The sequence below is a fragment of the Diorhabda carinulata genome, chromosome 8 (genome assembly GCF_026250575.1).
Source record: "Diorhabda carinulata isolate Delta chromosome 8, icDioCari1.1, whole genome shotgun sequence".
Classification (NCBI taxonomy): domain Eukaryota; kingdom Metazoa; phylum Arthropoda; class Insecta; order Coleoptera; family Chrysomelidae; genus Diorhabda; species Diorhabda carinulata.
Genome location: NC_079467.1, coordinates 19,142,116 through 19,248,999, shown reverse-complemented (window position 1 = coordinate 19,248,999; position 106,884 = coordinate 19,142,116). Strand labels below are relative to the sequence as shown.

General features: G+C 32.3%; 5 protein-coding genes and 1 long non-coding RNA gene across 8 annotated transcripts; 2 read left to right on the top strand and 4 right to left on the bottom strand.

Annotated features, from left to right (window-relative positions):
• Nucleotides 1-686: 686 nt before the first annotated feature.
• On the bottom strand, nt 687-11,111 carry LOC130897336 (ectonucleoside triphosphate diphosphohydrolase 5). 2 transcript variants are annotated; one of them, XM_057806136.1, is made up of 10 exons: nt 10,818-11,111; nt 10,089-10,218; nt 7,987-8,228; nt 7,669-7,924; nt 6,776-6,897; nt 6,080-6,245; nt 5,772-5,999; nt 4,547-4,603; nt 4,316-4,422; nt 687-2,568 (listed from the first exon to the last, which is right to left on the bottom strand). In XM_057806136.1, exons 1-10 carry the CDS (start codon nt 10,845-10,847, stop codon nt 2,485-2,487), a joined length of 1,422 nt encoding a protein of 473 aa, XP_057662119.1. In that variant the 5' UTR covers nt 10,848-11,111; the 3' UTR covers nt 687-2,484. The 2 variants fall into 2 exon arrangements, with proteins under 2 accessions (XP_057662119.1, XP_057662121.1); XM_057806138.1 differs by having other exon boundaries at nt 10,668-11,068.
• A 340-nt stretch (nt 11,112-11,451) lies between these two features.
• LOC130896977 (60S ribosomal protein L27a) lies at nt 11,452-13,923 on the top strand. The gene is made up of 5 exons (XM_057805424.1): nt 11,452-11,509; nt 11,711-11,774; nt 11,942-12,039; nt 12,101-12,253; nt 13,764-13,923. Exons 1-5 carry the CDS (start codon nt 11,507-11,509, stop codon nt 13,890-13,892), a joined length of 447 nt encoding a protein of 148 aa, XP_057661407.1. The 5' UTR covers nt 11,452-11,506; the 3' UTR covers nt 13,893-13,923.
• A 1,131-nt stretch (nt 13,924-15,054) lies between these two features.
• On the bottom strand, nt 15,055-69,797 carry LOC130897488 (arylalkylamine N-acetyltransferase 1-like). Its single transcript, XM_057806372.1, has 4 exons — nt 69,606-69,797; nt 28,236-28,524; nt 26,197-26,407; nt 15,055-16,964 (listed from the first exon to the last, which is right to left on the bottom strand). Exons 1-4 carry the CDS (start codon nt 69,672-69,674, stop codon nt 16,766-16,768), a joined length of 768 nt encoding a protein of 255 aa, XP_057662355.1. The 5' UTR covers nt 69,675-69,797; the 3' UTR covers nt 15,055-16,765.
• On the top strand, nt 18,337-19,537 carry LOC130897489 (uncharacterized). Its single transcript, XR_009059706.1, has 2 exons — nt 18,337-18,520; nt 18,689-19,537. It is a non-coding gene; the product is annotated as an uncharacterized LOC130897489 (long non-coding RNA).
• A 20,122-nt stretch (nt 69,798-89,919) lies between the features above and the next one.
• On the bottom strand, nt 89,920-94,157 carry LOC130897487 (arylalkylamine N-acetyltransferase 1-like). Its single transcript, XM_057806371.1, has 4 exons — nt 94,009-94,157; nt 92,109-92,352; nt 91,293-91,488; nt 89,920-90,159 (listed from the first exon to the last, which is right to left on the bottom strand). Exons 1-4 carry the CDS (start codon nt 94,087-94,089, stop codon nt 89,961-89,963), a joined length of 720 nt encoding a protein of 239 aa, XP_057662354.1. The 5' UTR covers nt 94,090-94,157; the 3' UTR covers nt 89,920-89,960.
• A 2,413-nt stretch (nt 94,158-96,570) lies between these two features.
• LOC130897486 (arylalkylamine N-acetyltransferase 1-like) lies at nt 96,571-102,428 on the bottom strand. 2 transcript variants are annotated; one of them, XM_057806369.1, is made up of 4 exons: nt 102,180-102,428; nt 98,381-98,618; nt 97,997-98,192; nt 96,571-96,894 (listed from the first exon to the last, which is right to left on the bottom strand). In XM_057806369.1, exons 1-4 carry the CDS (start codon nt 102,195-102,197, stop codon nt 96,696-96,698), a joined length of 651 nt encoding a protein of 216 aa, XP_057662352.1. In that variant the 5' UTR covers nt 102,198-102,428; the 3' UTR covers nt 96,571-96,695. The 2 variants fall into 2 exon arrangements, with proteins under 2 accessions (XP_057662352.1, XP_057662353.1); XM_057806370.1 differs by having other exon boundaries at nt 98,381-99,296; nt 102,180-102,323.
• Between the last annotated feature and the right edge of the window lie 4,456 nt (nt 102,429-106,884).

Sequence of the window (106,884 nt, the reverse complement as noted above, 5' to 3'; positions counted from 1 at the left end):
TCTGTTGCTGCGATGTCGATTAGACTTCTCAATCGGAGTTTTAGTATTTGAGGATATTTTTTTAAATTTTTTATATTATTGCTTATTCTCAAGTACAAATTATTTAGAAGAATTAACATCCGGCTGCAAGTACCAATGAAAGCATAGCATTTTGAAGAGTTTTTCAGTTTCATTCACTTCTGCGATGTCGGTTGAGCTCTTTGAAATCGATAAAAATCCAGTTTTAAGTATTCTAGGACATTATTTTAAATGAAAAACTCAATTTTTACATAATTCTTGCTTATTCTAAAGTAAAAAATATTTTTCTCGATAAATTATCTTGATTTTAGTTCTCTTTTAAAAATATATAGAGAAACCGTAATGATAGTGTTTAATTCACATCCGGCTCGAAGGACCAATGAACGTGCTACATTTTGCAGACTTTTCACATTTAAATATTTGTTACTGCAATGTCAAATTTAGTTGCAAGAATGTAAAGATTGTAATGTTTTTCAGAAAACTGAATTTTTTATATTATTCATCTTATTAAAAAAAAAATTTCAAGTGATTTTGAAGAATGGGTTTTCAAAACGAGGAAAATTCAGTTTTAGGAATCTCACAGAAATAAAAAGGATTTCAAATTAGATTAAACCGACTATAAATATATATTTTGGATCATGTTTATATTTTATAAAATAAAACTACAATTTGAAAAACCTGTTTTATTGACGTACATTTATACTTAAGTGGAATTGTTGCACAGCCAATAAAATAACCTAACCAGAAAGTAACAATAAGTATTTTAATTTGTCACAAAGACGTAACAATACACGCATCATTAAATCAAACAAAAAAATTGTATAGTACTGTGAATAAAAAGATCATAGACAAAATCTAAAAGCACCTAACCCTTCAAACGGTTACGTCTATGTGTCATTTATTCGTTATATATATAAGGCACAATTTTCATGTAATTCCATTAGTATCAATTTTCGAAATTATTCAAATCAAAAAGGAAAAAATATGACAAATAAAAAAATGTGCCAACAAATTTATGATAGATTGTGGAAAATTCTACAATTACCCACCAACACACCCTCGTATATATCGAGCTAAAAACTGTATAAAGATGTTGGGATCTCAAAATCCAAAAAAAAATAGAATAAAAATCACTCCAAAGTCCTGTTACATACACAACTTGAATCATACGTAGAATTATAGGTAGATGACTTAACGGAATGGTAGATGACTTAATGGAAGGGTAGATAATTCAATAGAAGAGTAGATGACTTAACTAAATGGTCGATGACAATGGAATGGTAGATGACTTAATAGAAGGATCGATAACTTGATAGAAGGGTAGATGACTTATTGGAATGGTAGATGACTTAATAGAAGGATCGATAACTTAATAGAAGGGTAGATGACTTAACAGAATGGTAGATAAGTTAATGGAAGAGTAGATAATTTAATAGAAGGGTAGATGACTTAACGGAATGGTAGATGACTTATTAGAGGACCAATGACTTAACTGAATGGTCGATGACTTAATGGAATGGTAGATGACTTAGTAGAAGGATCGATAACTTGATAGAAGGGTAGATGACTTAACAGAATGGTAGATAAGTTAATGGAAGAGTAGATAATTCAATATAAGGGTAGATGACTTAACTGAATGGTCGATGACTTATTGGAATGGTAGATGACTTAATAGAAGGATCGATAACTTGATAGAAGGGTCGATGACTTATTGGAATGGTAGATGACTTAATAGAAGGATCGATAACTTGATAGAAGGGTAGATGACTTAACAGAATGGTCGATGACTTATTGGAATGGTAGATGACTTAATAGAAGGATCGATAACTTGATAGAAGGGTAGATAACTTATGGAAGTGTTGATGATTTAATAGAAGGATAGATGACTTCATGGAGTGGTAGATGACTTAATATAAGTATAGATGACTACCATCGACAATAATTAGCTAGAAACAAGTGGAAGTAAGGGAGAACCCATCATGCCAATGAAGGGTAGCTACTGTGAAGCTATCAGATTAGCTTATAGAATATTGTAATTCTGATTGTTGATGGAAATAAATAAAATAATGCCAAAAATCTAAATAATATTGTAAGAACCAAGTTATTTATCTCAAATTGAACAAATTTAATTTGGGATGACGAGAAAAAAGCTGACCAATTTGGCATAACTAATTTGTGAATTAATTTTTTTGTTGATAATTTGTTACAACGGAACGAAACACATCCAAAGGATATTGACATCAGAACATCATATTTGCGGGTACCATTTTTCATTTCCAAGAAAAAAATTTTCTACGTTTACGTACGTTTATCAAAAACGTCCTACATTATCATTACATTATTAAAATATAGAAAAAAACCGAACCTGTTGACCTTACACTAAATTATTTATAAATAAAAAAAATTGATACTAATTTACACAATGATGCATTCGAATTTCATTACTATTATAATAATAATCACTTTTTAAACAGTTTGTTTGCCTCTGAGTACATCATACGCTGCACCCAACGCCCATGAGATCTCGTGGCCGTTTATTTTTTTGTGGAGCTAAATAGAAAAATGAAAATATTTACTAACATTACAAAAAAATATAATCACGAAGTAAAATAATGTCAATAGGATTGGATTGACTAAAAACTAAATTTTAGATTAAAAAATATCTAAAAACTTTTGGAAATTTTGGTTCAACAAAAAAAACGAAAATAAAAAAAGTCGCTAATCCTGATGATCTGATCAAGATCATAGCACAAATTTATGAAAGTATTTTATTATCATCAGTCTTTTATAAGAGTGTAAAAATTCGGATATGTTCGACGTTTGGAAGTGTTCAAAAATCGATTTCAAAGATTCATTTAAGAAAAATTGACAAACCTGATGAACTGATCAAAGTCGTGGCACGAATTAATGAAATTATTGTATTGTGATCGGTCCTAGATAAGTGTGTGAAATTTCAAATAAATCCGACGTTTTGATGTGCTCAAAAATTGATCTAAAAGATTCCCTCAAAAATATCACTAACCCTGATTATTCTGATAAGAGTTATTGCACGAATTTATGAAATTATTATAATGTGATCGTTTTTTAATGAGTATACGAAATTTCAAATAAATCCCACGTATGGAAATGACCGAAAATAGACTTTTAAATATTCCATTAAAAACAAAATCACCAAGGTTCTGATCAGGATAATGGCACGAATTTATGAAATTATCATATTCTGATCGTTCTTTAATAAGAAAACGAAATTTCAAATAAATCCAACGTTTTGAAATGCTCAAAAATCGACCTAAAAGATTCCCTTAAAATGATTCGCTAATTCTGGTGATTCCTGATCAGAATTATGGTACGAATTTATGAAATTATTATATTGTGAACTTTTTTCAATAAGAATATGAAATTGCAAATAAATCTGACGTTTTAAAGTGTTCAAAAATCGATTTCAAAGATTCCCTTACAAAAATATTATTATACCTGATGAACCTGATCAAAATAGTAGCACGAATAACTTTGATGATGCCCGATCAGGATTATGGTATGAATTTATGAAATTATTATATTTTAATCGTTTTTTAATGAGAATAAGAAATTTCATGTAAATCCGACATTTGAAAGTACTCAAAAATCGACCTAGAATATTCCCTTAAAATAAATTACCAATTCTTATTATTCCTGAGGAGTATTATGGTACAAGTTTATGTTATTATTATATTGTGAACCATTTTTAATGAGAATATGAAATTTCTAAAAATTCTGACGTTTTAAAGTACTTAAAAATCGATTTCAAAGATTCCCTTACAAAAAATCGCCAAACCTGATGTACCTGATTAGAATAATAGCACAAATTTATGAAATTATTATATTCTGAACGTTTTTCAATAAAAATATGAAATAAAAATTGCTAAACCTGATCAAAGTAATGACACGAATTTATGAAATTATTGTATTCCCATAGCAAAATTTCAAATAAATCGGATATTCAACTATCTATTTAGTCTTACATTGACACTGTTTTAATAAACTTGTACCTGAATTATTTTTAAAATAGTTTTTACTGGGTGTTCGAGTTTCCATTCCACTGAGTATAATTATATGTGATTTATAATAAAAAATAATTGTAAAAATTAGATTTTTCATAAAACCTCTCATCAAAATGTCCAAAAAAGTGACCAACGGACTAGAGAAATCATCAGAAATTTAATTCGAAATTGTTTTAATAAAAATGAAAAAACATAATTTGCAATACAACCTACACTGAAAATTTTATTATCGATTAAGAAATTTAATCTTTACTTACGAATATTCTAGTGTCCAGTTTTAAGCCGCATCCTTGTTCTAGCAATATCCAAATGAATGTCAGATCCAAACACATGAAAGGTTGTTCCGCATTAGCTTCATGACAGACTAAAGATATGAAACGAATATTTTTCACATTGAATTTACTCGGAAACTGAACTTTTTTCATAAATCCATGAGATTTATGAAAAAAAAAAGGGTGAAATGTAAATGATATAGAAAAGATTCTCACCTTTTTCAGCTGCCTCTTTGAATTCTTTAAGTAATATATTTCCTCCGGTTGCTTCGTCTATAGTTAACAGAAAAATAATTATATAGAATCTTACTGTAGAGTATACGAGGGTCATTTATAAATAACAGTTTTGTAATACAGCACGAGTATATTTAATTGTGAACGTAAATTGAACAAGAAACAAAAATATAAACATTCTACCACAGGGTCGACATATATCTATTCAGTATGAATCTACAATTTTCAAATATCAAATATCAAATGTATCGAAAACACCAACAAACATAATAAAACAAAAATTCAACAAAAAAGAACCCAAGAACTTTCATAAGGTATACACGGTGCTTCAAAAAACAAAGATGAAGCTAGAGCCTCTTTCTACTCCGAAAATATTTCGAAATCCTTTGTACTCCTCCTATTACATCTATCCACTCTGCTGAACTGTTTGCTATTCTAGAAGTTCTTAACAGATTCCAAAGTTCACTAATGGCAATCTGCCAATAATATTCCAACTATCCTATTGCCATTAATAACCGAAAACGATAGATATAACGTGAAATTCGTTCCAATCTACAATAATCCAAGACAAATTTAAAAAAATAAATAGAAATTAATTTTTTTTTGTGGAATTTCATGGATTTTAAACGATTTTTATTTGACCAGATCACCTATACGCACCATCTTACCACTCACCCATAATTGGACACTTTCTTTAGCAATTTTGGTTTAAGCACAACCAAAAACGTTATATTTGATGCCATCTAGCAAAAACTGTACCAATCTACAATATTTTGAGTCAGCTTTGAACAAACAAACTGAATTTTCATTAGAAAAAAAATTTTTTAAGTTAGGATAAAGGGTAAAAATCTGATGATGTTTATCGAATCATTAAATAAGTCCCAATACACCTCCAATAGTGTATTTCTACCATCCTTGTTACCCCCCTTTAGCACCAATTCTTTCAGCTTTCCGACATCACCAAAATCGCTTTCCTACCAGTCTTCTTCTTCAGAAACAGAACAGAGAAACAATCAATTTAAAGCTACATATTTGGGAATAATTGAAAACTAAAAAACCAAACCAACCAAGAAATCAAAAACAAAACATTCAAGCACGAAAAATTCACAAAACAATGTCACCTACGTCGATAACTGACTCAAACAATGAAAAATAAAAAACAGAATCCCACAAAAAAAATTAAATATTCAATTTACACGGTACTTACCTATCAGTCCAACCTCTGTGGCTCTGTCAAAATAGTAACTAAATGCAAATATTGTTTTCATAGGTAATTCTTGTGGAGGGTTCGCCTTACTTTTCACATAATTCGTTATCAGTTTCGTACACTTATCAAAATTAACAATAGGAACAGTTTCCCCTATTATTGTATCGGTACCCCTCACTTTTGATGTCGCATAATTCTCCTGGGGACCAGAAACGAAATACTCGGTTCCTAAAAGATGTAAAACATAAGAATTAATATTGAAAAAATTAAGATGAAGAGTAATTTCTGACATTCAGTGTTATATTTACCGTGATAGACGAACTTTCTATTTTTAATTATAGGATTAACGCATTCGCTAGTAACATTCACCGAATTTGGCTGGTTGACGGTGAACATAGCGTGTCTGGCTGCCATGAGACCTAAACCTGAGAAACTGTTTGTGTATACAGGCATAGGGCCCTTTGGAGACGCTACCTGTTGGAAAAAATAGAAGAAAAATTGAATATTACATGTACTGAACTCAAAGTTACCCGAGGTACTTTTTCTTACGAGACCAATAATGAATATAATCGACAATAGAAAAGAAGAAGAAAAAAAAAATAACGTTAAAGTACTTTCAAAAGGGCGAACTTGTTTGTCCCTGTTATCTCTAAATTTTCAATAATTTTAATATTCTTTTATAATATTCTTCAGCAGACGTTTTCCCACCAACCAAATTTTTCCCACAATTCGACATTAATTTTCCCGCCATCCGGCCACACGAATTTTTCCCGCCATTTAACATCGTGAATTTTTCCCGCCAGACGCGATAAGAGTCCTCTCACGACAGATTGACCTTTAAAACCGTCCCCTTCTCTACTGAGCTGATAACGTATTAGTAAAGTTTCACTTTTCCTTATAAAAAAGTGGATTTATAAATAAACAATCAAATAATTCGAGAGAGGATCAATAAATAAGGTTATGTTCAAAAAAATCAACTACTGATTATGTTTATTCAAATTTACCTTTTGGATTAAATCTTTTTCTTGTAAACTAGCTGGTGTCATTGCTGCAAAAGTAACTTGAGTAGAGCCACCGCCCAAATCGAGAGCGGCGACAGTTCGAGCTGAATCTCCATTCAATCTATCTGTAAGTTAATATTAAGTAAAATTAAATGGAATCTGGAATCTTCATCTTCCTCCGTTTTAATTTTTCCAATATAATTCTTGATTTGAAAGTTTAATTTTATACCACAAATATTTTAATAATTCGAAATACAACTACTGCAGAATTCACGTTAGTTCCATTATACCCTGTATAATAAGAGCGGAACTTTATTATTTATGAAGTGTCTTTTCAAATAACATGATTCTTTTTAGGTTATAAAGATATACAAAACAGAGTTGACGTTGTCAGGCATACAAACTGACAAATAATAAATTTAACTATATCAGTTGTTTCCATGTTTAAATTTACTCCATAGATTATTGGAAATAATTATTTCTGGATACAGTTTTAAGGTTTTTGTGATATGTGTTCAGAGTTCAACTTCCACTCCCAGATTATTGGGAATAATTATTTGAAACGAATTTTTGACGATTTTTTGTGATATCAATGTTGTCAAGTTTACTTTTACTTCACAGATTATTGGAAATAATTATTTCTGTCGAATTTTTCAGTATTTGTGATATCAACTTTGTTGTTCAACTTTATAAATTGTGGGAAATAATTATTTGAAACAAGTTATTCACGGTTTTTGTAATATCAAGTCTAACTCTTCTTCACAGTTTATTGGAAATAAGTATTGCTAAGAAAATATTTCTCACTTCTATAATATGTTTATAATTCTACAAAAAAAATTTATAAAATTCAATATTTTTTATTCACCTAAATTATATGATAACGATAAGTCACCCACCTAATAAAAAGTTGACTGTAAACCACGAGAATACTCCTTCATCGGTACCATCCATAATTTCGACAGAATTTTCATTTGTTAAAAATGGTGCCGCTCTAAAGACTTCCTTAACCGATTCCAGTAACATTTCGGCTTGCGCAACTGGCAACATCCTAAGACCGGCTGTCGCTTTTAAAATTAAAGGCGTCTTCGGCCAATACTCTTGGGGTATTTCTATTTTAGCTTGTTCTAAAAGTTTCACTATTGTCGCTGCTCCCTATAACATAAAATAATAAGAATATACCTCGAGTTAATACAAATTTTTATAGGTATACTAACCTTTTTTGGTTCTTTGGCAAAGGATGAAAGACCGGGTTTGGTATACTCAAATAATTCTTTATCTAATATCAATTGGTTCCCAAAATATGATTCGTGGAAAGAATATGCGAGCACCCTAGAACCCGTACTACCTGCATCCATTACAACTGCATAAACGGGTTTATGACTTCCTAAAATATTCTTAGCAAAACTATCAACTGCCCTATGTGCCATCATCCATGGTATTTGATCCGTATATAAAACTGAAAATGGACAATTAATATTTGAAATTTTTAAACGCATAAATTAAAGATTCTCATATATTGAAAATTTATTTGGTACCATGAATTCTTTTTATATTCCTTGGATGTTTCAAAAAACTTCGTTCTGTTACACATTCAATTCTACTACATGATAATTAAACTCAGCCTATAGAAGCAAAGTTGCCAAATGTTAATATTGGCCGAGTTTCTAATATATTAGTTTTTCATTATTAATTATTAAAAAATATCAGTAATCACAGTTATAATTTTTTATGCGATTTTGCTTTATGTTTGATAATTTGGAAATAAGACAACAAACAAATAAATGCTTAAGTAAATTTAAACTGAATATGTATTTGTTAAAAAATAAATAGATAACTAATAGATAGATTATTCATGTCATGACCTTGCCATGTTGCCTAATCGTCATATTTGTCAAGGAAATATATAAATAAAATAAATAAAAGAAAATATTGTTGACACCCAACTGGATTTAAGTTCAAATAACTATAACAATGAACTTTGAAATGCAAAGTATCTACAATTATCTAGATGTCACTTTTGACAAATAGATTTCTATAAACACCGCTTTTATATGAATATTTTATACTTGAATTACTTATTTTCAATTATAAAGTTATTCTGTAAATTATTAAAATAACAACAGTGAAAATTTATGTGAATGGATTCCAAATAAGAAAAAAATAATGGTATTTATTGTTAATTGCTATTTTTGTTTTAATTAATGCATTTTTTTATCATTTATTAATGATTAGACATGCAAATAATTAATCTAATAATAATCTACAGGAAATCCCATTCCGATATCGTTTAGATTTTATTGAAGGTGAAACCAATTGTTATATCACAATCTTCCAAAAATATATATCCAAAATTCGCTAGAGATGAAATACCCTATATGAAAAATCTTTTTCGGTTAACAAAAATTGATAGAAACGTAAAAATGCATCAAATTTTTTATGAAAATTTTCCTGATATAAAAACACCTTTTTATTTTTTTGATTTTTGAATGTCATTTGATAGAGAATCGAAAACTGCATCTGATACAACTGTAGAAAAATCTTGAAATTGATCCATGTTTATAAATTTTCAAAAAAAAAAATATATGTGGCGCTTTCTTGGAAATTTATCATTTTTGACTTACATGATATTAGAACTTAAGCGACGATTTGTCAAAACTATCATGTTCAAGGACTGTCTAGTGTACAAATCGGCAATTGAAAGGACTTGTCAGAAGAAGATCCAAGCTGCAAATGCAGATTAAGTTCCATTTTATCTCATTCCCGTCATTCTGGGAACTACACCTACACATTGGAACACAGTACCAAGGGTCATCATAAGAAGCTTTAAATGCAGCAAAACTTCAGCTTCAGCCAAGCCAACACCCCTTATACATCAGTAGATTTACCAAAAGATTCAAATACGCACGAATGGCATCCCCAGGAAAAGATTTGAAAAGTTAACAAATCACCCCAACTTCCAGATGAAGGAGTAGATGGATAATACTAGACAAGAATATGTTGATCTAAGGCCAAGGAAATAGCTGGACCATAGCCAACAAAAAACACAAAAAAAATATGGAAACAAGATTAACTAAAACTAGGTTTCCCCAATAATGTTAGGTATAATTTTTTGTCATTTAAAATGGAATAAATCTTGTTAAGTCAATCACTGTTATTAATTTTTTTCAAACAGTATCATGAAACAATCCTTCAATACTATTAGAGGACCTGCTTATTTACAGAAGGTTCAGCATGATCTTAATTGGGAACAATTTTAGCAAGCAGATTTAAAGGTATAATATTGAGTCATAATTTAAAAAAATATAATAAATCTTACTTATAAAAGTCGTAAAAATGGTTCCACTTAATATTAAACACAATAGTGAGGTGTGTATGGAAATAACTCCTTTTTCCTTCTTTTTCTTTGATGGCCCTTTATTGGGTTTATCATTATTGTGCTGTGCTATCTAAAATAACAAAAATTTACTGTAAATGAAGGGTCCAAAAAATACATTTAATCAAATAATTGATTTGAAGCATCACCATGACTTAAATCATGTATTTAGTCTAGCAAGATCATATAATGTTATATTAATTAAGTAAAGTAATATTTTTATTTAAGCAACATTTACAAATGACCCTGAAATATTTTTGTTCTAGTTTACCAAACATTTACTTTGCATTAAAAGTAGAATTTCGATATTCGAATTAAGACAGTAAACATACAAAATGCTAATATAATATCATTATTATTGAATAAAATTAAATGAAAGATGTATAATTCCCGCAACTAAATTATTAGATAATAGGGGAAAAGTAAAAAAAAAATAAATATTACCAAGCACTCAATATTACTATTCATTTATCACGTAAATATGTATTTAGGTTATGTATTAATAATAAAATATTGACTTACTAGTATTTCGTACATCAATTAATTTCTTCAAAATATATTAAAAACATAAATTATATAAAATTTAAATATATAAAAACGTAAATAAAGGGCGCTGTTGAATTTGTCCCACGTATACAAAAAAAACCTTGTAAATAATTATAGAGTACGTACCTTTCGTTTACGTAATTCGGCGTTGGGCATATTTTTCGATCTATTTATAACTGTATTGAATCTAAATAGAGTATTTTGCTTTTATTGATTTTTAAATTTGGCAGTTTTATTTATAAAATCTAATGCAACTTATGTCCGCGCACTACATTAACTAAGATATAATTTCAAGGTTTTTTTTATTTATTAGTGATTCGAAAAAATACATTTAACATATCATTATACCGGCAAATTCAACGAAATCGACTGATTAAATAATTATCTATGTGTAGATATTTTTATTATGTTATATATGGCATTACCAACATTAAATTTTAATCTATAGAAGAGGATATTTTAATAAAAAAATATTTTTATAATCTTATAAAATATATGAGTTAACAAAATTCAAATGTTCATTTTCTTTATATTTAGAATAATTTAGCAATTTAAATAATAGACTAAAAATAACAATTATTATTATTTTAGACTGTGATTATTTTTATATATAATATGGTAATTATCAAAAGTGGTTTATTAATGAAAATTGTATAACTCTTTTTAAAAATAACTATTCTTTGATAGTCTTTTCAATCCTTATGTTTATACCACATCCGCGAAAAATAGACTAAATACAATCCTCTTTAGTAACCTGTCAGTTTTTTAAATGTTTAAGTTAACCAACTTGATAAAGTTCTTCATTCCCCGTCAACATGGTAGGTGTCGTGTGTTATTGCTGAAAGTTTAAAATTTTTTAAAATATTTTATTAATCTTTTTTATTTTCCCCAATTTTCATTCAAATAAAGTGTGTTGATATTAAATTATATTCACTGATTACAATATTTTTTACTCATTATCTGCCTCTGTTAGATAATTTCCAAAATTTATTTTTTGGTTATGTTACTTTCTGTTTTAGTCGACACATAAAAAGAAAACAAGGAAACTAAGAGGACATGTAAGTCATGGTCACGGTCGTATTGGTAAGTTCATATTAACATCTATATAAAATAAGTGAAAAACTCTTCAAATGATGTTAATGTCGAACGGGCGGTATGAATATAATGATTCATGTTCGTTACTGATGGCCAAAATATATATACAAACAGTTCTACACGTTTTTCTTGGACTTTACTAATCTATATTTTAGGTAAACACCGCAAGCATCCTGGAGGTCGTGGTAACGCTGGTGGTATGCACCACCATAGAATTAACTTCGACAAGTACCATCCCGGATATTTTGGAAAGGTATCGTATTTTTATCACTATTATTATATAATAAAAGTAATTATCAAGATTTTCAATTCAGTTGGGTATGAGAAATTACCATGTAAGGAAAAACTCCAAATGGTGTCCAGCTATTAACTTGGACAAATTATGGACACTAGTTAGCGAACAGACTAGGTTGAAATATAAGGATAACGCTGAAGGAAAAGCACCTGTTATCGATATAGTTAAAGCGGTAAGTTGATAATCTTGTTTCTTTTATTAATACATTGACGCCAAGGCCATTTTCACAATTATTAATTCACTATATCATTCAAATTACTAATTTGAATTGAGTTATTTTGTAGTTGGTAGTCAACCTGTTGAAATATCTTCCTATAATTTTTACAATGAAATCTTTTTTTTTTTTGTGTAAAAACATGAATTGGGAAAGCAACCACCAGGTGTATATAGTTATTAGTGTTACAATGCTTTGATGTTAAAACTGGTCAGGAATTTAGTTGTTTTATCTTTTAGTGAACTGCAGATTTTATTTTCATATTTACATGTTTATCCATATTTTGATAACAAAGTTTTCATCTTCATTGGTTGAAACTCTTATATAATGTGAATATGGGTATCAGTTGTTGATTGTAATAAGGATTTTTTTGTTTTTCTATTCTTTAGAGTTGTATGTATATGTATCTATTGGGGTATCATACACACTTCGACCCATAGGATTTATTGGTTCTCCTTCTTTGCTGCCATATTGGGGAACCGAGTGTTTACAGCTAATCCCACCCCTTTTAAAAAGTCCAAAATGTGGAATGGCTTTAATTGCTATGATCTTCGTCTTCTGTTTCATATGCTCCCAGGAGTAATACTCTGGAGTACAGTAGTGCTTCTCACTTAGAGAGAATGTGGTTAGAAGATTTTGTGCTCTGTGCATCAAAATCTGCATGCTGAATTATTTGCTAAGTCTAGCATCTTTAGGTGTCATTCAGATGACAGAGTCCAGAGAGGACCACTGTTAGTATTTGTAAATTCTTACTTATGTTGATACATTCAACAGATCTCTGATTATAGTTTCCCAGGAGGGTCTGTGCTTGTCTCAGCCTCTGTACGTTTCCCAATATTTGATTTTGCTCCTATATAACCTTCTTTTCCAATGCTTTTTCTATTGTTCTGTAGCTGATACATGTTATTATTATTGCCTAGCTCATTTAATTTTTGAGGCGTTGCACATTTTCCAATTGTGTTAATTTCTGTGTGAAAAATGCTTGATGTATTGCCCAGGTTTCTAGAATGTTTGGCTCTGAGCCCTATTCCAGTTCTGTTGTCTGCAGCTTTAGACCCGTCCATATACCATTTAAAGGAATTTCTGTTTGTTTCATATATGGTGTTTTGATCCCACTTACTTCTACAGTTTACTATTGGGGTATTTTTTTTCAAAGCTGATGCATCACTCTGAGGCATGTCCTAGGTTTAGTCATTATTAAGGGACGGTTTTTCTTTGGTGATTCCTGCTACATGTTCCAGTACTATGTGAAGATTAGATTAGAGATTTAGAATCACTTCTAGTGTAGCTATTGTGCATGATTTTATAACTCCGATTGCACATATATAGTTAAAATGATGACTATTTAGAACGGGCGGTCGTATTTATGATGCCGAATGTTCATTATCTGATTATGTATAAAGATATAATTTTTGTTAATATTTATATGTATATATTTTGATTGATTGAAATTTATCTTCTTTGACAGGGCTACTACAAATTATTGGGTAAAGGTCGCTTACCTGAACAACCAGTTATCGTTAAAGCTAAATTCTTCTCAAAATCGGCTGAAGATAAAATCAAAGCTGTAGGAGGTGCATGTGTATTGAGTGCGTGAAATTTTAACCACTAATAAATTTGTACAATAATTTGAAATTTTATTTATTTTCCCCACTGTATATTATATGAATTACAATGATTTTTAATGTTTCTTATTGTAACGTTCAGACATAACGTCAGAGAGGAACAAAAATTGTTGAGTGGCATGGAACGAAAATGAGGTCATATTTTAACAATGTTGGCAGAGTAAAAGTAATTTAGACGGGCCATTTCGATATTACGTCAAGTTAATACCTTTGTTCGCATGTCAAAATCTGAATCACGTTGGAGATCGAACACATGCGAAATTTCAAAATTATTGTTCGCGGGGGGGGGGGGTGAAGTCATTCGAAATTTGACCCGCGATTAGAGTTAATGTCAAAATCGGCTGATTTGGATCCTTTTACCGTAAACAAAGGATTTTGTGTTATGCTATGGTTGATGAAACATTTTGTGAGGTTGTTTGAATTATTGGAATCAATTTAAGAAAATGTCTGAAACAAATTTAGTTTTTATCGTCTGTCTGCAGTTCTCATTACAGGGGTAACAGCACTATAGAGCTCGGTTTTTGAAGAATATTTTTGGAATTTTTTTTTTAAAAAAAACTTTATATCAGGTGTAAAATCTAGTTAGACGACTTTATTAAACATGCTACTATTACCAACTTTTCTTTGTATCTACTGATCTGAAACATAAAAATAAAGTTTTTTTTTATGTATGAGCTAAAAGCAAGCGAAGTACGTAGGGGTCTCAAAAAATATTAAATTTTAATAAAATGGCGGAAGTTCGAAAAAATAATTTTTTTCCGTATAAAAAATTCTGAAAACTTGGTCGTAAAACAAAAGGTTTGAGTCGACGGAAGCGGTAAAGCAAAAAACTGCAGAGCTCCTAAAGGCTCTCACCAAAGAAGACTTCCAGCACTGCTTCGATTAATGGAAAAAACGTATGGAAAGGTAGGCGATGAGGAGAGGGGAATATATGGAAGGGGAGCAATCGAATGTGGAATAATTTTTATAATAAAACAATAATACAATAATAAAATATTTGTCATTTCTGCTAATATATCGGATTTCCTCTGCTCAACTTGGGAAGGAAAATAATAAAATATTTCAATGTCCTTGACATTTTATTAAAAAAATTATATATATATATATATATATATATATATTTTAAGTATCTTTACAACAGTTATCACATTCAATTAATTAAGTTACATAACATAATCTAATTCCTAAACACAACCGTTTACAGGGAATGATAGACATTTAAAAACAATAACGGTTATAAGTAAATTTCACAAGTTTTTTACAAATCTAGTAATTTGAAATTCAATAACTGGTTTGGATATTTGGGTAATTGTTTGATTTCAACTTTTTTCTCTAATTATGTATATTCACTTTTTTTCATATATACGAAAGTAACAGACGTTTAAAAATAGATACTTTGGAGATTAAGTTTTCTTGAAATTTTCCCTGTGAAACCAATGGCTCATTCACATCGATGTTAAATTGGCTCTTTGCGAACAGTGCTTGCACATGCGCCTTTAATCAGTTTTTTAAGGTTAAGTTTAATCGAGCCGTCTTTTGATTTAATATAAATGCAAAAATAATCGATGAATTTATTTTCAGGAAACATTATGTCGGATTATTTGAAATATGACAATTCGACCTAGTGCGCATGTGTCATGCACGGTACGAAATTCAAAATTTTGGAGCTTGCAACTTGTTAGCCTTTAATTGCATTTGAAATGCTAACATTGTTTCTCGTATGCAAAGCTGATTGTGCTGAGTTTTCTTCCAGTGCTCCCAACTCTGAAAAATTTATCTCCCTAAAGCCCCAATTAAAAACCCCTAAAAATCTCCATAATTACTAGTGATTACCCCTAAATAATTTTATTACTCATGAAATGTATATCGAAATAAAAATTATAAAACATTGAACAAATAATAAATTTCAAACAAACAATAATTAATTTCATTCAACATCATTTTGTTACATTTCAATCGATATTATGTAACGCATCTAAGTTATAAAAATACCCCTAAAAGCATCCCTTCCGACATTTCTATACCTAAATTTGGGGGGAAAACCCCTAAGCTGGGAACCTTATTGCAGAATATTTTACCGTGAATCTTTGATTAAAAGTCTAATATATAATTATGACAATGTCAAACGTAAATTCTAGATTAGTTACTAGTTAATTAGGTACCACGTGCTAGTTACTGTTTGCATGCAACGCATTCTCGGGAAGGACACACTCCCTCTACCTTACCCTCCTTCCATTTAATTTTTGAAACGTAGCATACCAGTAGCACGCAAACATAAAGGGAGGGGGAAGGAGCGAGCCTGATCCTGGTTACAAGGCCCGCAATTAAATGTGGAGGCCATGCCGTGACGTCACGTTCCGGTTGTCCATTGCATTAGAAATATATCCTTAGTTTTTTTGAAAAGCGTTATCGCGAGGAAACAATCTTTAGAATATATCAATTGATTCATAATTTTCCCTTTATCACAATTTGCACTTAAGGGAATTTTAATTACATAATTAATTTTTACACGGTACAAAGCAAAAAATTCGCCAGCCGATGGTCCAAGGTTGGTGAAGAGGATGAGAAAAGTTAGCACGAGAGCTCTTAACTTACAACAAATAAAACATTTATTAGAAAAATAGAATAAAAATAATTAGGGATATTTTGAACTCTTTAGATACTTTTGGGGGAGCGTCTGTTACTTTCATTACAGCCCTCGTATTTATTCAAGTTAATCGTCGAATTAAATACTTTTTGAAAAAATGTAGTACCTAGAGTAAATTTCTTGGGAATTAATTAGGTTGAAATGACTGTTATCAGTTAATTTTATATACAAATCGTGTGAATATGCGTGAGCAATTATCTAATATATACGTTGGGTGTACACAGTTACAGATTTATGCGGTGGTTCAGGTTTGAAAACTACTTTTCCATCAATTTTGTAATCTTCGTAATTAAGAGTGTAGTGTAGATCAAATCCAAGTTTTTTAGCAGCACAAGCTGTATAGTGACTTGTACAATCCACCGATATGAATCCGCACCCCTCGTATCTTGCAATTTCTCTGTAAAAGCAAAAAAAAATACTATTAATCATTACGTGTTATAATTTCATACATCTAGAGCTGGCAGCACTAGTGGAATCTGTATGAGGAATATTTGTGTTACAATGGGGAGATATTCCCATCTCTACTATGAATTATATTTCGATTTATTTTCAATAAATAACTGACACATTTCGTAAATGTAATATTTCTATATGGACAGTTTCTATAAATGGAAGACAGAATGACAACGATTTGTCTATCCACCGTAACGTAGGGACGTTTTTCGCATACCAACTGTCCACATAGGAGTATTACATTTATGGTTAAAGAAATATTTAGAGCGGGCGATGATTTTCCGAAGATTAGCGGAAACTAACGAAATTTAAGCAAAACGTCGGCGTATTTCATCATTCCACAAAATGACTTGTATTGGTATAAAGAATTATAAATGAAAAAATTCCTACTACAGCCACGAAAAAAGCCCCAAATTAAGACATAAAAAACTGTTTCCAAAAAATTGGGCGATCTTAAAAATATTTTTGGTGATGATTTTTTTGTGTCGTACCGCTGAATCTTGAAATAATTGCGTAGGGCATGTAAAAGATAAAATTGAAGTGGAAATGTTGAAATTACAATATACCCAATGGATAGATCAGTTGATAGAAATTCTAAGCCAGGGTCGATGATTTTTAAAGCAAAAAAATTGTGGACTGAAACGCATTGGAAAACAAGGAGAAAAACATGAACATGAAAGGGGAAATAATTTAAAGTTGGTCAGAGTCGAGAAGGGGAAGAAGGTAAGTTTTTAAGGATAAAAATCGGCTTATGTCGATTTCCGGCAAAACTACAAGTACTATGGAAAAAAGTCAAATGGCGAAGTTGTAGGTAATGTAAAGTTCTACAACTTTCGTATTCACACTTTTTTCATATAACCTTAAAATTTATGTGAAAAATGGAAATAACAAAATTTTTGGTTTTTTATTACGATATTACCATTACCATGGTAAATTCTTTCAGAAAAGACAAAAGAAAATGAAAAAAAGTCGCATCCGAAAAAATTTTTTTATCATTTGTACAATTTTTAGTTAATCATTAAAATTCCATGTTACATCGATAAATATAAGTAATGAGAATCAAAAATTTTTAATAAACATCTAAAAATTATACAAATGCTTGAAAACATTTTCGGATGTGATTTTTTTTTGACTTTGGGAACAGTTTACATCAGGGCCTGTGCGCTGGAATAGAAGAAGTTCAGGACAATTTTCAACGCCATCTATGTTATCGGTTTACATCTAAAAGCTTACTTTTTAGTGTTTTATTTTTAAATGTTTGTCAATCTGGATTCTGAAACTAAGTTGCAATCATGCATCGAGAAAAAACCAAGATTATTCAATGAACAACGTCCATCTTGCAAAGGTGTTTGATATTGTTTGTTTATTAGCTATTTGCATTTTTGTGCATTTGAAAGTTATTATTTGTTGCGAATTGTGCTGTCGTGTTTACTTAGTCAATATGAGTAAAGGAGTAAAGGCCTGCTGTGTACCAGGATGCACGAATAAGCAAGAGATAAGGTGAGAGTGATATTTACTATTTATAAAAATATTTAAATTGAAATAAATTTCATATCTATACGAGAATAAGTCTTTTCTTCCTAACTTAATTAATTTGCATTTAGAAAATAATTTTGTTGAATGGTTAAATATGTTGAATGATTTTAACCTTCTTATACTTTTTTATAGACATTCCATTCCTACGAATGAAGACGTTTGCGGAATTTGGTTGCATAAATAACCCCAAGTTAATGCTTGCAGATACAGTATTATAATCACATAGAATATGTGATATTCATTTTGAACAAATTTGTAGAAACCACAATGGCAGGTTAAAAAAAACTTAAACTGCCAACTCTACATTTACCTGGTAAGTACTTATATTTACTGTGACAATCAACCTCTTATGAACCCTAGTGAAAAGTTATGCAGAGGAAAAGAATTGCTATTTCCTCCAATAGTCGATGTCCTAATTTATAAACCATTCAATAGAAGCTCAAAATAAAAATCTTTTATATGCGCCTTCAGCAAAATTCTGTGATATATTTAAAAGTTTTTCTGATAAAATTTTCAAAAGATTGCCCCAGTTAATCAATTCGTTAGGCATAAAGAATCAAATATTTTATTTGGAAGATTTGACAGACATTTCCTCAATATTTTGTTCAGATCATAAGGATTATTTAAATATGTTTGTAAATATTGGTTTTCACATATACATCTTTCATTACATAGGTATTATTAATAAAATTTTGAAGGGCAAAGATCAACAATATAAAGACTACGATGTTGTGATGAATATGGCATATTTAAATATAGGGAAAGCTGTAAGAAAGACAACAGTAATCATTAATTAACCATGGTTATAAAATCCGTTTTTTATATACCATTGTATGTACCATGTACAAACAGAAACATTTTTTAAACACGCCAACATCTCAATGTTGACAGTCCTAAGCCTGCTAAAGTGTGAAGGAACATTTTTTATTTGTGGATATAATTATAAAATGTCAAAAACAAAATAAAAAATTGTAACAATCATCCTGTTTTTCAATATTCCATCTACCTATATCTTATATAAACCATTTAATTGTGAAATTTAGGTGGTCGGACCTGGTTGTTACATAAATTGTATATAAAACCAAAATATTTTACAAAATACTTCATTTTCTTGTAAACAACAATATTTGAATTTGAATCGTTAGCAAAATGAAAGTATTTTGCATAATACTTTTGTTTCATTCACAATTTGATGCAAAAAATAGCTTGGAGCATTTAAAATTACTCGAGTTATTTTTAAATTTCTTGGTACTAAACCAATTTGAGAGATGTTGCTAGGATGTAACTTTGTCATCAAATTTTTATACAGAGTGGCAGATCTATCGAGTATATAATCTTATGTTTACATCTAGAGCCGTGTTTAAATGCAAGTGAGACTAATTTACGAGAGTAGTGAATGGTATGGGTTTAAATAAATTCGTCGGCGCTTGCTCGCTTTCTTACCGTTTCCCGTGTCTATTGTTTGCGAGATATTCCACAAGTACTACCACACGCGCCGGCGCAGTGACTTCGATACATTCCTATTGTTTACTTGACGATTGCATTTCCTTGACTAACAGTCGTAGTTTTTTCAGTTTGGCTATTAATAATATATAAAAAATTGATTTAGGTCTTTACCGCAGATTATTCAATGTCTACAGTGCAGCTCATGCTGATAAAAATAAACAAATTATACAAGAAGAAATGAAATCAAAAATTAAAGCGTTGCAAGTAAAATTGACAAAAAAGGGTCACTCTTGAGTTTTTTTTTCAAAAAATCCTTCGTCAAAAGCATTAACACTAGTAAATAATTTTAAACCCACTAACCATGAGTAGGTATAACTACATAATACTAAAGATTGTTAACTCTTTAGTTGGTTGAGGTTTTAAATGAAATACAAAATGGTAATAATAACCTAACCCAACCTCACTTAATCTAACCTAACCTATTCTAACTTAGCCTACTCTAACCTAACTTTCTCAACAGTAAGGCGAACAAATGATTACTGAAAATGCTAAGCCATAGTGCTACCAACTAAGTGTCAAAATTTAGGACTATAAACAGTGTTTTAAAAAAAAGGGCAGCTAGTCAAATTAATGTATGGTATCTTAACCGTAATAGAACTAAATATTTCATTAATTACGACATAATCCTACCCCTAAATGCTTAATAGCAACATTGAACATGCCATGCATGACTCAATATAAAATGGCGTTTTAAACGAGATACGTTTCACTTCATATAAACTTGAGAATCACACAGTTTCAAAAATTAATTTCCCAAAAGTTATTTATCTGCGCAATTTAAAATTTTGTCTGTAAACTCCACTTTTTACACTTTTATCTTGATCATTTTTTGGCTTTTTTCAAGTTTCTAATAGGGTAAACAATAATAGAAATCGTTTTGTAATGAATGTTGCCATTTTTATGGGTGATGCGATACAAACATGTCTAAAACGATTTATTTAACGTGACAATGATTTACAAAAACATATATACCAAATATATAAATACGGTAAAAACGAATATCCAGTACTAAATTTATTCATTGATTCCCAAGATTCTTCTTGCAATTTCGAGGGCAAGTTTCCGATTTAGGTCTCCGCCTTTCCTTCTTCAAGTCATCCCACTCTCGATATTGTTTCGACAATTCTTCGACAACTTTTCTAACGGCATATTCGGATTGCCTCAACATTTTTTGTACGTGCTCATCACCGGTTAAAATAGCCATATTATTAGCGATTTCTTGAAGTTTTTTATTTTCCATATCGGCGGCGTGTAATTCCTTTTTCATCGAACACACTGCGGCGAATTGGCAATCTTTGGTTTTTCTGTTACCGTCTTGATTTTCCATGTATGTTCTTTCCAGCCAAGCGATTTGTCCTTTGGCTTCGTTCAATTCATTTTCTAATTGTTCTATTCGCATTTTGTAACATTCAGCCTCGCAAGATACGCCTTGTATAGACGTCCTCAATTCCGTTTGCATTTTATCTAATTTTTTGTCAGCTGAAGCAATCAATTCGTCTTTCTTTTCTATCTCGGCTCTCATACTCTCCAGAGCGTCTTTCATTCTCGATTGTATATCATCTTTGTTTTTAATTAAATTATCTATTTGTTGCATTAGTCTTTTGATTTCGTTCTCCTGATCGACTATACAAGACTGGAGATCCGTCACTTGTCTTTTCAAGCAATCTCTTTCTCTTTTTATAATCGCCGCTTCTTCTAATTGTGCTTTTAAAGATTCATTTTCGCGTTCCATTCCTAATTGGGTTTCGTATCTTTGTTTGTACGCGTCTCTTTCGTTCGCCGACTTTTCCAAACATTTGCATTTCAATCTAAGGTTTTCGTTGTGGACTTGCACGTGAGCTAAATCGTTCAATTTGATTTGAAGCTTGTCTCTTTCTACTGCTAAAACTTCCGCTTCCTTGGCTTTCCCTTTCAAAATCTCCATTTCCTCTTTCATCATATCTAATCTTTTTTGTATAGCATTCCTTTCGGCTCTAACATTCTCGAGTTCTCTTTCGACGCACGTACATTTCGTTTGAAATTTCCTAATTTCGTTATTCGTCAATTTCTCTTTTTGCAATTTCCTTAATTGTTCCTCTAGTTCGTCAGCTCTAGCTGCTTTCTTTTGATATTCCATCAATTGGTTTTGCGTTTCGTTCACAAGCTGCATCTTTTTTTGCATTTCGTCTCGTTCTGCTAAAGTGGTATCTATTAAAGCGCTTCTGTTTTTATAAATTTCGTAATCTTCCGGTAAGGTATTGGTACATTTTGCTAATCGATCTTCGAGATTTTTCACTTTATTTGTTAGAACCGCACATTTTTCGCATTCTTTACGCTCCTCGCTTAATCTTGTTGCTCTCAGTTTAGATTTTTCTTGACGTTTCGTTTCGGCTTCTTTTAATTTCATACAGTATTGTTTCAAAGTGTCTAATTCTTTTTCGATTATATTCGCTTCTAGTTCTGGGCAGACCGTTTCTCCATTGAGCGCATTCAATTCTCGTTCGAATTCATCGTTCCCTTGTTGTCTAACTTGATCCCCTACAACGCCCACTTTAACAGATCTCGATTTTCCGGGAGGTGAAGGGAATGTTGACGTTCCTTTATCGACACATTGGCAGATAGGTCTATTTTTTCCTATTTTCTTGTTTACTACATCAGAATCAGTTGCTTTTTTTTTCGGAACTATGTCACATTGACAAACTATACTAGTCATGGATACTACGGATCTTACAGCTTTCTCGGCTGTAGTTACTTCATTTTTTTCCGCAGATTTTGGTCTATTTAAATTAGCTTTAAAACGAATACAACTCGGATGACAAGTAGATTTCGTCTTAGAACCTAGATAGGAATCAGGAGGTTTATTCAGTCGCCTAGTATCGTCAGTAATAGCATCTTCTACAACATCTCTCGGTTGTTTAAAACGTATACAACTTGGATGACAAGTAGATTTTGCTTTAGAGTCTAAATAGGAATCGGGAGACTTATTTATTCTCAAAGTATCGTCAGTAATAGCGTTATCTACATATCTCAATTCTTGAACCTTTCCAGCGGTTCCAAGTTTGATATTAGTATCTTGAACAACACCTGTAGTATCATATCTCAATTCTTTAACCTTTCCAGCGGTTCCAAGTTTGATATTAGTATCTTGAACAACACCTGTAGTATCAGTAGCACTTTTCGATTCGTCAATTCCAGCGAATCTGGGGCTTATCTTAGCACCTTTAGTACTATCGACAACATCGATGGGCTCTTTTAATATTCCAGCGGATCTAAGACTAATATTAGGATCCTGAACAACGCCTATGGTAGTATCAGTAACGGTTTTCCCGGCGGAATTAAGGCTAATAGTAGGATCATTGGATTCACAGGTGCACGGCTTCTTTTCTTTTGGTAAATTGTCTTCAAAAAGTGGTTGTTTTCTATCGAGTTTTTGTTCCAATAATTCAATCACGTTTAATAAACGATTTTTATGTTTGAATCCAGTCTCATCATCGCATACGCATAGCAATTCATAATCTCCAATACAAGTACAGTCTTTGATAGCTTGCATACATACGTAACCCATTTGTTGTTGTAATTGTTGTAAATGTTCCTTTTCTTCGGGCGTTAGATTCCGTGACATGAGAAAATCCCATAGTTTCTTTAAATTTTTGGCTAATTCTGCTTTTGATCGTTGACATAGAGCGTGCAGGATTGCCGTACTTAATTGCCCACATTTTTCTATATCGCTTCTGACTATATCCAAAATATGTCGTCTTCTATCGTCTACAGTGAAATTCCAGCTTCTTAAATCTTCACTGGAATCGTACGTTCTGAGTCTTCCTTCTGATCGTCTTCTTAATAGTTTTACGTTGGTTTTGTCCAAACTAAATCTCAAATTTTGATCGATGTATGGCATACTGTAATTTATATTCACATGAACTTGAAAAAGCGATACAGTATTTATTTGTATAGAAAAACTTCGCAATTAAGCACGATTACTAACATAGCCGAGGGTTTATGATTATGATATGGTATTTGACATATTTGTTTTGTCATTATAAATGTCTAAGAGAAGTATATATTTCATATTTTCTTACGAAATGAAAATCTTTTGAAAATAGGCACCTTGTAGAAGGATTTTCGACACATTATTATATACCTATTCTAAAAATTAAATTTTCAAATTAAACAGACATATGTCAATTTTTATTTTCGTATAAATATGTTGTAAGTCTCGACCCAGCAAGTAAACATCCAACATTTATATTTTATTAAATACGTCCCTTTTTTATTTCAAAAATTTAGATTCAACTAGTTCAATTTTCCGGTTTTAAAATATGAAATATATAACGGGCGTTTTCTCTATTACCATGTTATGGAGCTTCAGTCTTTCGTTAACAGATGACACTGTACACCAAAATGAAATCTATTCTTTATTAGGAAAAATTATTGTTTTAAATGTTTCTCTTTGATATTAATTTTTCAAATATTCCATTACAAAATGGAAAGTTATTTGTGAAAGGCTTTTTTGATTTCATTTTACTACTGGTATATGTAAAATATGTGGGAAATTTATTAAGACTAAGTTTCCTCTATAATGGTTACCTGGGATTTTCGCCATTAATTAACAGATGGCAGAGTTCACCAAAATGAAATTCATTTTTTAGTACCAAAATTGTCTTAAATGTTTTGAAACAAGGAGACAGGAGAGGTACAATGAGAATTTCGGATTATTTTTGGAAAGAAATTATCAGATTGAATTTTCTGTTTTTGAATTAAAAATATATGGTGAATAAAATGCATGATCTTAGATGTATAAATTTAATCATTGTGTGTGTGCCAACGAGGAACTCATTTCCTGATATTAATTTTTCAAATATTTTATTACAATATAGAAAGTTATTTGTAAAAGATTTTTCCGATTTCATTTTAGTGCTGGTAAATAAAATATGTAGGAAAACTATTGGGACGAAGTTTCCTCTATAATGGTTACCTAGGATTTTCGCCATTAATTAACAGATGGCAGAGTTCGCCAAAATAAAATTAATTTTTTAGTACCTAGATGTAAAAATTGTGTGTGTAACATCGCGGATTTAATTTTCTGATGTTAATTTATCAAATATTTCATTACAAAATCAAAATTTATTTGTATATTTCGATTTAATTTTAGTGCTGATATATGTAGAATTTCTCTTTGTAAAGGTTACGTAGGATTTTCTCCATCAACTAACAGATGGCAATGTTAACCAAAATGAAACTCAGTTTTCAGTACCAAAAATTTTTATAAACGTTTTAAGACAAGATATGAGAGAAAATTTGGGTTATTAATGAAAGATATTTTCTTCTTGAATTTTCCGTTTTTATTTAAAATATAATTGGAAAATAAAAGGGATGCACGTTTTTTTCTACGACCGATACCTAGAAATTTCAGATTTTGGTAAAGAAATTTATTTTTTGATATTTAATTTTCTTAGATGGTTCATAACAAAATGGAAATTTATGTTTGAAAAAAGCCCTTTGTTTTTATTTTATTATTTATTCATTAGGACGATAGTTTTCTTAATAATTATTGCCCAGGACTTTTGTCATTAATTAACAGATGGCACTGTATTTTTTCAGACTTAAATTCAATCTTTAAGATGAGGTGTACTAGGAGAAATCGGTGTTATTCGTAATATGTATCTTCAATCTTTCATTCTTAGAAAGATGGTAATGTATGTGCAAAGCCAAATCTAATTTTTAATAAAGACTTTTGAAAATGAGAAGTGCAGTAAAGTAAATTCTCTGTCAAAAATCTCTTTGAATTTACTTTTTTGTTCGTATATACAAAATACGTTTGTAAGACGGAAGTTTTCTTTACAATTTTGTATTTTTGTCTTTTATTAACAGATGGCATTGTATACATCAAAATGAAATTTAATCTTCGACATTAAACAAAGTTTAAACGTTTTGTAGTACAGTGAAATCAAGGATGGAAGGAAGAGTGTTATCATCGTAATTATTGCTATTGCTTGAATCTGAAGTTCTTACAAATAATACTTTGTTTTTGTTCCTATTACATGTACTAGAGCGTTGACATTTTTTCTAGAGATGGCACTGTACGCATGAAAATGAAATTTTAATGTTTGTTGTACTTTAATGACTATATTCAATAACTTTCTACTGATATTCACCTTGTTTTTGCTATAAGGTATTTCGCGATACCCTTTCCTCTGTACGAATTATCGACAGATAAAATTTTCACCACCATTGCTCTATCTATTCCAGGATAAATTTGAAACGGATCTGATTCTACTGCTACATAATCTAATAATTTTACAATTTTCGAAAATTTTTCATCTTTACTGACGAATTCATCTTCATTCGAATCTCTTTCAATGATACCTAAAAGAAAATCAATTAAAATTGAAATTTACAGGAAATTTATTGAGTTATTATTCAAAGATATGGCTATTGATTTATTAATGACTCAGTTTCGTTCATTTGGAACATTTATTTGAAATACGCCGAAATAGGAAAGAAAATAAAGTTGGTACCGCCTTCCAACCTTGGAAGCATTGGATAACACTTTCTTCTTATTCAAATGCGTCTGTTTTTTCTCCATTTTTCACTCAAACGTTGCATAATACTCGCCATTGATAGTTTTTCCTTTTTAACGATAGTCCATGAAAATTATCCCACGCGTATACCAAAAAAAAACCGACGCCATGACCCTGTCTGCAGATGGAACTTTGGAGCCGGTTCTCCCTTTTGTTTTGATTATTCTTTTGTTTAGGGTGTGAAGTGTGGTTATAAAACGCCTTTATTTCCGTGAAACAATGCCAAACACTAGATGGAAACATCTTCACGGCGCTGTATTTGTTCCATTGTGAGCAAACTCTGCACCCATCTTACGCATCAATATGCGATGTTACGCACTTTTTGGAATACCCACTATATCTTCTAGCTCGCACATTTTCAGATGACGATCATCCAGTATCGCTCATTTGGTTGACCACTGCGATGCTGTTTTTCGTAGGTCGTACCGCCACAATTAAACTCTGATACCAGTATTTCACTGTTGATAAAAGTATAACGATGATCAATTTTTTCCATGTTTACAAATTCACTCAATACGTTCACTATTACTCTTTAAACTTGGAGCTTGTATAGATTGTAATACATTGAAATTTTTCAAGCAACTTCCGCCATCTCTAGGTCAGGCCAGGTACTTCTGGGAGCATCCTCGAAGGTAAATTTACGTAAGGTTACAACCCTCGTCCAATGTTCAGCCAATGTCGGAAGGTGAATCTTTGCTCAAACATTGGATGAATGAATGAATTAAATTCCAAAAACTTTCAATTGGCTCATCAAATCTAAAAGTAAAAATTCCGTAGTTGCATCCACCATGATCGCCAAAAAGGAGAATTATCAATTGCCTCAATTATTTGATCACAAAGTTGCATCTAAATCAGCCGAAAATTTATAGTCTTACAAACATCTCTTCATATCCGTGGAGATTAAATTCAAAAATTATGGAGATGCTTTTCTTTTACTTCAATTTTAACATCTCAAGACTTACTATTTTCGTATTTATCGCCGCGAAAAAGTACCTAATAAAGGAAACAACATAATGCATTGTTTTAGTCAAAAATCCAATCAATTTTGGCGTTAAAATCTTAGCAAAGTAAATTTTCTAGTGTACTTACAACCAGTTCTTTCAATAATAATAGTTATTAATGGGACTTTCGTTTTTTACTTCTGTCTTTTCTCCAGATGAATATTCACAAAATCTCTTGGTACTTATTTGAACAACTGCCATACTGGCACTGCATATATTACAGTATATTGTTATTTAGTTTAAATTGTCCTAAATAACAAGACAGTTCGAGTAGTAGCGAAAGAATTACTTGTAATCTAACTTTACTCTGCAGTGCTGAAGTGTTTATGCGTTAGACGCTCCTCAATGTCCATGTTATATGAATCAAGCATTTTTTACAGGGCCGGATTAAGCTAGGGGCCCCAGGTCCAAGAGGGCCCCATCATTTGGAAATCGTTCTTTATTTTTTGATGTGTTGATACCACAAATCTAATTTTCCGGGTTTCTGGGTTTCCGAATTCCTTAAGGGGCCCAGACATTATTTTAGCCCCGGGTCTTATAAATCTTAATCCGGCCCCGATTTTTAATTATAAAATTATTATTGTGGTGAAATATGTATATAAAAAAACGAACCATTTAAACACACTCCGATGATCTTTCCATTTTGTATTGCCAACAAATTCACGCCATTATCCAAATCTTTTAAAGTGAATTTCTCCAAATCTAAACATCTGGGATGTTCGTCTGTGATCAATTCCATAAACGCATTAAGCGGTTCGTCTTTGTAAAAAAATTTTTGAAGGAATTCCAAAACTTGTTGTTCATCGTCCAGTGTTGCAATTTTAATATCAAAATCGATCGGACTTGTAGGAGTAGATGGCGTTGAACAAGAAGAGATGGCACTGTCTTCTGATATTTGATTCTGGAAAAATTGAAAACTTTATTAATTCGTGTTAATATAAAGGCTCTATTTATTTTAAACTTAAACCTCAACTAACATCACATAAAATTTATTTTCAAAATTCGATATCATTAAAGAGAAAACTTGTAATACCTAATCCACAGTCTCACTTCTTTTCGCTATGTTTCTAAAAGAGAATGGAATTTCAAAACACCAAGAAACACGCTTTTAGAGTGCGTTACACTAAAAAGTAAAAAAATGATTCTTAGCATTAGAATATAATTACTAATGAGAAAATTGATGTCAATATTATCAAAGCGTAGAGTAGTTTCTATGAAATTTTTGAACTAACTCTGTGTTTTGGAATAAAACTAGTACAAAATTGTAAAGAGTCATCATTTCGAGTGAGTTAGGTAAATGGGGAAATCTAGAATAAAGGAAATGGAAGATCTACTTAACGAGTGATTTTCAGTTATGGAAAAATCACTTGGATAAGAACAAATAAGAATCGAACCCAGATCAAGAAACTAGTTTCTTAAACTATAATAATCCTGGTATATTTTATCAGGATTTTTCGTTCCATTTTGCTCAAGAATTTTCAACACAGTCCGTATTGAATATAGACATTTCCTATCTCCAGATAAAAAAATATAATACTAGAAAATCAACGTCCGAAATGGTTGAAGTTGAAATTAATATTAACAACAAATATTTAACCATAGATGTTACTTACCAATGCTCCAGATCGTGCCAATATATATCAAAACGCGGTAACAAAATTAGTGAAAATCCTACTTCTTTGCGGAAATATCTAAGGGCAATAATAGAAAGAAAAAGTAGTAGTAATATGAGACAAAAAAGATAGACTAAGAAGTATTAAAGATAAAATCAGTTACAAATAAGGTATATGAAGCACAAGATGGTTTCTACATACATGTACATATATTCCCTTAAAACAGAATACCAAAAAAAAAAACCGTTTGGATTTAGAATGGCAGGTGAAAATTATAGACGAATACCAAGAAAAACATAAATTGAAAAAGTGAAAGAAGCTGCTGACATAGAGGAAAGGAATAAAACAGCAAACAAAAGCTAGAAAGGTATAAAGAAAAAAGTATATGGCATGAGAAGTAATGAAATATGAGAAATACCAAAATTTTCAAACACCTAATTCGGTTAAAGTCTATTTATCGAAGAAAATAATAAGCCAAAACAATGATCAGCACGTGAACATTCTGGGAGAAACACGTCGCGGCATTGTTTTATTGTCCAAATTAGTGGTATCACAATACATCACAAATAAAAAGCCGCGTGGGAGGCGCAAGAGCCGCATCGCCGCAGAAGCCGCTAGATCAGGTGTAGTGCAAGGACGGCATCGTATTATCAAACTGCAGTGAGATTGTTTATATTTGTCTAATACGTAATTTTCTTAAACATATCTGACACGGATACAGCTGAAGCTAAGAGCACACCAAGAAAAAAATTGACGATTCAATTGATGATTTCGACAAAAGCGCCATCACAAGAATTGTGTATAATTTTTTCTTTCAAAATGAGTTACCTACAGTGGATAAAGTTCTGAGAGTATTTAACGAAGATAAGGACTTGCCGGTTTATAAAAGATCAACATTTCATAATTTATTAGAAGAACAAATAAGGAAGAAACAGTTTATCATTACAAAAAGCAGAAATAATTGTGTGGAAGCAAAAATACCTTAGAAAAATTAAGAAATTGCGTGAAGAGAATAGAAAAATTCACTACCTAGATGAAGTATGGGTCAACTAAGGATAATGTTTGGGTGGACTCTTCCATGCAATCCTCAAGGCCAGCATTCTTGGATGGATTTCCACCGGATTAAAATCTCATCCAGTTTCAAAAAAACTATTTTTTAAGACTATTTTATAAGCTTTTATTTAGTGTCAAATGTCTGTGTATGTATGTGCGTAATCAAATCCAAGAAGTTCGTTTTGATTGACTTTATCATCTCTTCCTATTTGATCTCCAAAACTATAAAACATAAATGAATTTCCTTATCTTTATTTAATCTCTCACTTAATTGTCTAATTCTAAATATGAAGTTATTTGAGTTTCTTCCATTTCTAAAACCACGTTGTGAGTCCTCTAAACTTTCATTTAAATAAAAACTTCCATTTTATGTTTGGTTTCATACATGCCTGATTTTATTTTATTTAATTTTAGAATAAAGACAGAGACAAATCATTTGTCATATAAGTAGTGAAGGTGGTAGGAATACCTGGTTTTTAAATAAATATGCTCCGTATTTTGGGTTCTCACTATAATTATATCTTAAGTGCGGAGTGCGGTTCTGTTACATACTCGTCTTTGGCGTTTTCAACCCTGATCACGTGCACTATGTCTGAATATGTTTTAGTTTACTATTTTTCTTCGGTAACCTTTAATTTGAATGGTGCATAATTAAAGACGACATTAAATTTTCTATGTAACCAAAGATGCCTCGTGAAAATTGTGTTACTGAGTTACGAAAAGTTGAGATTGTAAAGTCGACGACAAATCGTGTCGTGGGCTTCAAAAAGAAAATTTCATTGAGGACTACAAGAAGAATTATTGCTGCAGCTAGCAGTAACTAAAAATTATGAAAGTTGCCGGATGGGTGTAATGCAGATAATTTTTACTAACGAAAATAAATTCAAATTATATAATACCGGTGGCTTTATAACGGCGATTTAAGAAAATATTTTTTCGAAAAAAACTTTTGAAAATGGTACTTTATTGGTCTAGACTTTGTATTTTATTAATTTTATTATAAATTCGCGTAAATTATAGAAAACTATTTTCAGAATAATGAATTATTTAGTTATAATCCACAGTTTATTTATGAATATGGATGAAATAGTTTCATGCGAACTCAATATTATATCCACGACAGATTAATCTAATTAATAAAAATTATAAAATAATAATTGTATATATAAAGTTAATTATTACATGGTATTAATAGATAATTATACTAGAAATTGATTTCTTTTGTTCTTATATGTAAATGCAGATCTTTTTTTTTTGTAATATGTACATATGTAATACAATGTGTGATCACTTTCAAGGACATTGTTTTTTATTATATTATGAAATGCATTCACTATTTTTTTTTTTCATTGTTTTATACGACCGTGAGTTTTTCATCAAAATTCAACTCACTTTTCCTCCAGTCCGTTATTTAATATTTCCAATATTGCGAGAAATATAATTAAAAACAAAAACCTGTATGGTAGTAATAAATCAAGTCTTATAGAAACAGTAACATTCCCCATTCACTTCTGTCATTAATGAGGTTAGTACAAAGAAAATTTAATATATGAGGGATGTCCGACAAGTTTCCCACGTAATCATAAACACTTGGAATTGATTGATCTAGACCTAACCCAAAAATTCACCTGCCCATTTGCGGCAACGTTTCCATATGCTAACAAATATTTTTTAATAAAATATTGTAGATATGTGTGAATCGGGTTCCAGCATGTCCTCTCGTATTGCAGAGCGTTTGCCAATGGAATAAAAGTCACAGGTCGAAATATCGGAGGAATACGGGGGTTGTTTCAATTATTCTCAACACAATGTCGAAGTAGCTGCCCTTCATATTCTGTTTTCGATGGTCTTGCATTGTCCACAAGATTAGGACGTTTATCCTGAACGCCACGTCATACTTTATGGTAGGCTATTATTCCCGAGAGCGTCTACTAATTCACAATGGCATTTCATTGTATAAAAAAAAGGGAATAACAAAATTTAGTAGCTCAAAATAGGTTGTTATAATATATTATTTGAATGATTTTTGTTAATTGTTAGGCACTTTTTTTCCATGTCAATTGCATCAAAATATAATTTTGAAAAAAAGCATTTACTATTCCTTCCAATCTTCCAATAAGTGGTAAACTAAGATTTTTACTTGAGCAAGAGCAGAAAGACTGGTAAGAAGAGTAAAAGATGAAGTAAAAAAACTAGTGTGTGGATACCATTTTTCAAAGAGTACTTTATATGGAAAAAAGATAAAATTCTTCTAAATATAGGTGCCCTCAACTAATTATTACGAATATAAAGATGTTGTTGTTGTGAATGGGAGACTCATTATCATTATTTCACAATTGTTAATTTGGAAGTAAAAGGAAACGTTTGGCTTTTATTTGGACATGGTTTAATTTTGTGGGTAGAATAAGGGGTATATGAGAAGTAGAGTTTATCGCTTCCCGGCCAATGCCTGAAGCCGCAAGCGACACCAGATCCGAGCCACGGTAGCGAAGGACCACCTACCTTTCGGCATAAGGCCATTTCTATCCAATATCCATAGAAATCACCGTCAATTGAACCCATCTCAACAACGGCACTCCAAAAGTCAGCAATGAAAGAAGATCCTGTTTTCTCGTCTAGAGCGAGCGGTATGTAGATTGTGTGAGTTGTTTACATGTCTTCTTCGTCGTCGTTTAGTATCATTTTTCCTCATTCGTTTAGCTATTCGGCCATGGTCGTGTCAGTTATGTCGATATTTGTTGGAGGGTAAGTCATATTCAACTGTCTTAGTCTTTCTGTCAATATTTGTCTAGCGATTTGTCTGTCGAGTATTGTACAGTTGTGGATTACGTGATATTGGTCTTCTGTCTCTTTACAATTTTCACATTTGCCGTCAGTGATTCTTAGTTTAAAAAATCTGTAAAAATCGTTCATGTGTCCGTGTCCAGTAACAAGTTGGATCGCATATGTTTTGCGTCCAGTGTCTGATTTGTCCCGTTTTCCTTTTGTTGCAATGTTTTATTTTTGTTGATTTATGACAGATTTTGTCGGGTATGTGTAGGTGTTATTTGGTTATGTGAAGGCTGATTTTGCCAGTTTGTCGGCCAGTTGCATGCCTGTGTGACTTTTTAATTCTTATTATCACTTTATACCGCTTTTAAGTCAAAATGGAATCGTACATGTTTATACGTGTATTTTTGTTCGTTGTCGGCTATTATATTGGTTGCTGTCATTAGTGTGATCTCCTCAAGTTTGTTTATGTCACATGTAGTATCAATTCTAAATTTATATGTCTCTCTTTGTTCTGATTTGTCTATATGGATGCCAATTGTATTATCATTGTCTCTGACGCTTGCGTCTGAGTATATGGTAACTGTTGTTGTTTATTTCTGTAATGGTTCTGCGAGTTAGATGGGGAAAATGGGTCAGTCGGATTTTCAGGATTTGTAAGGTTTTTTCGAAATCAGTAGTAAAGTGAAACATTATTTCCCTTCGGTCGATACAAATCGGCTGTGAAATCGATTTCTAGTGCCTGGGCTCCTCAAGTACTCCTCAATAATTGCACACAGAAATCTAAGTCTCCACGCCAGAATAGGATTCATGGAATGTTATATGTGGTCAGTACTGCTGTACGGAATGGAAATTTGGACGTTGAAAGCTCAAATGATCAAAAAAACTTGAGGCATTTGAGGTGTGCCTCTGTAGACGCATCTTGGATTGACAAAATCACCAACGACGAAGTACTAAGAGGCATTGGTCGTAAAAAAAAGCTGTTGACCATTATTAAGATAAGAAAAACATCTTACATAGAATACATCTGCTACAGAACACAATGCAGGGCAGAGTAGAGGGAAAGACAGGCATCGACAGGAAGAAGAAAATGATAATACGATACGAGAAGAGGAAGAAGTGCCTAGACATTGAAGTAATTGAATTATCATCCACTTCCTGTTTGAAAGCAGTAGATAACACGTAAACCACCTCACAATCTTTTAACATAACGAATAATCAAACCTTTCTATTATATTAACATAAATAAATGAGATTTGCATGCCGATTTTTAAAAGATAATCATATTATTCAACTGTGTAACTAAACGCAGCACTCGTAGCGACATCGCCTAGCTAGACATTAGTGGTAAAATATATCTATCTGCAGACCACACCAGTTTCTCTTGGAGCAACTCTGATCTCACAACACTTCATAGGACCATATCTAGTGACCTAATCACCCTTAAATCATTGTGCGATTCCAATTTTCTCTGTATCAACGTTTCTAAAACTAAAGTTTTACCATATAAAAATACAATACTGCATTTTTTATTAAAAAACACTATTATTGTCGTCGTTCAATCTGTAAAATTCTTAGGGCTTGTTGTGGGAGTTACAAATTACCGCCTTATCTAAAAAATTAGGTGTGGTGCGATTAAATTTGAGCGAATCTTCAAACTACAAAATAAAGCTGTTAGATATTTACTCGGATTTAACAGCAAGGCTCACTGCAGGGACTTCTTTAAAAGATTAAAAATTCTGACTCTTCCTTTCTTATTCATCTTTGAATCCGTTTGCCTAATTTGTGGGCACGCTTCTCCAATTTCAGAAAGATCGTTGCAGTTAGGAACGTGGAGCACGATCTTTACCTATCTAATCCACGCTCAGAATTAATTAGGGGCTCAATATATTGTAATGCAAAAAAATGCACAATCACTTGCCAATTGAAATCAAATCGATATCATCATTTCTCGCGTTTCGCAATAATTTAAGGGCATATTTACTAGAAAGTGTGTTCTACTCTGTAAATGACTTCAGTTTAGTTTTTACAAGCTTTTGTCTACAAAGTGTGTTAATTTTTTGACTATAAAGCATTTCTCCTTCTCTTTCTCTCTCAAACCATTCGCTTCAATTCCAATTATTTTCGCTAGTATTTTTCGATCTTCTGACTCGTGTGGTTAGTTGCCGAGGCGTTTAGATGTTCGCAGGAAATGACGCCTAGTTGAGAAGCACGGGCCTCTTCATTCAACTTAAGTTATCAACTTTGTTAGTTACTAAGCCGTATTAGTTAAGAAAGTGTCATTAAATATCTTGTGCCAAAATTATTGGTATGTTCTGAATATCGATTCGCAAACAGCAGCTTTTATTAATTTAAAGAACAGCGTATCTTTTGGTTGATTCTAATAAAACAAAATGCGACAAAATAAGGAATAATCCTATGCCAAAAAATTTTAATTCAAAACTGAAACAAAAATGGGCAGCTAGGAGGTTTTGACCATGTCTTAAGAATGATGGAAGAAATATTCATGTTTGTATAAAATATAAGAACAAAAATAAGGAAGAAAGAACGAGAAGGAGAAATATTGCAGGAGAAAACAAAGGAACAGTACATAAAAGACACAGGAGGGGATAGAATCGAAAAAAGAAACCCACGAAATGAACCAACTTGAGCAAACCTCACACCTGAAAAGGTAGAAAGACATCAGAGTTAAGGAAGCGAAGGGAAAAAAATTTTTCTCAGTTTTCATGGTTCTTATTGAAACAATTTATAATCTATCGCAATTTGAAATATTCTATAAATATTTATAAGTATGCATCGTATCTCGCCATCCCATACAGCAGATTAATTATAATGTTTAAACATGACTTTGTACCTACACCTATTACAACATTAAGTTAACGTGTAATTATAAAAAAAGTCCGTTAAACAACAATGACTATTAATATGTTTATATGAATATAGTATACAGAGTGGGTGAAATAAAACGGTCAACACCGATATTATGCAGTATTCTTTAGATTTTGAGAGATCGCTTGAACAAGTAGAAACTGTCAATTCCAGATTCTTAGCTCGATATTTTTAATTGTTTGGATATTATTAGATCTGTTACTAATACAAAAAAATTTGATTAAGAGTGCAACACCTCTTGAAAATAAAACGCAGCGCCTCTGATTTGCTAATTTGTTATTTTTTGCAAATTCAAGTTATTGAACCCTTTTTAAACACGCTGTACGTAACGGCGCGTCGTTGAATATATCTTAATATGATGCATTACCATATCAAGTTCATTAATAATTTTGCTTTATTAACATATTGGATTGAATGCAATTAGTTAATAACTTAGTTACTAAGGTACAGTAAAAACTATTTGAAATAAATCGATTATTTATTACGAAGGTTAAATGATGGAAATTAAGTTCCACAAAAAGTGATATCCTGGGAACCAATTCATTATACACTTTACTGTACCAACTTATTTATTTGCGATTTAAACCAGAAGTTTCCAAACTTTGTTTCCTCGTAGACCTATTTCAAAATATTACTGGTTGTAGCTATATTCCCAAATCTCGTCGAAAAAAGTGGAGATCAGATCTAACGAAGGAACTTACGTGAGTCTCCCATAGACCCCTGGGGATTCACCTGGACTCTTCTGAGAACCACTAATGCAGACAGTGGAAACGTCCATACGCAATTGGGTAGCCACCCTTTTTAATTCCATTCTGCAGGGTGTTCCCGGATTTGATGCAAAAAAGTGAGTAGATGACGTGAAAATAATGCTGTTCATACCTATATATGCGACATGGACAAAATTTTCGGCCCTGCCAGAATATTTTCAAACAAATAATAACTACGAGGTATGTCCACAAAGTTTTATGCGGTTATATAAAAATATGATCGAATATGGAAATAATATTTATTGTAGAAAAATCTACAACTGATTTTCTAGATAGTTTCCAAAATTTTGTAGGCACTTGTCGCAGCGTGTATGCCTTCTTCATAGTAGGTTGTCACCTCTGTTGTCAAATATTTGTAAGGGTGAGCAAAGTTTTAGAAATTTCAGTTTTTCAAGAACGATTTCATGAAGTAGTGATGGCGTAGTATGCGGAAAATCCACAGCAAAAGCACTAATTAGAAACTTATGGCTTCGCTTAAGATTCTGTTCAATTGCTTGAAACTTTACTATCCAAAGACAGGCGTTCAGATTGATCCTCATCGTACACTTGACCATGTTCTTACCTAACAATTTGTATTAATTTAATAATTATGTAAACCAGTGGGTAAATGCCATCAGTTAATGGGTTGTTTCCTTTGTCTACATTTTCGAAATTATTTCCTCCTCTTAAATGGGTGTATACTATTAATTCTCATAAACAGCTCATTGATTTTTTACTGAGGTTTGAGGTTTTCATATTTTTCGGTATTTCTGTTATGCAACTAAATAAATATAGTTTAAAATATAGTTTAAAATACTGAAATACAAGTTTTTAATGCACCTCAAACTAAAAAGTAGAAGCAAAACTATTTTTTCAAGCTCTGGTCCTCAGTATTGTAAATCTCCAGCAGAGGGTACACGGTTGTAAAATTCTTCTCGAAAAACATAATAATATTTAAGGTGTTAAATTCGAAAGTTATACTGATGCACGACCGGCGAAGCCGGAGGTTGACTCCTTAGCTCGCTCGGCTAACGAACGCATTTAAAGTGATGGGATATACTAACAGTAATAAATCACAAAGGAGAGTTACAAACAAGCTCACAAACAAATCCTCATACAGATGATGCTAGTAAAACCGTGTAAAAAATTAAATTTTCTTGTAGATCATATTTTAAATTTGAAATTTTTACCGAAAATTGTACGTGCCGTTCGAAAATTATGATCTAACTCCGGTTTGGGTTTGCATCTACAATCAAATGATCTACCGGACCTCGGAACATAATTTCCGAAAAGGCTTTTATTAAACGAGTGCTTCTTCAATTGTTTTATTGTAATGTGTATTAAACAAAAAATCCTGATGCAGTAATACTGATGCAGAGAGCGGGAATTAAACCCACGACCGGCGAATCCGGAGGTTAACGCCTTAACTCGCTCGGCTAACGAACGCATTTAAAGTGATGGGATATACTAACAGTAATAAATCACAAAGGAGAGTTACAAACAAGCTCACAAACAAATCCTCATACAGGTGATGCTAATAAAAGCGTGTTAAAAATCAAATATTCTTGTAGATCATATTTTAAATTTGAAATTTTTACCGAAAATTGTACGTGCCGTTCGAAAATTATGATCTAACTCCGGTTTTGGTTTGCATCTACAATCAAATGATCTACCGGACCTCGGAACATAATTTCCGAAAAGGCTTTTATTAAACGAGTGCTTCTTCAATTGTTTTATTGTAATGTGTATTAAACAAAAAATCCTGATGCAGTAATACTGATGCAGAGAGCGGGAATTAAACCCACGACCGGCGAATCCGGAGGTTAACGCCTTAACTCGCTCGGCTAACGAACGCATTTAAAGTGATGGGATATACTAACAGTAATAAATCACAAAGGAGAGTTACAAACAAGCTCACAAACAAATCCTCATACAGATGATGCTAATAAAACCGTGTAAAAAATTAAATTTTCTTGTAGATCATATTTTAAATTTGAAATTTTTACCGAAAATTGTACGTGCCGTTCGAAAATTATGATCTAACTCCGGTTTTGGTTTGCATCTACAATCAAATGATCTACCGGACCTCGGAACATAATTTCCGAAAAGGCTTTTATTAAACGAGTGCTTCTTCAATTGTTTTATTGTAATGTGTATTAAACAAAAAATCCTGATGCAGTAATACTGATGCAGAGAGCGGGATTTGAACCCACGACCGGCGAATCCGGAGGTTGACTCCTTAGCTCACTCGGCTAACGAACGCATTTAAAGTGATGGGATATACTAACAGTAATAAGTCCCTAACGAGAGTTATAAACAATCTTGTAGATCATGTTTTAAATTTGATATTTCTGCCGAAAATTTTATGCGACGTTCGAAAACTATGATCTAATTCTGGTTCAGTTGACAGACGATCTACAAAAGATACTGTATTGAATTAAAAAAAAATTATAGCAAGCATAAGAGTTATAAGTTTCCTCCAACTATTGCATTTATTCAAGTTTTCCACTTGTTAAATTCTTTTGTAGGTTTTTCATGATACTACGTGTTTATGTTAGGTCTTTTTTAATGAAAAATTAGTTTAAAATAAACATATATATTTCGTTAAATAGTTAAATAGGTTAAAATGTCAATTATTAACTGTTTTTTGGAATTAATTTTCTATGAAAAGATACTCAGTCATAGCAATCTTCACTTCAACAGCTGCAATCGTTGAACGTTTTGTTTTTATGGTGGTTCATTTTTATTATTTTTTATTTCTAAACCAACGCGTTTAAATGCATTCAAAAAGTAACTACAGAAGCAAAGTTATTTAAATGAAAAAGACTGCAATTGAACTGATACGACTTGATCGATTAATCTCACATAGATAAAAAATCATGTTAGTATTATTGATTTAGTATAACACAAATCTAGACGTAAATGATTTAGGTATTATCTGTAGAATGTAAATAAACTCTAGTTTATGGCGGACAGCTATAATTAATACATTGTTACGTTTGCAATTTGCATTGACGGATAAATTTGTGTGATGGTTTCATATCAGGGTTATCTGAAGCAAGAGAAAGTGATTATTTTCTAATAAAACATTTTTAAAACCTTGATGTCAACTCCAAGCAATAATTTCCACGAGAACATACTATGAGAATAGTACTGAAATTTTCTCTTTAACCGAAAAGCAGTCTGAAAAGAAAATAAATTAGACGTAAAATATGATTTAATGTATAACCATTAATTTTCTTAACTCCATTTATCTTTTACGATCGATATCTATAGGAATAATTTCTTGTAGGAGAAACATTTTCTTTTATAGATTAAGTTGAATATAATATGGAAATTTTAATTTAGTAACGTCATTTTACTTAATGAAAAAAACGTAAATACATATTGGAATTCGGTTGGTTTATTAATTGATTGTTTTATTTTCAATCACCTCGAAGTTATGAGAACTTCCACTTGTCATCTTCATACATTTGGTTAATTGAATATTAATTTAAATCAATGGAACGAAAAAAAACGTCTTGCACAGCAAACGGAGAGTGTGTTATCCAGATCAAGGACAAATAATCCATTAGGACGACAGGCTTACTTCTTGTTAGACCTCAAACGAAGTGCACGTAAAATAAAAATACGAGTACATTTCAAAAACTTATTTTCTATACGATGAAAATACTACAATTAGTTTATTTGAAAAGTTGATTATTAAAATACATCGAATAATAAATTTTTATAACGAAAATAAATGATTATTTATACATTTTTGGTTTTTAAAATAAATATTTTTATACCTGTTTAAGAAATAGGCAAGTATCTACGTCACTCCATAAGTCGTGTGACTCACACACAGATGGCGCTGTCATTTTCAAATCCATATGACGTTTATGAAGTACCAACTTCCAAACGACTATGTATTCATAACATTTCAATCAATCAGTTAGAAAAAAGTGACAGTCATTTAAGTGAAGCTACTTGTTATTTTCATACCAATGGATTAAAAAAAAATTTCGTTGATTCTTGATGAAAAAAAAATACTATAAAAGCTCAGCAATGGTTTGAAAAGTGTTATCTTCTGCTCCATCGAAAAATACCATTGGTTTGTTGAATGTAAACGTGATCGTACAGACACCAATGATGGTGAATATTATGGTTGTCCAAAACATCAAAAAAGTCGACAAATCGGTTATATCTAATCGTAAATTGAAATTGCGTGAGATATCTGAGGCCATAAAGATATCAGAAGGCAGTGTGTTTTTAATTATGCATGGACTTTGACTACGAGAAAGCTTTTTTAAAAGTGGGTGCAGCGTTTATTCACAGTCGATCAAAAACAACAACTTGTTGATGATTCACAGCTGTGTTTGGCTATGTTTACACCTAGTAAATCAAATTTTTCGCGTCGATATGTAACAATAGATGAAACATGAATCAATCACTTCACTCCGGAATTGAAACAATCATCATCTGAGTGGACTGAAGCCGGTGAACCACGCCCGAAGCGTCCAAAGGCACGACAGCCAGCTGGGAAGGTTATGAATATAGTATTTTGGGATGCGCATGGAATATTGTTCATCCACCTAACCTAACCAAAAGGGAGAAAGGTAGTCAATAGCGAATACTGCATAGAGGTGTTGGATCGTTTGAATGCAAAAATTAAGAAAAACGGCCTCAAATGTCGAAGAAACAGAACACTGTTTTACTATGGCAATACATTGATTCCCAAGTCGATGGCAACGGTTGAAATTAAACTAATTACACTTTGAATTTTGCGGTTTTTCATCTTCATGCAGCTACCAGCATAGGTTAGATTGATTAGTGTGATAAAGTTCGGTGCTTCGTTTGTCTTTTAAGATATCAATCTGAAAATTGGAGGGATTATGGCCAACATTAATCTCCACATTTTAGAATTATTTTTAAGGTCTTCCAGAATGCTGTGCTATATCAAAGTTACATTTTTTCAAACGAATCACCCTATATTTTATGGTATATTTGGAATCAGCTAGATTTTCCCTTTATAATAATATAGCGTTGTGAGGTATTCTAAAGGATATTTAAACAAATTTTTCCATAAAAACGAAGATCTGTTGCGGCATTCATAATACATTCATAATACTAGTAAAAATTCTGGAAAATAATTTATACCGTTAATATTATTACTTTATTTTCTTGGTTTTTTCAAATTTTAACGTCGAAGTGTCGAAAAGTACTGCTACCCTTTTGTTATCAACAATTCCCTATACCTAAAATTTTTAGTTCTTGAGATATTTTGATTTTTCTGTCAAAGTAATGATTATGTATCTATATCCAATTATTTAACAATCAAATTAGAGATTGAAAGTAAAATGTTTACTTTTGGTTAACGAAACGCGCGTCAAACAGTGTAATTGTGAGTGTGTTCAGTACATATGTTAGGTTTACCTGACGGGTACACCGGAACGTGTGTATCGAGCCTTAGTATTTATTTTCACTATACGTTATCAACTATCCTATACAATTTTTGAAATAGCTGGATTATTTAGCCACAATTAACAGAAGGATCGTTATCAATTTTTTTTTTTCATAAATCACAAATTACAATATTTCAAGATTCAGGAATACACGTAAAGAGAAGTCGTCGATTTCGGGAATTGTATTTTTTAAATTATCATCAGTTTATGTTAGAAAACCATCGATATTTATTCACCCAACAGAAAACAACACCTTGCGTATGAAAAAAATGTATTGTTAATAGTTTTCTTTATAATATGTCCCAGGATAATGAATGGTTTGATTCAGTTGAAACTTCTATTCACTCCCTCGTATTGTACTTCCGGAAGTACACAAAACATCGATGAAATTTCTTGCTTTCGACAGATAGACCGAGGGGAGATAATTAACGGCACTTCGCTGGCGAGAGTCAAGGTTAATCTGGAGTCGAAGTAAAAGCGTAATAAAAAAAGAAGTCGAAACGTCTATTTTAAAAACATAAAAAGTTTTGAATATGCCACTAAGTCTCATTTGAGCTAAAATAAGTTTCGATATCAATGTTATCGTCTTCAGAGACCGACATATTGCGAAACTGTCACATTTTTAATTTAGATATAACACAAAATAAAAAATATGCAAAAATAACTAGTGGGATATATGTATAAACTTATATCATGGATTGGAATCGCGAACCGTTTCGTAATCATTTTTATTTTTATTGTGATACTAAATCGATTTTCAACTACTTCGGAAAGTAACTGTTATAACAAATAACTATAGTTTATCTGAAATTTATACATAAGCTCATTTATTCTACGTGATAATGCAAATTATTTAATTTATGGTTTAATAATAAAAAAATTGAATTATTATTTGTAATTATTGATTTAGCATATTAGTAATATTAACGCCATCATGAATGTTTTAATGACTAGTTTTTATGAATTATTTGCAACTAACACTTAATTAATAGGTAGATAAGAATATTACGATCAAAGAACGATTGTACTTGCTAGTATATACAGAGTATATCCGCAATGTAACTTCCGTTTTTATTTCTAATAGTCCCGAGCCTACGTTGCAGTCATTCTGATTCAAGCAGAAGAAATTTACGCCATTTTCAGATCCATGCTGCCGACATGTTCTTTGTAGTAGTTCTTTCTTAATTGAAAATGTCGTCGCTTGTGGAATCAGATATTCAACACGTTTTTTTAATGCAAAGTAAATGGAATCAAGCGTAGAATGAGACTAGGGTATTTTATAACATTCCCGAAGCTAAACGGCAATTAATGGAATGGAAGCACACTTCATCACTAACGAAAGTTAATCCTAAGCAAACTTACTGCACCGCGCATCGTTTTTTTGGAACACAAAAGGTATTTTCCTGATCGACTTATTACTACTAGGGAAAATAATTAATGCACATGTAATCCTGATTGTAAAATACGGCGAAGGCTCAGTAATGGTTTGGAGATGTTTTGGAGAACGGGCGGTTGGAGATCTGATAAAAATTGAAGAGATTCCGAAGAAATAAGGCTCTAAAAACCACCACCAGTAAGTGGGTGATTCCGTTCTAACTGTGATATTCAATGTCCTGTATTGTTTTTTTGCACTAGTCATTAATTAATAATCAATTAATAAAAATTTTGTGTTAATTGAATAATTCTTAAGATATTTAAACATTATTTTTATACAATATAACTTGCCACTTAAAGAAAACTTATACTACATCACTTGAATGTCAGTACCGTGTCATGTCCATTCCTAGAATTTACCGATAAATTATTAATTTTTTTTGTCGTAACAAATGATTTAAACTAATTACCTTATAAATTCTAATGTTTATGATCAAACTGAGGAAAATTGATGCACTTGTTGTTTAATATCTTAAGTTACCATGTCAGTACCGTGTCATGTCCATTCCTAGAATTTACCGATAAATTATTAATTTTTTTTGTCGTAACAAATGATTTAAACTAATTACCTTATAAATTCTAATGTTTATGATCAAACTGAGGAAAATTGATGCACTTGTTGTTTAATATCTTAAGTTACCATGTCAGTACCGTGGATAAATGAGTCAGTACCGTGGAACTCAAAATCCGACATTTGTGTCTTGCTCGTGATACTTTGAAGTTGTAGTAAATTCCTCTTAGAGTTTTATTTTTACAGTAAAATAGATGAATAATATGCATAAAAAAGTTAGAAAAGTTAAATTTTAAAATCTTGAAATTTTGAATACAAAAAATCACAGTTAGAACGGAATCACCCAAGTAGATTTCCATAATTTGGATTAGCCAGTGCCAAATTAGGATTTTAATATTTATGGTACAAGGTGAGAACTAGAAACTGAATTTCAATTATGCAAAGAAGATTTGCAGCAATAAAACTAGCAATGGGAGACAATACGCGCTATTAATTTGAAGTCTGTTAATACAAATAGTTTCGCTTTTTTTGTCCATCCAATATATTTTTATTAATAAGGTTAATTTTTTGAAATACAAACATGTTATTACTATTAATGAGCTTTCTAATATTTTCCTTCTGTACATTTTTTTATTTATTTTGGGATGCACTGTACTTATGACATTTTATTTTAATGGTATGGGTAAATTTACTTAAATAATGCTACCAACAAGTTCGAAAAATGGGTCCCTATCCAGCTACAGTAGAATTTTAAAATTTGGTGAAAGCGCATATTTTTTATAAATGGCCGATTTTGTTTGATCTCAAGTTTTTATAGCAAGCGGTTTACTTATTTATTTGTTTTATTTCTTTATGGTCTAGAAGTTCGGAGAAATCTATTTGGGGTACATAAATAAGTTCATTTAAAACGATGATGAGTTAGTCTATAATAAATAGTCGTAGTGAAAAGAGAATTAGCAAAGTAATCGAAGAATTTAAATAAATTATTTAAGTGATAGTTATGAGTGAATCATTACAAGTTAAGTGTAGTGTATAGTGTGTAAATAAATTAAGACGTAAGAGACAATGTTTATTATTTCACTTCACGAATATAAATCGTATAAATAAATTAGAAAAACATTATAAAACCATGCATTTTACATTTAAACTAAATCTACATGAAATACGTCTACTATTTACATACAATTACTCTTCTTAGCATTATTTTACCCCCTTATTTTCACGAAGAAAAATTAATTAAAGTTAACATTCATAAACACCAGGAACTTTTTCTTAAACGACGGCGATTTAATTAATTAATACAAATCAAAATCATTTTTAGTGGAAACTAATAATTCCAATCAATGTTTCTCAAGATCAACTTGGTAAGAACAAGTAGCAACGGAAGAAGGAAAACAAAATAACAAACAAAATAAAAGGGGAGTGAAAACTAAAACCCCATTAATCTGATTCATGAAAAATTCTAGAGAAGAATTTTCAGTCTATATAGTTAAATAATTGAGTAAATTTAATGTAAATTTCTCTTCATAGAAAATGCGATGGAGGTACTAACCTATACCTAATCTAACCTAAGGTAACACAATGAAAGTTTTAGCATACTTAAGTATCATTGGAAGAAGAAGATACGCCCGTAATGACATTTGATTATCATTTGTTAGCTCATCTTGTACTTCGACCTCGTGTACAAAGACATTTAAAGGCTATTGTCACCCGTCTACTTCTAATTGATTAAGTATTAAATTTTTTTTTTGTAATTTATGTTAAAAGGACTAGAATACCACATCCGACATTGTATGCTTTGCAAGTTTTGCAGTTGGGACTCAAATCATTTACGATTTTTATCCAAATGCGTCAGACGAATGTAAATGTCAATAATGATTATCTAAGTCTAGACAAAGATATTATACGAGCAGTATTCTAAACCATATCAGATAATCGACAAACGAAAATTTGCAGCAGATTGAAAAAATAAGCAGAATAGGTGTTTGAGTTCATCCCAACAATACCTTAATAACTGAAGATAAAAAACTAAGTACTGTTAAGCATTCTCACACCCCAAAACTTCCCTTCTGTGTGTTTGGTGGAGTATACGGTAATGTTCATTTTGAGATATGACAAAATTCAAATCTTTATTATGAAAAATCAATTTTTAATCGATAGGCGATTGTGAAAAAAAGATGTTATTTTGCAACACGACATTGCAAGACAAACCTTGGAAAAAATTGATGAAGTTGAGTGGAAGGAGCTGCCTAATGCACCATACTATCCCAATACCTTACCACAGATTTATTTCTGCAAACCAATTGTGTATTGTCTTCTCTGATGCATTTTTTTACTAAGGCCTCTATTAAAATAATAAAAAATCGTTCAATGTAAGCCTTCACGAATGATCTCCACCAAATCACCAAAGAAAAACCGTCCCTAAATAATGCCCAAACCTGGGACATGCCTTAGAACGATGCATTGAAAAAGTTTAGCTTGTTACCTCAATATAAAGCTGTAGAAGTAAGTGGAATCAAAACACCATACATGATATGAACAGAAATGGATCTAATACAGCATGCATAACTGGTATAGGAGTGTACACGCCCAGAAACAAACAATCTGAAAATCTGGACGACACACCAAGAATTTTCAAGCAGCAAATTTGCAATGCAATTGAAAAATGTGTCCAGTTCAATTTAGCGAAGAACTACCGCAAATTGGAGATCATCATCCTGTCCGATAACCAAGCAGCCATTAGAGCCTTAAGTTCCAATATTATAAAACCCAAACTTGTTTGCGATTGCTTAGAAAAATTAAACGAGCCATACTAAAGCAGAGACAGACCAGCCCTTCTTGGGACCTGAACCCTTCTGTGGTATCAGCTACACAACAATGGAAGAAGCACTGGAAAAGAGGAAAATAGGCGCAAAACCAATTATTGGGACAACCTACAGGGGCTGAGACAAGCAAAGACTCTTCTGCGAAACTATGACCAGAGTAGATCTGCTGAATGTACCAACCTAAGTAAGCACAATCTACGAATACTAACAGTACTACTAATTACGAGTCCTATCGAGGCACTGTCGCCTCAATGGATACCTGAAGCCGCTAGCCTTAGCAGAGAATGCGGCGTGCAGATTTTGTTGCACAGAGGACGAAACCTCTATCCACAGTCTCTACGGACTGTTCTGTTCCAGAGAACTACACCTGGGTGCGTATGAAATACGAAGATATTTGGCAATTAAAGCCATCTCCTTTCTAAAAGAAGTGAGATTAACAGATCAGCAGTAAACTCTGGGTTACCCAGTATCGCAGCTAAAAAAGGGGACACCATAGATCCTTTGGATCGAAGTGTATATGACACCCAAATATCTACATATATACATACATCAACAACTTCTAAGTCAATTTCTAAATAATCACAGTGATGGCACAACTCATTAACGCCATCTATTGATCGATTCTAAAAACTTAAAAGGCGATCCACGTTTTTTCTACCCCACAAATAAGATATATTAGATTTAATCTCTACTTTTGAATGGTAATTTGCTTTTATTTCACTGGACTATTAGCTAATATATGGTTGTGTTTGAGATACACTGGTTTAACATATGAATGAATGATTATATATCATGAAAATTACTCGACTGTTGTAACTTGTCACTTAACGTATGAAAGTTCCTCTTTTAATTAATAAATTTAAATGTTTACAATCTTTAAGAGGAATTGAAATATTATTGTATGTAAATGTTAATAATGAATTAACGGTATACTCATTAGATCATTGACAGATATATGTGTATTTATTTTTAATTTTGCAATTTATTTATATGTAAATAAAACAATATCAAGGTTTCAATTAATTTAATTATTGTATGTAAAGGATATAATTATTTTTATTAGAAACCGAAATTAATCATTTTTCTACATAATTTAAAACTGCAGGAGGAAAAATTCCCGAACTGAGTTTGACATTTTTGAGGAAGTACTCAGATCGTTTTGTCATACGAATTCTATTCGAATTGTTTTCAGATACTTGAAACATTCATCTTGGTCTTTAAATGTTGATTAAACCAACAGCAGTGTCCATCAACTCGTGGCTAGACTTTTCGCTACAGAATGAATTTCGTGATGTTGTGCCAGAAACCATCGATGTCGTGCTTAAACTGATATTGCAAGACCTTCATGCCGTGAAATTGAATATTGCATGTATATTTGGCTGTCAAAAAGATTTGTTTTCGTTGGATAGCGCTTAATTTGACAAAAACCAATCGCAGAAGATAAATCATCCTCCACCACGTCAATGCGAACTGTCATGAATTCGAATAAAACGTTTTTGAATAGTCGTATTGATGGATCATTTGGCTTCTCTTGTTTGGCACCTAATAATTTCTTCTTATTCCCACAGATCAAAAATAAATTGCGAGGTTAACGTTTTTTGTACACTTGAAGAAGCGGTTGATGCGTTAAAATCACAAGTTTTGGAGGTAGGTCAATCGGAATGGAAAAAATGTTTCGACAATTGGTTCAAACGCATTCAAAAGTATATTGATCTTAATGGAGAATATTTTGAAAAAAACATTAAAGTCACTTTCAATTACAAATATTTCTTTATTTCTTTTTATTTGTTCATTTTAAAACTTAAATAGGAACCCTCGTATAAGATAATCTTCAAGTAATAAAAAGGTTTGATTATTAAAACAAAATTAGTTATTTCTGCGGATTCGCGTAGTTTTGTAATCACAAGAAGAATTAATGAGCTGGTTGATGTTTAAATGGAAATTAAAGTCTTTTCATACTCCTTTTTGGGAGAGAAAATATCAAAAATCCTGATATACGCCTACATAACAAATTCTAATTTCATAATTTTAAAATTGACAGACTCAGATTTAGTTTTAAACGGAAAATATTGTCCAAATTTAATGATGGTATACAGTAGTAACGCGACCATTCAGGACAATATTTTAATATTAATATTAATAATAATATTAATTCGATTTTTAACAAAGCTAGAATAAAAATATTCAATGGTATTTTTTAGAAGGGTGTTTAGTTTTTAACAGTTGAAATCTATGAACAAAGCATAAAATCTGAAGGTCTCTATCTTAGACTATTGAAAATTATTTTATAATGATGAAACAAAAAAATATATCAAGGAATTTAGAAAACAAAAAGTTTAATCTGTGCGGTACATATTTTTGGCATGCTTTTAACAAAGTTGTCCAATACATTTTGTACGATTACTGCCAAAGTTGTGGATAAAGATTTCTAAGCTCCTGTACAGTTTCTGGTCGCAGATTATGTTCGTGAATGTGATTGATACCATGCATGCTATATGGGATTCAGATCAAGCGATCTGGGTGGAAGCAGTAGATGAAGAAAACCTTGATTTTATATTTTTCCTAAAAACACTGAATCTAAAACGACATGAAATTGTACCAGCATATTGGCTACAACTTGATCATAATTGTACCTACTCGAAAGTGAGTTTCTTAGACAAGCTGTTGATAGAAAGGCGTTAATGGATTCATCCATGTTCGTTGTCGTCTACTGTCTGGAAACAACCTATTCATCTGTGAAGCTCGCGTTTTTCCATTTATTTTCTAGTATTGGTGTTCTGATGCTCAAGCTAATAAGTCTAAAAACATTTTCGGCACCTGGTACCCTTCTCAGTGTCAGATATCGAAACATTTGTCTCTTATTTTCCAGAAGCACCAACAGTAAGCTGGATGTAGACGGTCAGAGAAACTTGGATCTATTGTATCCTCCTTTCTGGCTGCGATACTGGAGAACCCAGTGTTTACATCTGATCCATCAATCCAACTCCTTTTAAAAAGTCTAGAATATTAGATGACTTTAATTGCCAGAGATCTTCGTCTTTTATTTCATATGCACCTAGGTGTAGTGCTCTGAAGTTTTTTAATGTTTTACACTTCGAGAGAATGTGGATGTGGATGTGCACGCCGCATTATCTGCTAGATATAGCGTCTTCAGGTGTTTGTTGAAGCGAAAGTGCCCTGATAGTTTGATACATTCAGCACATCTACTCTGGTTATAGTTTCCCAGAAGAGTCTTGGCCTGTCTCAGCTCCTGTATGTTGTCCCAATAATTGATTCCGTCTGTGTACGTTCTAAGTGATGTTTTATCTGCCACGCTTTCCAGTACTATGTGAAGAGGTAGGAGATTTAGAATCACTTCTAGCGCAGCTGTTGGGCAAGATTTCATGGCCCTAGTAGCACATAAGCAAGCCAGTCTTTGTACCATTGGGAGATTGTTCCTCGTGGTATTCAGACTAGTTCTAGTACCCCAAACCAATGCCCTAAATGTGATGATTTGTTTCTTCGTACATAGTTAGTCAATCTCTTGATTTGAACGAATATGTTTGTCTACATTTTGCTTTTCAACCTATTCATAAGGATATTCCGACCTTTTCTCGTTCTTAATTGATTCTAGCTTCTTTTAAATCAATCATAATAGTTGTAATTAGTTTTCAAAGTCACTACTTTATCACGATTAATAGATTTTGATAGTTTGTTTTTACTATATTTTCATATTTAGCTTGTGCCTGTTGTACCACTTTTGTTGAAGTTTTTTATTGATATATTACTTTAGATAATGTCTTCGAAAGATTATCGAATGACAAGAAGTTATAATATTTTTATGAGAACAATCTTTTTTAAAAAAAAGTTTTCTTTTATTTATGAATTGTTGTCTGAAAATTCCACATGCTATATTTTCCCGTCACACCTTGTATTGGTTAAATGTCCAGCGGGATTTATCCAAGATTACGCAAGTAGAAATGTTTTAAGTCGTGTAGGGAGTCCGTAGCCTCGAAAGAATGAAATGGAATTGTTTTGTTGTTTATGGGTGGATATTACAAGTAATTGTATTACCACACGAACAATATATCTGTCACGGAAGTTGATTTTTCGATAACTTTTAGAAGGGTTTCAATTCTAGGAACGGTCTTACGAATAATTGATAATGAGAAAGAGATATTTATTTATATTTATGTTTCGAATTTTAATTGAAGCTTGACGAATCGCTTAAATATCCGTGACAATGATAATGCAATTTTTTTCTTTGTTTACGTATAATAGAAAAATCCCAATGTCATTGTTCTTTGTTGAATAGTTCATTGAGGTGTTTGGGAAAAGTTCTATTCTATATGGTTCACTCAAAGGACACTTTATTTTCTACGATTTGGAATTTTTTATAGCGCATTTTCAACTCAAGTTTTTCACTTTTTCTATATCTATTTCTGCAATTTTCCTCCAGTATTTGACTGGCACTGCAGAACGTCTCTTCTTCTCCGTTACACTCTTTGCAATAGTTGTTAATCCTGGAGTCTTGTGCCAACCGTACAATCTTCGGTGATCACTCCAATGCTCTTCTGGATTGCGTGCTTCGTCGTCTTATTATTTTATTTGTATTATCTTCATGGATCTTAAATCTGATGTTTGGCTCTGATTCCTGTGCCAATAGTACCTTCTAACAATTCCATCCCCTCGTCTTAAGCATCCCCACCATCTTAAGCAAGTATTTGTTTTGAGATTGTTTTCCACTTTATAATTTCCAGGTATCCAGCAGAGGCTTACTCCAATATGAACAATCCAGGAGTTACCACTATTATATAACCAACATATTAGCTTTTCTAATGTTCCTTATTTTTCTTATCTTATGACTGGTATAGAAAGCGAAGTTTCCTTTCTGTATTCTTTCCTCCATATTGTTTTTCTATGAAAGTATAGAGTCCATTATGATTGTAAAAAATTTAGTTTCCTTTCCACTTTATATCAGTATCTATCAATAGAAAATATTTACATCAAGAACTACGAGTTTTTTACATTATTTAAATGATATCTTTCGAGAATCCCCTTATTTGGTTAGCTATGTGTGTTTTTCTATTTTGTTTTAATTAGTATTTATTTTTATATGAACAGATACTTCCTAAGATTCGTAAAATCGTCATTTTCCTTTTCGTTTTATCAGACAGGCGTTATAGGAATAAAAATTAACAGAATACCTGTTTACCTTGAAACAATTCCGGAGGCAGTGCTCTAATTACGTCTGTATTCATATAACGAATAATATTTTGCATTCGCGAATTTCTTTAAACTGTTTTATCGAATGATAAATCTTTTTTTGACAGCGTTATTAGATAATTCGAAGATTATGTCAGCGGAATAAACAGTTAAGGTCGTTTAAAATTCATATACTTGATAATGTATTCTATTATACGGTTAGATAGAAAATAGACGAGTAGGTGTGGATATAGAATGATAGGAAGACATACGAGCATCTTTTTTTTACATTCTAATCGAGTAGAGGACAAAATTTTTTCTACGAGTAGTAAGTATTTATCTAATGAATCCAAACGAAACAAATTATTTATAGAATAGAAACTTACACGAGATTTCAAAAAATACTGTGAAATCATCAGATGGCATATCATATAGAATTGAAATAGAGTTAATATCACTCGATTTAACGAAGTGTTAGTATCGACATCATTCAGTTTTGTATGGTTTATATGGCATAACATAATTGAGTAAGTAAAAAAATACCTTTCAAGTTCCCAAAATAAGTAAAAACTTTCTCTCCTCGCTTATATGATCCTATTCCGTAATAAACTTGACTGTCGCATCATGAACAGAAATTCTTTAGAATTTTGTTCTTTTGTTCACAAACTGGGACTGTGGGAAAAATTTCGGTAATTATCTAGATTAGGTTGCAGCCCTTCGATTTCGTTAAAATTACAGTATGTTATAGAGAAAATTATGATGTAAAAATTTGATATATCCCTTCACATCATGTATCATAAAATTTGCAGAGAATTTAGTCTAGTTTGTTTACATACGACTATCGTTAGTAAATCTTTGTTTTTGATTCGTGTTTGACCATGAAAAAGATAAAATTCTACAAATTTTTGTGTATTGCTGTTTCTTGATTGATATTCTATCAATATTCTTAGTTAAAATTAGTACACGATTCATCATTCTTAAATGTGACAATGTGAAAGATGAAGCTGTTCGAATTTTTAGCTATTGTTGATGATCGTGATTAATTAATAAATTATTTAATTGATTGTAAAGTTATAAGTGAAATTATTTGTTGTAAATGTGGTTCGATTATTTCACTAAATCGTAAAAAGTTTCACTATACATATTTCAGTGCTAAGCGAAAACAGAAGAAAAAAAAGTGTGGTGCAATTGGGCAATAAGTGCATTAAATGGCACTTGGTTTAATCAAATTCGAATAGATATACAAACTGTATGTAGAATCATCGCTTATTATATTTATTCGACCACCTCATCAAGAAAAAATCATGGAAAATTTTTCGATAACTTGCTTGTGATTGGGTTTCATTTTGTAGATAAGTATGTAGGTTAGGTTGCAACTATTAATTTAAATATTACAATCACTGAAAAATCATTACAATTAAACGCAAAAAAGTACTTAAAGGGATGATTTCCGCGCCGACTATTTTTTTATTGGTCTTCAACTGATTCCATAATTATTCTCCACTGGTTCAGATTATGTACTTTTACGCTTCTATTCGGTTTTACTTTTCTCATATCTTCCAAAGCTGCATCCCATCATTTTTCTTTAGTCTCCTTCTCCTTTTCTTTTTTCGATTTATACACATCCTCGCAAACACTCTCCTCTTAGATCCAACAACCTCAAACTTCACCTCATCACTCGATAAAACTGTCTCTCACTCTTCATGAGCCAATTTTTATGATCTTCAGCCAATTGCAACCTCTAAACTTATTTTGACGAAAAGACCAGCTTATCTCTATTTCCTGCGTTCACCGTAGAAGTACTCAAAAGCATACCCCTACATTAATTGGTCTGAGCTGCTATCTCTGGACCCGTGAGTCGTCAACCACGTTGACTGATCAATACAATATGTTTATCTTCAGCGGTTGTGGTTTTTCGAAGACGCTCTGAAAGCTCCTGGTGGATGAACATTTTCTCACGTTGCAGTCCACGGTACATGGAGGTATTTCCAATTCAGCGGCAATCGTACTGTTATTTTTGTCTAGAATATGAAGCCTTGCGGTTAAAGCGAGTTTCTACCGACAATTCTTTGGTTTTACCCATTGTAAAACGTACAAGTCTGAATTTGCGAGAACGAAAACAAATCGTGTACAAACTTTACAAAAAGATATCTTGGTCCAAAAAGGATAAATCACAGCAGGTTCTTGCGTCTCACAGGGCTAACTGGGACTAAACTACAATCATAAACACAGTTGAAGAGTAATAAACAAATCAGCCGGTATTTGCAAGTTTTAACTTGTCGCACTCAACGAAAAAAATAAACATGCGCTCCCATAAACTAAACAAATAACTGAACTATTATTTTTAGTTTTTAAGACACTTTCCACCATCGCTTGACAGTACGAAAGAGAAATTTGTTAAAGTGTATTATTTTGAAATTTAATGAATGGATTATTGGGTGGAAAAAAACTTTTGACAGGTAGTTTACATAATTACTATTACTCATATAATTCACAGTTCCTCCAATGACATACAGTTTACACTTTAGAAGCAAAACAATAAGAACCAATTAAGTCAGAATAAATATTCTCTAGAACGAGAATGTTAACATTTTATTGTACATTTCAACATTCACTTACGATCGTGTACAATATTTTTTTTTTTCGATCGGTATGTGAATACGGTTCCACTCGGTATAAGATCTGGGATTCGAAGCATATTCGTCGCGGTGAATTGAATTTCCAGATTATGTAACTGATATTTTATCCTAACGCCCTCGAGGTATATTAGGTTTCTATACAGACGTCGGCGTCGCTTTATCCCGGGTAAACCCGACTCGTAACGTTTCGGCGCCAGTTGCATTTTCAATTCTCCCCTTTATTCAACCACTTATACACTTAATATCTAGGGCAAGGGATATTCTATCGTGGAGCTATAAAGTTATTGTTCATTAAATTTTATACTCCATGGTTGGTTATATGTTTCCGGTATTAGCGAGAAGTTAATGAACAATAAATGTATACGAGGGCTGCCACTTAAGCTTTAAAATATGGCAACACTGATGTGAATAAAGTTTGACATTTTTACAACTAAACAAAATCTCAATGTCAAAATATTTTATTACTCAACATATTCTCCTCTTATAACCTGCAACGTCTCTAGATCTTCCAAATAAAATGTTTCTGCTTGCTCTCCAAATCAGACCTCCACAGCTTTTATTACTTCCTCGTTGGAAGGAAATTTACGATCTTTTAAACTTTGTTTCACTTGAGGAAAGAGATAATAGTGGAACGGAGCCAAATCTGGTGAATAAGGAGGGTGTTCTGGTAATTCAAATCCTAAATCACGAAATTTTAGCATGGCAACATGGGATTTGTGTACAGGGGCGTTGTCCTGCAAAAACAAAACACCTTTGGATAGCTTTCCGTGTCTTTTCTCTTCAATTTTTTCCCGTAGAGTGGTCAGTAATGTCGAATAGTAGTCTCCAGTTATTGTTCTACTCTTATTCAAAAAATCAATGGCAATCCCAAAAAAAACTGAAGCAAGAACTTTTCCAGCAGATTTTTGAACTCGAAGGCAATCCCAGAACTCGAAACTTCTTAGATCTCGTAGAACCAGAGTATCGCCATTCCATCGATTGTTGATTTGTTTCTGGATCGTAGAAATGTACCCAAGTCTCATCCCATTGGGGATCCTTTTTGCAACAATTTTTCTCATGTTCAAATTGACGTGAATTATATGATGAACGCGTTCGTATGAAATATTCAGTGCTTTAGATATGCATTTTAGCCCAATTCGACGGTCTGATAAAATCATGTCATGAACTGCATCGATATTTTCGGGGGATGACACATTAACTGGCGTTCCCGATCGGTCATCATCTTCAATGGAAAATTTACCTCTTTTGAAGCTTGCAGTCCAATTTTTCATGGTCGCATACGAAAGACATTGATCACCAAGGGTATTAAGCATATCTTCGTAAATTTGTTTACCTCTTAACCCTTCTAAATACAGATACTTGATGATGACTCCTTACTCCAATTTTTGGATTTTCAAAATTTCGGTGGACAACTTTTTTCTTTTAATTTTTGCGTATCTCTGGTTTACTTTTTTGACGTCAAACTTTACACTGACACTTCTGCTAAGTTATTGTTCGTTGCTATGGTAACGCAATATGTTTATATTGAATACTTGAAACTTTTTTCTTGGTCAAAAAATTGAATTAAATCAATATTATTTTCGATGTGTATTATATCAACAGCATTGGGTCAATTAACTCGCTTCCACGTTTGGCAATGAAGCGCATCGTGAAGAAACATCAACACCGTGCAAAAACTGATATTGCAAGATTCAGGCATCTATGCATATGCACTTCCGAGACGAGACAAACCCAACAAAAGTTATTCGCGCACGAAGCACTTTAAAGCAAATGGACGCCCGTTTTTCGGAATACCTGGACATGTCTATTAGAGTCATGTTAAACGGTGAATTATAAATGATACATCAGCATTTGTTTGCCAGAAGGGTTCGGAAAAATCATAGAAATCACAGAAGATGCAAGCTCTCACACATAAGTTCAAAGAAAAAGTTTGTTGAACAGTGTTTGACACCAAATGATTTGTTCTTATTTCCGCAGATCAAAAATAAATTGCGATGTTAGGGCGTTTCTACACTCAACGAAGCGGTTGATGCGTTCAAGTCACATGTTTTGGAGGTACCTTCCAACACATGTTCGCGGAATAAATAAAGCAGAGTAGATTTTTTTAAAACTCATCAATTAATATTGTGTGCTCATAGTAAAGTAAATTAAAAAATAAGTCAAATAATTCATGCCATACACATAGATTAGGAGCATACAGGATGCGTAGTGACTTCAAAGTAACCTATATAGTTGCAATTTTTCATTAATTGAATTACAAATAATGGACCAGTTGAGACGGCATCCACTTTCTTTAACCTACTATACCGATTTGCTCCATATAAACTAGAATAAATTATTTAGTTAGTTTAACGACAAGAATATATATTTATTTTTATTTTTATTCATGAAAATTTCACGGTACTTATCATGGTTTGAGCTCCATAGAAATTAATGCAACTTCTGGTGTACCCTAGGGCCACTTCATGCATATGTACTAAGCCAAAAGGTGTGGGGATAAAAAATCCGTACATTTTTAGTTAAATCAACAAGTAAAGTAGGCGTTTAATGAGAATGTTATAAATTGTTTCTTGTAATTACGCATGGAGAATCTAAAAGAAAACGAAAGGCGTAAAATAATTACCAAGTTTAATAAACTAAATCAAAATCTGAAGAAATCTTTCACGGCTAATCGCTTTGTAAGAATGAGAATAGCCAGAAAAACAATTTACGATATCTGTCGGCGTGTTGATACAGATTTTTCGATTGAAAGAAAGTCAGGATCAGGGAGAAAAGCAAATGCCAAAAAAGAAGAGAAGCTTTGTTTATAATTGGCTCATGGAAAACTGTGGAAAAATCGATAAGAAATATGTAAACAACATTCTATTAAAACAGAATGTGATTCAAAAATAAAGAAAGTAGAACTCTCAGTGAAAATGCTGAAGGTTTGGAAATCATCGAGTCAAATTTTCCTTTTGTCGGAGTAATGAATCGGCGAAAAATGAGATTTATTATTGTCAGAAAGTAAATTCAAAAGTGAATTCCAAAAGACACTAAAAATTCAACTCGAAATTGATAGTATTGTCGTTGTTCAGCAACAAATGTATATTTGTCCTTCTGGAAGCTCTGTCACCGCCAAAATATATGAAAAAGAGTGTATTAGGTCTAGATTAATGCAGTTCATGAAGAAAAAGCATCTTGAAAGAACTTTTGCGATTTGGCCAGATATTGCAACTGATCATTATGCATAAAGTATACCAGATGTAGTATTTCATAATTTGATGCAACATTTGATAACAAAAATTAGAAAAGCGCGTCGTCTAGGCTTTTTATGTCACCTACGTAGAGCATCGAAGACATCTTGAAAAGTACTACCGGAAGTCTGTAGCATCATTTGACGAAATTTTGAGATTATTCTCCCCATAGCAAAAGCAAAAACGGTTATGAGAAGAAGTGTGAAACTAGCAGAGAGGCCTGTAGTGACCTCCAGTTCAACTTTTCTGTTAACATGTTAAATATACAGCTACGATACGGAACGTAGTAGTCAACTGTACTTAAAAAGAACAAGTAAGCTCTGCGATAAACGTTTGCAAAAGTTTTTTCACGCAAACTCATGCTCTACAAACGCCGATACGCCAACTGACACACGCGTGTTCATCGACAAACCGTCGCGTTTTTTTTGCTCTTGTAGAATGGCCCTTAGACAGCTTGATTTCGTAATTTAGAACTCTAGTTACTTTAGCGAAGCCAAATTCGTAACGCTACTTTTAAATTAAATAAATAACATATTTATTTCAAATTTGACAATAGCAATAAGAATTTCCTTCATAAAATTGTAACGAAGAACTTCTAGATTGGTTTGGTGCAAAAATACCTGTTATTTATACCTTCCTATAAAGTTGATGAAAATTTGCATTCGCTCAATTTTCCTGTAAAATATTTTCCAAACAAACTCAATATTTAACGAACTGAAAGAAAATATAATTTGAAATGAAATTGATGAACGTTATTTAAAGAACGACCAGAGTTTTATATGTACTATTAATTGGCAAATGTCATTGATATTCTTCAAGATATATTTGTATTATTCTAACAGGTGGTAGTTCATATGAAATTAAGATAACGAAATTTCCTCAGCCTACCCTACGGGATATTACCCTTAAAAGGTGGTGATGGCTAGAAACTTGAAACAGGAATATTGAAAAATAACCCGTGAATAGTCCTTTCCTAGTACATGGAAATTTCAGACTTACAAGTTTCTAGCTTTCCTGGATTTTTAGAGAAAATAAATAACAGGTGATATCTCGGTTGAGCTGGGGGAATTTTCTTATAGGAATAACCCATCTTAATTGCACAAGAGCAATCACCTCCTGAATTTTTTCGCATGGATTTAGAAACACCCTATATAAGTATGTGGTATGGAATTATTCTATTTTTCGAATAAACTTCCGGCACCGATTTTTTTGACGATACACCTGGTCGAGAATTTATTCAAGGTACATACTATAAACGTACACGAAATGATTATTTTATTACTTATCTATATGAAGAAAAAAATAACTAGCTCGCTCTTATAAATATAGATGGGACATTAAACTTAAATTATTCAGTATATCTAAAATTACAACGTGGATTATGCAAAAGATAAATTGCGATATGTCTGCTAATACCTTTGGTAAGAAATAAAAATCCGCGAAGTTGCGAAATTATATTTATTGGTACTTAAAATGGTATTTACAATTTCGTTTAAAAATTAAAAAAGGAAGTTATTACATTCAAGTCAAACCATGTGTAAAAAATATACACACTGCTCAATATATGCTTGTATATTGTCAATGTCAAAGTAAATCTTACTTTGACAGTTAATGTTGCTAATTTAAGGAAGGAAAGGATCAACGAGAATCGAAATATCACATACTCAAAACAATTTTCTTGTAAGAATTGTCAGAAAAACTATTACGAACATTAATTTCATGGATTGTATTATTTGCTTTTGAAATCTAATACGACTATAAAAAATTTACTGTAATCATACTACTTTATCTGCTCATTATGACATGTATGTATTTTCATTGTTATTATGTTGAGACGTAGTTTTCTTTTCTATAAATTCCTTTGTATGAAGTTTTATTATAACTATTGTTAAATGTGTGATAATTAACTTTGTATACTCACACATGCTTGAAAACGTTTTTTTAAAAACCACTTACGTTTCATTATCAATTATATATAGACTACAATCGAATATATTTTATTTTATGTGGGGAAAATTTGCCATTTAACAAAATAAAACACGTTTTTAGTAATAATCAAACCATGTCATGAGTGCAAAATTAATGAAACATTGCGTTTGGTCACCAATAGTTCTAATGCCAATGCCGATCCTGTCTCGAAAATATCCGAGCTACGACTGTTGCTTTCTTCCAACTCCACAGCGCCCCTGTTGCCTTTCGACGTTTGCTCTTCGTGGTACGTTCCCGTTTTTAACATGTGTCCATGGAAACGAATCATTCTTTCGTGAAGCCTCCAGTTGGTTCATCGTCCTAACCTTTATCTTTCTCATTTCTACTCCGTACATCATCATCGATCATCCATCATCCAGTTGAGGTTGTCAGAATCTCATGTTGAAAAATGCCAGATCCAATTCTATTTGGACTTTATCTCGCAGTCCGTGCTTAGATCCTCTTTAATAATATTCCCAAGGTATTTGAACTTAGGGATCCGTTCAATTTGATGTCCAAGTTTTATGGTAGGGTTTGCTTGCTCAAAACAATAAATTTTTTTTTTGTTATTTTGATTTTTAGACCTTATGTTAGCTAAAATCATTGTATCAAAAAGTCAGTTACAAACATAGATGTGAAAATGGTACAAGCGTGTTAATAATTTTATTTAAAATGGCAATTTCTGTACCATCATTTAAGTCGTATTATCATCAATTTTGATGATTATTTTGGCAATTAGTGCATATGCTTTGACACAGGATGGACAGTCTCAAAGGACTTATATAATCTGGGGTCGTTCTCTTCTGATGTGAGTTGCATTTCAATAGTTTCAAGAGTTTAGAATGAACATACCATGTAGGTTATTCCATAGAAATAATAATTACAAAGTCTATAAAAGTATCTTTGTGTGTGTGTGTGTGTGCCACTTTTCTTATCTATCATGGTTTGTGCCTGCATTTTAATCGACTATCTATTGCAAATATTTCGTTACAATAATATTACATAAGAACCTTCATTGTTTCGGAACTAATTACTGTAGTTTTCCATATTTATGAAGTACTTTGTTTTTATATTTCACCACGAAATAAATTCTTTGATTTGATTCAAAAGCTTCCTTCTAATATTAAATTAAACAACATGTTATACGATATAGATAACGCTAGTTTACAATCAGAGTTTGGCATGTCAACTACTAGCTTAGTAGTTTTCTCAAAGACTGATCCATCCAGGTTACCTCCATCGATGGACACACTTAAGCTTCGTTGACGATAACATACTTGTGTTGTTGTTCAAATTAGGCACCCCAACAATCTCGGCTAGCAACCAAATTCGTTGGCAACAACAGATCACCACTCTCTATACCGATTTTCGATCATTCTGGAATGGGGTGGAAGTAATTTCATTAAGTTTAATGCAACAAAGACCTAGGCTGCTGTTTTTACTGGAAAGACTAGTACTACAGCTTAGGATTTGGTCCTGTCTGGATATAAAATATCACAATCATCGCAAATTCATTTATTGAGTGTTGAAATTAGGGCATGGTTACTAGGCAGAATTAGCTAAGGCAGCTTCGGACCAACTTGGAGCGTCTTAAGACTAAATAGTTATATACTCCGCAACAGCTTCTAATCTTCAACAAGTCCCAGATTCGTCCAACTTTGGAGTATTGATCGCACATCTGGAGCTCGATTCTCAAGTATACTCAACAGGCAGACGAGATTATTTTTTTGTAGAAGTGCATGTCTGCATAATCAGTTATCAAAGTACATCTTTCCCGAACATTACAATCTACAGAATCTCCATACGGTAAGCACCACTGGAACTAATCGAGTGTAATAGTATTCCCTTGTGATTTCTTCTAACATAAATGAAATGGCGTTTGAATTTAAATAGATTTATCCAATTCTGCTGTTGTAAACAAGAAGTTCTGCTTCAGATCTTCATATCTTATGAAATCGCCCAATTTAACTTGATTATTCAAATATGGGGTATTTTTTCTCTTAAGCACTAGATGTACTGGAGTATCTACCGCCTGTTTACAGAATCTATGTCAGTTTCTGCTAGATCTAATGCCCTCAAATCGTAATGCTTTGTAAGGAAATTCATGCTAGAGTTATTTGCTTTGGACTTATCGGTATCAGAGTTACTAAGGAACTAGAATTCATGTCTAGAGCTCTTCTCCTTCTGATTATTTAGAAGATTAAGTTTCTTCAATACAGAAAGGCTCCAGGTACTCTTTTCCAGTACAGTGTATTGGCTACTTTACTTCCTCTGTGTCCTGTATGATTTGATATCCAGATCAAAACGACTCTATTATTCTTGAAAACTTTGTATTGTGGAAATAAGCTAGTTCAGAAGATCGTGCAGGATATCCAGAACAGACCATATACGACTTCGGAGGGAATGCAGACTAAGCAACTGTTCTGGTACGGACATGTGATGAGGATGGGGAAGACCTTAAGGACCTGGAAGGAAGGAATTTAACAAAATATGAGAGACAGAAATAGAAAAATGTGGCGTACGAAATACGGCATGCAGCAGAATGAAAAAAGTGTCTGGTTTTCAACATATTGTCTTCTAAACTGAAAATATTTCGTTATGAACACGCCGTATAATTTACCTTTGGATATACTGCTTATTATTGCTAGTTTATTATTAGAAACAACCCTGTAAGTATGAACTTCACATCGGATTATTTAACGGAAATATGCCTTTATCGTAATAAAAAATGAAATTTATGGACAGAAATTATTAGTGAGATATTTTGAAAAATAATAACAGTCTACAATTTGCATATAGAAATGGATTAATATACAGTTCGTAATTAATCCCAATTATTTGTTTAAATATTATATGAAGGATTAAGTATTAAATTACAATCAATTCCTTTGATATATATTGTGTTATTGGAATTCCGAAACTATAATTACAGAGTTATTTATATAAGTTATGTATAATACCAGATGATAATTACACTAATTGGAACAATTCACAGCAGTATGTATTATAACCTTTGTCTTTTATTGAAATTTAGCTGAAATGAAAATAAACGTGTAGGTATTAAAAGCGATCTAAGAATGTTAACAAGAAAATTCATTGCAGCGACAATTCATCACATGCAAACCTAACCTAACTCTATTCGTGAGCCAATGCTGCGAGAAGCCTCGTAAGTTTATGGAAAATTTAGCTTCGTTAACATACTGCTTTCGCTACTCTGTATCTGCCACAAAAACATTTTTTAATGTAAAGTGGAAGCGCAAGAGGAGGTGCCAGTAGATACTGATCTTAATCTTCTATAGGTTGTTGTATTCGGGAAATACTTGGTAGCAGAATCCACAGGTTTGAACTTCTTCAAAGAAAGGAGTCTCGATAAATTGAGGTTCTGGACGTCTGTTGCTCACAAGCCTCGTCTGCCTATCGAGTAGGTGTTGTAAATACTGCTCTAGGTTGGATTATGTTCGACAGCTCAGAAGAGGATCTGACGAATTAGTATTAGTAAAACAGGGTCTGATTTAGTCTGTCTGTCAACTCTGGATCGCCAATAAGTTGAATTAATGTCTCCCGTATTGAGTCGAGTATTCTCAGAATAGACTTGGAAGTGATAAAAACACTAATTTGGTATTAATGTAATGAGAATAAATAAAATCATTTTCCTTATAGTTTTCTTGTATCGCAAAATATTTACCGGCACTTAATAATATTTCTAATATTTCAAATGCCGAATATTCCTCGTGTAAATTTTCTTATACTCATTTCTCATAATTTCAGAGGCATAGCTCAAAATTTATGGCAATTGATGCGTCTCTAAAGTTTTATACAAGAGTAATTTTTTAATGGGACAATACATAATCTGTAAAAACTGATTCCATCGAGATTCCGGGCTATCATCAGCTCATTTGTTTGAAATATGTTTCCACAAAGTTTGAGTTAAGAAATTAATTAAAGGAAGCCAGAACAAAGGAATATGGTAGACGATGCAATGAATCTTAAAGTGATTTGTAGTAGTTTTTATGATTTTAAATATAATTTTTGAAAGTTTAAAATTATTCAATATTATCCAAAAAATGGGACGGTTGGATAATATATGAGTAAAATTAAAAATATCTACTTACCTTGATTTCAATTATTTATTGTTAAAATGGTTATCACTATTAATGTTAATAGCAACGGCAAATATTCAATAGTGAGATCAGGTGTATTTTTATACTTCTCATTTGTAGACAAATTGGAAAAATAACACATAGAATTGTTATACAGGGCATTTAAATGAAAACTATTCACCCTATACAAATCACCACCGTGCACCGAGCACAGCCAGACAATTACCAGGTTATTAACTAAATTATGAGGGTTACCACTTAGGTTTTTCAAAATATTCTCCATCAAAATCAAAACACCTTTGCTTGATTGATTGAGGTTCCTCCAAAACTTGTGATTTGAACGCATCAACTACTTCTTCGTGTTTAGAAAAACGCAATTTATTTTTGATCTATTGGAATAAGAAGTAATCATTGGGTGCCCAACGCCCAACATGGATTGTGTAAGAGGTCGAATTGTCGTGGTGGAAACTTATTAGTCTTCTGCGATTGCTCTTCCTAATTTTTTCCAACATTTCTGGCAAAGAAATGCTGCAGAATTGATCGTTATGCGTTTCTCTAATGAAATAGTGAAGATATCTCCAATTATTTCGAAAAAACAGGTTCGAAATGATTCGTGCGCAAACAACTTTTGTTGGATTTGTAAGACCCTTACAGTCGATTATTGTTGAATCCATTTTTTGACCAAGAAAAATGTTTCAAGTATCAGTAAGCAACTCAAATAGTACTCGTATGGCAACACGTTTTGAGTATGTTCTCAAAAATGTCAAACTTTATATCCTACAAATTGAGCGACTATCGAATTAATAAAAGCAAAAGCTAAATCTAGCTTTCCATACACATGTGTGGAAAATACTCCAATTGAGCATTCACTAAAGCAATTTTTTGAGTTTCGAATAGAGAAAAAACTCACAGGGCGAATACGGTCTCTGAGCGTTTCGTGTTTGGACAAAAACCAATCATGCCGGAAGGTTTTTGATGTGTACAGATGTGTGTATGATTGCATCTCTATTTCGAGATTGCGCATTTACGCAGTTCGCCCACTAGCTCAATCTGTCTTATTCTCATGCAAAGGATACAAAAGATATTTATCAATCCTGGCCAAACTAATCAGGAAAATTAGATATTTTCATCGAATTATTGTATGTCGTCAGTCTTTGATGAGTGAGCAAAGTAGAAATTAAATCCTATCGCTCAAAGTAATCGAAATCAAAATGTCAGTTACAGGTGAAACTAATCAAAGCGTGTTAAAATACAGTGACCTAGAACATTATGTATATTGATATGACTTCTTAAAAAATGGTTTTTTCACAATAAATCAAATTTTTTATTCTACATAAATAATTTCACAAATCAATAAATATTTTTAATGAATAACAATAAAAGAATGAATCTGCAATTTAATAAAATCGATCTATTTTTGTTTGATAACGGTTTGTAATCCGCTGACTTTGTAATTATGTTTATTCAAAGTTTGGAAACCGCACGTCAGTGTCGGCGAACTTTCACATTTTCTGTAAGAACTTCCTGATGGAACCAAATCACAGTGCTTCCTTTTGTATCAGGTAACATACCCCAAATTTATTGAGGCACCAGAAAAACAAATTTTCTGTTGCTAAATAAGCCATTTACCAAGTTCTCCTTTTTACATTTTTCTCTGAACATGTAAGTTTTTTACAGCTCTTGACGTATTCAAAAGTTCTTTAAAGGCACTTGGAGGTTATCTGAACAAAATGTTTTGTTCAAATAGGATAAGTTATGAACACATAACGATAGAAGAGAAAATAAACGTAACGATTACGAAGCGAAAGTGGACATGGATAGGTAATACTCTACGAAAACCAGCAACAAATATATTGGATAAGGATTTAATAAAGAAGGCAGAAGAGAAAAGGCAGACCTGTACTAACATAGAGAAGAACTATTTAGAAAGAAGTGCAACAGATAACCTTTACATGTGAAGAAGATAAAAATACCCAAAAATATAAGAAAATGGAAACCACCAAATTCACATAACGACGCATGAAACACCGACAAGTGCCCTTTGCTCTACTGGGAGCTACGTGACGATGATCAACCCTTATCATACACCACTCTTATAGTGGGACAGTCGGTATTATAATTAACATTATGTTAATAATGACAAATTTGAGTAATAGAATTTTCCCTTCTGTATATCTATTTAATAAAGTGATAAATTAACTTAATACCATCCAACGTACTTATATTATAAAACTGTGTAATACTCATATATCTCAAAAACCTCAAACACAAATCATTTATCAGCAATCGGATACGTAATGCTTGGCATTATATGGCCTCTGAGAAAGGAAAAAATTGATTTGAAAGTATCGAACGTAAATGGAACATATAGGGTGAACATCTCGTCCAATAATAAAGCAATTTTTTATCACAACTTCCAGGTCGTTGTGGTTCTTGATGATTAATTGAAAATGATAAACTAATTAATTGATAACTCATAACAAAAACAAGAGAAACCCCATGGTATGATTGAGAATTAAAACGAAGTATCTTTTTTCTTCTGAAGACTACTAAAACACAATAAATCCATCACTTATTATCATAAAAAAATCTATTTTCACTTTCGTACCTATAACAACAAATACTTTTTTCACTCCATCCAAACAGGTACATATAAGATAGCTCAACCTAAAAGAGGAAGAGAAAACACGACGAGGGAGAATCAGTGTTGGTCAGAACAGGAGACAGACCATTCGCTGAGGTCCTTAAAAAAATGAAGGAAAATGTTAATATTGATAACTTTAACATTAACATTAATAGAGTCAAAAAAAAACAAACGGATGTGACATTGTAATCCGTCTAAAGGACAAGGGTCAGGTGCAGACCCTCAAAAACGCTATAAAAGAAAAAATGGAGGAGGTCTTTAATATAACAGACCAGCAGTTACCTCAGAGGAGGTGAAAGCTGCGGTGGAGAAGCAGACCGGTCAAACTGGCCTGAAGACCAAGTCGGGGAACAAATGTGCTTGGTCTCAATACCCAAGTCAAAGGCGTAACGTAACCACCTGTAAAGGAGAAGACAGGACCAAGCATTGTTTAATCTGCGGGGAGCTAGATCACAGGGCTCATGATTGTAAGGCCGTGCCGTATCCAAAAATAGTGATCTACAATGAAACAAAGAAGGTCAAACGATGAGATCTTCCGATGTTATTACCAAACAGAGATACAAAATGAATACATTGAAACAGAATTCGCTTGCTTTCCGGTCTGGTTGCACTAAAGACGCAAGCAATGATTTTGGGGATAGATCCGTTTCCTTTACCTACTGAAAGAATTAAAATAGCTTCCCACGACCTGTTATATTACAGTTCGAGTCAAAAATGAGACTATTCTAAAAGAATAGAAAACAGAAGACATCTTTATAAAACAAATTTGTTAGTAATTAATTAAAGCTCCGTTCTTTTCAAGTACTTTTCCTAATCTTGGCATTGACGGAATTGAATTCCCACAAATATTTTCATTTAAATTAAGGTCTTCCCATGCTGTTTCAATGGCTTCCCATAGCTCTTCTTGATTTCTGGAACGTAAAGTTTATTTTATCACCAACTACCCCCATAAATTTTCAATGGGATTTATATCAGGACTATTTACCGGCCAAGGTAGTCTCATTAATATTGTTTTAACGAAAACGACCATCATAAGTTCGATTTAACGATCAGAAGATATTGAGGTACACTTCAAAGCTGCATCTTACACCAATTCTCCAATAAACATCAGGCTCATTGATTCATTTAACATATTACTCATCAAATCTTGAATTTGGTGGTTTCTAAACTCGAATACATCCGTCATTGCACGACTTGAATGTTTTCTCATCCGTGAAGACCATTTGGTTCCTAAAAGTCCTTATGTACTTATGCAGTTTTTCATATCTGAAGCTTTAAATCGTCTACAAGTCGTAGATCCTGGTAAGTTTGTTCGATATGCAGCCCTTGCAGCCGATTCAAAAGAATATTCTCTTTAATAAACTAATTGATGCAACATGTTTTACGTCATGTGATATTTTCTATTTTCTCGAGACCCAACAATTCGGCGCAAGGCCCCCTTTTGTACCCATCTCTTCCTCACTCTACTTAAATACTCACTTTAAGACCTAGATGAGTTGCTAATTTGGCAATAATAGTAGCTTTCTGAATTTGAGTTAAAGGAGGAGGCTTGGTTAGGTTAAGTTAGCTAATGAATTATCTGTTACTGACAATAACAATAACATTTGGTAGGAAGACTGATTTACGCAGGCAAAATATAAGCTAGAAATCTGAAGCGTGCCTAGCCAGTAGAGGCCTGAATTCGAGGAATTCACATCTCACCATCAAAATAGATCGTGTCAAGCAACGCACACTGATTAAATACTTGCGCAAAGTAACAAACATTTGGACGATCAGCTGTATCATATGAAAGTGTGAAAGTTTATGTGTGAAGATTTACCAACAATCTCAAAAAAACATTTTCAGTTGTCTTTTAACGCATTATAGAAAAGACACAGAAAATTTTCTTGTGAAAAAATGCAGGGAAACATTCACAGGTTTAGAAAATTTAGCATATAGGAAGACAGATCGTGCGTTAACCGTATTTTTCTATGCTCTAAGTGAAATTACGTGTTCTTAATATCCAATCCAGTTCCCAAATTACAAGAAGACATTATAGAAAAACGCAAAGTGCAATAGTTTCGACAGGATTCCAGATTTGGCTCTTAGTGAATAAACTTACGTGATGAACAATTCGCCCAAGGAAGTTACTATGAAGCATTGGATGTTCTTAAAAAATCCAATTGAGCGGTTTTTTTTTCGAATTTTTCCTAGAAATTTCATACTTCCCATGAATAGACTTTGTTTGTAATTGAACCCGTAATTAAGAGGCACAATTTTGATTTTAATTCTTTTCAAATTTGAAATATTCAATTAAAAAGGAAAAATTTTTTGTTTCTATAATTTTGATTAATTCAGATAATCAAAATAAGCACTATAATTGTATAATCAATAACTTTTTTTGTAGTAATTTGCATATGGTAAAAAAACATATTTCCTATTCCCTGTACTTAATCAGAGCTCGTCGTAAAGAAAGAAATTTATTTTAGAACCTATATAATGCAAAACAAAATTTTTCGTGATTATTTATTTCGATTTTTAGTAAAAATCGAAATGGAAACGTCAAATTTTCACCTGTTATTTTAAATTGATTTTTTATAAAGAGGACCTAAGATCAAGATAAGTCGATACGAAAAACATATAAAAAGATAGAAAATTATAAATAAATTTTGGTGAATGTTTACGAACAAAGTTTGAGAAACAGATGACAAAAAAATATTCAAATTTTTATGATTATTTGGTTGTTTTAAATTAGTTTTTTCCAATCACTCGGTATAATGTGAAACTTTAAAAAACCCTTTAAAATGTGTGTCTAACTACTACAAAATCAGAAATTAGTTAATGATTATTCCTTCTTTATCAGTAGATATTTTTTTGTTTACCTTAATTATCGGTTGAGATTGTATTCAATTTATAAAAAAAAATACAAAATACAAATAAAAAATACTTACCCCATAACGGAAGGATAATTTTTCAAATTTTTCTTGTATTTGGAACGTTTTGGGATACTGTAGAGCCATTATTTCAGTCACACACAATTAGAAATTGAACAGAAAAAATTCCGGATAGAAAATCGGCGCGAAATTTGTCGACGAACGCTACTACCAAGTCCGTGTTTTGGCGGGAGGCGATAGTTCTATTATTCCGTTTCCCAAATATCTCTTGCTCTTTATATATCGTTCGTTGGTTTCGAATCTACGCACACTCGCTGATTTTTTTCAAATTCTCTTTTTTCGTTTGACTATTTGATAATTCCTTCCATAACCAATTAGAATAATAATAATCGACGTGGAGATTTCTTCTTTCTCGAGTAATTATTTTTCGTACTGGGTGGATAACTATTAATATAGAACTTTCAATCAAAAATCTGTGATTATATCTCAAATCCAGATTACTAATTCTTTTTTATTTGGTATGAGAACCATTTTAATGTTAAATACCTCGTCATAAATCATACGTAAAACTCATCGATGTAATTTTGTTTTTTTTATAATATCTTAAAATCTGTTTAAACTTTGACCACGCAGGCGTTGCCTCGTTGCATTTTTCCATAAAAGTGGAAACTCATAAGAAATATTATAAACTCAAACCTCAAACTTTATTATTTTTTTTTATTCAGAAAAAGTAATACAAAATTCTATTTAAAACTATATTCTAATGAAACATCGTCAAAATCGTGGTTGTCCTCAACAAATTCTGATGCTGATTTTGAGAAAAATTATATCAATCGCTGTCTATTAATGTCTATCCCTAAGGTTACAGTAGGTTTCAGTATATTATTTGCCTTTCCAAGTTTTGGATCTAAAATTTTGAATCTTTATTCAATGCGTACTTTTCTAAACTTTCTAAACTTTTTTGTGGATCTTATCCACTTTATATTGTCTTAACTTTTCGCCAATAAGAAGTTTTTCACATAATATTATTTTTTAATAATTCAGTACTTGCACGCTTTTTTGCCTTTCAACATCCAAATAAATAGAAACCACTCACACGGAAGCATAATTTTGAATTTGTTTATTGGATCGTGCAATTTTTGCATGATTACTGACACATTCCAAAGGGCTGTATTCAATCACGTCAATTGTTGTCTCCTGAAAATTAATATTTTGGTTCTGTCCACCACAAGTGTCGGAATATGTTGTAATGTATTTTTTGAATACTCACAAGCAATTCGTTCGGAACCTTTACTGCCAATTTAAGTATCAGTGGACGTACTACAGTCCCGAATAGTTAGATTAAAAACAGATAGCACACATTTGTTGTTAAATATGATACAAGTAGTACCTTTTGTGTCAAATACCAGTACCCGTTTGCTTTGATCTTCTCTACCTTCTGCTTTAACTACCCTTTTAATCTCGTAAGCTTTTGCCAACTTTGAAAAAACACAATTTTAACATATCTCATTATAGCTTCAAGAAATATCACTTTATAGAAAATAGTGAGACAAATCTCATTTGGCCATCTTAAAAAACACATATAAAACTCCACCAAGACACTTTTGCATGGTTTCCATTTCGTTTAAGACATGTGATTTGAACGCATCCACCGCTTCTTCATTGGGTACCAAACAAGGACTATACGGTGGAAGATCCATCAATTCGATATTATCGTTGTGGGAAATAATTCGTCTCCTGCGATAAATACTGATGTACTACTCAAAGTTGACCGTTCGACATTTTTGAAAACGCTAGCGACATGTCCAGTTACTCCAAAGAACAGGCGACCATTTGCTTCGACAGCTTCGTGGGCGAATAGCTTTTGATGGATTTGGCTCGTCTTGAAAGACTCAGACCATCATTGTTTAGTTTCGGGTTTATATACATAGATCCATGATTCGTCGCCTTATAGACGTCAAATTATGCGATATCCAATGCAAAAAAAATCTTTTTGACAGCCAAATGATGCCCAAGTCTCAAACTCAAACAATATGTCGCATGACGTTCTTCCTATATCAGTTTACGCAAAGTATCGATGTTTTCTGGCACAACGGCCGATTTTGGACGATCTTTACGAAATTTATCCTGTAGCGAATTAGCAAAACACTAAAAGTCGAAGCGAGTTGATCGGCACACAGCTTATGGTTTCTCCCCGTTGAAAGTCATAGGAAATCTCGTTGGTAGCATTATTTTTGAAAATTATAACAAATATGGTAGAAATAGAAACGTATTATAAAGGTGTTTGATCCGCGTAATTTCGTTTTAATTTATAACTAAAATGCGTTATCGTCAATTATTTTTTAAAATAAATGCTAATTAGGTAGATGTAGTAATTCACTTCTAATTAATAAATACTTATGCATAAAATGTCGTAAATATCATTGCAATTAATCAGAAGGATCACTATAATGATGTACGTGATGGCATTAAAAAAAACTCATCCTGCGAAAATGTCGTAAGTTACTAGTTTATCGTTGTACTGACCGCGAAAATGGTGTAAGAAACAAAGATAATTAATCGCTAAACTTTGTTTTGCTGTAAGTCAGAAATGTCTCAGAAAACATCAGTTTCTGGTAAAGTTACAGCAAAGACGACAAAGACTTTTGATCAAAAAACTTACTCAATAAGTGTTTTTTTTCCTCCTAAAAATATAAGACCCAGACCAATCAACGCTTACAGCAAATATACATCAAGAAACATGAAAAGTAATCAATTGCTACTGAATTCCTTACAACTTTTTATATTAGCTTAACATAAAGATAAAATAATGTTGTCCTTCATTGAAATCGTTCATTTATTTATTATTTCAAACGAGTAATTTAATTTAATATTCACTATTGAATTGGCTTGTTTTGAAAATATACCGGATGCGCGACACGTGTGTTCACCAAATATCAAAATTTCTATCTATCATCCTTTTAATAGACTTCGAAATTAGTTTGATAAAATTTTGGAAACTATTGTAACTAAAATTACAATCATTGTCGTAGCGATTTCGGGTTTATATCAAGTAGTGCTCAATTTGTAGAAATTGAAGTAGTAAAATTTATCTATTGACTTTCCCAATAAACAGACCAGACCGAAACAAATACGTTTCGGACTTCGTTTGTTCATTTCGAGAAGAAAATTGTTAATAACTTCATGAGCCCTTATTGTTTAGAGTCCTGGAATTGTTTTTGTAATTTTCTATTCCTATTTAGGTCTAAAAGCTATTGAAAGATTTCAATAAACAGTGTGTTAAGACTTTTCATACTAGGTTTACACCAACACTGTCAGATGAGCGTTTCGATACTCAAGGTATCGTCTTCAGATACTTAAGTTTACTTTAGTTATAACAACACCATCACAAGTTAAGAACGGTTCAGATATTTCATTATTGTGAAGATAGTTCTTTTGAAAAATCAAAAACTTCTTTAGCAAAAGTTCTACTAGATCGAAAAATACGTTAATGCAACAATTTATACAAGGCGAATAAGTTCAGTACTTAATGCCTACAAACAAATTCCTGACGACTAAAACAACTTGAAAAATCGAAGTATTCGAAATCAAAGTAAGAAACTTTTTTAACCTTGAACATATCGACATTCACTTACATTTATTTTTAAATACACTATTCGTATAATGTGAAATATTAATAAGACTATTATAAATTATAATAGCTCGATACTACTTTACAAGCATTCTTAAGGGTGCGTTTAATTGATTTTAAATTAGAATGCGCGGAACCAGTTGAATATCTATTAAGTTGAAATATACAATACATATGCATTTTCAAATATCATTCAATATAAAACATGAAAAAAATTTTTGCACTACAAATTACGAGGAGATTCGCTATCCTTCTCCTCTGCTTTAAGGATTTTGTTTGTATACAAAAAACTGAAAAAATATAAAGTTATATCTCTTTATCTTACTTTAATGACTTTCTACCTTTTCAGGTAAAGTACTTTAAGTGGTCTTTAAATGGATTCCTTTTTCCAGAACTGTTTCTATTCTTTATTTACTGAAAATTGATTCGTCGTTTTTCCTCTGTTATCATTATTTCTTTTATCCAGCTTTTACTCAGCTTTTTCTAAGTTCGCGCTTTCTATACCTTCCGTATTAATCGTTCTTTTAGGCTAAAAACTCAAAAATAGCACTACATATTTATATTTTTGTTTGTTTCGTTGTTTCCTTTTTGAATAGAAACTGTGCGTTAAATAATTCTCGAACTAATCCAGTCCGGTCGTTTACCTCTTGTAGAACAAGACCTAAACCAACTAAATGTTTGCAATACCTATACCAAAACCGGTCTGCAAGACTCTTGCAGTCTTGCTTTTTTATCATTTATTCAATAATATTCTAAATTAATTTTTACAAAATGCGTATTTTTAACTCAAAATATAATGAAAGCAATTTTAATTTTGAATAAGAACAGCTATTTTAAGTCGAAATATGTTTTTTGAATAAATTATTATATTTTTTGTATTGTATTTTGTTATCAAAGTACGAAAAAAATAAACGCCATTTGTTTAAAAGTGGATATATTTTCAACCGGAGCTTTCTGAATATTTGATTTCATTCCATTGAAGATACCTACAATACGGCTTTACAGCTAACTGGTAGAACTTCAACTGAAATTTTTGAAAAATTTAATAATAAATCAGGAGCCAATTTTTCCATAGATTTCAGCGAGATTAGACCGTGAATGAAAATAAAGTAATATATTCCCGTTTTTATATTTTGATATATGTCAAACTGCTTTTATGAGATGGTTTTGTATACTTATACTCAATTATAAAATAACAGACCTGCAAGACTTTTGCAGCAAGAACAAGATCAAGATCGGTCTATGCAAGACCAAAACTGGACTATACAAGACCAAGACCAAGACCAAGACCAAGACCAAGACCAAGACCAAGACCAAGACCAAGACCAATACCAAGACCAAGATGGTCCTGGTTGTATGTTGTAATTGTTGTAATTTCCACTTGCCAATCTTCTATCACTTCTCCCGAGACATATATTTTGTTAATTATGATTTTTAATGTTTCTCTTGATTTTACTTCTCCGCTTTTTCTATGTTTGTATGTTTGTTATTTGGTTTATTCCTGATACTTTTCCTTGTTTTTTCATGTACTTATTGTATCATTCTTTATTTGGGTTCCTACTATTCCTGTTTGTCCTTCAGTCTTTTAGTTTTCCGCATCGTTTATATCTTTTGTCTATAATATTGTCTTCACTGTTCTTTGATATCATGTTAGTTTGTTATTATATCTTCTTTTATATTGTCTTTTATGTTTATGATAGAGTTTTTATTATTATTACTTGTTTTTCTTTTTATTTCAATGATTCCAAAAAGTAGTTTTTGGTTTTCCTCATAGGTATTTGTTATCTTCTCTCCAAATTGTCACCAAGACTTCTGCTTTTGTTCCTCGACTAATCTTTCAACTTCTGTAAGTTCTTTTTTTTTACGTAGTTTGCTTGTCTGGTGTTTCCTCCATTTTAGCTGCGTCTTTTATGTTTTCCAAAGTCCAATTTAATCTCTTGTGTCCCGTACTGACCATTCTTCGTTCCACAAATTTTTTCTGCTTCCTTCATTGTTATATCTCTATTTTTGTTTACATCGATGTAGTTTCTTTTAGCATTTGTCTGTATCTGGATTTATTAGCTCTTTAACCTTGATATTCTAAATGTTGTTTCTTACTAGGTTAAGTAATTTACAATTTTCTCCCAAGTTTACGAACTTATTGCAACAATCAGTGTCAATACTTCATTGCAATGATTGATATTTTATCACGACTGATTTTTTTGTGCTTCCAGTGGATTTGTATTATTGTAAAATGTTTTCATTAGCGCCGAAGAAGTTCATTTCCTATAAGATTTTGTACGTATTTGACTGAATTGACTCCTCAAATTTATTTTCTCGGGACAAATACTGAATTATTTAGACAAAACAACTAAAATTATAAAAGTTAACTCACAATTGGTATGCGTAAAATCGTGATTGCATCAAATATTTATACTGAATAATAGAAATATAATTTTACGAAACATTAAAATGTTAAGTAACTGCTTATAAATGTGATCGGAACATTTATGACTTAATGAGGAAAATATTTATGTTTCTTAGTCTTCCAGAAGCGGATTTATTAACGTAGAGTATAGAACGTGATATTGAAATCAAAGTTCAATTAATTTCATTTTAATAACGAAAACCTACACAGCGAAAAGGAATTACACCAGGTACCAAAAGAATTATTGATTTTTTCGAAAAATCTTATTTATGATACTCCTGTTTAATTATCAGTACTAACAATTTTCACATTGTATTCTTAATTGGAATTCGGAGTGCATCCAATTGAAAACCAACAGTAATCTGCAAGCCATTTTCCTTGGTAGCGCTTTCCAATTGTTGAAAGCGCTCCTACGCTCGTTATATGAATCGCCATTATTTTCAGTTTTCAGTTTTCAGTAACTTTGACAAACGCCATCTTAGCTTCTGTTCTGTAAGTTGGTAATTAATGCCGGATCTTCACAAAAAGTTTCGACGTTTGGTCCAACAAATCATCTATTTTACAAGAAATTTTTGTTTTAAATTGTGCAAAGGTGGTAAAATTATCTTTTAGGGGTTAACTAAAGGTCAAATTTTGCCCAGGAACGTTTCCTTTAGTCAGTTTGTAGTCTTAAAACCAAAGCAACAGCTTTCAAATCTACACAGATTAACCATTGGTCTTTGCTGTATTCTATTTTCTAGCACTAGTTTTATAATATCGTATGTTTCTTTCAAATGAACTCGATAAGTCAAAGGAGGTGATGGAAACTTATTTCCGTTATGGAGCAATACGGACCTCGAGGAATCAATGAAGTGTTGACCTATGTTCATAACCCAGTTAAAACATCAAGTCCTCAAGGTCTTTACAGTACACTAAGTGGTTCTCTTTAGAACACAATTCACTGTTTCAGACTTGAACTCAAAATTTCAGCATATCAAAATCTCTTATCAGATCATTAAGCTGTAATTGAGAATTGACAGGAGCTGTAAATTCTGCTTCGATTACTTCGTGTTCAGAACTGCTTGATATTTCTTCAACACCATTATCTGGAGAAGGAACAGGAACTTTTTCCGAATGAGATTGTTTTTGTTATAGAAAACACCTCCACGTATTTTACCTTATTCTTAACAGTCGTTTATGTGATTGGTAGTTTCACTCAATATTTCTGGTCTACCAAAAGGTCTAATAGCATTTTTTGACTTTCATGTGTATATATAACATATATATAATAAAATAAGTCAAAAGTAACACATTTGCGTGACATTTTACACCATCCAGGTTTAAAATAATGTCGAAAAGTGACTTTTCGAAAATAATTGATGATAACTCTGAGCGACTTAAGTGACAATTTGATAAAAAAATATTGAAACGATTCTAGACGTGTATGATAAAAACTGATATTTTTTTTATTGAGACACAACAGATTGTTGTTGTTTTTTATGTTTATGAAAAAATTGAGAAGAAACCTACAGATTCAACTGGAAGTTCAGAAGAACCTCGAGCTAAGGGAACACGATGGATAAATTGATATTATTCGAGAAATAATTTAGGGTGAAAGGTTTTCTTCAAACGTATCCCAATCACAATTCTTACTCCGGTCACAATACCAGACATTTGTAGTCGATGTATCATTATACAGGTTTGGAATTAGCTGTACATTTCTCACTTTTTCTTATTTTTGTAGCACATACCGTTAAAAACTGTTTATTGTGATTTGTGGTCTACCTGTCTCGACAGAGCAGAAGACTATTAGTCCGGTCAAATTAGACCAAAAAATAAGCTGAAAATCAATAAAATTATTCAAAATATAATTAGAAATAAAAATTCAAAGTTTGCCATAATTCCCTTGTGAGTTTTTCTTGATTTGCAGCAAAACGGTGAATTTTATCATAAAAATACCTCGGACAAAAATTGTAGATCATAAAATTATCTACAAAAAAAGTAGCAATCCTTTTTTTCTACGAGTTACTGTTTCTGAGATATAACGATTCGAAAAACTGTAATCGTCAAAAAATGCAGCTCCAACTTAAAAATATATTTTCTTCTTAAAACCAGGAAAAGCTCAAAAGAATCGGAAATTTATTCATCAAAAATTTTATCTACTTTTAGAAAGTAACAAAATCATCTACTATTTTTACACACAATAACTTGATGTGACACAACATCTCATTTTACAGAAAGGGTAAGATAACAATTTTCAAGATGTTTGAAAAACAAAATTTAGTTGAATAAGCTGAAGTTTTTAAAAACAATAATTTAACTTGCCAAGGAAGTTATTACCAACAGCATTCGCTTTCTTATTTCTATGTATGGAGCTCCGAAAAAAACTACCTGCTTAGATAAGTATCGATATGCATGTTTAGTTAAAAATACTAAAAGTAAAAAAACAAGTTCAATTGGCTTGTCTTCCTCCAACCTCAGTAGATGCTCATCAACATCTTTTTCGGATATATTAACAAATTCAAGTGTGGGTTGGTTATCAGCTAGACCCTACAGACTGGGGTTGGAGCTGGTCAACAATATGATAGTACCCGTTCGTACACACAATTTTTTGCAACTGCATAAGGGATGTAGTGATAAATGTGGTTGCAAAAAGTCTGACTGTTTTGTTCTCTGGCATGTACACCTTGTCAAGGCTCTAATATTGAATCACCAACAGTGGAGGATCCGTTTGATTCTAACGAGGTGACAAGAAGAAGAACAATTTGAAACTTACGACTCGGACGATTAAATTTCACACCTTTTTTTTTAATTTAAATGGAAACTTGTACATATTATGATGATTACAGCTTTTACAACTTTTTGAATCCTTATATCTCAGAAACAATGACTCGTAGAAAAAAAGTATTAATACGTTTTTTGTAGATAATTTTATGATCTACAATTTTTATATGGGGTATTTTTATTATAAAACTTACCGTTTTGCTGAAAATCACGAAAAACTCATTTCTTTACCTTTTTCCTTAAATAAAATTTTTACCACACAAGGGAATGATATGGAACTTTAAAATTTTATTTTTAATTATATTTCGAACAATTTTACGGATTTTCAGCTTGATGGGAATTTATGTAACTTCGAATGTCTAAATTGACTGGACTATATGTCACACATAGCCTATCTAGAAAAAATTGTGAGAAAAATTATTTTTCAAGTATTAAGATGAAAGAACTTATTTTAAATGTTTGTGTAAATAAAACAGTTTTCTGCCGAGCTCATTATTTGTAAAGAATTACTTATTGGTTGAATAATTATGATTGAAGATGTTCTGTGGAAACGAGTGTGATATTTTGATCACCAGACTTTACAGAAATGGATTTTTTGTAAAGGAAATCGTAAAACTATTAGTTAATCAAAATTTTTGGAACAAACTAGATTTTTTAAAACTCAAAGTATTTTTAAATGAAAAAAAAAATAGAAATTGAAAGTTTTTGATCTCTGACAAGAATTATTTCACACAATGTATAACATTTCCAAATAGAAATCACCTCCGTATATAAAGTGATTCATCAAATTCATTTCTATTTGTGTCAACTTGTTTTATCATTTATTTTTCGTGTACAAAAATGTCACTTTGGGAGATGCTCTTAATATTAACATATAAATCATTATTTTATACAGGGTATTTCAAAATAAGGTAATCCGGATAGATAGAAGAAAACTATTTGGGGTTTGTTCATTAAAATGTTGGATGCATCAGCTAACAAACCATATTCGGATAAAATTTCAATAAAACTTGTTTATTTTTTTTTTCTTCAACGCCCTTTATCGATTTTATTTAAACGATGGCGTTACGTGAATTTTCTACTGAGCAATCCCTAAGTAATTTTCAATTTTTTATCTATCCTAGAGACGGGAACACCCTGTTAGAGCCGTCAAAAAATCCTCGATTTATAACTACCATGTTTGGATATTGTACAAACATAGCAACAATGCAAATATGGTGAGAGATTGCATTAGTTCACTGTCCCTATTATATATGCAATTTTTTCTATACTCAACAAATAAAAAATTATTATGACAAACTGCTATCCCTGACAATTTGACAGAGTTATTAAAACGTTGATATATCTTTATATGGAATTTATAATTGCATTTCATGATCTTGACGTGGCTTCTAATTAATTGCTGATTAGAATTCCTATGGAGGTCAAACGCAAACAGATTTTTAGATAATTCGATATAAATGAATATTCAAAATTTCAGGTATAAGTTTCTCATGAATAAATAAACAGTCAGAAGAGAAACCAGGTCGATTTTTTATCCAGTATTTTAGAAAAATTATTAAAAGGTAATTTCCGACGCTCTAGAAAAGGCAAAAGCAAAAATGAAAAGAAGAAGATAAAATAAACTGTAAACATATAAGGTTAGAAAAGGATATTTATTAAGAGGTAATTTCTGAGGCCTTAAAAAAGACAAAAAAATGAATGAGAAGAAGAAGAAGAAGAAGAAGAAGAAGAAGAAGAGGTTATAAGATAACGTAAAAATAAAAGGTTAGGAAAAGATGATTATTAAGAGGTGTCAAATGTTGCAAAGAAAGACATGAAGAAACCATTGCAGAAGATGAATCATTCTCCACCACGATTCTAACACATCAACACAAACGAAAACTTTTTTGAACAATCAAAACATCGAATTTATGAGGCGTTCGCCGTACAGTTATTGTTTGGCACCCAATTATTTCTTCTTATTCTCGCAAATCAGAAATAAACATGTTTTGGAAGTAAATCAATCGCAATGGGAAAAAATTCTTCGACAATTGGTTCAAACTTATGCAAAAGTATGAAGAATATTTTGAAAAACAATGAAGCCATATTCAATTATAAATATTTGTTTATTGTCCAACTCAAAACTTACGTAGCATCCCTTGTAAATGTTGAGAATCTGGAAATAGAATAGCTGAAATATTTTACATACTTAACGATTATGTTATTTTCATTTCCGTGAATAATTTTTACTATATTCTAATTTGAAGAAAATTCTGCTTAATTAGTTCCTAGATTGAAAAAAGAAGATACGAGAAATTTACGTGTGTAAACAAAATTATAATTAAGTTCAAGGTTGTTTCTATTTTATTGTAATTAATTCTTTAGTATAACAAATGAAAAATTTAAATTGTATGTACCAGGAGGTTAATATCTAACGGAACGGGGAATAAAATTGAAACAATCAAAGTTAAATACCTTTGAATATGCACAACAAAGGATTGTTTTTCAAATACAATCAAAATAAATGATTCATTTATAACGATTACATATTTTCGTTGATTCTTCTAACTCTTTACAGGACTGAACAAAACTGTGAAGTAATTCACATTGTCTTTGTAATTATAACAGAAAAAACATGTAGGAATAGTCAGTCATGACGAGAATTTATAGAGAAAAAATAGTTCGTTGAAACTGTTAAAAACACGTAATAATGTGCTGACTATCTTCGAATCAACATATTCGGGCGAGCGAATGTTCTATTGTAGGAATATAATTAAAAGTAAAGCCAACTAACAAATGAAAATTTAGAGTCATGTTTGAAACTTAAAACAACAATTCATGAGCCAAATTTATCCAAACTTTCTGCAACCATCCAGAACCATCGCTTTCATTGAATATGTTCGCCCAATTATTTGTATATTTTAATTCGAATTTCGCGCTCTAGAAAGGGAATTTTGAGAGGTTAGGTTGGTAACACCGATCGAGACTTGCGTCAGATAGATGTAAACGCAATAAAAATAAAGATCATTTTGAACAAGTTTTTTTGAATTTATTCTGGCCATCCAAGAAAGAAGTTACAGTTTTCTTTCTCATTTTTATTCTGTTTACGTCTATCTCGATCGGTGTTACCAACCTAACCTCTGAAAATTCCTTTTCTAGAGCGCGAAATTCGAATTAAAATATTAAAATACTTACATATTTATTATTGGCAACAAAAAATTTTGTGTCTCTTGTTAATTGTAATTTTTGGTTCTCGCGACTCAAAAGGTTGCCGACCCATGGTGTAGTGGGTACAAAACTAACCTAACCCAACTTATTATACCGTAGTTTCAAAATTTTAGGTTAGGTTAGTTTAGTTTTGTACCCACTGTACACTATAACAAGAGGAAAAGATTTGTACTGAAAATAAAGGAGGCATGAGCACCCTAAATGAATCTATAATCTATATCGTCGTGCTCAGAATAAACCCAGAAATGACATATTTCAAAGTCAAGGTCATACCTTAAAAGATAGAATTGCCAAAAATTGTCTTCATCCTAAAATCCTCATACTGAGGCTAGCATGTGGTACATCTATTAAAGTACGAGATATAAAATTTAGTTAAACGCGCGTGAAAACCCTGAAAAACATACAAAATTTATTTTAAATAATCAGTTCGTACTTTAGATAAATCGCGCGCACCCAATGTTGCGTGCAGTAAATGAAGAAGATGTTTAGAAACTAGATAAATAAATTTTCACTGAAATGGAAAACTCAGTTTTAATCATCACCTTTCAATGGTGATATCTCGGAAAGGGTTGGGCGGAGGAAATTTTGTCCCATCTTAATCTCATACCAGTAAACACCTTCTGGATTTTTTCGCATGAATTTAGAAATACCCTATTTTTCATTGTTTTTATTTGATAAATTGTAAGCTAACAAACCAAATTTTTCTACATTTCAATTTTTTCCTTGCCTCAGTAACGCGATGTTCGATAGTATGCATTTCAGTTAGAAATTTTTGTTTGTGTTTTAATACCTCCTATTTTCAATAAATAATTAAAATTTATGATAATTTATTACAACTATCTAAAAATCTACCTACATCTCTTAAGCCATAAATTTTTTGTTGAAAAACAGATTGAAAAATTCATTTCTGTTATATTTAAATTGTACAGGTTATCCCTGTTAACGTTACGGATTGTTAACCATTGGGTATGAACCGACCCTGGCCTTCAGTGTAGAATTATTTATTTCGTCAAACATATTCCATGGACATATAATCATCCATTAAAAATTCGAATGTATAATTTGTAAAATATACTTAAATATAAGTTCTGATTTCGTAACTTTAAAGGCCTATAACTCAGAAACGAGGGGTCTTAAGTCCCGAAGCACTTCGTATAATTAAAATCATAAAATAATTTGTTTTATATTAATGTCTCCGAAGTTAACATAATCAGGAAAAGTTGTCTTTAATCAGATATTAAAATACTGTAAAAATCCCAGTACCTCGCCCTAGTTAATATCCCCTCGAAAAAATCTTGTCCAATTATTCTGTAATTTATTATGTCAACTAAAACGTTCACTTTTAATAGGATACGTGTGTGACCTTTACTAATTCTGTCGGGTTTTGCATATTTACATAACCGTTTAATGTAGGCTAAACGTCAACTACCTCATCGGAGAAAAGTTTATTTTTGAGAAACATCCGTTTCCTTTGGCGTCCAGGTCGATTATACTCTGACGTATTTAAATTTTAAGCGGTTATTTTTTTCAAAATTCTCCTTACAGATCTTTTACTAATATAGTTATCAATAATTTGGTCTCCTTTGGTTTTTCTTTAACTTTAAACTCCGATATTTTACGGCTTAGATCTTCTAAGCTACATAAAAGTACAGATATTTTATTCAGAGTTTCTTCGTCCAAAACAACAACGTGTTGATAATTCAAAGCAGTGTTTGACCTTGTTTACATGTAATAAATCAGATTTTTTGCATCGATAAGTGACAATGGATGAAACATGAATCAATCACTTCACTCCGGAATTGAAACAATCATCATCTGAGTGGACTGTAGCCGGTGAACCACGTCCGAAGCGTCCAAAGATTCAACAGCCAGCTGGGAAGGTTAAGGCTTCAATATTTTGGGATGCGCATGGAATATTGTTAACCCAAAAGGAAGAAACAATAGCGGATACTACATAGAGTTGTTGGATCGCTGGAATGCAAAAATCAAGGAGAATCGGCCTCATATGTCGAAGAAAATATCACTGTTTCACCAAGACAATACACCGATACACCAGTCGATGACAAAGATGGTTGAATTGAATAAATCACACTTCGAATTGCTTCTTCATCCACCATATAGTTCAGATCTGATCGCCAGTGACTACTGTCTATTCGTTGATCTCAAAATAATGCTCGCCGGTAAGGAAATCGGCTCAAATGAAGAAGCAATTGTCGAAGCTGAAGCCTATTTTGAGGCAAAAGACAAGTCCTTATAATGCAAGGAACAGTCAAAATCAATTACAGAATGTTTTCAAAAGTAAATTTAGCATATCACGCTATCTGACGCGTGTTTCGATACCTAACTTATCGTCTTCAGAATCGTTTGAAACATTGTAGAATATTCTTCTTCAATATCAAACAGGCTGCAATAACGCTCATTTAATTCCTAATTCAACCTCCTGGGCTCCCCTTCTATTCAAATTTTATAAATGAAAAGGCATTTTGAATTAATTGAAATTGCAACATGTTATTAAACAACATAAATCACGAGCAACAAATGAAACGTGTTGTTATAAAACTATTTATAGGTTAGATTTCTTAATATAATCTTTGTAATCGACAAGGTCTAGACTGAAAATTTATTTATAAATGTACATACAGAGCTACATGTAAAAAATAACTAATCGTATTATATGATACAGAAAAAATCTTCTATATTGTGCACTAGTTATGTAATCTGAATATGAAGAGGTCTATCTCGTACCTTCCTCAAAATACTTACTTAATCATGATACCTTTTCAGGTGAAAGGATTGTTAGAGTTGGACATTACATGGGCCTTTATTTCCATCACTGTTCTCACTCTTTTCTATCCTGCAGTTTTTGTTTTATTTCCTGTTATAATGGACTCACCTTTCGTACAGATGTAAGCTCCAGGATGAATGACTTGGCCTAAGCGGGCTTCTGAGGAAGACACCTCATTCTATGCCGAAGTAATAACTGTGATTGAATGTGGAAGCGTGATATTCAATCTGCTCATACAACAGCTATGGGCTTGTGCAGGAATGTAAGAAAGTATTTCAAGAACTGGTGAGTGACGGGTGAGATATCCAGCTTACTTGGGTGCCCGCTAGGGCAACAAGGATTTCCTTTCCAGATCGGAACCCACGAATCCACCAATGAGCCCAGAACCTCTTCTTAGTGTAGATAGAAGTTGTTTTCAACGGTGTACATACAAGGCAGGTTTTGCTGGGATGTATGGGAACACTTGATGTAAGCAAAGCTGAGGCACACATAAATGAGCATTCTGCCTTTTTTACCAAATAACTGCTCTACTCAAATAGGCACGTAATTCCACTCTATCGGTATCAAGGACAACCCGGAGCCTCGATGATGCATGGGGAAGAAATTGTAGATTACGTATTTGTGAGTGCTGAGCAGACTTCAAGCTTGCGCCTGATCGGCTATTCAACTTTGGTAATATCATGTCATGATGGGCCTTCAGAAGGACTGTGTGCTTGATATTCCTTAGCCAGCTCCACCTAGGGGCCGGGGCTAAGGCGGCAGGATTTGAGAAACGGCAAAATTTTTGAAATGCCAAAATTTTAGAATCGTTTTGAAATCTTGGTGCTGCGTACAAATTTAAAAGTTAAGAGTCTTTCTCAAACTCGTTGATCTGCTCGATATGATGCCTTTTACGCGTTAGAAGAATAATGGTCTGCAATAATTGATGCGCTGGAATTCATTGCTGAAAACAGAGAAGAAAAACTGCGGAGAACGTTGCTTCATTTAGAAACAGCAATTCTAGTCTTTGTTTGGAATGTAATTTTAGATCGATTTAATACTACCAACAATCTCAAGTTGATTTATCATCCGTTGTGCAGATCTATAGCTCCCTGTCTCTATTCCTTCAGTATATGAGAGGCAGATACTTTTCTAAATATGAAGAAAATGCCAAAGCACTATCTGTAGTCCAAGATTATTATCGTTATGATACTCGCCGCAAAACAACTAGAAAAATTAAGCCAGATGAGTCAAAGTTAATGAAAAAATATTTTTTTCTGGACTACGAAAATTTCATTGATAATTTATATAAAATAGATACAAACGAATGGGGAAATGAATGTATTTATTCACAATTTCCGAAAGACTCTTCAACAAATACGTAAGTTGTAATTTCATTCACGTAGTCTTTGAGATGTTTACCCAAATGTTGATATTGCTTCACGTATTTTTTTGAGTTTTCCGGCTACAAATTGTTCAGATGAAAGATCTATTTCCATTTTGAAAAGAGTATAAGCCTATTCACGTGCAAGTATGTGTCAAGATAGACTTAATGATTTTGCATTACTGTTTATTGAAGCTCAGCTGGTTAAAGAAATTAATTATGATGATATTTTTGCGCAGAACAAAGCCAATAAAAAGAAATTTATTTCAAATTTTCGATAAAAATATTAAAATTATTTCCAGCATTAAGGGTGGCGCGATAAACAGGGCCTAGGGCGCCATCTAAATCGTTTGAATTCTACTATGAGGCCAAGAACTCATTAACCGTATTTTTTGACCAAGCTTGGAGCTTTTTACATTTTTAAGAAAACGCTTTTTAATCAAAGTACAATAAACGGATAGTGAAAAACACCTTGTATAATATGAGTTATGTAAGTCGAAAATGAATGCATTTAGTTCCCATAAAAATCACAACTCCACCTTAAATGTTTTTTAGCGGTGCGAACGAAACTAATTTTTACATCAACGTCTGTATAACAATACGTAGTGTCATAAAAAATTGTGGGCGTATGAAACCGGTTCACTTAAAACGGAACACACTCGCAATGTTATTACCAAGGGTAATAATGTTGATCTATCTGTAGTTGCAATGCATTTCGCCCAGATACAATCTATAATTCATTTTTTCCTCTAATTTTTTTTTGTTGTTAGATTCGTATAGGTGATTTTTTAAGCACATTCTTTTTGCCCAGCCTTTGTATTTATAATACGAGCTGTGCAAGCAACAATATAATCAGACCTTCGAAATAAGGAAGAAGCATGACACAAAATTATTCAAATTTATATATTTAGTTGATATTGCATTTTTTCTATGATACTATCAACGTTCCTCATCCGATTTTTTCATATTATAAGGTTGGCAACGAAGTACATTCGTTGCTCGATTTTTATTAAAGCTATTGGTGTGTATAAAAAATTCCGTTTTGGAGATTTCTCCCTGAAGTTGATGACGACCAAATCAAAGTCATAATTGAAGAGGATCATCATATAATTGTTAAAGAGGTTGCGAAGAGGCTACACGTATCGCGCACAACAATTTGAAAACACTTAAAATGTCTTGGGCTAGTTAAGAAGCTGGATATTTGGGTACCTCACGATTTGAAAGAAATTCATTTAACACAAAGAATCAACATTTGAGATATGCACCCTAAACGAAATGAAACCTCCCCTTTCTTGTAAAGAATCATCACTGCTGATTAAAAATGAGTCTTGTACGATAACGATCATGAAGCAAACAGGATCTAGCACAAATCGCATCGAAAAACAAAAAAAAGCTCATCCTGTCTGTTTGGAGGGATTACAGGTGTTTTTTGAGTTGCTTCCAAGGAACCAATCGATCAATCCTGATGTTTACGGTCAACAATTAATGAAACTGGATGGAGCAATCAAAGAGAAACGGCCACAATTTTCATATTGGAAAAGTTTAGTGTTCCACCATGATAATGCAAATCCTCACAAATCGTTGGCAACTCGTGGGAAACTATTGGACATTGCTTGGGAAGTGATGCCACATCCCCCATACAGCCCTGATCTGGCACCATCTGATTACCATTTATATCGAAGTTTGCAGAATTCTTTGAATGGTCAAGCTTTCTCAAATGACGATGACCTTCAATCACATCTGGTTAAGTTTTTTTGCTGATAAGGACCAGAAATTTTGTGATCGCGGAATCATGAAGCTGAATACTTTTTACTAATATGGATTTGAAGGAATTCAATGTATACAGTCACGTAGAAATATCTTTTCTCGATTCATCCGTGTCAAAAATAAATAGACATCTCGAAATGATTTGAAAATATTGAATTTTTTATACAGGCTTGTCCAATTTTTTTTAATTCTGTACCTTTTTGAAAAATCTTTCTAAAGAAATTTAGCAGAATCTAGAACAGATTTTTTTTCTATTTTGAGAACAAAGGGGTCTCCTATCAAATTTGAAACTTTTAAATTCATGATGTATAACCACGTCCCTCTTCCGATTTTCTTGTATTACAACGTTGCCATTTTACAGTGTTATTTGTCAAAAAAAATTGCTCCAACTTTCTCAATAGATCAATAGATTCATGTCAAAAATAAATTGATTTCTCAAATGTCTGATAGTGAACTAAGTTATCGAAATTTTAGAGGTCAGTAGAAGCTGCAATAGCCCCACATGGCAAATCAATTATATTTTGTTCTCCCATACATTCAATGAATTTCCACACTGGTAATTTCATTCTAAAATATATGAATAATATATATTTCTATCAAATTCCTTTTATTTTTAAAGCACTAGGATAAAAATTGATCCGCAATGGTTTATCTGTACCTATGAGGGATACTATAAATTGTCAAACAAATTTTGGGTCTCTATGAATGACCCTTTCGCTCTAAAAGGAAAAGAAGATTCTACCAAAAACGATTACTTCTATTTGTTCTAAGTACGAGAATGTATTGATATCTAGTTAGCCTAGAACAGTTCCATGCATAAACAAAATATTGCGTTACCATAGCAACGAAAAATAACTTAGTAGAAGTGTCAGTATAAAGTTTGACGTCAAAAAAGTAAATCAGAATTGTGAAAATCGAAAAATTGGAGTATCGAGACATCATCAAATACCTGTATTTAAAAGGGTTAAGAAGTAAGCAGATTTACAAAAATATGCTTAATACCCTTCGTATGCGACGGTGAAAAATTGGACAGCAAGCTTCAAAAGAGGTGAATTTTCCATTGAAGATGATGACCGATCGGGTCAGTGTCAGTCCCCAAAAATATCGATGCTAAAATGGATATCTGAAGCACTGAATATTTCATACGAACGCTTTCGTCATATAGTTCAATTTGAACATGAGAAAATTTGCTGCAAAAGGGATCCCCAAATGTTTGAATGTTGACCAAAAGCGTGCAAGGATAGAAGCATCGCGTTCGATCTGTGCTCGATTTGAAAACGATGTAGACTTATTAAACCGAATTGTTACTATGGATGAGACTTGGGTGTATTTCTACGATCCAGAAACAAATCAACAATCGACGGAATGGCGACACTCTGGTTCTACGAGACCTATGAAGTTTCGTGTCCAAAAATCTGCTGGAAAAGTTCTTGCTTCAGTTTTTTGGGATTGCGATGGAGTAATCATAATTGATTTTTTGGATAAGGGTAGAACAATAACAAGAAATTACTATTCGACATTGCTGACCACTCTAAGAGAAAAAATTAAAGAGAAAAGACGCGGAAAAGTATCCAAAGGAGTTTTGTTTTTGCAGGACAACGTCCCTGCACACAAATCTCTGCAAAAAAATCGTGATTTAGGGTTTGAATTATCAGAACACCCCCCTTATTCACCAGATTTGGCTCCATCCGACTCTCATCTCTTTTCTCAACAGAAAAAAAGATTAAAAAATCGTAAATTTTCTTCCAACGAGGAGGTAATAAAAGCTGTGGAGGTCTTGTTTGCAGAGCAAGAAGAAACATTTTTTTTAAAAGGTCTAGAGACGTTGCCGGTTCGCTGTAATAAATATATCCAAATAAGAGGAGAGTATGTATAACATTGTTATACAGTATGTTTATTGAATTGAGATAGAATTCCCCCTGAGTTTCTATTTCTAAGAGTCTCGGTTTTGGTTCAAAATGTCTCAAAATATTTGAAAATACTTCATTAAATGTAAAAATAAGTCGTAAATTTTAATAGGTATTCGAAAACTCAATATTGAGCATATAGGGCTATAATTGAGAAGTTATAAGTGCCAAAATAGCATAAAATCAACTAATTTTCGTAAAGTTTCTCGGAGGGACGCCGAATCCCCAATTGAAAGGGGATCTATACCTGCCAGACCCCACAATAGAGGGTCACTTCACAGGTTTCATCTGAGAGCTCAGAATGGTTCTAATAAGAAGCTGTGTAAACGTAAAAAGTTATAGTGAACCCATCACATGACGATTCTGGTATCACAAAATGCAATTAAAACCTCAATTTCCATAATCATTAATTGATAGCTTAGGAAGTTTACGTACTTCATTTTCCATAAATTTGTTAATCAAACATATTATATTTAAGAAAATTAGCCCAAATATTCTGATTTAAACTAATTTGGAAAAAAATCACTACAAAAAGATCATTTAGAGACACTATATAAAGTTAAAAATAGAAATTTGGAATCATAGTTTACTATATACAAGCATTTTTATAGATTTATGTGGATGCTCTGGTTTAAGAACCACTTCACCGTTAATTTTGTAATCTGCATAATCCAATTCATATACCACCTCGAATCCATTTTTTTTAGCGATAGACGCAGAAAAGGAACTAGTACATATCATAGACATCAGTTGCGCACCTTGTTCTTTGGCAATATCTCTGTAAGAATAAAAAAATCGTATAACCAAATTAATATGTAATATCAATTGAACTAGTGATATTTCGATAGACACGACAACGTTGCTTCAATACGATTCTTTTCCCACTTTAATTTCAGACCGCTTAAGATATTGGTTGAGATAGACTTCGAAAATAAAAAGTTGATGACTTTTCGGGATTTCACTTCGGCCTTTTTAATACTAGAACAGGATTGTCATATTACTCATCAACTAGTTTAGTGGCTTTCTAAAAGACCAATCCATCCAGGTCTCTATCCACGCTGATGTCCTTCGAGGATGCTTCTTGTCACTTATTATTTTTCTCTTGTACGTCAACGATCTACACGACAAAACTACAAAAGACACTGGTATCGTCGTTCAACACCCAAATCCGTAGACAGCACAGATCAATACCGATCTTGAAAACATTTCTTAAGTGGAGTGGAAGTAATCTGATTGAGTTTATAGCAGCAAACATCCATGCTGTTGCTTTTACATAGGAGGCTGGCACTGCGACTTAGGATTTGGTCCTGTCTTGGGAGCAATACCTCTAAGAAAAAAAAGCTACTTCATAACAGCTTCTAATCTTCTACAAGCCAAGATTCGTCTATTTTTGGGGTAATGCTAACACATTTGGATGCTTGACTCAATGCAAAAAAGAGAAATTCGACTAATGGGCGGCCCAGAGTTGACCAGAAACTTGGGCAGATACTCTTTCGAGCTGTCCAGCATAATCCAACCTAGAACAACATTTGCAAGACCTAATCAAAAGACAGACGTGAATCATACATACCGAGTTTGCCCGCAGACGCCCAGAACGTCTTTTCTAAGCAGTACAACCTACAGAAGTTCAGGATTAATATCCACTGGCATCTCTATATAGGGTTTCCTCTCTTTTGCTTGATTTTTACATAAAAAAACAAATATACAAAACAATCCGTGGGAATGGATAAATTTGAAACCGTGGCAAAAGATATAGCGAAATTTTTGCAATCGCCGGAGTCGAAATCACATACAGACCACTGTTTTCGAAGATCATCTGCTACTACTTTCGTTTATGCACAAGCAGATCTTTTGACTTTTAATTATAAGCAGCTAAGGGGATGAAAACAACAAGGAATATTTGATTCTTACATTGATTTTTTGCAAAACGCCTTCGCGATTCCCTTTCCTCTGTAACTGTTATCAACAGATAATAATCTAATATCGAAGATCTTGCTTACTTTGGGATATTTTTGGAAAAGAGCGGCTTTCTCTTCTACGTACCCCAGTAAATTCGCTATTATAACAAATTTCTTATCAGTAAACAAAATATTATTACTTGGCTTATCTGAAACAATACAGTATAATATTTGAATACAGTGCTAATAGATTTGGAGCCCTTATTGTTTAATTTCTGATAGAAAAGTGCTAAAAAATACATCAGTGAAAGCTTCACAGACCATGGACCACTCGGAGACTTGGACACTCAAGACCGAAATTACTAAGAATCTCCAGGTAACAAAAAGGGATCGTAAAGATCGTATAGTATGACAAGCGTCATCCACAGAATCTAATCCTTCAAATCGCAATTGACAGGATCCTTGATAAAAATGATAGACAATAGATGAACCACGGTAATTATAGCATGGTACCCAGAAGATATCAAAAGACCCAGGAGAAGACTTAACTACAGGTAGTACCATGATATAAAGAAGCTAGCAGGAATAGCTTGGGCCTGACTAGCCAACGAAAGACATCAATCGTTAGAATAGGCTACTGATGGTGATGATCATGATGATAAATACTTCGAATATAGAGGTAGAAGATTTCTCCTTAGAATTGCAATTTGCAAGAGATACAAATTGCACCATAATGTTGCAAATGCGAGATGTTGCATGAAACAATCAACAGAACTTCATCTGCTCATGCTTTTGATGATTATTTTATGATATTATAATATTTACTTACCTCTTTCAATGATACTGTTTATACACACTCCCACAATTCGATTTTTATGTTCGGCAATTAAATTTAATCCACTGTCGAAGTTTTTTAACGTATATTTTTCCAAATCCTCACATATGGGAGTCTCTTCTGTTATCAATTTCATATATTTATTGCAAGGTTCATCTTTGAAGAAGGATTTTCTCAAAAACTGTCTTACTGATTCTTTTTCGTCTGTTCTAGCAAACCTAATAGTTGGGATATTATTCTAAAATATTGGTAATTAAAGAAATTATGTTGAATGTTTAACACGTTACAAGTCAAAGGAAGAGTTTACCGAACAACAAGCTTAGAATTTTCTAGTACTTTAATGATAGAACCAGTTTAAGATGACAAATTGGGCAATTCTGCTAATTTTTCAGAAAAACTAGAGAACGAAAGGACAGAAGCGATGTCATAATAATTAAAGAGATAAAATTAAAATGATAAAAAACGTGACTATAATTGATGATTGTATTCTAATAGACATTTGATTGATGAACTTTAAACGACTAAACCCAAATCATGTGAAAATATATATATATATATATATATATATATATATATATATATATATATATATATATATATATATCAATAGTGAGAAATAGGCTAATAAGACATACTAACAAGGTTTCAAGAAGAGAGGTTAACACAAACAATAAAGAAATTTTAGGTTTAAGTTACTACTACAAATTACTTTCTCCTTTGATCACTAAAATGACAAAAACCAAAGAATCATGTGATTGTTACTTTTTTTAACACAAACAAAAGACATCACACCCAAATCTAAACATATTATCCAAAATCCAAACTTATCTTCGACCAACAGATCCATCCTACATAGTGCCGAAAATCAATCTACTCCGGAATGTGTGTGAGTCAGCGCGATAAGGTGTCTGAAGATGGTGATCCAAGTTATGAAACATCAATTTCAAAAGAACCACACTTATTGATATAAAGTTATTTAAGGATTAATTACGTGATTTGATTATTTGTAAAAAACAGACAGAACTTTTAGAATCTAGATTAAAGGACTGGAACTTACTTTCTCGTGATATGAAAATTTCTTATTGGTAACGATGGAATAAAACTTTTCTTTTCTAAAGCAGATCTTTGAGTTTGCTTGAACCAATTTATTAAATTTTGAATATCATCCCAATCACTGGCGATCGTTCAATGACACCCCAAAAACTAGTTTGAATGAATGAACCTCTTTTGGTGCCAGTTGCTCATGGTTCGTACTTCGTAATATGAGATTTCTCATTAAAAAAATTAAATCTAGTAGACACGTTTGGAAAATTGGTGGTGATTTTAAAGTCATTGCACTTTTGCTTGGACGACAGCTTAGTTACACAAAAATGAAACAATAAAGTTGGAAAAAATCACCATACAAAGTGTGGTCCAAACGTTAATCACTCACTCCAGGCCATAAAATTGATCCATTAGTAAAGCTCGGAGTGAAATTTTTTATAGAAAATATGCCTAAAGTTGGTAGAGGATTTGTATATATGAATGAGAAAATATTCTAATTCGGCGAGACAAAAAATTGAAGAAAGAATATTTGTATACGACCACTGATAGAGGATAAGATCTGTGAAGAGAAACTGAATGATCAAAAAAAACTCGCCTGGAAATATTTCGCAAAAGTTGTCAGAAATTTTCTAGGAGCTTGATATACCTTTAAAAATATAAATGCTGGACACTCATCTAGATTTTTTTCTGGCAAATTGGGGTGCTGTGAGTGACTAACAAGACGAGAGGTTCTATCAGAACTGAAATAAAAAATGAATCAGAAGAGCTATTCAATAATCGCTGATGTTCCTTCGAAGCAGTTTAAGGACCATAATTTCACCGATAAAGATTGGGAACAGGTTAAACTCACCGCAGTAACAGCTTTACGACAGATAAGTTTATTGCTAAATAATAATCTATTAAGTTTAAACGTATCGAAAACCAAATGCATCACTTTTAGCTAAACTATCATTAAACAACCTAATAACTCTGACATTAGGTTGCCAATGGCTGTCAAAGAATAGACTGTGATTGACAATTAAAAATGGGTGAGATATTTGACATATTATCCATATGAGTGATAGACTGAGAGCATTTAATGCTACCATTAAAATTTTCGAAATAGAGCAAAATTTTCGTTTAAAACTTAGAGCTTTAGCAGCTTGTTGGTTGTCTGCATGACATTAGTGATCAGTGTCAACACTATAGTTTGTTTTTCGTTAACTCTAATGACCATTCAACAAATGATTAGCTATGTAAATAATACACAGACAGCTAGATAGAAAGGCAATATCACAAGCTTGGTCATGTGAAACAAATAAAAGCTGCCAATGCAGTAAATGATGATACGAAATTGAATATGATCTTGAGCTGGATGAGAAAATAACAAAGGCAATATTATATTGATCTTCTAACAGATCTTCGGCTATAATTAAAAAAAATGGTGGTGTTATATGAGCATGAAACTCCACTTCCTCCATTTCTCTATCTCGTGCGCGTGTTTTTGAGTGGTGTAAGCGGTTTAGTGAGTACCGAGAGAGCACTGAAGATGATCAGCGCCCAGGTCGCCCCGTGACTGTTTCAACTCCGGAAACAGTGACCAAAACCAACCAAATTGTGCGCGCAGGTCATCGAATGAGCATCCAGATGATTGCCGAAGCTGTAAACGCCGATAAAGAAACGACTAGAAAAATTTTACACGAGAAAATACACATGCCAAAGTCCATGCGAAGTTGATGCCAGAAAATCTTACTCCTGACCAACAGCTCTTGCGTCAACGGATCTGCTTAGATTTCCTTGTGAGTTTAGAAAAATATGTGTTTTGAAAGGGACCCGATTTTAGTCGATGGGAGCGGTAAAGCAAAAACGGCAATGCTCCTAAAGACCCTCACCGAAGAAGACTTCCAGCACTGCTTCGATCAATGGAAAAAACGTATGGAAAGGTGTGTGGCGAGGGGAGGGGAGTATATTGAAGGGAATCATTCGTATGTAGAATAATTTTTATAATAAAATCCTTTTTCGTAACCAGTCTCGTTATTCAATAGCCAGACCTCGTATCTATATAGCTAATACTCAGAAAATAGAAGTGGTATAATTAGAAAGTAGTCAGCAATACCTAAAATTTCTTCGATAACAGATGTATGACCACACTCGCCTTCACCTTTATGAAAATTGCGACGGATGCGAGACCAAACTCGATATGTCTCATGCCCTCGATTACAAAAAAGTGGTCTTGTTAAGAGTGGACGTTACATTGATGTTACGTTAGGCTGACGCAGCGGGGCCGGCATTGATCACTGATATACAAGTGGATCTGGAAAAGAGGGAGACCAATGTGTTTCGACAACCACATTATCCATACTGGCGCTGTCCTCTACCTTTTCCAGGACTGGCGCCGTACAGCCCAGGCCTTTGCAAATGAGAAGCATATTAAATAAGACCGAACAGCAGGATCTTCGTGGATCATTCACTTCCCTTGTCTGTTCAACAGATGGAGCACTGTGAAATGGAAAAAGCCTTATTCGCAGGTGCTTGAATGGGTCCGCATACGTATTCTTGAAGGTCTCTTTGCAAATACCGGAAAAGGGTGCGAGCACTTGAGCTAGAAGATGGCGCCATAAACATATCAAAAGGGCTAACAAATGAGAAATTAATGTTCCTAAATCGTCTTAATTTTAAGTCTCTTCTGATTTGAAATTAGTTTTTTTATTATGAGAGTTTTTGTAGTGGGAATGTTTAAAAATTATGCAATAAAACACCAAATTGTACTAACTCTATTATATTACAAGCTTTCGAATACTGTGTTTTTCCCAGACGATGAATATACTTTATTTATTTAACTAAAGTATAAAAATATAAAGTATAAAAAATTACAATGCACACGATCGATACATCATGTTAGCACACTGGATTGAATTGAATAGCCGCCTAATTGTTCAATATCCTGACGAAGGTGGCACTAGAAAATCTGGTTTCCAACAAATCCAATAACTATCACTTCACTTTAAATATCAGTTTGTAGCACCTGGATTGCATGTACATATCTTCAATATTTAACTTACTAAACTACTGTCAGCTCTTGCCTTATATATGCCTTGCAACGTTCTAGAATATTCAGAACTTTCTGTTTCTAGTTAGAGATAACTTCTTATTCCAGAAACATCCAGAGCGATAGTTCAATAGTTATTTAATAGATGGCGCCCACCATATTTGATAGTTTCTACTACATTAAATTATGACATGATATACATTGTTCCAAGTTTGATTACTCCAGAATCATGGAGAGGTTAAAGCAATCCTTATATCATAAAAGGGGCGTTATATTAGCTTAGGAAGTTTTATTACTTTGTCTTTCTTAAATTTCTTATTCATAGATATTAGTTTTGAGAAAATCAGCCTAAATAGCGTGTTTATTCGTATTTAAACAACTCGCTTGTTACAATTCTTTATTTATCACTACAAAAAGATATCGTTATATCTTAAAAAAATTGGAGTAAACATTAAAAATTTTGATCTTAAGTAAATATTTCATCATGAGACGTTCAAAAATTGTGTACATCAAAGTTCACTATATACAAGCATTTTTATAGATTTGTGTGGATGCTCTGGTTTAAGAACCACTTCACCGTTAATTTTGTAATCTGCATAATCCAATTCATATACCACCTCGAATCCATTTTTTTTAGCGATAGACGCAGAAAAGGAACTAGTACATGTAATAGACATCAGTTGCGCACCTTGTTCTTTGGCAATATCTCTGTAAGAATACAAATAAACTCGTATATTCAAATTAACATGTCAAATCAATAGAAGTACTGATATATTAGTAGACACGACAACGTTGCTTTGTTACGATAATTTTACGATATATGTAAGATATGTACTGATCGATTTATCAAGTATCTAAGTGAATTGTCTTTGGATTTTTCATTTAAACAAAAAAAATATTAACGACACTATTATTATATCAAATATACCCAAAAGGTATAAAATTTTGATTTAGACTAAAAATTAAGTAAAAGGAAAATGAGACAGTCTTCTTCTTTTTTCAGTATTGTTAAAAATTAGTTCCTACTCATTCGAGCTGCCTGATGAAATTAATACAATACGTAAGATATCAAAATAAAATAATTATATTCATTTTTTCCGAAATTATAAAATAGGGACATTTTAATATCAATTTTGAACAAGAAAAAAGTTTTCATGTCACCACCTAAAACAGTTTTCTTCGTTTTCATTTTACTGACCTCTACTTTCAAAAGCCAATATGAACAGTATTTGCTTGTACAGGAATGTTCACAGAATCTTATGGAAAATTGTTTTTTTGATTTTAATTTCAGATTGTTTGAGCTATAGGTCTTACAAGGAGATGCCGTTATGACAGGGCCGGATTAAGATTTATAAGGCCCGGGGCTAAAATAATGAAGGGGCCCCCTTAAAGAATTCGAAAACCCGGAAAAATTCACAAAATAATATCAATACGTTAGATTTGTGGTATCAACACATCAAAAAATACAGAATGATTTCCAAATGATGGGGCCCTCTTGGACCTGGAGCCCGGGGCTATAGCCCCCCCAAGCCCCTAGCTTAATCCGGCCCTGTGTTATGATAAACTTCAAAAACTGGTGACGAATTAGACTTCATATTGGCCAAATACTAAAATCAAAGTTGTTGAAAATTTCACAGTAACGGGAGAATTCTACCAAATTTACAAAAAATATTCGAAGTTTTAACCATGCTCGAATGGATAAATTTGGCACCAAATATCATCTAAAAATATCTTAATTGATACACGAGCAGATCCTTCAGCTTTAAAGGCCATTGGGATTGAAAATCAACAAAAAATATTTATTTCTTACTTTGATTTTTGGCAAAACGCGTTCCCTATTCCTTTTCCTCTGTAACTTGTATCAACAGATAATATGTTAATATCGAAGATCTTGCTGACCTCGGGATATTTTTGAAAAAGAGCAGCTTGCTCTTCTACGTACCCCAACAAACTCGCTGTTATCACAAATTTCTTATCGGTAATAAAAATATTTTCATTTGGTTTATCTAAAAGAAAATACAAAGGGTGGAAATTGTGTGATAAAAAACTGATTTCTCCTTAGAACTGCAACTTGCACGAGATAAAAATGGCACCAAACGTATAATGTTGCAAATGCGAGATGTTGCATAAAACAATCAACTTCATCTGCGCATGATTTTGATGCTTATTTTATGATATTATAATATTTACTTACCTCTTTCAATGATACTGTTTATACACACTCCCACAATTCGATTTTTATGTTCGGCAATTAAATTTAATCCACTGTCGAAGTTTTTCAACGTATATTTTTCCAAATCCTCACATATGGGAGTCTCTTCTGTTATCAATTTCATATATTTATTGCAAGGTTCATCTCTGTAGAAAAATTTACGCAAAAAATGTCTTACCGCTTCTTTTTCGTCCGATCTAGCTAACCTAATGGTGATGTTCTACAATATTGATAATTGAACGTTTTGAGAACATAATAATTCACAAATTCGAAAATGCAAGTTCAGAAATTTTTTACACTAGAACAGAAAAGAAAAGACCTATACAAAATGGTAAAGTTTCGAATAATTTACCAGATGGCAGTGGTGTACCTCAGGGTTCAGTTCTGAGTCCAATTCTTTTTTGGTATTCATTAATGACCTCACAAACTTACGAATTAATTGTAAATTCACTTTATTTGCGGATGACACCTGTATAAACTGGAGTGGTCCAGATATACAAGCTTTATAATATACCATAGACAAAAATCTGTTTAAACACTGAGAAAACTTTAGTTTTTATCTTACAAAGGAGTTTTACAACCTCTAAAGCTCAACAATCACTTTATACGATTTTCAAATTCGATCAAGTTCCTTGGTCTAAATATTGACGGTGCCCTTAAATGGTCTATACATGAAGAGACCTTAACGAAAAAATTATCCCCTGCTTATTTTTCCATTAAATCTGTGTCTAAACAACTCGATTTCTTCACTGCTTTAACAACTTTTTGGTTTAGGTAGTAGAGCGCATTGCGAATTCTATTTAAAAAAAAAACATTTAACTCTTCCCGCTCTCTTCATTTTATAATCCGTTTCTTTGGTTCGCAAACTCAACTGAGAGACCCATTCATAGTTACACTACTAGAAGAAACAATTTATATATTTATTTAACACTACCCACCTCTGATCTGGTGACAAATTCCATCACCTTCAATGCCAAAAAATCTTAAGAATAAAAAGTTTTAAATACATTTGATAAGTTCCGGAGATTGACAAAGGCATTTCTGTTTGAAATACCTTATTACTCTATGGCAGAATTCTATAATCTATCATAGACTGGCATAGTTCAATATTTAGTCCGAGTCTTGAGTCCGATGTTAATATTAATATACTATGAGGACAACAAAGAGCAATATAGAGCCAAATTTACTTTTCTTAGACTTTCGAAGAGCCATCGACAATATTAAAGGAATAAAAAAAATGGATACTCCAGAAAAATTATGATAGGAAATACAGAAATTAACAAAAGAATCACACAAAGTGAAAAAACAAACAATAGGAAATGCGGACTACCTAGCGTCAACGGCAAGGGATAAAAACAGTTTGGAAAAAAAATATCTTGGAGCAATGGTAGAAGGAAAAGCGAAAGAAATGTAGAGATAAATGATAAAATTAAAGATTCTAAACTACATTGTAAGATCAGACATTAATAAAATATGAAAACACTACAATAAAAATTGACGATGCAATAATAAGGCTAACTATAACTTAAGCGGAGGAAATAATAAAAAAGACGAAGAGAAACTAAGAATAATGAAAAGAAAAATACTGAGACAAATCGTAGGTCCAAAATACTACAAGAAAATAAACATCCCACAATTAGGATGGAAGAAGAAGACATAGTAAAGCTCATACAAGCCCACAGCCTAAAATGATAACAAAAAAACGACTCAAGCTTGTTAAAAAAAATGATAAAGCTCAGTTCAATAGAAAATGTGCCAAGAGGATGATCAAAATTTAGATGCAAAAAATATACTAGACAATAATAAGGCTAACTATAACTTAAGCGGAGGAAATAATAAAAAAGACGAAGAGAAACTAAGAATAATGAAAAGAAAAATACTGAGACAAATCGTAGGTCCAAAATACTACAAGAAAATAAACATCCCACAATTAGGATGGAAGAAGAAGACATAGTAAGGCTCATACAAGCCCACAGCCTAAAATGATAACAAAACAACGACTCAAGCTTGTTAAAAAAAATGATAAAGCTCAGTTCAATAGAAAATGTGCCAAGAGGATGATCAAAATTTAGATGCAAAAAATATACTAGACAATAATAAGGCTAACTATAACTTAAGCGGAGGAAATAATAAAAAAGACGAAGAGAAACTAAGAATAATGAAAAGAAAAATACTGAGACAAATCGTAGGTCCAAAATACTACAAGAAAATAAACATCCCACAATTAGGATGGAAGAAGAAGACATAGTAAGGCTCATACAAGCCCACAGCCTAAAATGATAACAAAAAAACGACTCAAGCTTGTTAAAAAAAATGATAAAGCTCAGTTCAATAGAAAATGTGCCAAGAGGATGATCAAAATTTAGATGCAAAAAATATACGAGACAATAATAAGGGTAACTGTAACTTATGCAAAGGAATTAATGCGAAAAACGAAGAGAAACTAAGAATAATGAAAAGAAAAATACTGAGAAAAATCGTAAGTCCAAAATACTACAAGAAAATAAACATCCAACAATTAGGATGGAAGAAGAAGACATAGTAAAGCTCATACAAGCCCACAGCCTAAAATGATAACAAAAAAACGACTCAAGCTTGTTAAAAAAAAATGATAAAGCTCAGTTCAATAGAAAATGTGCCAAGAGGATGATCAAAATTTAAATGCAAAAAATATACGAGACAATAATAAGATTAACTATAACTTATGCAAAGGAATTAATGAAAAAAACGAAGAGAAACTAAGAATAATGAAAAGAAAAATACTGAGAAAAATCGTAAGTCCAAAATACTACAAGAAAATAAACATCCAACAATTAGGATGGAAGAAGAAGACATAGTAAGGCTCATACAAGCCCACAGCCTAAAATGATAACAAAAAAACGACTCAAGCTTGTTAAAAAAAATGATAAAGCTCAGTTCAATAGAAAATGAGCCAAGAGGATGATCAAAATTTAGATGCAAAAAATATACTAGACAATAATAAGGGTAACTGTAACTTATGCAAAGGAATTAATGCGAAAAACGAAGAGAAACTAAGAATAATGAAAAGAAAAATACTGAGAAAAATCGTAGGTCCAAAATACTACAAGAAAATAAACATCCAACAATTAGGATGGAAGAAGAAGACATAGTAAAGCTCATACAAGCCCACAGCCTAAAATGATAACAAAAAAACGACTCAAGCTTGTTAAAAAAAAATGATAAAGCTCAGTTCAATAGAAAATGTGCCAAGAGGATGATCAAAATTTAAATGCAAAAAATATACGAGACAATAATAAGATTAACTATAACTTATGCAAAGGAATTAATGAAAAAAACGAAGAGAAACTAAGAATAATGAAAAGAAAAATACTGAGAAAAATCGTAGGTTCAAAATACTACAAGAAAATAAACATCCCACAATTAGGATGGAAGAAGAAGACATAGTAAGGCTCATACAAGCCCACAGCCTAAAATGATAACCAAAAAACGACTCAAGCTTCTTAAAAAAAATGATAAAGCTCAGTCCAATAGAAAATATGCCAAGAGGATGATCAAAAGTATTTGGAGGGGGCGAGAACTAAAAAGAAATGGCGATAAAGAGAAAATATTGGAAAAAGATAGTGAGTAGAATAAATAAACCACGCTATGGCAGAATTGAAAATGAAATGGAAAGCGAATCGGAAAAGCTTCCCAAGAGCAACTACTACTCCATTTAAGCAGTTTAAGGTTGCAATAACTCAAAAGTTATAAGGGTAGCATGATATAGTAAGAGAAGAAATTTATAAAAAAAAATACTTACATCAACCATATTAATCATAAATTAAAATATCCAAAAAGGAAACGTGATTTGACACTTAAATTTTTATCACTTTATCGATACTAAATTATGAAATGCAATTTACTAATATTATCGTAGATGTATTAAGTTATTTTTATCAACCAAGATTTAGACAATTTTAACAAAAATAATAATTTATTTGTTATATATATATGTATTGTACAGAGATTGCGCAGCTTTGTAGCGGAGCGAAAAAAATGTTTATCTTCTAACATTAGGGTCATATTCATTCCTCTTATACACTGATTTACAAAAGCCGGATATATCAATTTATTTGCCATGTATTCTCAATTAGATTAACGAAGATATTTGTTCCGACCAACGCAGCAATATTCATCAACATGTTATATGCGTGGAATCTTTTTAATTGTCCTGGTACAATTTCTTCTTTTTAACATGATCACATTAGGATCATTATGGATCATATTAACATGTTCAATTCCAGCAAGTCTTCTCTGCATTCTCTATCATTCTCGCCAACGCTTAGGTAGTCTTCTTCCTTTGGATTTGCTCATTTTAGCGTTCTTAATAACTAGTAACGATTTTTAATCCGTTGGAATAAGGATACGCCAACTCGGGACGAGGATATTTCAGGTAAAAGAAAAGGTAGACCGAGTACATAATACAACTCGTTATAGATTCATCAAGAATTTTACCTGGAATTTAGTACCTACGAGGATGGTCGTAGAAGTACCTGGCCTAATAAAGGCCCAAAATAAATAATCTCCTTTAAGCTCCATATACTTTTCCCAGCGATGTTCAATAAGTTGGATTGTTCATGGTCAATAATCCGAGAGGGCTGAATCTGGCAAATAGGGTGCATGAGGTTACAATTCAAACTTTAATTCATTGTCATTGCAAGAACGGATGTGGGAGCTGGGGCATTGTATTGATGAAACAACACTTTCTTCTTTACCAAATGCATCCGTTTTGCTTGATTTCTTCGCTTAAACGTTGCAATAAGTTCGTATAATACTCGCCGTTGACAGTTTTATCTTTTTCAATATAATCAACGAAAATTATCCCACGCGCATCCCAAAAAGCCGACGTCATGACATTGCCTGAAGATGTAACGGTCTTTGCCTTCTTTGGAGCCGGTTCTCATTTTTCAGACCGTTATTTTTATTGTTCTTTCACTTCGGGCGTGAAATGATAGACCCAAATTTCATTCATGGTTAAGAAACGGCTTTTATTCTGTAAAACATTGCCACACTCTCGATGGAAACATCTTCACGACGCTATTTTGTTCCATTGTGAGCAAACGCGACACCCATCTTGCGCACAGCTTTCTCATGGACAAATTTCAAGTTAATATACGATGTACAGCACTTTTTCAAATGCCTACTATGTCTACTAGCTCGCACACTTTCAGTCTAAGATCATCCAGTACCGCTTTATGAATTTTCTTCATACCACTAACTCTCCTTAGTTCGACTGTGTTCAATGAAAGGACTTTTTGGCTCCAGTTGGTAGAGTAAAGAAAAAATCTCTTATATTGTGTTTTTTTAACATCATGGTTTGACCCCAAATGGTCGCATCCTGGGAATACGTAAATGTTTTTACTGTTCAAAAACGTTTTTATTTAACTGATCTGTAAGAGATCGAAATGTCGTGGGGGGTAATGATTCGTCTTCTGCTATTGGTTTCGCTGATTTGTGTGTGTGTGTGTGTGTGTGTGTGTGTGAGAGTGAAAGCAAATGGCTTGGAAGCAAGTCCATCAGCCACAGAATTATTCGATGATACTACTTAAAGATTAATTTCAGTATCTTTAATAAAATTTACCAATTGATCCAAAGTCCGTCGGCTATCCACGCTCAAAAGGTGTGTGAGATTCAGAGGTAGGGAGTAGTTTTGTTTAACAAGTAACTACAACAAATTGTTTGTTTTATGAATGTGATTGCTGTATCCGAAAAAAATGTGATTGAGATCAGCACAAGAATTATCATCGCAGGTACAGCTTGTATAATACCTAGCCTGGCAAGATGGGCGGGATATCTCCCATGACCAGTCTTCATTCTAAGGATACTTGCTGAGTAAAATTTCGAAGTTGTGTATTTAAATATATAGTTCGGGGGTGAGAGTAAAGTAGGATAAATTAGAAAATAAGTGTCATTTGAGGATCGTGAGGCAGTATCCTAATGTTTCTGCCAGGATACGTACCTTTTATTGAATTGATCGCATCTCTTCCTGTAAATACGTTACAATTAAAATCCATTTAGTACTGAATCGTTTGCTGATCGATCAGCTGTTTCATTACCACGTATTCCAATATGTCCTTTAACCCAAATGAAGGTAATACTCAAATTTAATGATATAGTTTTGATGTCACATAAAATAGGACATTTCATTCTTTCTTTTTTATTTGATTTCAACCAGAAAGACCCTGTAAGCTAGCATAGAGCTCCGCAATATATATGCTAGAAACGAATGCTGGTGTACAATTCAGAATTGAACGTTCTACGTTGCTCTAATGGAACGATGGCGACATCTATAGTTATTTCGATCAAACAAACGACTTTTGGTACACCGCAATTGAATTTTTTCAGCATTTCTTTACACCAACCGACACTAGCTTTTTTTCACCTATTGAGACATTATCTAATAATTAAAGTATTCGAGTGGAACTAATGCTCAGTATGCCTAAAATCATGGCGTGTCACATGACGATCTTGCAAGATTAGCTTACGCACATAATCGATATTTTCTGGTACAACAACCGATTTTGGGCGACTCGTCCGACAATACGTTCTGAGTATATTTACCATTAAAAATTTCAAACTTTATGATGGCAATGTCAGATTTGACATATTCACATCAGTGTTGCCATATCTCAAAACTGGAGTATGAACTCTTGTATCTAATACAAAACTATTAAACAACCAAATAGTACGTGTGCATTTATTTTTATCACTTATAAAATCAAATACCTTGAATTGTTTTATTGATAACTAATAAAAATGTCTGCTATTGTTACAAGATTTATTATCTCTAATTGGAATAGATTATTTCCGTAACCCACTCTGTATAAAACATCGATAATACATTTAGATCGATTGATATCTGATCTGAAGTTTAAACATATACTAAAATAACTAGATTTTACTGGTTTTTATCTAAGGTATATATAATAAAGTCATACATTCCAATTATAAAGAACGAACTAAACGTTCTGCTCGCTGTTGCCGTTTGATTCCATCATTTGCTCCCCAATTAAAAGCATCGAAACACGACAGACATTCCTGAAATTCTCCATTCGTACTAATTAGGACCAAATTTGTTTCGACTGATCACATGATAGAACTGATGATCCAGCCATACTGAATTTTTTCAATAAACTCGAGTGCGTTAAAGGTACAGGACTTTGCAATCATGTAGCAGCATTATCTGTTAACACTGTTCTTCTGTTCAAGTAATCCTTGCTTCAGATATTGTTCGGGTGGCTGATTTTGACTCCACGTTGTGGTTTACTTGATAATTTTTTCACTATTTTAATTTTTCTAGCCTTCTTACTTCTTCTGTATCAGATATATCGTCTGTTTCTTCTTCGATATCTTGCCTCATCCTCGCTCTGGGTTGTTACTCTACCTCTATTGTGGTCGACCTCTACTCCATCCCATTGGAGATTTACCCTTACTTTTGGACTGTGATGTCCATTCTTTAGTGATATCTACGCCATGTAATCGTCTGATGTTTTTTTTTATCTACTAGATCCACCTGAGAATTTTCATCTTTGTGGTCTCCAAGAGTTTTTTCGATTTTGAAGTTTCTGGCCTTGTTTCTAGTAAGTAAGTCAATAAGAGACTGATTGTTGCTTTGTAAATTCGTGCCTTTGTTTCTTCTCTTAGGTGTTTGCTTCGCCATACTACGTTCTGAAGACATCCCCCGATTTTATTTGCTACAGCTACTTGTTCCTTTATTGCGTCTTCTACGTCTCCAAAACTGGTAATGTGGATTCTAAGGTACTTGAATTATTTGACCTTCTAGTCCTAATTTACGTCTAATGGGAACTTTGCATGTTGTCATATCTATGGTTTTTTCCGAAGAGATGTTTAATACTGTTATTCTGAGAAATTAAAGGTATTCAATAATCTTCGTCCTCTGAGTAACAATGAACTGTGGAAAGAGTTATACAAGGACGAAGAGAACGAAAATACAATCGAAAAACAGTATTTGGTTGAAGAGGATAACGAAAATGAAGACGGTATTCTAACCAACAATTTCGTACTTGACGAATTGGCATGAAAAGAACTACGGGAGGATATAGCAAACACTGAGGAAGCTGAAGGTACTGAGGACATGATTATACCAGATATAGAAGGGAAGATAATAAATACATAGAGAAGAGGATAGAAAATAATTGAGATGTCCATTCAGAATTATTTACGGTATGCTAAAGGCGACTGGAATCAATTCTTTTGTACTTGGTAGCTAACTAAGAAGAACGACCGTCTGCCATATATCAGGAACGGATTAAATAACAGTTGCAGGGAAAAGAAAATATAACAAAAGCTGCCTCAAGAAACACGTGGAAATTATTTTTAGAATTCTATAGGTCATATTAACCGATACACATCTTCGTCAACATCAAACAAGAATTCTACCTAAAAATGGACACAACGAGTGATGAAGCAGTTTAAGCGGTTGCCCTGAGCATTGAATATGAGTC

Bases quoted from the DNA above. Each gene is read 5' to 3' on its own strand.
- LOC130897486 (XM_057806369.1), bottom strand. The intron at 98,193-98,380 runs GTAAGTAAATAT...ATTTTCTTTTAG, and splicing joins AAACAGTATCATTGAAAGAG to ATAAACCAAATGAAAATATT. The intron at 96,895-97,996 runs GTAAGAAATAAA...GTATTCTTACAG, and splicing joins GCGTTTTGCCAAAAATCAAA to AGATATTGCCAAAGAACAAG.
- LOC130897488 (XM_057806372.1), bottom strand. From the start codon at position 69,674: ATGGCTCTACAGTATCCCAAAACGTTCCAAATACAAGAAAAATTTGAA. The intron at 28,525-69,605 runs GTAAGTATTTTT...CAATTTTTCCAG, and splicing joins AATTATCCTTCCGTTATGGG to AATCAAATATCAGAAGACAG. The intron at 16,965-26,196 runs GTGAATATCAGT...TTGCTTTTACAG, and splicing joins TACCTTATAGCAAAAACAAG to AGAAATTGCAAGATACGAGG.
- LOC130897487 (XM_057806371.1), bottom strand. From the start codon at position 94,089: ATGCATTTGGTTTTCGATACGTTTAAACTTAATAGATTATTATTTAGC. The intron at 91,489-92,108 runs GTAAGTAAATAT...GTATTGTTTCAG, and splicing joins AAACAGTATCATTGAAAGAG to ATAAGCCAAGTAATAATATT. The intron at 90,160-91,292 runs GTAAGAATCAAA...TTATTCTTACAG, and splicing joins GCGTTTTGCAAAAAATCAAT to AGATATTGCCAAAGAACAAG.
- LOC130897336 (XM_057806136.1), bottom strand. From the start codon at position 10,847: ATGCCCAACGCCGAATTACGTAAACGAAAG. The intron at 8,229-10,088 runs GTAAGATTTATT...GTCCATTTTCAG, and splicing joins CATTTTTACGACTTTTATAA to TTTTATATACGGATCAAATA. The intron at 2,569-4,315 runs GTAAGTAAAGAT...TTTTCTATTTAG, and splicing joins AACTGGACACTAGAATATTC to CTCCACAAAAAAATAAACGG.
- LOC130896977 (XM_057805424.1), top strand. The intron at 11,775-11,941 runs GTAAGTTCATAT...TCTATATTTTAG, and splicing joins TCATGGTCACGGTCGTATTG to GTAAACACCGCAAGCATCCT. The intron at 12,254-13,763 runs GTAAGTTGATAA...CTTCTTTGACAG, and splicing joins TTATCGATATAGTTAAAGCG to GGCTACTACAAATTATTGGG.